Here is a 135903-nt window from a genome sequence, read left to right as displayed (position 1 = left end):
CATTGCTACCCTTGGCTTTTATTTGTAAACTTCCTCTTCTGTTATCTTAAAAGGAAACTCTCTTAAAAGTTGTAAATTTTAGTTCAGTGAATTCCCTTAAATGGGGAAAATGCTTAGAAGTAGAAAGAAAGAAGTAGTCAACTGACTTATTTTTCAGCATTCAGAAATGCTGCTTATTAAAATTTGAATTCATTCCCAGACTTTTCAGAGAGATTTGAAGGGCCCTGCTGTGTTCATTAACAGCATAGTGACCAGTTAGAAGACTGGAGAGGGAACTGCTGAGAAGGAAGGAATGACTAATGTTGGAGGGTCAGAACCCTAAAATCCTTGTGACTTAGCAGGGCGCTGCATGCGATTTTCCCTTTGACAAAACATTATGTCCTGATTTCTCATTTTGGCCCCAGTAATTACATCTCAGACTGTTATTATGCTTGATGTTTCATTTCCTCCTCTGATGATAAAGGAAGCTGCTGTTGCTCAATGTTTCAACTGAAAACATCAGACAGGGCAGCTAGACACACAAGAAACTATGCAAGCGCAGGCAGGGTGCATGGTGGCAGGAGTCAGACCCGCTCATGCCTACATCGTGTTCTTTCTTGCTTTTGTCTTTTTGTCTCAATTTCCTATCCTCCATTTTCTTCTTAACCTTTTCCACCTTTTTTCCTTCTAAGACAGCTCTGCCTTAAGCCCACCAGTGTTCTTTAACTGTTATGATTCAGTCTGCTTTGACTCAAGAAATTTTTCTTTTCCCTTGGCTGGGCCACGAGGCATGTGGGATTTTAGTTCCCCAATCAGGGATCGAACCCACATCCCCTCCAATGGAAGCAGGGAGTCCTAACCACTTGACCACCAGGAAGTCCCATCAACTCGGGAATATTAATGCAAATAAACTAGACTCTAGCAACCATTGCAATACAATGTAAAGTGAATTCCTTTTTCTATAACTATAAAAGAAGTTTTCTTAACTGATGAAAATAGTTCTGAAATGAATAAACAGAAATTTTTAACATATAAAACTGGAAAACATTTTGTTTTCACTTTCATAGAGATCTTAAACTCCATATCTTTCAAAATCTAGTATAGTCAAGGGTATGGGAAAACCAAGTACCCTCTTATTTTGCTCATAAAACTGTAAATTGACATAACCTTTGACCCAAATAATCCACTTGTGGGAAGTTTAGATGTGCAAAAGGATTTTGTCTAGGGAAGTTTATCACAGCACTATTGATAATAGCAAAAAATTGGAAAGCACCTAAATGTCCAACAGTTCTTGGTCCGCTAATCTGTGTGATTCCCCAGTCTTCTGGAAAGACCTGGAGTTTTTAACTTTGTACTTGATATATGAACCTCAGTTGAGTGAGTGGGACCCTAGAGGTCCAGGGGCCTCTCCAATTAATGACTGCTAATCTTCTCCCGTTTCTGAGTACAGATTTCTTGGTTTCCCCAGTGTTTTCAGTCTGCTGCTTAAAACTTCAAGTATTTACAACTGCAATTCCCTCTGCCTTCCACTCTAGTTAAAGAGAAGAACCCTGGTCATTTTTTGGTTTCTTTTTTTAATAATTGTATTCCCCAGAGCTTAGCTTAGGTACTTAGTTAATTTTTATTGAATGAGTGAGTAAATGAATGTGTTATTTGTGATCTACCTTGACTGTGATGAGCTCTACTTCAAGATGTAGGCCTGTACTGTTTTGCAGAAATATATCATTTACATGGTAATACTTCAGGGGGAAAATTACTGTGATTCATAGCATTTCAAATATTCACCTAACTAAACAACAGTGATGGTTTTAGCCGTCCATTCATTCAAGAAATGTACTGAGTACTTTCTATAAACCAGGCACTATGCAAGCACTATAGATAAGACCGTAGAATTGAATTCCAGAAAACTATATGGCTTGAACTGTTTAAACTACACAATTAAAGTCTCTTAAAGGACTTATTTCTATGACAGAGGATATTTTTCAATTCAGAAAGATTGATTTACTCATTTCTTCCTTATGGATATCTGCTCCTTTGGCATCATAGTACCTATGAAACTGAATAAAGCTACTCAAAAGTTTTATAATGGGCATATAATCAGAGAGAAGGGAGTAGACTAAGTAGAAAGCTATTTCTTTCAAAACATGGAAAGGTCTGGAAATTTTTATGTATTTTTCTGTTTCTCTAAGATCAAATCCTTACTATTTATTTCTCCTTTTTATATACTTCCTGTATATAAATGTAACATTCCCTTACTATATACAGTTGTCCCTCTGTATTCACAGATTCTGCATCTGGGGATTCAACCAACATCAGATGGAAGAAATTCAGGAAAAAATATTCAGAAAGTTCCAAAAGGCAAAACTTGAGTTTGCCACACACTGGCAACTTTTCACATAGCATTCAGATTGTATTTGCAACTATTTACACATAGTTTATCTTATATTAAGAATTATAAGTAAAATAGAGATGACTTAAAATTATATGGGACGATACAGTACAGTACAGTTCAGTCACTGAGTCTAGTCTGACTTTTTGTGACCCCATGAACTGCAGCACACCAGGCTTCCCTGTCCATCACCAACTCCCAGAGCTTGCTCAAACTCATGTCCATAGAGTCGGTGATGCCATCCAACCATCTCATCCTCTGTGGTCCCCTTCTCCTCCTGCCTTCAATCTTTCCCAGCATCAGGATCTTTTCCAGTGAGTGAGTTCTTTGCATCAGATGGCCAAAGTATTGGAGTTTCATCTTCACCATCAGTCCTTCCAATGAATATTCAGGACTGATTTCCTTGAGGATTGAGTGGTTTGAGCTCCTTGCAGTCCAAGGGACTCTCAAGAGTCTTCTCCAACACCACAGTTCAAAAGCATCCATTCTTTGGCTCTTAGTTTTCTTTATAGTCCATCTCTCACATCCCTACATGACTACTGGAAAAACCATAGCTTTGACTAGATGGACCTTTGTTGGCAAAGTAATGTCTCTGCTTTTTTAATATGCTGTCTAGGTTTGTCATAGCTTTTCTTCCAAGGAGCAAGTGTCTTTTAGTTTCTTGGCTGCAGTCACCATCTGCAGTGATTTTAGAGCCCAAGAAAATAAAGTCTGTCACTGTTTCCATTGTTTCCCCATCTATTTGCTATGAAGTGATGGGACCGGATGCTATGATCTTAGTTTTCTGAATGTTGACTTTTAAACCAACTTTTTCACACTTCTCTTTCACTTTCAACAAGAGGCTGTTCAGTTTTTCTTCACTTTCCGCCATAAGGGTGGTATCATCTGCATATCTGAGGTTATTGATATTTCTCCCAGCAATCTTGATTTCAGCTTGTGCTTCATTCAGCCTGGCATTTCACATTATATACTCTGCATGTCAGTTAAATAAGCAGGGTGACAATATACAGCCTTGATGTACTCCTTTCCCAGTTTGGAAACAGTCTGTTCCGTGTCCAGTTCTAATTGTTGCTTCTTGACCTCCATACAGATTTTTCAGGAGGCAGATAAGGTATGGTATTCCCATCTCTTTAAGAATTTTTCACAGTTGGCTGTGATCCACACGGTCAAAGGCTTTGGCATAGTCAATAAAGCAGAAATAGATGCTTTTCTGAAACTCTCTTGCTTTTTCGATGATCCAGTGGATGTTGGCATTTTGATCTCTGGTTCCTCTGCCTTTTCTAAATCCAGCTTGAACATCTGGAAGTTCACAGTTCACATACTTTTGAAGCCTGACTGGGAGAATTTTGAGCATTACTTTGCTAGCATGTGAGATGAGTGCAATTATGCAGCAGTTTGAACATTCTTTGGCATTGCCTTTCTTTGGGATTGGAATGAAAACTGACCTTTTCAGTTCTGTGGCCACTGCTGAGTTTTACAGATTTGCTGGCGTATTAAGTGCTTCACTTTCACAGCATCATCTTTGAGGATTTGAAATAGCTCAACTGGAATTCCATCACCTCTGCTAGCTTTGTTTGTTGTGATGCTTCCTAAGGCCCACCTGACTTCACATTCCAGGATGTCTGACTCTAGGTGAGTGATCACACCATCATGCTTATCTGGGTCATGAAGATCTTTTTTGTACAGTTCTTCTGTGTATTCTTGCTACCTCTTCTTAAGATCTTCTGCTTCTGTTAGGTCCATACCATTTCTGTCCTTTATTGTACCCATCTTTACATGGAATGTTCCCTTGGTATCTCTGATTTTCTTGAAGAGATCTCTAGTCTTTCCCATTCTATTGTTTTCCTCTATTTCTTTGCATTGCTCACTGAGGAAGGCTTTCTTTTCTCTCCCTACTATTCTTTGGAACTCTGCATTCAAATGAATACATATTTCCTTTTCTCCTTTGCCTTTCACTTCTCTTCTTTCCTCAGCTATTTGTAAGGCCTCCTCAGACAACCGTTTTGCCTTTTTGCATTTCTTTTTCTTGGGGATAGTCTTGATCCCTGCCTCCTGTACAATGTCATGAACCTCTGTTCATAGTTCTTCAGTTACTCTGTCTATCAGATCTGATCCCTTGAATCTGTTTGTCACTTCCAGTGTATAATTGTAAGGGATTTGATTTAGGTCATACATGAATAGTCCATTGGTTTTCCCTACTTTCTTCAATTTAAGTCTGAATTTTGCAATAAAGAATTCATGATCTGAGCCACAGTCGGCTTCCAGTCTTGTTTTTGCTGACTGTTTAGAGCTTCTCCATCTTTGGCTGCAAAGAATATAATCAGTCTGATTTCGGTGTTGACCATCTGGTGATGTCCATGTGTAGTCTTGTCTTGTGTTTTTGGAAGAGGGTGTTTGCTATGACCAGTGTGTTCTCTTGGCAGAACTCTATTAGCCTTTGCCCTGCTTCATTCTGTACTCCAAGGCCAGATTTGCCTGTTGCTCCAGGTGTCTCTTAGGTGAAGTTGCTCAGTCGTGTGTGACTCTCTGATCCCGTGAACTGTGGCCTACCAGGCTCTCCATCCATAGCATTTCCCAGGCAAGAGTACTGGAGTGGATTGCCATTTCCTCTTCCAGGGGATCTTCGTGACCTGGGGATCAAACCCAGGTATCTCTTGACTTCCTATTTTTTCATTCCAGTCCTCTATAATCTGTCCTTTTCATTATAGGGGACTAGAATGCAAAAGTAGGAAGTCAAGAGATATGGGAGGATACATATAGATTATTATGCAAATATACCAATCCCCCATGGATACAGTGGGACAAGTTATTCCAGACAGGCTCTAAAGTATGTTGCAGTCTCATTTTAAGAACACATCCTGCTCACTTAGAAAAGTCAGGGGATAGTTGCCTAGTTCCAGCAGATCATGTTTAAACCTTTTGTCATTGTGGATTATACCTGCAAATGGCTAGTTCATCAAAGTTAGAGTGTTATGTACAATAGAGATGGAATCAGTTCCAGTGAGGAGGCACTAACAATTCCATAAATGGCTTTGGGAAAGTAGATCATTTGTTTTGATAAAATTAGATTCTCTACCTAACACCATTCATGAAAATAAATTCTAGAGGGATTAAAGACTCAAATGTTAAGAGGCAAAATCCTAAATATATCAGGAGAAAATGTAGGAAAATGTTTATCATTGGAAAATTAGAAGTCAGACCCTAAATGCAAAAGACATAGGGAATGAGTTGATATGTTTTACTGCATCAAGATTGATAAATTTGAACAGCATGTATAAGTTCTCTATTACAAAAGGCATCATAAGCCTTCAATAACATGTCTAGCATATGTAAGCAAAGTTCAAAGCCAGGTGACAAGCTAGGAGATAATATTTGCCAAACATATAACACAGAAAAGATTAGTATTCAGATCCCTAAGATATTCCTACAAAAATGGAAAACTCAGATAAACCAATGAGAACCTGGAAAAAAAATCATAGGATAAATTACTTGTAGAAAAATAAATGTAACTGGCCAGTGAACGTATAAATAGAAGCTGAATGTCACCAATTATCAAGAAAATTTAATAGAAAAGTGAGAAAATTTTCAATCATTATAAAAATTAAACTCGTTAATAAAATGTAAAATGTGATAGAATATACATACACACTGCTAATGGGAATATAAAATTGATAGGGCCGCATTGAACAGGGCAATTTGGCAATATTGAATAAAATAAAAATACACATATGCTGTGAGCTGGCCACTACAGATATAGCATCTCCTTTTCGAAAACACTGGTACTCCTCCACAAGAAAACATGTACAGGCGTGTCCATTGCAGAGTTCCTCATAGGGAAGAACAGGGAACGCAGAACCATAAATAGAAGAATGGCTAATAAACTGTACATTCAGACTGTGTCCGTGGGGGTTGGAGGCAGTTAAAAGGGTGTGGTAGGTCTCTGCCACCCTGGATAGCTCTCCATAGCATGCGGTTGGGTAAACGTCAAGTTGCAGGGACTTCCCTGGTGGCCCATAGGTTAAGACTTTGCCTTTCAATGCAGGGGATACTGGCTTAGCCTCTGGTTGGGGAACTAGGATCCCACATGTCTTGTGGCCAAAACAACCAAAACATAAAACAGAAGCAGTGTTGTAAAAAATTCAGTAAAGACTTAAAAAATATAAACAAAGTCTTAAAAAAAAAAAAAGCAAGTTACAGATATATTTCTATGAGGACAGGAGTGTGGGTAGGACTTAAAAGGGATTTGATCTCAAATATTGCCCCTTTTTTAAACAAAGATAATGTGTTTATTATTTATTCTATTTTTTAAAAGTTCATTTTCTGATTATTAACTGATGCAGATGAAATATGTGTACTCCCTTTAAACACTTAGAGATGCGTAATACATCAAATAAAATTTAAATATATATAAATTTAAATACACATATATACATATATAGCATAACTTGAAATCAAGAAAGAGATGTTTTCTTTTGTACCAGAAATAAAAAATGAAGTTGCTCAGTTGTGTCCGACTCTTTGAGACCCCATGGACTATAGCCTACCAGGCTCTTCCATCCATGGGATTCTCCAGGCAAGAATACTGGAGTGGGTTGCCATTTCCTTCTCCAGGCAATCTTCCCGACCCAGGGATTGAACCCAGGTCTCCTTCATTGCAGGCAGATGCTTTACCCTCTGAACCACTAGGGAAGCCCCAGAAAAAAAAGGGAGCCCCCAAATCAAAGCAGTAAGTGCTAAAACCAAAGGGGCTCACAGAGCAAGAGAATCAGTTAGAATTTATTAGTAGGGTTGGGGTTATAACCTCTAGATTTTAGCATCAGAAGCTAACAGATTGTGGAGTAACCAGGTGGTCAAAGGGTATCACCTAACTGGAAAGCAAAAGATGTGAGCAGAATTGACACAGAACAACACATGCCCGGACCACCTGCACTCCTACCCCAATACTATAATATCAACTTAGAAAAGCAGGGGTGAAGGAAATCTAAATGAAAGATGAGCATTTCTATTTGTCTATCTATCTACCTATTTAGTTTTTAAAACCAGCCTGTTGCATTGAAACTCATAGGATAAACTGTTAAACACCATTAGCACCTATGAACATTTCTGTTTAAAAAGGCTGGCCACTGCAGCAACGTGGGGGTACCTAGAGATTATTGTACTAATGAAGTAAGTTAGACAAATACCATGAAACCACTTATACGTAGAATATATGTATATATACACATGCAGACACATACACAGATGAACTTATGTACAAAACAAATAGACCTAGAGACATAGAAGACAAACTTACAGTTACCAAAGCGGAAAGGAGAGAGGATAAATGAGTTTGGGATTAACATGTAGACACTACTATATATAAAATAGATAACAAACAAGAACCCATTGTATAGCACAGAGAACCATATTCAATATTTTGTAATAACCTGTAATGGAAAAGAATGAAAACAGAAATATATATTTTTGTATAACTGAATCACTTTTTTGTACGCCGGAAACTAACACAACATAGTAAGTCAACTATATGTCAATAATTTTTTAAAAAATTGTGACTTATCTTTACTAATAATAAAATAAAAGACATTGGACACTGTTTAAATGATGTAAATAACCAGATATAAATAATATTGGACATTTAATTAATTTTCCTATTAAACTCCAGGTACATCCTTAGGAATAATTATAGCAAAATTAAAGTGTTATTTTTTATTTGCTTGTCTGAGCTGCGGTGTGTTAAATGTACAACCTCATTATTTGTATAATAATCCATTACAGTTTTGTTTACAGATCTATTTCCCTCATCTTTTCAGCATTGTCAATGGTCAAAACTAATTAGAGCTGGTAAGGCAGTTATTTTGTTTGCTCCAGCCAATGAGATTAAGTGTACCATGCTGCCAAGACTCTTAGCCAATGAGAGTTTCCTGAATTCCCCTCTGTTTAGTGTAATTCAAGTGCCTCATTTGTGCTGTTTTGGTTTTAATTTTCTGCTGTTTTTTTGGATTTTAGGGAACAGGTTGACCCAAAATGCCTGATATAATCTATATAAGTGGTAGTGTTGGCTCACAATAAAGAAACAAAAAATGCCATGGCATCTAAAAAAAAAAAGAAACCCACATGTGTTAGGGGGACCTGAAATAGGAGACAGATAATTAGAAGTTCGCTTCCCCTTCTGCATTTGGCAGCATGAGAAAAAGCTTGGAGATCTGTGTGCCTATGAGGCAGCTCCTCCTCATGGGGACGGCATAGTGTCTTTGTAAACACTTTCAAGATCAACAGTGGAAACCTCTGGAACCGGTGGTTGATACTAGACAATTCCAAACACCTCAGCGACCAGCAGCAGTTTAAACTGAGTGGTCAGGCAGAGACTGATCTTCAGGGCAGGAATGCTCTGATTCCCTCAAGGCATCCTCTGAGCATGGCATCAACCACTCCAACTTGTCTTGGAGGACGATTTTAATGCCGCCAAAGACTGCTCCACAGTCCTGCAAGGCAGTACTACTTTTGTGAGACTTTAATTTGAAGTCCATATGGACCTGCCATTCAGAGGCACCTATCCCTTCCTAAGCCAAATTTTCCAGTTCTGGGTTGTACCATAATTTTTCACTCAATACAAAATTATATTAGTCATGATTCTCAGTGGTAAGTATCAGAAACTAACTGTATTAGTTTGCTATGGCTGTCTTGGGAAAGTACCACAAATGAAATTGGCTCAGCACAATAGAAATTGATTGTCTCATGATTCTGGAGGTCAGAAGTCTGAAATCAAGGTGTCAGTAGAGCCATGATTATGTTACATCACATGGCAAAAGGGAGATTGTGTGGGTTGGCTAATTCTAATCACAGGAGCCTTTAAACTTAGAGCTTTCTCTGGCTAGTAGCACAGGGGGGAATCTGAGATTCAAAATACAGGCATACCTTGGAGACAGTGTGGGTTCAGTTCCATAGCTTTGCAGAAAAGTGAATATTGCAATAAAGAGAGTTGCACAATTTTTTTTTTTTTTTAGTTCTACCAGTTTATTGCTACCAACCCATCTCCCTCCACGCTCATGCACGCATGCTCAGTCACGTAACCCCAGGGACTGCAGCCCGCCAGGCTCCTCTGTCCATGGACTTTTCCAGGCAGGAATACTGGAGTGGGTTGCCATTTCCTTCTCAGAGAGTTGCACAAATGTTTTAGTTTCCCACTGCATATAAAAATTGTTTCCTTTATACTGTAGCGTGTTAAGTGTGCAACAGCATTATGCCTAAAAAGCAATGTATGAACTTTAATTTAAAAATACTTTGTTCCTAAAAACACTGACTGTCGTCTGAGTCTCTGAAGAGTTGTAGTCTTTCTGCTGGGGGAGTCTTGCCTCAGTCTGATGGCTGCTGATGGATCAGGGTAGGGGTTGCTGAAGGTTGGGGTGGCTGTGGCAGTTTCTTAAATAATACCACAGGGAAGTTTACCACGTGAGTGACTCTCTTCATGACAGATTTCTCTGTAGCACACAGTGCTATTTGATGGCATTTTACCTACAACAGAACTTCTTTCAAAATTGGAATCAGTCCTCTCAAACCCTGCCACTGCTTTATCAACTAAATTTAAATAATACTCTAAATCCTTTGTTTTCATTTTAACCACCTTCAGAGCATCTTCACCAGGAGTAGATTCCATTTCAAGAAAGCTCTCACTCTGTTGATCCCTAAGAAGCAACTCCTCATCTGTTCAAGTTTTATCATGAGATTGTTGCAATTCATTCACATCTTTGGGCTCCAATTCTAATTCTCATTCTCTGGCTATTTCCCTCAAGTCTACAGTTACTTCTTTCACTGAAGTCTTAACTCCTCAAGGTCATCCTTGAGAGTTGGAATCAACTTCTTTCAAACTCCTGTTAGTGTTAATGTTTTGACCTTGTCTCATGAATTGTGAATGTTCTTAATGGCATCTAGAATGGTGAATTCTTTCCAAAAGATTTTCATTTGGATTTTGTCCAGACTCATCATGAGGAATCACTGTCTATAGCAGTTGAAGCCCTAGGAAATCTAGTTCTTAAATACTAAGACTTGAAAGTCAGAATTATGTCTTGATCCATGGACTGCAGAATGGATGTCGTGTTAGCAGTCATGAAAACAAAATCAATTAATTAAGTAGTTGTACATCTCAGAGCCCTGGGGTGACCAGGTGCATTGTCAGTGAGCAATAATATATGGAGAGGAATTCTTTTTTTCTGAGCAGCAGGTCTCAGCAGTGGGCTGAAAATATTCAGTAAATCTTGTTGTAAACAGGGGTGCCGTGGCCTGGTTTGATCATCTGTCTAGACCACTACAACTTTCTCCATCTCAGCAATAAGGCTATTTTGCTTTCTTATCGTTGGTGTGTTCACTCACTGGAGTAGCACTTTTAATTTCCTTCAAGAACTTTTACTTTGCATTCACAGCTTGGCTAACTGGTGCAAGAGGTCTAGCATTTGTCCTGTCTTGGCTTTCAACATGCCTTCCGCACTAAGCTTAAATCATGTTTAACTTTTGATGATGTGAGAGACATAATAAACCAAAATTGTGAGAGACGATGAAGTGAGGGACTTACGACTCTTCCTGTCATTTGAAAACTTAGAGACCATTGTAGGGTTATTAATTGATCTAATTATGATACTGCTGTGTCCTCAGAAATAAGGAGGCTCAAGAAGAGGGAGAGAGAAAGGAGATTGGCTGATTGGTGGAGCAGTAAGAACACACACAATATTTACAGATTAAGTTTGCCTTCTTATACAAGTGCAGTTTGTGGCACCCCAAAACAATGATCATATCAGCATCAAGGATCACTGATCACAGATCACCATAATAAATGTAATAGTGAAACAGTTTGAAATAGTGCCAACATTACCAAAACATTACACTGAGACATGAAGTGAGCAAATGCTATTGAAAAAATGGTGCTTATAGACTTGGTCTATACAGGATTGCCATACACTTTTGATTTGTTAAAAAAAAAAAAAAAGCAGCATCCACAGTACAATAAAGCAAAGCATAATAAAATGAGGTATGCCCCATAAGGTGACTCACCACACTGTTGCTGCCTTTAAGGTGAAAGGAGCCATATGTCGAATGCAGGCAGCCTTCAAGAGCTGAGAGCAGCCCCCACGGACAGTCAGCAGGGGAAGGGGGTCATGGTTCTGTAACCAACACAAACTGAATGTGGCCCCACATCTGAAGGAGCTAGAAAGCGGGTTCTTTTCTAGAACCCCCAGGTAGGAGCTCAAGCTTGCCAATCTTGGGTTTGACTTCATGAGACCTGGAGCAGAGAAACCCAGTTGAGTTCACTTATACTGTTCTTTTTCTAAATAATAACAATACTAATTTATTTATTTGTCTATTTTTGGCCATGCTGGGTCTTCCTGTTGTGGAAGGCGGGGGCTCCTCTCTAAGTTGCGGTGCACAAGCTTCTCATTGTGGCTTCTCTTGTTGCAGAGCGTGGGCTCTGGGGCACTCGGGCTCCCTACTTGCAGTGGGTAGGCCCTGTAGTATTTGCCATTCCTGGTCTCTGGAGCATAGGTTCAGTAGTTGTGACGCATGGGCTTAGTTGCTTTGCAGCATATGGGATCTTCTCAGACCAGGGATCAAACTCATGTCTTCTGCGTTGGTAGGTGGATTCTTTAGCCCTGCGCCACCAGGGAAGCCCTCACTTGGACTTCTGATACATAGAACTGTGAGCTAATACATTTGTTTTACTTTAAGCCACTCTGTGATAATTTTGTTACACAGCAATAGAGAACCACTACATTATTCTTTTGATAATGGGTTGCAAAGGTGGAGGGAGAGGAAAATGACCTTCTTTACATCATTGCCTTCCAAATTTGTTTCCCTTTTATGAGCTGTGTATAATCATGGTTCCTTTATATGAACAATCCCAGCTACATGGTGAAGACATTTCTGCCGCCTTTGTTGCTTGTCTTGGATTCTTAATACCACTTGGACATCAGTTCCCTCCATGTGGCTGGTGTCCAAAAGCTAGCTCTCCAAAGGGATCCTCTGACTTGGTCCTGGTGGGAAGTTGGACAGGGGGGATCTGAATGAAATTCAATTCCTTTTGCAACAACTCAGCATATTCCACCATACACATTCTACAGTCTCTTGCTGCTGAGATTCTATTAAAAGGCAGTGTTCATCTTAGGGGCTAGCAGTAAAACTCCTTACACCCCTGCTATCTCCTTAAGGGCCTGTGAGAAACTCCAGCAAGCTTTCCACACCAAGGCAGGAGATAACACTCGAACTCACTAGGTCTCTTCTGCTAGTTGAGTGGTTCATCAGCTTTCAGACAAGATATGATCAGTTTCAGATTTAGTTGGGGGTATGGGATGTTATAGAAAAGGCAGAGGAACCAGAGATCAAATTGCCATTATTCGCTGGATCATTGAAAAAGCAAGAGATTTCCAGAAAAACATCTATTTCTGCTTTATTGACTACGCCAAAGCCTTCGACAGTGTGGATCACAATAAACTATGGAAAATTCTGAAAGAGATGGGAATACCAGACCACCTGATCTGCCTCTTGAGAAACCTGTATGCAGGTCAAGAAGCAACAGTTAGTACTGGACATGGAACAACAGACTGGTTCCAAATAGGAAAAGGAGTGTGTCAAGGCTGTATATTGTCACCCTGCTTATTTAACTTATATGCAGAGTACATCATGAGAAACGCTGGGCTGGAAGGAGCACAAGCTGGAATCAAGATTGCCAGAAGAAATATAAGTAACCTCAGATATGCAGATGACACCACCCTTATGGCAGAGAGTGAAGAGGAACTGAAAAGCCTCTTGATGAAAGTGAAAGAGGAGAGTGAAAAAGTTGGCTTAAAGCTCAACATTCAGAAAACTAAGATCATGGCATCTGGTCCCATCACCTCATGGGAAATAGATGGGGAGACAGTGGAAACAGTGGCTAACTTTATTTTTTTGAGCTCCAAAATCACTGCAGATGGTGACTGCAGCCATGAAATTAAAAACTGCTTACTCCTTGGAAGGAAAGTTATGACCAACCTAGGTAGCATATTAAAAAGCAGAGACATTACTTTGCCAACAAAGGTCCGTCTGGTCAAGGCTATGGTTTTTCCAGTGGTCATGTATGGATGTGAGAGTTGGACTGTGAAGAAAGCTGAGTGCCGAAAAATTGATGCTTTTGAACTGTGGTGTTGGAGGAGACTCTTGAGAGTCCCTTGGACTGCCAGGAGATCCAACCAGTCCATCCTAAAGGAGATGAATCCTGGGTGTTCATTGGAAGGACTGATGCTAAAGCTGAAACTCCAATACTTTGGCCACCTCATGTGAAGAGGTGACTCATTGGGAAAGACCCTGATGCTGGGAGGGATTGGGGGCAGGAGGAGAAGGAGACGACAGAGGATGAGATGGCTGGATGGCATCACCGACTTGATGGGCAGGAGTTTGAGTAAACTCCGGGAGTTTGTGATGGACAGGGAGGCCCGGCGTGCTGCGATTCATGGGGTTGCAAAGAGTCGGACACAACTGAGCGACTGAACTGAACTGAGTTGAACTGAATGGGATGTTAGAAACCCTCTGTTCCTCCAAAAGGTGACCTATTTTGTTCCTGCTCCTCCCTTTAATCTCTCAGTGGTAAAAGTTATCAAACTGGTTGAACCTGTATTGCCCCTGTGGGAACCAGAGTTTCAAGTCAAGAACTGGGCCTAATTTGAACTTAGTCTTGAAGAACTGAGTGACTATTCTTCATAGAACAGCATCCCCAATAAAATTCTGAGGATTATAGCCACTGGAAACCTCTGAGGACAGGATAGGATACCTGTTATGCTCCATATCGGGGCTTCCCCGGTGGCTCAGTGGTGAAGAATCTGCCTGCAGTGCAGGAGACTTCAATCCCTGGGTTGGAATGAACCCCTGGAGACGGGCATGGCAACCACTCCAATATTCTTGCCTGGAGAATCCCAAGGGCAGAGGAGCCTGGCGGACTGCAGTCCATAGGGTTGCAATGAATTGGACACGACTGAAGCAACTAGCAGGCACACACACGCTCCATTATCCTGTTGCATGATTCTTGTTACAAATTTAATTCATCAGTGTCTTTATAAGGAAAAAGCCCTAAGTAAATACTAAGTAGAGTTTATCCAAATAAATACAAGGATAGTTCAATATTAGCAAATCTATCACTATACTCTTAACATATTAACATATTGAAGAGAAAAACACCTCATCATATTCAGATGCATAAAGAAGCATTTGATAAAACTGAACACACACACACACACACACACACACACACACACATATATATTTATTAGTTGACCAGTTTTTTTTTTTTAGTTGACCAGTTTTTAATATTGACACATAGCCTAGAGGGGTGGGATGAGGTTGAGGGGTGGAAGGGAGATTCAAGAAGGAGGGGACACGTGTATTCATGGCTGATTCATGTTCTTGTATGGCAGAAACCAACACCACATTGTAAAGCAATTATCCTCCAATTAAAAATAAAAATTTTTAAAAACTGTTACAGAAGAATACATATGACACGTTAAGATCTTTATGACATGTTGAAAAGTATAAATAATTATAAAAAAGTAATATAGTTTCAAAAAAAAAAAAGTAATATAGTTTCATATATATTTATGGATTTCTGGTCATTTTTATTAACAATTTGTTACCTAAGTTTTCTAATATTTTTTATTTTATTTTATTTTTAACACCAAAAATGTTTTGTATTAGAGTATAGCTGATTAACAATGTTGTGATAGTTTCAGGGGAACAGTGAAGGGATTCAGTCATACATATATGTGTATCCATTCTCCCCCAAACCCCTTCCCATCCAGGCTACCACATACCATTAAGCAGAGTTCCATGTGCTATACAACAGGTTTTTGTTGGTTATTCATTTTAAATATGGCAGTGAACAATTATATATTTTAAAAAGTCAAAACCTGTGAATAGAAAGAAACTTTTATAGTGTAATAAAGGGCATCTACCTAAAACTGACAGCAAAAATCAAACTTCAAAAGCATAAATAAAGAAATTCCCTGGCAGACCAGCAGTTAGGATGCCATGCTCTGTGCTTTCACTGCTGAGGGCCTGGGTTTCATTCCTGGTCGAATTGCTAAAATCCCACAAGCCATGTGGTTCAGCAAAAAAAAAAAACCCCAAACACACACACACACACACACACACACACACACACACACATATATATATATGTATACATATACATATATATGTATATACATATATACAAAAAACCCCCCCAAAACACACACATATATATATGTATACATATACATATATATATGCTTCCCCGTTGGCTCAGTGGTAAAGAATTTGCCTGCAATGTAGGAGACTCAGGTTTGATCCCTGGTTCAGGCAGATCCCCTGGAGAAAGAAAAAGTGAGAGTGTTAGTTGCTCAGTCATGTCTGACTCTTTGTGACCCCAAGGACTATAGCCTGCCAGGCTTCTCTGTCCATGGAATTCTCCAGAGAAGTGAATGGCAGCCCATGCCAATATTCTTGCCTGGGAAATCCCATGGACAGAGGAGCCTGGCAGGCTACAGTCCATGGGGTCACAAAAGAGTCGGACACGATTTAATAACTAAACAACAGCAAATATATATATGCACAAGAAAGAAGGAGACAAATTGATGATTTTTACAGAAGAGATTATTACATAGAATATTCAAAAGCATCTATTGGAAAATTAGTTGTATTTATAAAACAAAATGCACCAGTGTTACTGGCTCTAAAATCAAAATACAAAAATCAATAATTGTCCTATATGCCAAGAATAACCAACTAGAAATAAAACAGAAAAATATACAATTTAGTAATTATACAATAGCAATAATAATTATAAATTACCTCAGAAAAAAATAGTCAAAGATACTAGAACCCTGGGGAGAAAATGATAAAGCATTATTAAAGAATGTTAAAGGGAGACCTGAAAATAAAGGAACAATCTGTTATGTTCTCATTTGGGAAGACTCCAAACTGAAAAGATGTCAGTTTAATCTATTAATCCAATACAATTTGAATCAAAATTCCAATGAGATTCTTTTTTGTGAATTAGAAAACCTGATTCTAAAAATGACGTTAAAGAAGAGTCAAAAGAATAGTGAAAAAGATAAGCCTAGCTTTCCCTATTAGGTGTTGAAACTTCCCATATAGATTACCCTATGACTCAGCAATTTCTCTTACAGGTATGTGCATATGGTCTATTGTACTTACTGTTTATAGAGTCAATGTCTAAAAACATGTAATCAACAGATAAATATCAAGTTGATAATTTTGATTGCCTCAGAGAGGGAGGGGAATAGGATTAGGAATGAGAATGGGGGAATTTCATTTTTTAATGTTCCGGTTTTAAAATATATCTGAAGTAGAAATGACAAATGTATATTATAGACAGTGGTGACATTGGATAATAATTATTTTGTGAATATTTCTGCATGCTTGAATCTTGTGAAAATAACCAAAAAGTTGATTGTGTCTCCAAATAGAACTAACAATGCTGTATTTATAGACACCATTTGCTGGGATTTGCCTTTAAATAACACTATCTTCAGATGTTTGCAAAGATATGAGAAATTTGAACTACTTCTGTAATTATAGATGGTCTCATAAATATTGCAAAACTTTCAGCATTCTAAACATTCTGAGATAAATCTTATTTTTTTTTAACCATTCTTTAAAGATTAGTCAGTTATCATTAATAAATGCAAGTAAGAAGTGGCTCTTGGACCAGGATAAAAGTCTATTGTGCATGTGTTTGCAGAGCTTAGGTGCCAAAGAATGCAAAGATACTCAAGGTATCTCCATCTCTTAGAACAAAGGCGGGTATCAAGAACAATGCTGCTAAATATTAAGCAGAAGGTGCCTCCAGAGAAGCCTCCAGGCAGCAGGGGCAGAGTAATACGGGACATCCATGGATGGGATGGATGCATGCAGGGAAACAGCAGCAGCTGGTCTGCATTGTTTCCTTAAGAGTAAAGTCACAAACAGCAGAAACTGGTTTGTTTTTTAAAAAACTTTTTATTTTGTATAGGGATATAGCGGATTAACAATGTTGTGATCATCTCAGATGAACAGCAAAAGGACTCAGCCATATATAAATGTGTCCATTCTCCTCCAAACTCTTCTCCCATCCAGGCTGCCACATAACATTGAGCCGAGTTATCTGTGCTATACAGTTGGATCTCATTGGTTATCCATTTTAAATACAGCTGTGTGTACATGTCCATCCCAAACTGCCTAGCTATCCCTTTCCCCTACAGGAACTGCTTTTAGAGTGAGCAGATCCAGTGTGTTTTCCTTCTTCATTTTCTTTGACTTCTGCAGTATTCAGTACCATTACTTGGCTCCTCTGGTTTTTGAGACACTACCATAAAGCCCGGTGTTGCTTGGCCTTCTGGTCATTTCTCTCATTTTCTGCTGTTTGTTCCCTTGCTGCCTTATCCCAGTCTCTTTCCTTTGAGGAACTCATCAGGTTTAAAGTGTAGAGATAGCTGACAGGGACAGAGTAAAGGGACAAAATAAGTGATTAAACTGTTAATCCCACTAGGGGATTGTAAGTAGGAAAAAAATATGGAGGACCCCTGTAACAGTTAATGATTATTCAAGAAAGCAGGTTTGCTTCACCACAAAATCAAGCAGGCTGGATTCACAATAAAACCATACAACAAAACATGCCCCCAGACAATAAAACGATGGTGGCATGACGCACACCGCCTGCCCATTGAGCTCAGTTAATAAGCCCTAGAACGTGCTCCTGCAGATGTAAAAATCAATTTGTGGACCTAGCTTGGCCATGTTTTGTTGTTGTTTAGTTGCTAAGTCATGTCCGACTCTTGCAGCCATGTGGATTGTAGCCCACCAGGCTGCTTTGTCCATGGGATTTCCCAGCCAAGAATACTGGAATGAGTTGCCATTTCCTCCTTCAGGGGATTTTCCCGACCCAGAGATCAAATCCACGTCTCCTGGATTGATAGGTGGATTCTTTGCTGCTGAACCACCAAGGAAGCCTAGCTTGACCATGTAGGGACAAGAAAACTCCCTTGCTCAACCTGGAGGAGGAGCTGATAATGGAAGCGTGATATCTACTTGAGAAAGACAAAGACGTCCTTCTCTCCCTCCCTACTTTTCCTTTGATTATAAAACTATACCGAGTTCTTGGGGTGTGGCATCCCCTTGCTGTCCAGTTTGTAAGCCTCACAAGAGCCTGTCCCAGTATATCACTTCTTATCTATCACTTTGCCTCTCACTGAATTCTTTCTGTGCTGAGACAGAAGGGACTGTGGTCCTGGAACTCTTTGGAGGCCCCAGAAATGACACCTAAACTTGATAGTTCTGTCTTCAGCCTGAGTTTCAGTTCTGTATTTTCTACCATGAATTCTTCATTCTGTGGTGCATCATCCAAAATGCAACAACTTCTGGCTAGCAGTATCATTATTTCTTTGGGCATAAATTCAGAGTCTTCCTGCTAGGTGTTATGATGGTAAGGAGTATGACCATCTTGTTTATCAGCCTCGGAGAGTGCTTGTTACAAAAGGTTAATTTTCAGTCTCTTTTCCCTGAAAGATAGAATCCTCGCCTCATCTCTTTATTCCCCCAACACTCCAAATACTATCATTTCATTTTTGCCCTGCTTTTTTTGCTTCCATTAGGGGGAAAAAAAAAAGACTAATCTGATCAGTTCTGCCCTTTGTTTCTGCTCTACTAATTCTGCCAAGAAGATTTTTTCAAATAGGAGGCCAAAGAGAAGGGGGAAATTTGGTCCAGAGGGGGCTTGCCAGACTATTCTTGAATTTGGTCATGGTGATGCTGTTAAAAACAGTTTAAAGCAATTCACCAGTTTACATTCTTCCCCTTTGTCCACTGCCTACCCTGTCCAAAGCCCAAATTTCCTTTGTTGGACATTTAAGGAAACATCCAAATTCTTAAAATTCTTTTTCTTGTTTTTTATGCAAGACAAACTTGTTGTTTCCGAAACAGCCCTTTATATTTTCACTTTTGGGCTTTTTGAATATTTTTCTTGTGCCTGGAATATTCTCCTGTCTTAAATATATCACCCTTCAAAGCATAAGATATATCTGAAGGTCTCTGAAGCCTTTGTGCACTTCCTAGTATTCACTGAGCAATCCTGTTTTTCAACTCAGAGCACACACTTGTTCCTTCACTTGGCGTTAACAAATTGCATAATTTATCTTTTTATGCTGTTTTCTTCATTGCTTGAGATTTTCTGTTATCCTTTGTCAAGCACACACTTTTACAACCAGAAACTTCACTATATTTTATTTGATAAAGATGAGTTCTTTACAAAGCCCGAATAACTCCCTGAAGATCATGTTAGCAATTAGATTAAATGAATTTAGTGACCACTATGTTTAAAAAAGATTACTTTCTAGTAGGTTAGAGGGTGGGAGAAGGGAAAGTTATGACTTTATCAGAAACTTCTTTGTTCACAAGCAACTAATCGCCTCCTGGGCGAAGAAGAAGCTGTTCTTTACTTTTAGGGTTGAGTCAACTCAGTTCTCACGTCCTGGCTCATTTCTGAGACGGCCATGCCTATGTGCCAAAAGGGGCAAAGTAGGTGACTCTTTCAGTCCTGAATGCCGAATAAATAAAGATATTTTTTAATGGGAATGAATATATTCATATATAGACAAAATAAACCCACTCTAAAAGCCTAAGGCGTAACCATTCTCTACCCCCGTTCGTCTGAATGCTAACCACCAGTCTTTTATTCCTCCAACTAAAATACTGTATGCATCCCTCAACAAGCCCAAACTGTGCTATTTTTAATCATACTTTTAAAAAACAAGCCTTGAAATAACTCATTTGTATACAACTCCAGCAGCAGGTAGTGCGGGCTTAATACATCGCACAGCTGTTAATTTTGGTTTCTCTTTTGGTAGCGGCACTTAGATACGCATCTGCCTGAGTTTCCATCGCGGTCTGGAAGTGTAAACACACGAAATACAAAAACAACCAAGGAATAAAGAAGTCCCAAGTTTGGCGCCCAAACGTTTAGGCGTTGGCGGGAAGGACCAGAGGTCGCCTCCACTCACTGGGCACTCGCGATCTGGTGCGTTCGCGCGCGCCCAGTACCTTTTCCTCGCTCTGGAAGCCTCTCGCGTGCTCCCAAACCGCCCCCTTCGCGGAGGCCGCCGGGTCCAGCCCCGCCCCTACTGGGCGGAGGCGGCGGGGCCTTGGCGCGCGCGCGCGCGCTCAAAAGCCCGGATGGGCCGCGGCTTCCGGCGCGGGGGTCCTCGGACGGCAGGGGGCGCGCATCCGGCGCACCTCGGCCAGCTCGGCAGGTTTGGGGGCCTATGCGGCCCGGTGTGACTGAAAGGAAAATGGAGCAAAAAACCTAGTCTGAGGGGTAGCCCTCACCCCTCTCACCGAGGTCCTGCCGTTTTCACCGCCAGGAGCCTCTTTTTTTCTCTGGATCTACTGCGTTCGAGCGCCCCGCCAGCCAGGGCCCTGCGAGTGGAATGGTCGCCGAGGCCCGGGGCGTCGGGCTTCCGCGTGCCCGGTAACGGAAACTGGGGAGCTTCGGGGGACCCTTCCAACTCCGACTGCAGTCGCGGAAAACCCCAGTTAGTGAGCATCAGGTACCGGCGTGGAAGCGCGTGGGTATTTCGGGGTTTGTTCTGGGACTTGGGTCTCCCGGCTCGCTCTCCGCCCCGCGCGCAGCCTTTAGGTTTCGTGGTGGGGGGCGCGGGGCACGTGGGTTTGTAGAGGTTTTGTGGGAAGCAGGCGAGACTGTCGCCGCCCGGGAGGAGGGCGGGGTCTTAGGGCCGCGCTCCGAGCGGGCGGGGGGTTTGGGAGGGGGCTCCGAGGGCCTCCGGGGTAAAGGTCATGTGTGCGGGGGCAGCTGCCGGGCTGCGGGCAGCTTCTTGACCCGGAGTCGTAGTAATGACAGGTGTCTGTTCGGTAGCTTCTATTACCTAGGCGCTGAGTCTGGGCAAGATTGGACTGGTTCTGTGGGTAGGTTGACTCAGCTTTTCCTGATGGGCTGGTCAAGTTCGGACACGTTCCGAGTCTGCAGTAGAAGGAGCTAAGCCCTGACTTGTCTCCAGCCGGGGCTAGTTAAACCATGCCTTTTCCCAGCTGTATTCTCTGGCTGTTTGGGAGAGAGAACCTGTAGTCACCTTACGTATAGCACTTACTTTATGCTGATCCAGGTAAGGACCCACTTGCTAACGGCTTTACTTATAGTAAAGGCGTTATTTGTCTCATTTCTATATGATTTTTGTCTTCTTTTTTTAACAGGTGTTTTATTATTTCAAGTTTTTATCGTGTGTTTTTTTTCCTACTCTTAGGCAAATGTGCAATACCAACATGTCTGTGTCTACTGAGGGTGCTGTAAGCACCTCACAGATTCCAGCTTCGGAACAAGAGACCCTGGTTGGTATTTTTGTCCCCAGTGTAACTTTAACAAAAAGTTATTTTATGAGGTGATCTGCTAAATTCCATAGACTCTTATTATAGCCTGGCTCTTTTAAGTGAAATTGTAGTCCATAGCTTAAATTCTGCCACTCAGCTGTAACTGTGGAGCAGAAATTAATTGTAAGCATCATTATTTATTTTTAGCTTTTTACCAAACAATTTAAAAGTTTCATTATCTTAACTATGGATGGTGAAGTTACGGTTTATGTGACTGATTTTCTATTTGACCTGTCAATATTTAACTTTTAAATGGTTTCTGAAAGTCACAGAAATAATTCATGCTTGTTGTAAAGATTTTAGACATTACAGAAAAATATAAAGTAAAAACTGAAAATTCTGGTCTTTTGATCACATTTACTTTTTAGATCTTTTTGTATGTACATATCCACATATATATGTGTACATGTGAGTTTTAATTATGTTGTTCAGTTTATTTTGCTAAAATAGGATTTTATGTATATATATTGGGCAAATAACGTGTCAATAAATAAAATCTAGAATTGTTCTTTAACTGTGGTAAATCCACAGTGTTTGTATACCATTTAAAAAATTTATGCCTTTAGTGAGAGTTTTTTTACATTGCTTTTAGTTCTTGAGTATTACAAATAGCACTTTGTTTATATATTTTAAGGCAAGTGATATCTCTCTCTGCCAAAACTGAGTATTATCACTTTATTATTTTGCCATTGTTTTGACAAAGGAATTGTATTGTTTAAATTTGTATTTCCCTAATCTTTGGTGAGGTTGGGCATCTTGTCATTTGTTGAATTTGTGTCTTTTGGAATTTGCTTGGTCTTATCTGTATACTTTTCTTTTAGGCTTAATGGTTTTTCTTAATTTGTAGCTGTTCTCTGTTTCAAGTTATTTGGTTTTTATCATTTATAAGTGTTAAAACTAACTTTGCTTATGTGGTCTTTAAGTAAAATTTGATTTCTGCTGACATTTGAATTTCGTGTCATGCCTTGGACGAACTCTTCCCTCCCAAAATGATGCAAATATATTGCTGTATTTTCTTCTAGTGCTTTTTCTTTTCTCATCTAGAATTTTATTTATGTAAGATTAAAGAATGGTATTTTTATAATAATTTTCTTATTAATGCATGTCTTTTAAGTCTTAAAAAGCTTATGGCTTGTAAAGTCATTAGCCTCCAACTAATAAAAATAAATGAAAATAAAATAAGCAAAAAAGCTTATGGCTTTTCATTGCAGATGTTTCATTTTGCATTGTTTTGTATAGTTTGAAATTAATATAACAAAATTTTAGAAAAACAACTATGTTCTCTGGGAGAATTGATTCTTTAAATAACTTGAAAATAAAGCTCATGATGTAAGCACGTGGGGGAAAAAACTCATGATGAGAACAATTAACGATTCAATACTACATTTATTGTGTATTTAAAATTTTTCTGTTATTAAATAATGTTCTGTTGATTAGCAGGAAACAGGCAATTTTTTTAATCTAGTTTTGAGAATTGGATCCCAAACTGGGTTGCTGTCAGATTTCAGAGTTAGATAGGACTGGAGTAGACTGAAGGGAGGTGCAGAAGCACCAGCCTGTAGGCTGGTTGTGTAGCTGTGAAGATCTTGAAGATTCTAATATAGCAACAGATAGGGAGAAAGAACAAAAACACATTACATCCCTGCCCCCTTGCCGGTTATTTTCTCAATACAACTTGCAAAGCCTCTGGATCAGAGGCAGCAAACTACAGGCTATGAGCCAAATTTGGTCTGCTGCCTAATTTTGTGAATAGTTTTATTGACATGCATCCACATGCATTGGTTGCATATTATTTATGCTTCTGAGTCATACTGTCTGGTGAGAAAAGCTTTAGAATATTTACTGTCTGGCTCTTTAAAGAAAAAAGTTGACCCTTTCATCTAGTTGGCTGGCTCTTTCAATACAGGTTGTTCATTGTGTTGGTCATTTTTGTGTTTGTGCAATATCCAGTACTGTCTGGTGCATGGCAGAAGCTCAAAAAATGCTTGTTAAGTAGATACGTGGAACATGGCCAGCTAAAAGTCAGCCTGATACTATAGTAGGAGGAAAACGCTGGCTTGCCATTGAGGGTTGTGAGTTGTAGTATTCAGATCTGCTCTTAATTATCCTTGTCAGCTTGGTTAAAGTTCCCTAACCTTCACAAACCTAATCTGCAGAAAGGAAAGGTTGGTAAAGGGACTCAGTGTAAATTAGATTTATTTTTTTCTCTCAGATTTTGTAATTTAGCTTACAGTAAGCTCGTTTGAGTATTCAGTTTACAGTTGAGCTTGTAAGGTAGTAAGCAGATGATAGAAATAGCTGGAAGGAAAAGAGTAAGTTTCACTGCCTTGGTGTGAATGTTGATCACAGCTGATAATGCTTGAGGGTCCTCTGATTACTTGCATAATAATTCCGTGCCAGTATTTTTCTCCCCAAACACAGTCCATGGTATTCAGTTTGCATAGTCTGTTAACATTTAGTGAAGACATTATGACTGACTTTTTGGGGTCTAACCTTGTGAGGTTGCTAGACATTGTGTTTGCTACCCTTATTGAAATTCTTTATGGATGAGTTTCCTGCAGGTCTTATGGTTCTGGAATGATTTAAAAGTATAATAGCAACTCTTTGTTCTTTATAGGTTAGACCGAAGCCATTGCTTTTGAAGTTGTTGAAGTCTGTTGGCGCACAGAAGGACACTTATACTATGAAAGAGGTATGCTGAACAAGTTTTAAAAAAAAGTCTTCCTGGTTGCATACAGCCATGGTAAGGAATTGGCCATATAGAGGGATTTTCAGTAAGCAGTAATATTAAGTATTTTGCTCATTTGGACTGGAATTTGAAGCTGAAAATTCAGTTTATACTCGAATTTCATTTCTTAGCTGGGAACCTCAGACAAGGGGAAGCTCTATAGGAGTTTTTTGCCTTTTTGTGCTGTTAACCCACTTGATGCACTAGTGTAAAGTCTTTTCAGACTGGTAATTCTTTCTCAGAATCATGTTTTTAAATGGATGAAATAAAATATATAGGATTACAGTGGGAAAATTACATTAAAATATAGTTAACAAAATAGTAAACAAGTTTGTGATACATGCTTTTTTGTGAACACTTTAATTCAGCAACAGATCTAATAAATTAATTTGGAAGTTGTAAGCATAATTGGTATTTTGAGATGTTTACATCAAGCATAGTATGATATGAGAAATGCTTGTGATTTTTTTTATTGGTGACAAAATCACAGTTATTAATAATACTTTGTGATTTGTTGCCTGTATTCATAATTGAAGGAAAAGCTAAATTTCAGTTAAAAGGCAGTGAGAATATAGATAGACAGTTTTTTTCCCACCCAAATTAATGGACCCCCTGAATTCTATCCAAGGACTTTTTGGGCATCCATGGATCCCAGGTTAAGAACTTCTGCACTAGAGATACATGAGTACAGTATACTGATCTTTCTGGGATAGAGGTGAGCTGATTTGTGAACATGCATTCTATTTAATAGATAGATTTCAATGTGTTGTTCTCTAGCTTTGAATTTGTGCACAGAAGCATGCTTTTCACTGAGAGATCGGGCTGTGTTGGGCAAAATTTGATGTGAATGAAATGTGTCTCTTCCCCATCTCTCACAGTTTATGGGGCTCAGATTACTTTAAAATACTGAAGTACCTTATCTATATCAGGATAGTGGGCAAGAAGAGATTTCAGATCCTTTTCATTTTTAGCCACACCAGAAATTTTCTTACAAGATGTTTGGTAGAATGAGTCTAGGTTGTCTTCCTTCTTCCTTTCTCACTGTCTACCATTTCTGATCCACAGTCACATAGAAATATTCCTTAAAGTTTGAAAGCTGCGTAGCCAATTGAGTCTATAGATGATGCTTGCAGGGAAGTATCAAGGTAAATGATGTTTTTAGGGATGTTAACTTGGGTCTGATCTGATGTTATTATATAATCAGTTAAGGAAACAAAAAGATATGACTTTAGAAATAAGGAGAAAATTGATCAAGACCATGATCAAGACTTAAAATGCTTATGTTAGACCATGTAGAGTGATGTATATGTTGTCTGACACAGTTTCCAGTTGTAGAATCTTTGTTCTTTGGTATGTGGCAGAGTAATGAAACCTGGTATGGAGTAGTAGAAAGAAAGAAACACTGGACTAAGAGTCAGAAGACCTGGTCAGTTTCTTTACTTCTCATATGATTTATGAAATATCAGAAGAAAGAGAAAGTACTCCTAAAAGTACATTGTAAACTGTAAAATATTTAACCATATATGTATGATTCAGGGTCATTATTTGGTCACTTACTGTATACATTACACTGGTATCTTTGAGGGCTTAGTTCCTGCATTGAGTTCTCCCCAGCTGTTACGTAGATATAATTAATTGGTCATTATCTTGTCTTCCTCATCTGTGATGACCTCAGGTTATTAAGGTGTATGGTATCCAGCACTATTTAGTAAATGACTCCAGGTCACTGCTATATTTTAATTCATGTTTTTGATTCTGCAGCTTTTTATTGTTATCATTGGTTTTGCATTTTGCTGCCTTTTACTTTCTTCCAAATAAGTAATACCTAGATGTCTGGGCAAAGGAGAAGTCTGCCCTCCCCCACCCCTGGCCAGAGACACCTTTTAAAGTTTAAGTAAATCAGAAACAGTGTTTCTACTTCCCTCAAATTAAAAGGAGAACATATAAAATCAGCTCTTTGCTTTTTTAAGAGTATAGGATGGTTGTTGTTTAGATGTGGTTATTGATGTGGTTGTTGGTTGTTTAACCCTCTTCAGATAAATGAGATGTTACTGAGTGTATTTGAAACTAACATTTAATTTTCTTTAATGCTCAGAAATCATATTTCTATTTCAGGTTATATTTTATCTTGGCCAGTATATCATGGCTAAACGATTATATGATGAAAAACAACAACATATTGTGTATTGTTCAAATGATCTTCTAGGGGATTTGTTTGGAGTGCCAAGCTTCTCTGTGAAGGAGCACAGGTAAGTCTTTTGTCTATAAAATGCCAACTGGGCAGACGTTTCAGTTCACCTCCATCTTCACACCATTTTGTCAGAGAAAATAGTTAGAATATGCATAAAAGATAACTGAAATTTAATTTCTTAGTATTACAGCATATTGTTTGAGAACCTGAGTTCTGGAATTTTACAGGCTTGGGTTTAAGACCTAGCTCAGTCATTTACTAACAGTTAAATTAGGCACATTGGGTTAAGCCTTAAGTTTTCCCTGAATATGAAGTAGGAATGATATAAATATCCTAGAGGTTATAAGGAAGCAGTGTGTTAAAAAAAAAAAATAGTGTTTGGCACATGGAAAGCATTTAAGTATTAGCTACAAGTTACTGCATATTAAAAAAATATTCTTGTAATCATTTCCAAAGACAATCTTTATGTTATCTTGTGGTTAAAGGCTTAAATTTGAGCTCTAGTTACTTTGGAGATCTTTTTCTTTGTCATATAACATTGTGACCCTTAATCAGCTGCATTTAACCCAGGTAACATTTCTAGAATTGTTCTCCTGGAAATTGAAGACCCTTTTTTCAGTCATTCTTACTTTACATTTGAAATTCCTTTCATTTGATTTAGGACAGTTAGTCTCTTTGCAGTGTCTTAATTAATGGGATGAATACTTTTCACCTGAAACATTTAACTAGCTTCTAGTATTTAAGGCTCAATAATATTATAGATAAAAAGATAAGTTGGGATATTTATTACTTTAAAACAACTTCACACTTAAAAATATATATTCATTATTATGATGAGAGAGAGAGAGAAAGCTAATGTAAGCATCTTTCCACTGACAAGCCATTTATGTTTAATATTTTATTTTATACTTGGTCTTGGCATATAAGCTTTAATTTTATAAAATAAATAACTTGATAAATTTGCACTATATTAAATTTTGATAATGTTTGGAGCTGTAATTTCTGATACTGAAAGTACAGATTTAAAATCATTTTTGACTTGAAGTCTAATGTGTTAAGGTTAAACACTTGTGAAACTACTGACTTGGGAATGAGATATGAATAGGAATATTGGTTTTTGTGAGTTTAAGGTGCTATATTATTAGTCCCAAGGATGAAAACAATTAGCTGGGATTGGCACTTTCCCCTTAACCTTGAGAATTAGAAATGTCTTGTGACCAATAAATGTTCTTTAAAATCATTAATTGATTTAAAAAAAGAAGTACCATTGAGTACTGGCATAAGTGAATTGTTTCCTTATGTTCCAGGAGAGCAGAGATTTGTTTTTATTTCCTTCTTTGTTTTCCCTAATTTCTAGAACAGTGACTAGTAGTCAGCCTGTATTAAATGACTGCATACTGTTTCATCTTTTAATTTTCAGATCAAGAAAGAAAATCCATTAGATGATTGATCCAAGGTTGATGAAAGTCAAAACTATAAATCAAGTTCCTATATATTGGGTTTTACATAACCTACTATCTTTTTAAGGCAGTCTGCTTCTGTGCCCAGAGCTAGATAATTTCTGTTTGAAAATAAGAATGTTAACCTGCCTTATGTGTTCATACCAGTTTTTGTGGACTTTTGCTAAAGTCTAAACAGTGCATGTTTCAGGAAATGGAGATGAGAAATCTTTGATCTAGGGAGACCTTAGTGATTATTAAAAATGACTCTATGTAAATCATTGTGCAACTAATTATTTTGGTGCTTTTTAGTGTCTAGGAGTTTATCAGTACTTGAATGTAATAATTTAAAATTTGGGTTGTAGTATGATAGTTTATACTAATATACAGTTAAAAATCCTGTTCAGCCCAGTTTAATATATTTTTATTTTAAAATGTACATCTTTTTTTCTCTATAAGGAAAATATATACAATGATCTACAGAAATTTGGTAGTAGTCAGTCAGCAAGGTAAGTTAATTTTGAATACCATAAACCATATACTATAAAAATATCTTAAAGACATTTTGTGGATGTGCAGACATTTTATAATTGTGATTCTCTTTAAAAGTTGCTCTAATTGTATATTTAATTATAGACAGGGTATGGTAAATTTAGCAGGAAGATATACATATGAACACAAATAACATAATGCTAAGTTTCTTGTGCACATTTGCACTATATCCTATTACATAAATTTAAACCTTGGGATGTCAGGTTAGAATTTGTTTTGAAAGGTAGAGAATTTCAAAAGATGCTGCATGGTAGACATATGATCTGACCTTGAAACATGTATTCAAAGACTTTGGGAAGTAATCCAGCTACCTAGGTAGGACCATTTGAGTGGAAGGGCCCTTTTCTTGTGTGTTTTTTATGATAGACAAAGCTTTGTTCACCAGTTTCTTCAGGTGAGTGCCATTTTACTTCCCTTCCTTTAGATATAGTTCTTAACTGGTTACATTTGGGTTACATAACCCGTTGATAATCTGATGAAAAGTGCTAGGTTCTTATTCCTTAAAGATATACCTAAACATATACAGTGATACTCTGGTAAATGTTTAACAGTCCAGTCTCCAGGGAAAGAGCCTTGATTTGTGGTTACTGGTTTTCATGATACAAATACTCTTAACCTTGACCGTTTGACCTGCAAACATGGGGTTAGGAAGAAATGTACATTTGGCTAGGGAGTGCTGGTAGGAGCTGGCTCCAATATACCACAGACTTCTCAAAGTCCATTTTTGGTCTGTAATTAAGAACTGTTCTCAGAGGCTTATTTACTTTCCAGAATGAACTGACCACCCCTTTGAGCTCTATTGTTCCGTATTAGATTTTATTGTTATATTACTTTGTTACCCTTACTTGCTTATTCATTTGTGTCCTATTCAGGTTTGCAATCTGCGTCACATAGTACAGTGTTTAGTAATAAGGTCTTCTAGTAAATGTGTTGAATTGAACACCTATTCTTCCAAAGTTAGGATTTAAGACCCAGAAAAGGGCATCACCATCTTATCCTAGAATAGAAGTAATTATTAGGCTGGTAACTTGGGATTTTGTTTCACAGAGTACTTTTTGAAATCAAATGAAGGCAAATAAACAACTACAGTATCTGTTGTAGGATTTTCAGTTTTCTGAAGTATTATCCCTGATGTATTCATTCATTTAAATAAACCTTTGTTGATTGCTAGAAAAATTGTATTAATGAGATGGTAACCTGTACGTTATTTCGATTATGAGTTTGTTTCAGGTTTTAGTTTACCTAATTAACTTCAGAACTCCTTTGTCATTGTTCTCAACCTTACTATACTTAGCACTTCCCTTTTATTATGTCTGTTTTATAACATCTCTTACACTAAAACAAAATGTAACCTATTCATTTGGACAACTTAAAATCAATATACCTTTACCCATAATACAAAAGAGAAACTTTTTAATGATAATGCATATCATTTCAAAATGTTAATACTCAGACCTGGCTTCACTGTTAAGGTGACATGTTTCCAAGGGAATAGTGAAGGGTATTTGATTATGATCTTTGGTGATTGTATATATTCCATATCTGAAATTTTGACTTGCACTGTGGGTCTATACATCCACATACAACTAAACCTACCTACCTGAAAGATACGCATTTCAGTTCGTTATTTTCCCATTCAAATCTGTTCATCATCTGAAGTTTCTCTCTTGGTGAATGATACACCACCCATTTATCCACCCAAGGTAGAATCTTGGAATCCTTCTTGACTCCTTTCTTCCTTGCCTTGTGTATTAGACACCAAGTTTCTGTTGGTTTTTACCTTTTTTAATTTCTCTGGAATTGGCCTTTTTTCCATGTGTTAGTTTAGGCTTTAATGCTTTTCCTGTGTGTAATTGCAGTTGCTAACACTGGTTTCACTGCCCTGTTCTCTTCTATTTTGGCAGAGTGAGTTGTCACTCCTCTGCTTAAAGTGACCATTTAGGGGTTCCTTATTACTCACTGTCCAAAATACTTGCTGTGAACTAGCAGATCAAGTTTATTTCTTAGATTAAACTGTTTTAATGGTGAGTGGCTGCAGCAGTGCCTTAGGGAGGAATGGGAAGTATTAGCTGAGAAGGATGCAGTGATTTGCAGTTGGTGACATGCATACTGCTTGTTGATATCTTTGTGCTATTTAGCAAGACATGCAGGATCCTTGATGATCCTGCTTACATTCCCATAGTAATGAGTACCTCTAGTTCTGCAGCAAACACAGGGGATTCACTTCTGGACGCTTTTTTCACACAGGGCTCCCTCAGTCTGAAATAGCCTTTCCCAGTTGTATTTCCACATATTCAATTAGGAAACCTTTCCTGATTCTTTGTCACTCAGACCTTGCCTTATCTCTGCCAAATAATCATTACTCCATACTCCCATCTTCTCCATTAATTTACTTCTTTTAGTGTGTTTATTGTACTTTATGAGGATTCTTACGTATCTTCTATATTAAAATGAATTACCGATTTACATCTCTAGTATCCAGCACAGGATGGCACTTGGGAGACTACAGGTTTAATGTTGGTTGAAAGTTAAACTGTATAAGGAGTTTGTCCTAGATAGCATCTACTGAGTAGCCCTTCCTTTCCTAGTTTGTGATTCTTCATTTTTATTTTCTATCAGAACCATCAGATTCAGGCACATCTATGAGTGAAAACAGGTGTCACCTTGAAGGAGGGAGTAATCAAAAGGTAATATTGATACAAACTCATTCTACTATGATGTTTCTTGAAAATTGGGGAAGGTTGTTTAAAACGATGTTTTTTTAGCTTCCTGGTGTTATAAGTTGTGGGTTTTTTTGTTTGTTTCTCCCTTGAATGCTTAGGACCTTGTGCAAGAGCTGCAGGAAGAGAAACCTTCATCTTCAGATATGGTTTCTAGACCATCTACCTCATCTAGAAGGAGAGCAGTTAGTGAAACAGGTATATATGAATATTTAATTGGCACTTTCAAACTGCTTTTCATTTTTCATTTTTTACTGATACTAGTATGTTTAGGCTTAAATTGTGCTTTTTTTGGTTTATGTGAATGAATTTCTGAGGTTGTTATTTTTATATGATTTAGTTGGCTTAAAAATTGTTTTCTTAGCAACATGTTTCTGGTTGACTACAGCAGGCACAGTTTACTGTGTCCTGTATTTTATAGTTGGCTCTCTGCTAGTCAGCATAATAGAGGACAAAGATAAAAACTGTTTTAGACATCATTCTTAGTCACCTTAACAGTTAAAAGTATTTGTTATTTCTAATAAATAAAACATAGCAATGAGTTTAAAAACAGAAAGTAGCATCTTAGAAATGAAGATGAGGTAAAAATAGCTGAGAGCATTTTTAACAGAGAAAAGAGTAGGGGGAGGAAGCTGTTACCCAGTGAAAGTCATAATAACTAAAACTGTGTATTTCAAGTGAAAAAAAAGAATTTAGCAGATCACTGAGGTTATATAGATAAACTCAGGGTAGAGTTTTGTACATGAGGGCGAAGGGCAGAAAGTGCAGAGGATGTCTTACTAATAAATACATAGGACTAGAACAAATGGTTAGTTATTTGGGGCTGGGAGTGGGGTGGGGTGGGAATCAGATTACATCTGTACATTATGCCAAAATGAATACTCAATGAGTTTAAAAGATAAAGTAAAAATTACAACATACTGACATAAATTCACTTTTAAAATTCTACTGTTAATATTTTTATTTTATTAAAAGTTTCCAAAAATCAGTAAGAAAAATATTAAAAATCAAAATTGCAAATTTCATAGTAAATACAAATGACTAATAAATATGAGGAGGGATAGATTTTAGTGATTTAGCTTTATAGACAACAAAAAAATGCAAAAAAGATGTCTTTTCTGGTCTTTCAAATTAGCAAAGATAATTTAAAAAAAATATTTTTTTAAAATTCTTGCTAACTTACATTGTTGACACTAATACACCGGTGGTAACATCAGTTAGTATAAATTGATTGACCTTTATGAATTATAAAAAGGCTTGGGGTCCTTAACATTATCACGGTTAACTCCACTTCTAGGAATCTCTCCTAAGGATATAGTCAGAAATTCAAAGATTATATGTAGAGATATTAATTAAAGCATTATGCATAGTTGAAAACATACGTGATGCCAGAGAATGTCATCATTCTAGTCCAGACCATTGTCATCTCTTACCTGGGCCACTGCAGCAGCTTCTGAGTTTTTGTTTCTAGTTACTGCTGCTTCTGTCCTTTACCACAGTACCGAAAGGGATCATAAAAGGTAGACTGGATTGTGTTATGCCAGATCCCCGTTAGCTATTTTGAAGCTATTAACCTTCAAATAAAACCCACACTTTTACATTGGCTTGCAAGGCCTGATCTATTTTTATTCTGGTTTTTGGCCTTTTCCCCTACCTTCACTGTGTTTCAGCTGCATTGATTGTTTGGTTCTCAAACAAGTCAAAATTCTTTCCAGCTTGCACCAGTTTTTTTTCTTCAGGAATTCTGTCTCAGCCTTGTAAGACCCAACTCCTCATTTTTAAATTTTTGCTTAATTATTACTTTGTCAGAGAGGCTGCCTCTAACCACCCAGAAAAGTAGATCCCTTTTTGTTACTCTTTTCCTTGGTACCCACTTGTTTTCCTTGATAACACTCATTATAGCGTGAAAATGGTTGTGTTTTGGTTGCCTTGGTGTTTGAATGTAAACATCCTCTGGTGGTAGGGATGATGGCTGACTTCACTTTTACACCCACTGCCTAGCACTGTGCCAGACAGAACCCAGTGCTCAGATTTGTGGACTAAAATAGTTCAGTTATGATGAACATACATTATGGACACTATATTCTCAGGTATTAAAAATAATGTAAAAGAATATTTAAGAGAAAACAGCTCCTGGTGGTCCTTTTTTAGTGGTTCTGCAGTTCTGTTTTAGTGGTGAGGAGTTGGTGCTTTCATTGCTAGGGCCTGGGTTGGATCGCTGGTTGGGAAACTGAGATTCTACAAGTCATGTAGTGCAGCCAAAAAAAAAATTAGAAAACAATCCCAAATTATACATACAGTGAGATATAGGTATGTTTAAGAAGAAATAAATTTTTTAAATGACAGCTGGAAAATTACTAAAGTGTTAATAGTAGTTATCTCAATAGTAATATTACAGATGATTTACCTTTAAATTTCTATTTCTCAAGAGATTTCTACAATAAGTAATATAATACTTTGATAATCAGAAAAGGCCCCAAAGGTTATTTTTTAATAGAGTTAAAAAAAATATTCTGGACTTTGAAAAAATATGGATCAACAGTATGGTTTTAGCCTTCTAGCCCACATCTTTCAGTCCAGGTCACCTTTTCTAATAGTATAAACATGATTAAGAACTTCTATCAGAAACTTGTGATCTTAGAGGATATAAGTGTGTTTTGGGAAATCAGAGGAAGAAGAGATTACTTCTGACCAGGAAGGTTAAGAGAGGGAAATGGAATGAGCATAGGTGTGGGTTGTACCTGTTTCACGCATACAGATTAGGATTATATTTTATTAAATCTCATAACCCTCTTAGGTACTTAACATGTAAGGCTGCAGTGAGCACCCTTGCACATGTGTTTTTAAATGATTGTGCAGATACTATCTACAATAGAAAAACTGCCATAAAATGTTACACTGTTTGGGATTTTTACCAGTAGTGTATAAAAAGTCCTTTCTCCCAAATCTCTTGAGACTGCTTCTCATTTTGGTTTTTGTCATTCTCATGGCTGGAAAATGGTATCTCATTTCAGTTTGCATTTCTTTGATCACTAGAACGTAAGCCATTTTTTCATGTTTATTAGTCATTTATATTTTATGAATTGAACTGTCCTTTGACTTTTTAAAAATTTTGTCTTTTACTTGATTGGCAGGAGGACTTTGTGTAAATGGATATTAACCATTTTCTAATATATATTGCAGTTCCTTTTTAATCTGACATTGCCTTTTCATTTTTATTTATTGTATTTTATATTGTTACTGAGTTTTAATTAACATAACCTAATCTTGATAATCTTTTTCTTGAGGGCTTTGTAGTGTTACATTATACTTTCCCGCCCTTCCCATTCTTATATAAAAGTAGTTGGATGGTTTTGCTCTTTGTGTTTGGTTTTTTAATCCACTTGGAGTTTATTTTTATGTCTGGTATGAGGTAGGACTCATTTATATTCCTGACAGATTTGGTAACATGCTGAGTTTAAGTTAATTTCTTATTTAAAATAAAATGGATCAGGGACTTTGTTGGTGGTCCAGTGATGAAGACTATGAGCTTCCACTGCGGGAAGTACAGGCTTGAGTCCTGGTCAAGGAACTAAGTTCGTGTGTGTCACCTGGCCCAGTAGATAAATAAATAAGCCACATGGCCAAATAAATAATAAATGGACCAGTTCTGCTAATTGTGATTCCTGTTAAAAATACTGGGTACTAAGGAAACTGAAACATTAAGAATACCTTCTAGGTAAATTAAATAATTTCAAAATCTTTTAAAGTTTGACAGAAAAATTCTAAGACTGGTTAGTAAAAACTCTAGATGGATTAAATTAATTGTGACTGGATAAAGTTCTGAAACAAGCTTTGAAAGTTTTTTTAAAATGTAGTGTTCTGCCATCAGTTGGACAGATCCAGTAGAAGTGTTGACTTTTGAAGCATTCATTATTTTTCTGTTTAATTTCATTGAAGCAGTTTTAGTACAGATAGGTAACTTAAGACAGCTCAATGTTTAAATAAATTACAGCATAGCAATTTAATTGTTTTTCTTTACATATTTAGAAGAAAATTCAGATGAATTACCTGGTGACCGACAGAGAAAGCGCCACAAATCTGATAATATTTCCCTTTCCTTTGATGAAAGCCTTGCTCTGTGTGTAATAAGGGAGATATGTTGTGAAAGAAGCAGTAGCAGTGAATCGACAGGAACTCCATCAAATCCGGTAACCCTCTAAAGTCTAGTTCTGGCATTCCTAATAGGCATTCAGACAGAATGTACATGTATGATGTATGATTGCTGCTATACACTTGGTAAATTTGTTTTCTTTCAAATGAAACTGTAAATCTTCCCTACTCCTAACCCAGGTTTGGCGAAAAAGGTGGAAGATAATGGAGTTGCACTGGAGTGTGTTGCTAAAGTTCATACCAATGTTAATAGTTTCTAATGTCACCCTACATATTGGAGAATCTTTGTGGGCCACTGCACCAAAGATAATCTTAGAATTCTAAACAATTTTGTCTCGAGTATTTATAGTAAAAATACCTTACTACAGCTCTCAGCTGTAATCTCATCTTCACATTTGCCATATGTAGATCTAGACCTCAGGGAAAGTATTTACTAAGACCATGAAATATTTGTATATTATTGCATGGATGATGGGAAAATATCAGTACTTTTTGATTACTGATAGAATAATTCCAGAGTGTTAGCCAGCATTAGTGTTTTTAAGATACCACTGAAGGAGGGTTTGTAAAGAAGTTTTTGTCAACAGGAACACTTAACAAATGGAATATTTTCTTGTCATTATACATTTGTCTTTAAAATGAAATTAAAATTGGAATCTTTATTTGTGATATGGCAATGTCTCATGGCCATTCTGTATATTAGTGATCGTTTTATAGTTTTATAGAATATGTAAAGAACTGAACCAATTATGACAGTAACCATGTTCTTTTTATGTATTCTTGTTACTTTATTATCTTTGAGTTTTTTTCTTCTAAAGCAGGGGTTTTATTGATAGAGATGCACCCTCTAGATTTACTGTTTAGTAGAGCTGCTACTTGTACAGGCCACTAGATGGCATGATGAGCTCTCCTCCAAGAGCAAGTTCTTCATTCGGTAGATATTTGTGTCTTTTCTGTGACAGGTTTCTTTTGGCAGTACTGATACAGTAGTAGTCAAGGTAGATATGATCCTTGCCCTTGTTGGGAGATAGGTCATCAGCAATCAAACAAATAATTTAAATAGTCAATAAATGCTGTGAGGGAAGAAATAGATTCTTGAGAGCAAATATGTGTGAGTTAAAAATTGAATCCACCCTGGTAGCTCAGACGGTAAAGCGTCTGCTTACAATGCAGGAGACCGGGTTCAATCCCTGGGTTGGGAAGATCCCCTGGAGAAGGAAATGACAACCCACTTGAGTATTCATGCCTGGAAAATCCCATAGACCGAGGAGCCTGGTAGGCTACAGTCCATGGGTTCACAAAGAGTCTGACACGACTGAGCGACTTCACTTCACTCACTTAAATTAAACTTGATGTGTCACGAACTTCATGTTTGGATAATTTTATTCCTTACAGATGGTTTTAATACAATAACTATGCCCCATTTAAACTTACAGTCTTTGTTAAAGTTGTTTCAGAATTCTAGGTAAGTGATACTAAAAGGTTTTGTTCATTCTACCCGGAATACTGCCTTGTAACCAAAGCAGTGTAGAGGGTACTTTTTTTGTTAGTCCTATTCTATGCTCTCTTCTAAAAATCCTCTTTATTAAAATAAAGTTGTGTTGTTTTTCAGGTGAAGTCCCGAGTTGTGAAAGCTTTTGGTTGGGTTGATGTTTTTTCTTTCCCTCTTCATTTTGGCTCATCTCACATGAGGTGGTTGTCTGGTGTTGTCATTCATCAGTTTGTGAAGGGAGCTAAAGGAAAGTGCCTTTGCTTCCCATCTTTTCTTTCTTTTGAGTTCAATATATTGGAACTAAGGGCTATATTCTAGGCTCTATACTAGGCAAATACCATATTTTGTCACCTGAGCAACCTCAGACTCCATTTATAGATGGGAAAACTAAGACTTGGGGTTTCAAATAACTTTAGATCACATAACTAATAACCAAAATTCAAAAAAACAGATTTTGATATTTTTCCAGATCAAGGCTGTCTGATGCTGTTTAAATACAGAGATTAAAAGTTTCTAGGTTTTTGTTTTATGAACATCAGGTGAAACTTTTGAAAACTACCTTAAATTTTGCTTTCTTCATAGAACCCCTTAGGTAAGCATGGGCCAACTTTTTCTGTGAAAGGATGGATAGTTAGTGTATTCTGATTTGACTTAAGATTTTAGTGTGATTGTTAATAGAGGACCCCCTCCCTTTTTTTTTTAAGAGTTAGAACTGCAATTCCAATGTTACTTTTACTATTTTCCTAACATGGTTTAAAATATTTTAGTCTTTTGACCTTAGTGGTTATAAAATAATATACCTTGTTTTTATAAATGATTAAATATTAGTGATCATTTAATCCAAACTCATGTTTCATGGATGAAATCGTTGTGGCGTTTACAAACTGAATGTGTCTAAGCTTAAAAGCACTTAATGACAAATCTAAAATAAGAATGTATGTATCCTGACTACTAGACCAAAGTACTTTTTCTGTTTCTAGCTTCTGCTTTATGTATGTTCTACCCTTCCACTGATGGCAAATATTGCAGGACTGAAGGTCTTAGTTTCTTATACTGTTAATCAGAATTTTAAAATAGGAATCACATGAGCAGATACAAAATTTTTAAAATAAATTTTAAAAATTATATATGAAAGCTCTTCCAAAGAAATTCTCAAAGTTCATTAAATATAAATCATAATTATTGTATGTGTTATAACTACTAGCATCAAGATATAAAGATGAATAGAATTTGTCTTAACTCTTAAAGTATGTGTAATTCAGATAAATGTGCATGCAAAATTATGTTTTGTATAATTTGTGTGTGAAAATAATATATGAGTTATTAAAGGTGGGAGTGTTTTTTTAGTTACAGTATTGACAAAGCCTTCGGCAAAAAAGGAGGAGCAGGATTTGAAAACTCAAGTCATTCCAGTTAGGGAGGACTTGTGTGGAAGTTGAAGTTTGGTCTAGAAAACAATCTGAATCTGGCTAATTTTTCATATTTAGTGAAGGGGAAGCAGTGTGTTTAGTTGGAGAAAATATGAAAATGTTAATATAGATGTTACTGTATGTACCTTGAATGCCAAGGGAATTTGGCCTTTTTCTTAAATGGAATTTTGAACAGAGAAAATACTTATCTAGTCGTAACTCAGAAGCTTAACCTAGTGTCCATGTGTAGAATGGGACTGAGGGGAAATTAGGTGCACAGAGGATGAGTTAAGAAGCTGTTACAGGTAATGTCCATTAAGTCATCTTTTTCTTGCCCCTGATTCTAGGATCTGGATGCTGGTGTAAGTGAACATTCAGGTGATTGGTTGGATCAGGATTCAGTTTCAGATCAATTCAGTGTAGAATTTGAAGTTGAGTCTCTTGATTCAGAAGATTATAGCCTTAGTGAAGAAGGACAAGAACTCTCAGATGAAGATGATGAGGTAGTCTGTTTCTTTTCTCTGATTATATTCTAAAATTCTTATATATGTTCCATATTCATTAACTGAGATTGAAATAATGTTATCAGATTTCACATCACAATTTTTGACTCTTGATTTATTCAAACTAGAATATTGGTTTATGGACTTGAGGCTTTGTAATTCCTTGTTGTCTTATTTATATTTTTAAAAATACAGTGTCAAGAAATCAGTAGGCCTTAATGAGCATTATAATAGTCTGCTCGTTTTAAAATTAATCCATTTCTCCTTTTTTCACTGTTAATTTACTTTTTATAAAAATAAAGCATGCAATTAAAGTCACATACTACCACCAGATCTGTTTCCTAGAAATGACCAGCTTGAACATTTCTAGCTGTTTCACTGTTACTTAATACTTGCATATTTATAAAACAAAACTGCTTGTATTGAAGTTTTTACTTGATTCATTTTAAACATCCTCTGTGTTGACTTTCTGTGGTAGTGGGTGAGGATTTTATTGTCCTCTTATTTCTCTCCCTTTGTATTCACTCATTCCATGTGACCTTTGTCTCAGATTTCTCATATATAGCACAGTTGGACCACAGGTTCCACATCTGCAGATTCAACCAAGTGCAGCTTGGAAATATTCAAGTTAAAAAAAAGATTTCCAGAAAGTTTCAAAATGCAAAACTTGAATTTGCTGTGACCCATCAACTTTACATAGCATTCATGTTGCATTTACAACTTTTTATATAATACTTACATTGTATTAAGTATTATAAACAATCTAGAAATGATTATATTATAGAGGAGGATGTGCATAGGTAGTATGCAAATACTGTGCAGTCTTACACAAAGGACTTAGGTGTCTGCAGATTTAGGTATCCTCAGAGGGTCCTGGAACCAGTCTTCCCACAGATACAGAGGGACAACTGTAGTACATATTGTTTGTTTAGGACTTACACTGACAGGTCTTACTGGTTGAAGAAGAAAGGTGGTGAATCGATGCTAATGTTGTTTTGTTTGTTTTAGGTATATCGAGTTACTGTGTATCAGGCAGGCGAGAGTGATACAGATTCTTTTGAGGAAGATCCTGAAATTTCCTTAGCTGTAAGTATACATTTATTTTTTTCAAGGAATCAAAAAATAGCTTTGAGATCAAGATTTAAAAAAATATATCTAGTCTTCTACCTCTTGACATAACTTTTATAAACTTAAATTGTGAAGTTTTAATGACTTTTGAAGTATTTTTGTTCTTTTATTGGATTGGAATCTTTTGCTACTCTTCTTAGTTTTTTTGTGTGTGCTGGAATTTGAACTTTTAAAGAACTGTATTATGGAAGATTTTGAGTATATATAACATAGAGAATAGTACAGTGTATCTCCTTTATACTTATCATTCAGTTCTAACATTTACCGACATTTTGCCAGTCTTACCAAATATAAATATTTTCATATTAATTTGTATTAGAACAGACAGGATTTTCTATTAAAGAAATTTGGACTTAAACATTTACATTATGCCTCAGAGTTCTTGAGGTATTGAATGTGTATTTTTTTAATTAAATATTGTTGTTTAATTTTTGTTTTTAATATTGCCTTTTATTTTTCTCTTTTCTGAGATAGTAACAATTACTAATTATCCAGTTAAAGTGAAAGAGAAATTGTAAAATTTTAGGAAAATACTATACTATATTAGGAAATAATTCACATAATTGATTGATTCATTTGATGTCAGGTTGAATTAAATATTTTAGACATAGGTCTTAATTTATCAAACTCCTGAAGTGTGTGTACTCAGTCATGTCCAGCTCTTTGTGACTGTGTGGACTGTAGCCTGCCAGGCTTCTCTGTCCATGGGATTTCCTAGGTAAGAATATTGGAGTGGGTTGCTGATTCCTTCCTCCCATATTACAAGACCTTTGTCTTTGGTTTTATCATTTAGTAGAGCGCTGCTTTTACAACTTGAAAGAACCAGTGTGGGAAGATGATTGGTCTCGACCTTTATTGCTAATATCTTATGTCATTTGTCAGGCACCTTAAAAATGGTTATATTATTCATGGCAAGATAAACAGGACCTCTGTGGCAGGTTTTACATGTCCAGTGTTTCAAGCAAGAACAATGCTCTGTTAAGGCAGGGAGATGAGGATAGTTCAGTGAAGAGGCTTTTGATGTGGAGGTTGTTACCAGTATTGCATCATGGGTAGAAAGATTGGGGAAATAAAGTTGAAATAAAGATGAAGCAGTGAGCAGTTACAGAGATGAGAACCCAGAAGAGGATAGACGAGTAAGGGCATGCATTTTGGCTAGTGACAAGGATGGCAGAGTTCAGCTAGTGGTGATTGCTGAGAACGTTTAGCATTTCCTTTGTGGGTGAAGTTAGGGAACACCCATTTGAGCCCTGGTTTTATAGAACTTCTAAAAGGGATTTAATCAATGGCAAACTGGATAATAGTTTTGTCTAGATTGATATGGTGAACTCTGGGCAAAGTATCAGATTTGAGCTTTTAAGGGAGTGGAGTGGGTATAGGCCTGTACGGAGAAGATCTCTTACACTCTGTGGAGTTAAGCACTTGGCTTAAACTGAATGAGGTGGTGCAGCGGTAAAGAATCTGCCTGCCAGTGCAGGAGACGCGCGAGATGTGGGTTCGGTCCCTGGGTTGGTAAGCTCCCCTGGAGTAGGAAATGGCAACCTGCTCCAGTGTTCTAGCCCGGAAAACGCCATGGACAGAGGAGTCCGGTGGGCTCGCAGCGAGCTGGCCACAGCCGAGCACACACACTACGTCCGTTGCTTGGGGGTTCCCAGGTGGCTCCTGCCACTGCAGGAGATGTGAGGTTGGTCCCCGGGTCGGGAAGATCCCCTGGAAGAGAAAATGGCAACCCACTCCAGTGTTCTTGCCTTGAAAACCCCATGGACAGAGGAGCCTGATGGGCGGTAGTCCATGAGGGTGCAGAGTCGGACACGACTGAGCACACACTCGAAATGAACCAACCGTATCTGTAACTTTATAGGTACATGTTAAGGTCATGGTGAATACGTTTTTCATTTTAGAATTTTTCAGCATAGTTTGGCTGGAAAAAATAGGTATTTCCAAGATGATGTTTGAGGGAAGATTTACTGTTGTATATAAAACATGAAATGCTGAAATTTGAGTTGTATGGTGAACATTTTGCCTTAGACATACTGAACAAGCTGCTAGCATTGCTGGGTTGGTCACTGAAGGGTTATAGAAGCTAACGCTCTTGTTTCCTTGAAGGACTACTGGAAGTGTACTTCGTGCAATGAAATGAATCCTCCCCTTCCACCTCATTGCAACAGATGTTGGGCCCTTCGTGAAAATTGGCTTCCTGAAGATAAAGGAAAAGATAAAGGGAATATGTCTGAGAAAGCCAAACTAGGAGACTCGATGCAAGAAGAAGAGGGCTTTGATGTCCCTGACTGTAAGAAATCTACAGTCAGTGATTCTAGAGAATCATGTGTTGAAGAAAATGATGATAAAATCACACAAGCCTCTCTTTCTCAAGAAAGTGAGGACTATTCTCAGCCATCGACTTCTAATAGCATCATTTACAGTAGCCAAGAAGATGTCAAAGAGTTTGAGAGAGAAGAAGCACAAGACAAAGAAGAAAGCGTGGAGTCTAGTTTTCCCCTTAATGCCATTGAACCTTGCGTAATTTGCCAGGGTCGACCTAAAAATGGTTGCATCGTCCATGGCAAAACAGGACATCTTATGGCATGCTTTACATGTGCAAAGAAGTTAAAAAAAAGGAATAAGCCCTGTCCAGTGTGTAGGCAACCCATCCAAATGATTGTGCTAACTTATTTCCCCTAGTTGACTGCCCTTAAAAACGGAATTATATATTATAAGCCTGAAAATTTAGACATGAAATTTATTTTTTATTTTTTTAGCTGTATCAAAGCAAGAAAATACTTTACATGTAGATTTCTTCCCAATAGTGATTATTCCTTTTAGGAAAATGCCTGTTCTGTTGCTATTTTATATTTGGCTCTCAGTGTAACTCAGATTGGATTTAGTACCTTTCATGTAAAAAAAAAGTTCAAAAAAAGTTCCTGTGAAAGATTTAATATTTAAATTTTAGATACTCTTAAAGCTTCCAGTCCTTCGTTTCTGTAGTCTTTCAGAGACGCTTAAAATACCGTAAGTCTCTTACATAGGATGATTTGGAACCTTTACGTTGTGAACTTGCTTCTTCTTTTTTTTTTTAAGTTGTGAATTTTCAAAGATGCAGACGAGCACTTGGACACTCAGCCACTAAGTTCACGAGTCTTTTGTATGTCGCCGTACGCGTGCATCCTCTGCGACTGGTGCTTTTGTGTACTGTACACGACTGTGCAGAGTACAGTAGTACAGTATTTTTTTTATTTAAAGCTTAGGATGTCCAGAAGCAAGTGTTAAAGCTGGGGTGATGTAGCTGTTGCTGCTGAGAAGCCCCAAGTGAGGAGAAGGAAGTGGCAACCCAGTCCAGTAATCGTGCCTGGAAAACCCCATGGACAGAGGAGCCTGGCAGGCTCCACAGTCCATGGGGTTGCAAGAGTCATACACGACTTAGCAGCTAAACCATCCACCACTACAAAGTGAATAAGTGTCTCAGTGTCTACAAAGGTTATATGCCCTATACAGCAGTAGCAGCTAGTTTTTTGGTGGGAGGGTGGGAGTCAAGGAAGACTTGGGGCTATTTTTTCATTTTATACTTACCCATAATGACCACTGTTTTTACCAGTCCTGTTAAACCACGAAAATGAATAAAATACTCTAAAGTTTCATATGGCCAAGTTAAAGTACTGAGCGGTAACCGTGGGCATGAAAGTGAAAACAGTTGAGAGAGTGGGCTGACAAGAGGGAAAAAGTAGCTGAAGAACCAAAGCGGTTCCCAACACAGGAAGTGGCATGGGGCTTTTCCGTGTGGAGGCGCCGTCCGTTCTTGAGGCCCAGGAGCTAAATGCAGACCAGCATGCGAAGCGAGAAGGCTGCCGCAGCCATTCAGAACGCACTCCAGCGTCACTGTGTCATTTTATGAGGAGGAAGAGCAGCTGCCACCCAGACATCCCTGGGTGGTTCTTCCAAGAGGGTAGACAGAGTTGAGTCCAGTAGGGAACCCGAACCTGTGCCGTCAGCGTCAGGCGTGGACGCAGTGGCAGCTTGCTTCTCTCTCCTGTTGCTGACCGTCCTTCAGCTCGACCGGCGCCCACCCCGCCTCCCCCAGTCAGTAACTCTCCTTGCCTGGTCACTTGCTGCCCGTCCCTCTGTACCGTCTGAAGTGTAACAGTGTGGTCTACTGCTGTAGTTTCTTAAGGTACTGCTCTGTAAGATGAAGAAGATTTTATTTTTTTTGTTGTTTTTGATGTATTATTTGTGAAAAGTATTCTAAACCTATTACAATATAGTGCTATGTAGCCAGTTGTGTTATTTGGGTACCTAGGCTAACTCAGTTGAACTAAGGAACATATTGGACTTAACAAATGTGCTCTTAGAACCTGTTTGTATGTAGGGACTGACTGCACTCTTTCTAGATAAAAGAAACATTGGTGCTGCATAAGTAGCACTGACACATTACTCACTCTCCAGTCTCTCTGATATGGTCAGGGATAGAATAAACAGAAGGCTTTTTTTATACCAGCTGAAGATGTCATAACCTCTCTAAATTGTCCAAAAATTATACATCATTTTAAGAATGACAGAATCAGAACAGAATTCTAAAATAACTCTCAAACTCTATAGAGTAACTTCTTGATTTATATTAAATCTTCAACAGACTAGTGAAAGTAACTTTGATTTACAAGGTCCCAGTGGTTTTCTCCTATACATGATAGTTGTACATAATCGGGTGAGGATAACAAAATCAACTGAACTGTGAGTTTAGGGTAGAACTGAGGGATAGTTTTGTACAGCAGTTACAGAGCGTGGTATTAAACTTTAAAAATAACCCCCCTTCACACACATATACAACTTACCTGTGTGTAGATAGGTAGGTAATGGCTGAATGGATCAGTACTTTAGCCAGAGTGTTCCTCAGATAGAGTAAAGCTTAATTTGGGGTTCATAATACATAAGCTGGGACTAAGTAGGATTGATCTCTGAGGAGAAAAAGATTATGAACACTGTATAGTCTTCTCCGTAGCTGTGAGTTCCACATCCATGAATTTTAACTTGGTTGGGAAATAGGAAAAAGATTCCAGAAAGTTTCAAAAAGAAAACTTGAATTTGTTGTACACTTTCAACTACATAGCATTTGTGTTATATTAGGTGTTATATAAATAATCTAGAGATTTAAAAGTATATGGGGGGAGAAGAACTTTTGCAAAAGTTATGTGCAAAACCAGTTTTTTTTTTTTTTTTGCTCTTGTGGGTTCTTTTTTTTTTTTTAACCATAGTATTTTATATAAGGGACTTAAGCTGCTTCAGATTTTGGTATCCCAGGGATCGGGGGGAATCTTAGAACCAACCCCCTATGGATACTAAAGGACAGCTGTACATTCAGGATATATTAGTCAGAAAGTATGCTATTTACAAAACATTCGAACTGTTGCAGATAATTTCATTCAACATACACATGCATTACTAATGCAGTCTAGATTGTCTAAATATTTTGATGTAACATGTATTTATTGATTTACAAATAAAAGATCTACTAAGTGCTTAAGAATTATTTAAAAAATGTGGTTATTGGCTCTTATAAGCAGTTTTCCCATAATGAGTTTCTTATTCCAGTTTTATTGGGATATAATGGACATAATGGATATATATGTGTCCAGTGGATATATGGATGTATATATATCCATATAATGGATATAATGGACCTTGGAAGGACTGATGTTGAAGCTGAAACTCCAGTACTTTGGCCACCTCATGCGAAGAGTTGACTCATTGGAAAAGTCCCTAATGCTGGGAAGGATTGGGGGCAGGAGGAGAAGGGGACGCCAGAGGATGAGATGGCTGGATGGCATCACCTACTCGATGGACATGGGTTTGTGCAAGCTCCAGGAGCTGGTGATGGGCCGGGAGGCCGGGCGTGCTGTGATTCTGGGGTCGCAAAAAGTCTGACACGACTGAGCAACTGAACTGAAATGAATACATTACTCTGCTGTAAGATGTTACAGCATAATGATTTGACTTATTAATAACATTAAATGATTATTACAGTAAGTTCAGTGAATAGCCATTATTTTAAATAGATAAATTACAATGACAAAAGTTATGTTCTTGGGATGAGAACTCAGGGTTTATTCTCTTTAATGTAGAACATACAGCGGTGTTAATTACATTTATCATGTTGTACATTATATCTTTAGTGCTTACAACTGGAAGTTTGTACCTTTTTACTGCCTTCATCCATTTCCCCTCCCCCAATTCCCCACCTGATAACCACAAGTCTTTTTCTGTTTATTTGGGGTTTTTTTGAAATATAAAAACCTATAATACTGTTGTTAGTTCCTGTTATACAACAAAGTGATGTGGTATTCTATACATTTTCAAATGAACACAATATCATGATATATTACAATACAAAGATGTTACATAGTTATTGCCTGTTATTCATACACTGTGCATTTCACACCATGAGTCATTTACTTTGCAACTAAATATTTGTACCTGTTAAATCTCCCTCACATTTCTTTCCTCCTTTGATCTCTCTGTGGCAACCAACCCTTTCTGATTTGTTGTGTTCATTTTTTAGATTCCACATATAATGAAAGCACGCAGCGTTTGTATTCTCTGATTTATTTCACTTAGCATAATACCCTCTAGGTCTATCCATATTGTTACAAATGGCAAGGTTTTGTTCTTTTTTATGGCTAGTCTTGTACAGTGTGTGTATACTGCATCTCTGCATCTTTACTCATGCAGTGATGGATACTTGGGTTGCTTTCATATCTTTGCTGTTGTAAATAGTGGTGGAAACACTGAAGTGCGTGTAAGTTTTTGAATTAGTGCTTTTGGTGTTTCAAGGTATATACCTGGAGTGGAGTTGCTGGATGATACGGTACCTCAATTTTTAGTTTTTTGAGGAAGCTCCATACTGTTTACTGTAGTGGCTGCACCACTTTATCAGCCCACCAGGAGTACAAGGAAGGATTCCCTTTTTTCCACAACCTCACCAACACTTATGTGCTGTCTTGATAATAGCCATTCTGATAGGTGTGAGGTGAGATCTCATTGTGATTTTGATTTTCGTTTCCCTGATTAGTGATGTTGAGCATCTTTTCATGTGCTTGTTGGCCATGTGTATGTTGTCTGTGGAGAAATATCTGTTCAGATCCTCTGCCCATTTTTCAATACACTTGTTTTTATTGAACTCCTTAATCTATTTTGAATTTGTTTTTGTGAATGGTGTGAGAGAGTAGGCCAGTGTCCTTTGCGTGTAGTCGTCCAGATTTCGTAACGCCGCTTTTCCAGAATACCTGATTTTTGGCTGTGCAGGTTCTTGGCCGCCGCACACGGGAGTTCTCTAGTTGCGGTGAGAGGAGGCTGCGCCGCAGTCCCCAGTGCGCTGGCTTCTCTTGCTGCTGAGCACTGGCTCCAGGGCTCGAAGGCTCAGTAGGTGGCCTATGAGCTCGTTGCCTCGCAGCATGTGGGATCTTCCTGGACCCGGGACTGAACTGCCGTTCAGTCAACTTGCGTTGCAAGGCAGATTCCTAAGCACTAGACCACCAGGGAAGCCCCCAACACCCCTTATTGAAGTGGTTGTGTTTTTCTCATTGTATATCCTTGCCACTTTGTCATAGACTAATTGACCGTAAGTGGGTTTATTTCTGGGCTCTGTATTCTGTTCCATTGACCCATGTGTCTGTTTCTGTGCTGGTACTATCCTGTTACGATAACTGTAGCGTTATTGTATGGCTCGAACCAGGGCATGTGAGGCCCCCAGCTTGCTTCTTTTTCCTCGACTGTTTTGGCTGTTCAGGGCGTGTGTGTTCTCAGTGAAAAATAGCATTTTGTGTGTGTGTGGTGTGTGTGTATTTTCTCATACAAGTTTTATAATTAGTTGTAGTTCTGTGGGAAATACCATTAATATTTTAATAAGGGTTGAATTGACCTGTAGAGTTCCTTTAGTAGTATATAGTCTTTTTAAACAAATCCTTCCAGTCCGTGAACACCATGTATCTTTCCATTTATCTGTATCATCTTCAGTTTCTTTTATTGATGTCCTATAGTTTCCCAGTACAAAGTCTTTAACCTCCATAGTCACATTAGTCTTAAATATTTTATTCCTTTTGATGCAGTTCTAAATGGGATTGTTTCTTAATTTCTCTTTCTCATGGTTTGTTGTTAGTGTATAGAAACGCAACAGGTGTCTGTGTATTGGTTTTTGCCTCTGGCAGCTTTACCAAATTCATTGAGCTATAGTAGTTTCTGTTGGCATCTTGAGAATTTTCTCTGGTGTGCTGGGCAACTTGCAGGATCTTTGTTCCCTGACCAGGAATCCAACCCAGGGCCCCCAAACGCTCACCACTCGACCGCGAGGGAATTCCCAGGATTTTCTATGTTTAGTATCATGTCATCTGTAAACAGTGACAGTTTGCTTTTTTTGCAATTTGGATTCTTTCTATTTCTTTTTCCTACCTGATTGCTATGACTAGGACTTCCAATAATACCTTGAATGAAAGTGGCAGGAGTGGGCATCACTCTTGCTCCTGTTAGAGAAGATGCTTTCACCTTTTCACCACTGAGTATGATGTTAGCTGCGGGCTTGTCAATTATGGCCTTTATTGTTTTGAGGTATGTTCCCTCTGTACCACTTTGTTGAGTTTCTATCATAAATGGATGTTGAATTTTGTCATATTTTTCTACATCTGTTGAGATGATCATATGATTTTTGTTCTTCAGTTTGTTAATGTGTATCCCTTTGATTAATTTGCTGATATTAGTCCATTCCTGGGATAAATGACATTTGATCTCGGTGTATGATCCTTTTAATGAATTGTTGAATTCTGTCTGCTAATATTTTGTTAAGAAGTTTTGCATGTGTGTTCATCAGTGATATTGACCTGTAAGTTTCTTTTTCAGTGTTATCTTAGGTTTTGGTAGCAGGGTGATACTGGTCTTGTAGAATGAGTTTGGAAATGTTGCTTCCTCTACAGTTTTTTGAAATAGCTTGAGAAGGATAGGTGTTAACTCTTCTCTGGATGATAGAATTCACCTGGGAAGCAGTCTGGTCCTGAACTCCGTTTTCTGAAAGTTGTTCTATTCCTGGTTCAGTGTTATTCCTGGTAATTGGTTTGTTCACATTTTTATTTGTTCTTAGTTCAGTCTGAGGAGATTGTACATTTCTAGGAATTCATAATTTCTTTGAGGTTGTCCATTTATCAGTATATAATTATTTGTTGTAATCTCATGATCCTTTGTAATTCTGTGGTATCAATTGTAACTTTCCCCTTTTCATATCTGATTTTATTGATTTGGGCTCTCTTTTGTGTTGAGTGTGGTTAATCTTATCTTTTCAGAGAACCAGCTCTTAGTTTCATTAATCTCTTGTTTTTTAAATCTCTGTCTCTTTTATTTCTGCTCTAATCTTTTATTTCCTTTCCTTCTGCTCACTTTGGGTTTTATTTGTTCTTCCTTTTCTAGTTCTTTTAGGTGTAAGAATAGGTTGCTTATTTGAGTTTTTTTTTTCTTTCCTGAGATAGGCTTGTAGCACTATAAACTTTTCTCTTAGAACTGCTTTTGCTGCATCCCATAGATTTTGGATTGTTTTGTTTTTGTTTTCATTTCCAGGTATTTTTAAGTTCCTTTTTTTGTTGATATCTTCAGTGATCCATTGATTGTTTAGTAGCATATTGTTTAGTGTCACATTGACAGTTCATGTGATTCCTGATAGGGACTTATGGCCATTTTGTTAATTGTTTTGAAATGTTGGTGTGTGTTGTGTTTTTTGCAGGTTTTTTTCCCCTTGTATTTATTTTCTAGTCTCCTCACATTGTAGTCAGAAAAGATGATATGATTTCAGTTTTGTTAAATTGATGGACACTTGTTTTGTGGTGTCACGCAAGCCCCTCAGTATGTGTCACTCTGTTTCTCCCTTTGTTCATCGTTGCTCTGTGTGCTTAGGCGCCCGAGTTCCACGCGTTTGCTACTGTTAATGCCTTCTTAGCTTTGTCCTTTATCATTATGTATTGTCCTTAGTCTCTTGTGAGAGTCTTTATTTTCAAGCTTATTCTGTCTGATATAAGCATTGCTTCCTCATTCCCCCCACCCCCGTTTTCACGGAATGCTTGTTTTCCCATCTACTTACTTTCTGTTTCCTCAGATTTGAAACAAGCCTCAGGCAGCATATACATTGGTGTTGTTTCTGTATCTGTTCAGCCGTTCTGTGTCTTTTGACTGGAGCATTTAGTTCATTTACATTTAATGTGATTTTTAATAGGTATGTACTTAATGCCATTTTGTTAATTGTTTGAGGGTTTTATAGTTTTTGGCTCTAGTTTTCTTCCCTTGTGATTTGAAGATTCTTTAATGTTATAATTCCTTTTTTCTGTGTATCTATTACAGGTTTTTGGTTTTCTGATTACCATAAAGTTATCTGTCTCCCTACCTGCCTATTATTTTAAGTTGCTGATCTCTTCAGTTCAAAGACATCTTAACAATCCTGGCATTTTTGCTGACCATTTCCCTCCATGTTTACTGTTTTTGATGTCATATTATACATCTTTTTTTCTGTATCCCCCTAACTACTTATTGTGGATATAGGCAATTTTACTAATGATAATTTTGTCTTTTAATCTTCTTACTTTATAAATTTGCCTTTACCAGTGAGATTTTTTTTCCTTTTGTAATTTTTATTTTTCTAGTTGTGCCCCGCCCCCTAGCCTGCCCCCCTTAGGAAGTCTGTTTAACGTTTCTTGTAAGCTGGTTTGGTAGTACTGAACTCTTAGCTTTTGCTTGTCTGTAACATGCTTGATTTCTCCATCAAATTTGAGTGAAAGCCTTGTCAGGTTTTTTGTGTCTGTGTGTGTGTGTTTTTCCCTTTCCTCCCAATACCATAATATGTATATTACACAATATACACTTTAAGTATATTGTACCATTCCCTTCTCGCCTGCAGAGTTTTTGCTGAAAAGTCAGCTGATAGCCTTATGGGAGTTCCTTTGTACTTAACTAGTTGCTTTTGCTTTGCAGCTTTAATATTCTTTAACTTTTGTGTTGGCGTGGTCCTCTTTGAGTTTGAGACTCTCTTGGCTTCCTGGACCTGGATGTCTGTCTCCTAGCTTAGGGAAGCTTTTAGCTATTATGTCCTCGGATTCTCTGTCCCTTCCTCCCTTCTTCTGAGACTCCTGTAATGTGAATGTCGCTCCACTAGATGCTCTCCCTCAGGTCTCTTAAACTCATTTTCTTTCTTTTTTTAAAATTGAAATATAGTTGATGCACAGTGTAAGGGATAGAACAGTGATTCACAATTTTCAAAGATTGTGTCCTATTTATAGTTACAAAATATTGGCTATATTCTCTGTATATATCCTTGTAACATTTTATACATTGTGTTTGTACCTCTTGATCTTCTACCCCTATCTTGCCCTCCCCTCTTCCTTTTCCCCTCACCCCTCTGGTAAACACTAGCTTGTTTTCTATATGTTTGTTTTTGTTACATTCACAAGTTTTATTTTTTAAACTCCCCATATAAGTGATAGCATACATTATTTTGTCTTTCTCTGACTTACTTTACTAAACATAACACAGTTCATGTCCATTCATGTTGTTGCAAACAGCAGAGTTTCATTCTCTTATGGCTAAGTAGTATTCCATTGTGTGTATGTGTGTGTGTACACACCATATCGTATCTGTCCATTTGTTGATGGACACTCGGGTTGCTTCCATACCTTGGCTATTGTGATGATTTGCTGTGAACACTGGTGTCCTCATTTCTTTTTATTTGCTTGCTCTTTATGTTCCACTCCAGTGATTCCCACTGCTGTCTTCTAGCTTGTGGATCCATTCCTCTGTATTGTCTAGTGTACTATTGATTCCTTCTAGTGTATTTTTTATTTCAGTTGTATTCTTCTCTGGCTTTTCTTTATATTTTATAATTCCTTGTTAAGACTGTCTAACGTTTTGCTCTGTTCACCTGCAGCACTTTGTCTCAGGTACGGAACATCATTGTGACCATTACCTGGTGACTGGGGCTGTATGCCATAGGCGTGCCCCCTATTTGTGCCTGAACTGTTCTGTTGTGGTGAGCTGATTACTGTGGGCCATCTGATGGATGTGGCTGGCCCAAGCCCAGTTGGTTTCCAGGCCTTGCCTTGTGCAGAGGCCGCCATTTGCTGGTGGGCAGGGCTGAATTACAAGGCTGCTGGCTGTGGAGCTTTGGGGTATCCTGGCCTCCAACTAGTCCACCAGTGGGGTGAGCAAAGTGGCGTGGGGGGTTGTGGGGAATGAGAGGGGTGAGTGTGTCCCAGATCTAATGCTGGCTTGTGGGCGGGGCCGGTTGCTGACATAGCTGGCTGCCAGGTCTGAGGTGTGGTGTTGGCTCACTGGTGAATGAATGGGCCTGGATCCTGGGGCAGCTGGCTAAGGGTTACAGGTGTCTTAGAGTTGGTGTCTGCCTGCTGGTGGGTGGGATTGGGGCTTCCTGGGACTGGTGGTGTCTTGCAGGGAGACCGTGCTAGAGCTAATGCCAACTCACTGGTGGGCAGAACTGGGTTCCCAGGACTCTGGCTGCAAGGCCCCAAAAGTCCTAGAGCTGGTAGTGTTCTGCTGGTAGGTGGGGCTGTATCCTGGATCAGCTGACTGTGGGTCCCACGGCGTCCCAGAGCTGGTTTTAGACTGCTGCTGGGCAGGCTTGGGCCCAAGGGTCCTGCGGCAGGTGCAGGCCTCCTGGTAGGTGGGCTGGGTCTTGATACGGTAGGGTGCAGGGTTGAAGTAGTCCTAGGTCTGCTATCTGCTTGCTGGTGGGCAGGGCCAAGGCCCAGGGTGTCTTGGGGCTAATGCTGATGCACTGGGAGGCAGATCCAGGACCTGAGGTCTTTAGCCCAGGGTCCTGGGGATCCCAAAGTTGAGGTTTTGTCCTGCTGGTGGGTGGAGTGGCGCCCACAGGATCCTGGGTCTACCCCCTGATGGGTGAGCTTGGTCCTGTGAGTAGTGCCAATTGGTGGACCCAACCAGGGTCTGTCTGAGCCCTCTGGTAGAGATAGCCAGGTCCTGGGTTGACTGTGGGCTCAGGGGGTCATAAGGCAGCAGGCCTGTTGTTGGTGGGACTCTTGCTCCACCTGGTTAGCTGCTTGGCCTGGGCATCCCAATACTGATGCCAGCAGGCTGGTGGGAGGGGCTGGATCCTGAGGCGAATACTAGAGAGAGGACTCCAAAATGGCACTTGCCAGCAGCCGTGTTCATGTGATAGAACAAGCTCCCAAAGATAAAGTCTGTGTCCCCAGGACAAGCTGCAGTTTCCTCCTGCCTCACCAGGAGCCTCCAAGATCAGATGGTGGATCTGACTCAGGCGCCTTTCAAATTACTGCTTCTGGCCTGAGTCCTGGAGCATGTGAGAGTTTGTGTGCATCTTTAAGAGTGGGGTCTCTACTTCCCACAGTCCCCTGGCTCTCCCAGAAGTAAGCCCTGCTGGTCTTTAAAGCCAGCTGTTCTAAGGGCCCATCCTGGTGCAGGAGTCTCTGGGCTGGGGAGCCCATTGTGGAACTTGGACCACTCACTCCATGGGAGAACCTCTGCAACTTTAATTATCCTACCATTTGTGGGTCATTCACCTGGGGGTATCAGTTTTAGCTATATTGCATCACCTGCCCTCTTACATGTCTTCTTGCACTTCCTTCTCTATATCTTTCATTGAAGATATTTGCTGCTAGTCTTCCAGTTTTTTCTCATCAGTAGTTTCCCTGTTGTAATTTTGGTGTGCCTGTGGGAGGAGGTGAGCTCAGGGTCTTCCTACCCTGCTATTTTGGCCACATCTCCATTATAATGAGTCTTGTTAAAAATTATATTTGAGTATCGCCTATTTGGGTAATCAGAGGCACTAGTGGAAATACGCTGCTGCTTTTAGAATGGCCATGCCTGCCCACTATGGAAGTACACACATCTGGGCAGTGTGACCCAGTTGGCAGCTTGTAAAGCATGGAATAAGGCCAACTTGAGAATAATGACACAATTTAGTAGGGCCACGAAATGCCATTGTCTCCCTATCTTGTTCACTTGTGTTACCATATGGCAGGCTGGCTTAAGTAGTTTCTCAACAAGCGGTACTTCTGAACAGTCTGAAAGGGGTGTAGCTAGGGCATGGATGGGACTCGGATTAGCTACCCTGTCCCTTGTCAACATGAAAGGTGCTGTTGTAATTGCATGTGACTTCTGTGTGTTGTCTGTGAACCTAAATTCCATGAGGCCAAGAATGTCTTCTTGACTGTGATATACATACAGGTGCTTAATAAGAGTTTATTGATATTGAATGAGTCTAAGCACTGGGACGTGAGTCTTGAAGCTGGTTTTAAAGCAGGAGATTGTGGGTCCCAAAGGCAAACCAAGGTTAGCTGTTGGCATAACTTAGTTTAGGTTTTTAACTTTGTTGTTCAGCTGTTAAGTCTGATTTTTTATTTTTAAATTTGTTGTTCAGTTGCTAAGTTGCTAATGCAGTGTTGATTTCCTTTAGGATTGACTGGTTTGATCTCCTTGCTGTTCATGGGACTCTCAAGAGTCTTCTCCAGCACCACAATTTGAAAGCATTAGTTCTTTGGCGCTCAGCCTTCTTTATGGTCCAACTCTCACATCCATACATGACTACTGGAAAAACCATAGCCTTGACTAGATGGACCTTTGCTGGCAAAGTATAATGTCTCTGCTTTTTAATATGCTGTCTAGGTTGGTCATAACTTTCCTTCCAAGGAGTAAGCGTCTTTTAATTTCATGGCTGCAGTCACCATCTGCAGTGATTTTGGAGCCCAAAAAACCTAAGTCTGCCACTGTTTCCACTGTTTCCCCATCTATTTCCCATGAAGTGATGGTATCGGATGCCATGATCTTAGTTTTCTGAATGTTGAGCTTTAAACCAACTTTTTCACTCTCCTCTTTCACTTTCATCAAGAGGCTCTCTAGTTCTTCACTTTCTGCGATAAGGGTGGTGTCATCTGCATATCTGTGGCTATTGATATTTCTCCTGGCAATCTTAATTCCAGCTTGTGTTCCATCCAACCCAGCGTTTCTCATGATGTACTCTGCATATAAGTTAAAGAAGCAGGGTAACAATATACAACCTTGACGTACTCCTTTTCCTATTTTGTCCCAGTCTGTTGTTCTATGTACAGTTCTGTTGCTTCCTGATTTGCATACCGATTCTTAAGAGGCAGGTCAGCATCGGTCCTTCCGATGAATATTCAGGGTTGATTTCCTTTAGGATTGACTGGTTTGATCTCCTTGCTGTCCAAAAGACTCTTAAGAGTCTTCTTCAGAATCACAGTTTGAGGGTGTCAATTGTTCAGTGCTCAGCCTTCTTTATTTATGGCCCAACTCTCACATCCATACGTGACTACTGGAAAAACAATAACTTTGACTATATGGGCCTTTGTAAAAGGCTTTGGCATAGTCAACGAATCAGAAGTAGGTGGATTTGGTGAATTTCCTTGCGTTTTCTATGTTCCAGCTTATGTTGGCAATCTGAAGAGCATGTCCCTGCTAGTTAGGGCCTGACAAAATGTGGTCCACTGGATAAGGGAATGGCAAACCACTTCAGTATTCTTGCTTTAAGAACCTCACAAACAGTATGAAAAGGAAAAACCATGGATTTGGTTTACATATAGACCTCTGTTGGGAAATTGATGTCTCTGCTTTTTAATAAGCTCTCTAGGTTTGTCATAGCTTTTCTTCCAAGGAGCAAATGTCTTTTAATTTCATGGCTGCAGTCACCATCCACAGTGATTTTAGAAGCCAAGAAAATAAACTGTCACTGTTTCCACTTTTTCAACCCTTCTATTTGTCATGAAGTGATGGGACCGAATGCCATGATCTTTGTTTTCTGACTGTTGTTTTAAGCCAGCTTTTTCACTCTCCTCTTTCATCATCAGGAGGCTCTTTAATTTTTCTTTGGTTTCTGCCATTAAGGTGGTATCATCTGCATATCTGAGGTTATTGATATTTCTTCTGGCAATCTTGATTTCAGCTTGTGCTTCATCCAGGCCAGCATTTCTCATGATGTACTCTGCATATAAGTTAAATAAGCAGGGCGACAATATGCAGCTTTGTATTCCTTTCCCAATTCTGAACCAGTCCATCCCATGTCCAGTTCTAACTGTTGCTTCTTGACCTGCATATAGATTTCTCAGGAGACAGGTAAGGTCGTCTGGTATTCCCATCTCTAAGAATTTTCCAGTTATTGTGATCCACACAGTTAAAGGCTTTTGCGTAGTCAATGAAGCAGAGGTAGATTTTTTTGGGAATTCTCTTGCTTTTTCTATGACCCAGCAGATGTTGGCAATTTGATCTCTGGTTGCCCTGCCTTTTCTAAATCCAGCTTGTACATCTGGAAGTTCTTGGTTCATGTAGTGTAGAAACCTAGCTTCAAGGATTTTGAGCATTACTTTGCTAGCATGTGAAATGAATTAATTGTATGGTAGTATGAACATTCTTTGGTGTTGCCCTTCTGTGGGATTGGAATGAAAACTTACTGGTCCCATGGCCACTGCTGTGTTTTCCAAATTTGCTGACATATTGAGTACATCTCTTTAACAGCATCATTTTTTAGGATTTTAAGTAGCTCAGCTGAAATTCCATCACCTCCACTATCTTTGTTCATAGGAATGCTTCCTAAGGCCCACTTGACTTCACACTACAGGATATCTGGCACTAGGTGAGTACTTTTAATAAATGTTTTAAAACTACTGATTAGATCTGTAGGTTCATGACAGTAACTGCAAATATTCATTGTATTGTGAAAAGATGATAGTTGCATTTTCTGGTTATTTGGATTCTGAATTGTGTTTTTTTTATTTAGTTTACTAAATTTTTTTATTTACTAAAAAATTATTTTTTAGTAATAGTTATTTTCAAAAATTATATTTTAGTAATTTCTTTAAAAACTTGTTTAAAAGTTTGTGGCCATATTGTCTATCACACAGCCAGTTTTCAATAATATAGGGAATTTTTGACATTTACAAATACTACTTTAGCAAGATAAATATCTGAAAGCACCAGCACGTTTAGAAGTTGCTCAGAAGTGTTTAATATAATGGCAAATTGTATAATGAACTATTAACAGGAACTAGCAAAGAGAAACAGAAAATAGAACAAGGGCAGTGTGAAGTGACAAGCAATTGTGAGAGTCCCCATGTGGTTAGTAGTTTACTACTATGAAATGCATGTGAAATTATATATTAAAATATTATTACAATATTATTATTTTGGATAAGAGCACCATAATTGATTGTTTTTAGGAGTGTGGTGATCCTAAAACATCCTTGAATTCTTACCATTCTCTTCTAAAACTCCTTTAAAAATTCCTGTTTTAAACAATTGATCGATGTTACCTTCTGTCTCTCTCAGCATGGCTTACAAGATCTTAGTTCCTCCACTGGGGATGGAACCTGGGTCCCTGGCAGTGAAAGCAGGGAGTCTTAACCACTGGACCACCAGGGAATTCCCAATGTTGCCCTCTCTCCCTGTTTCAGTCCTGCAGATCTGCCTTCAGAATACAACTACTTAGATGTTCACCCAACCACTTAAGGTCATCTTAGCAAAATATCTTTCATATTCTAAATTTCAAAATTTCAACCTTTTCAGAAGATTTTTTTAGCTATCATGTTAGGTGGATTTCATTTATTTCTCAGTGAAGTTTCAGTATTTTTATATGCTTATTTTTGGTTCACACCTTCCCAGCCCACATCCTGTACTAGGCCTTCCTCTAAGATCACAGGAACATCTGCCTAGATTGACCTCACCACATTTTTTTTTTTTTCACCACATTAAAAAAAAAAATTCATTTATAGATAATTTACGGATATCTTCATGTCGCTTCCCTGATTTAAATATTGAAAAAAAAACCTTCAATAATTTTACTGCTTGTTGGACATTATCTCAGATATTTGCCCAATCATTTTAGACTTGTAGAGCTCTCTATGGAAACTTTCTTTTCACCACTGTATTCTCTCAGGTTTCTTGCTGCAACAAAAGTCATTTGCCTCCTGAGTTTCTCATGACTTCATTTTCATCCTAGTGGGGCGGGACAGGCTTAATTCAGATAGCAGATCGGCACTTACTTGCTTAGTGGCCTTAGAATTAGAGACAATAAATACACAAATCCTGGAACGGAGTCTGGCCAGTGGGAAGGACTTCTTTGAATCATATCCTCCTTGCATCCATTATGACCACAAGTCCAGTGAGCTAGATTTGAATTCATCCCGCCCCCATTTTTTCACCAGTGTTGCCTGAGGACTCTACTCCCGTTTACATTCACTGCCTTGCTGCTTTGCATCCTCTCCACAGCAGATTATAACATCATTTTGAGTTGTCTTCTAACCTCAGGGGCCTCATGCACTGCATCCTGTACACAGCAGGCCTTCAGTGAAGGATATTGCTTGGCAGGGAAATCAGCTGTGCAGTTTTCTCAAATTTACAAGAGGAAAAGACAGTTGTTATTGTCCATGTAATACATTATTATTTAAATGACAGAAACACTCTAATGAAACAGTGATCTTTAAAAGTTGATATGGTGTCAGACGTGTAATAGAATAACTTTCCCAGTTAAAAAACAGAACATCCCTCTGTATTAATAACTTTTTTCACCTTTTCTCACAGTCATTTATTTTTCTTTTCTAAGAGGCATGTGAGAAGACCAAACCTCTGTAGTTAATTCCTTTAACCACCAGGTGCAAGCACCGTCTTGGGCATTCTCAGAAGGCATCACTAATGGTAGGTAGACTCCTAACAGTATGTACAGAATACTCCCAGATTGCTGGGCTAGAAAGTAAAGAAATAATACAAATTCTGTTACATATTTTGGTCTTGAATGCCTTCACTAGTCACCCTTAAGGGTTTCATGAGATAAACACTGTGCATAATAATACTATGCCTTCATGTTGAAGAACATGTCCTTGCCTTGATCAGTTAGGAAAAACTTTAACCTAAGTTAAATCAACTATTATTTTCGTATAAGCTCTGGAAATCTCTGTGAATATGTAAGAATGTGTAGCATTTGTATAAGCTGGTGTTCTGAAATTTGAGGTTCCATTCTTTAAATCAGTCGTATTTCTTTCCCCTGGTAACTTAGACAGTAAAGAATCTGCCTGGGTTCGATCCCTGGATGGGGAAGATCCCCTGGAGAAGGGAATGGCTATCCTCTCCAGTACTCTTGCCTGGAGAATTCCATGGCCAGAGGAGCCTGGTGGTCAACAGTCCATGGGATTGCAAAGAGTCAAACACAACTGAGTGACTTAGCACTTCTTTCATTACAAAAGTAGTAAGTGGAAAGTTTCAAAAAAGTAGGAAAAACTACTACCATCCCAAAATGTGGACTAGTACATTTAATTAATTAATCTTTGGCTGTGCTGGATCTTCGCTGCTGTGCTGACTTTCTGTAGTTGCGGTGAGTGGGCGCTACTCCCTAGCTGCAGTGCTCAGGCTGCTCCTCATTGCGGCGGCTTCTCTTGTGGAGCGCAGGCTCTCGGGTGCGCAGGCTTGCCGTTTCGGCTCCTGGGCTCGAGAGCCCAGGCTCAACAGCTGTGGCACACAGCCTTGGTTGCTCCACAGCATGTGGGACCTTCCCGAATCAGGATCGAGCCCTGCATTGGCAGGCAGACTCCACCACTCAGCCTCCAGAGAAGCCCCCTGGGCTAATCCTTTTTAGAGTTTACCTCCTTTTACACTTTTTTCCTCTATGTCTATCTATTATTTTAAAACTTAGCTTATTTAAAAATTTTACTTTGCTTTGGAAAGTGTAATGAGAGTAATGAATGCTATAAGGAGCTGCAAATTTTATGTATCAAAATCTAGGGACTTCTGGGGGTCTGGTGTTTAAGACTCTACACTTTCACTGCAAGGGGTGTGGGTTCAATCCCTGGTTGGGTAACTATGATCTCACCCTGGTTGTGATGCAGCCAGAATTTTTTTTTTTTAAAGTATCAAAGTCTAGGTAAGATATACCAGGAAACTCCTGCTAAAGGCATTTCTATATAATGAAGTCAGTCAGTCATGTCCGACTCTTTGCGACCCCACGGACTTTAGCCTACCAGGCCCCTCCATCCATGGAATTTTCCAAGCAAGAGAGCTGGAGTGGGTTGCCATTTCCTTCTCCAGAGGATCTTCTCGACCCAGGGATCAAACCCAGGTCTCCAGTGTTGCAGGCAGCCGCTTTACCAGCTGAGCCACCAGGGAAGCTCTTTCCTTTTCCTTTCCTTTTGAAAATAGAAAAACTGTCCCCAATTTATTTTTAAATTGAGATACTTGTCACTTTTTAAAAATTGGTACCTATAAATTAGTTCCACCTCAGTCTTGTCTCATTTAAACTATTATTTGTTTAGCATGTTTCGGGGGCATATAGACACTTACATCCAACTTCTCTGCCCTATGACTAGAAATTCAATGTTAAGAGGTTGCATCAATGAAGGAATGAGGGTTAGGGCTATTAGTTTTCCAGTTCCTAGAAGAGGCAAATTCTTTTTCTGTGTTTCAAAAGCACTTTGAAATCAATAAGACATTATTTAGGACAAAAGGCCCTTCCCTATATTAGCATTTCCCAAAATGTGTTTGGAAATCTGATAAGTCAGTTCTAAGAGATGGTACTAGCCTAAATTACTCAAGAAAAGTTTCTGTGGCTGAGTCTGTTGGGGAATCCACTTTTTTCCTGCATGATTTCTCAGACCCTTTACTACATTAGTGTGCATTGGGATTTTCCAAAGATTTTTTGTGTATGTGGTATGTCTTTTTGTCTGTTTTTTTGTGTGTATTTGATTTTTTGTGTCAGTAGGCATACTTTTCATCCATTATCCGCCCAATGCACAAACTAATTTGGGTGAGTATATGTCATTTAAACTTTTCTGGAAGGGCTATCTAGGCTTTGAAGAGTTACTGCAATATTATTGCCTCATAAAAGGTCATTAGATTTGGTCTTTCCCAGGCTTTATTTGATGACAATCAGTTCTTTCTGGTATGTGGACTTTGTACACTGGTGTAAGTATGTGTTTTCAAAATAACGTAATGGAAAGAAGTGGCACTCATTGTTTATAGGAATATTAATTCTTTATTAAGAATCAGAAATATTCTGATTTTTACTGAATTCAGAGGTAGTCATGGCCCCTACCCAACAAGACTTTATAGTCTTAGACAATCTGTATGTTTTAATTTCTTAATTATAGTACAAAAGAAAGTCGCTGAGAAAACTTGTAAAATCATCTTATGCAACATCTATAAAAGGCTATGGAGTAGTTCATATGCGAAAGTATGATAAAACAATTTATGATCAATACAGTACAATATCTGCTTATCAATGATATAATGTAAAAGTCTGTAATGAAGTTAGACTGTTTCCCCAAATTTCTACTTTAGGTGCTGTGAACTTTTTTCTCTTGAACCATAATTTTCTCCCCTTCCACCCAGTCTAAATCAGTCATAAAATAGGCATCAACTGTATTATCACTGTGTAGAATAAGAACCAAATTTCTCAATAAGCAACTTTCCCTGTTACAGTGAGACAATATGCTATGTTTATTTTTCTATATTCCCTAGGAAAAGATATTTCTAATCTAGTGCCAGATACTTTTATTTTCTAAAGATAAAGCTAACCTCTCACACCATTTTAAGAAACATTACAAATGCAAAGTTGCTTCTGAAACAAAAACATTGATTCCTTAGATTTTCAGAAATACTGAGAAGAAACTAATGTTTCTAATACCTCCAGTAGATCAGTTCAGTCACTCAGTTGTGTCTGACTCCTTGGGACCCCATGGACTACAGCACGCCAGGCTTTCCTGTCCATCACCAACTACTGGAACTTGCTCAAACTCATGTCCATTGCATCAGTGATGCCATCCAACTATCTCATCCTCTGTCGTCCCCTTCTCCTCCTTCAATCTTTCCCAGCATCAGGTCTTTTCAGTTAGTCAGCTCTTTGCATCAGGTGGCCAAAGTATTGAAGCTTCAGCATCAATTCAGTTGGTGATGTTTTCCAACCAACTCATGCTCCGCTGTCGCCCCCTTCTCCTCCTGCCTTCAATCTTTCCCAGCATCAGGGTCTTTTCTAATGAGTCAGTTCTTTGCATCAGGTGGCCAGAGTATTGGAGATTCAGCTTCAGCATCAGTCCTTCCAGTGAAAATTCAGGACTGATTTCCTTCAGGATTGACTGGTTGAATCTCCTTGTGGTCTTATAATGCTGGTACTTATAATGCTGAGGTTGTGAGTGGGGCTTCCCTGACAACTCAGTTGGTAAAGAATCTGCCTGCAATGAGGAAGACCACGGTTCTATTCCTGGGTTGGGAAGATCTGCTGGAGAAGGGAAAAAAGCTATCCACTCCAGTTAATCTGGCCTCGAGAATTAGTCCATGGGGTCGCAAAGAGTTGGACAGGACTGCGCGACCAATAGCTCAAGTCTGTGATAAATTAAGCACTAAAATCAACACCGACACTTATCTGTAGAGACTTTTTTCTAAAACACTTCCCACCATTTAAACCCATTCATGTTAATATTTATTATAATAAGGAGGTACATGAGAAAAAGCTGTGTAACTTCATGAACGTTTTCTTAACTATTATAAATGGTAATTCTAGCTAGCCAGTGTTTCAGCTTTCAGGCCAATTCTGTTTATTGGTCTTTGATAAGTTATACAGCCTTTAAAATATTTATGCCTCTCGAGTGTTAACTATCCTTCTTCCACCTGGGCAATACCCAATAGTGGCACCAGAGTGTGGCATCTGACACCACTGTGGCGGATCATCATAGAATCACAGTCAAGCAAAGAAACGGAACATTTTATAGGTAAAGAAGCTGAACATTGGGTAGGCTGGATCTTGGGGCTCCTGCCTTCTACTTACCATTTTCTTTTATTTTTTTTACATGTGCTATCTTTTCTCCTATCTTGAAAATCTTTGCCATATTGGTTTCTCTTTAAAAGGAGTTATACCTGAACTTAGAGGTTCTGAGGAGCATAACCACCAGCCTAAGAGGGTGGGGAACAGTAGAAAAGGTGTTATGCAGGGGAATGGGGGATCTGGTTTGACTGTAGTCAGAATTCCATGGTGGTTTCTCCTTTTGAACAGGTCACTTGATGAGTGGAACATGTAGCTGGGATTCTGCTATACTAAATCCTTGCAGCAAATTTCACTTTCAAGCACAGACAGAACTGTTGCTACAAAATAAGTACCTCAAAACTGCTTTGAACTAAATTCAGGTTTGGTTTATATTTGGAAATTTTCTAAATGGTTTTGATAAAATTTCTTATTTTGAAAACATTATTTCCTTCAGAAAGTTACGTTAAGGCTTAAGAACCAAATCAGATCTTGGTTCATGTCCCTTCAAAAATTGCCCTCTTAGAAAAGTTAGAATGCCTAAATGCCTGCTTGAAAATTGTTTACAACTTGATAGACTCAATGTATGTAATAAACCAAAATAATTTCTTGCAATATTAATATATACTTTCAAGCATATAACAAATTATTGCTTATTTAAATAAAAATAAAAATATTCAGGTTATTACCAGATTTAAAAGAAGTCTACAAATTTTACTTTAACATGTATGATTTTGTGCATGTGGAATCAGCCTGGCACAGAAACAACTCCTAAATGCCCATGTATCTCCCTTTCATTTGTAGGTCTCAAGTGTGTGCCAAGTCCGGTATAGTTTTTGTTTCCGTATCGTATAGAACTTTCCATTTAAAATAAGAACTAAAGAAACTCACTTTCCATGAGGAATACACAGCACTCAGAAATCTGCTTGCCACAGTTGCTATATTTTTCTGTTTGATAACCTCCCGACCCCCTTAACCTAATTCGTACATACAATGTTTTAAGAATAGCAGTTTGCTGGATCACTTAGTTCATTTATTCAGTTCTTGCTGTGTGCTAGGATTTGAGAATAAATAAATTTTCCAAACAAGTAGACCTTGGTCTCAAAGATCTCACACTCTACCAGAGAAAATCAGCCATGGAAGTAGAAGATCATAATACAGTGTGGTAAGTCCCATAACAGAAGTAACGTCTGTAATTTGGGGAGCAGAGAGGCAGGGCCCTCAGACCAATGGATGGGTCCATGGGGTGCAGTGAAATTGAGTGAAATGGAACAATGGTCAGCAAAGGTTTCCCAAGGGAATTGAAACCTGAACTGAGGTTTCCTTGTTTTAAAGGGAATCATCGATCTTTTAAGTTTTACTTGTTTACTCTTAAGAGACTAGTCTTTATTTCTGTTGTAGTTTCACATCAAGTAAGAAAGATGTAATTTACATAGCATGTATCCCTTGAAACCTTCACTTTGTACTTTATCACAAAGCACCTTATGAAGCATTATTTTAATATATAATAGTTATCCTTATACATAAAACCTACCATTTTAACCAGTTTGAGTGTACAATTCAATGGTATTAAATACTTAACAACGTTGTACAACCATCATCACTATTTTCAGAACTTCCTTACCTTAAACAGAAACTCTGCACCCAATAGACAGCCTTAACTGAGTCTTAAAGGTGGAGTGGGAAAGAAAATGTAGTGGGTCAGAATGGCATTGGCAGACACAGGGAACACACTCGGCATGTTGTGTGTGTAGGAACTACACGCAGGTGATTGCTGATTGTTTTAAAGAGACCCCGTTCCCTAGAGCTACATGGAGGTGGCATTTGAAGAGGAGAAGGCTGGGAGCAAGAGACCAGGAAAGCTGTTGCTGTGATGCAGGTGAGTTATGATGGCCTCAACCTGGTGGTGGCAGTAGCCATGAAGAGAATGTAGCATCAATCAACACAAATAACAATCTTTATTGTTATTTGAAATCTTTGTTATTGGTAACATATGAAAGGAATAATTTCATATTTGAATTTGAATAATAATAATTTGAATCCTTTCAAATTCATTTCATATTGTTATTTGATAACAATCTTTATTTGTTATTTGTTATTGTAAATGAAAGTCAGTGACTGACTGAACAGAGGGGATGAAGGAGCAGGAGGAGGTATTAAGGGTGACTTCCAAGTTTTTAGTTTGGTGCTATCAGTAACTGAGAGAATGCAGGAGGAAAAGCAGCTCTGGGGAGAAAAGTATGTACAATTTTTCAACATGATGAGTTTGAGGTATCTATGGGTCACATCCAGGTAGATGTGTCCAGTGGGCAGTCAGACCTGAGTCTGAAGTCCGGCCTTTGGGGGTCATCAGCATAACCGAGGGCTGTGGCATCTGGTTTCAGAAAGGCAGTGACCCTTACTTAACCTATTATTTTGGGGGCTCTGTAGACAAATTTGTCATCCAATCAGATCTGTATTTTCTTGGGCTTCTGGGACAGGGTTGCCTATTTTCTCTTACATTTCTTAGAACATTGGCAGAACTTAATATTCCCAGTCCTATATCATTTCCCCCTATACTGAAAATTACATATGGCACTATCTTTTCACACAGGGCACACAGGGCAAGGTCTTGCATGTGTTAATAATATGCCACATGCTCACTTAGCTGTGTCTGACTCTGCGACCCTTTGGACTGTAGCCCCACCAAGCTCCTCTGTCCATGGGATTTTTCAGGCAAGAATACTGGAGTGGATTGCCATTTCCTCCTCCAGGGGATCTTCCCGACCCATGTATGTAATAGGTAATCAATAAATATTCATCTTCATTGCTTATATTCAAATGGCTGTCTGTACACAAAATTAGTTCTTTATTTTTTTCCCTTGCAGGACCTTTAGCTTCTCAAGTTTAACTTCTTATAAATTTCTAAGACCACTTCAAGATTAAGTGTAAGTGAGCAGTACTTGATGGGCAGGTATCTTCCACGTTAAGACAATCATTCCTTTCATTATCATCATACGTTGCTCTTGCAGGATTTCCAAACAAACATTTCTCTTCTTAGGGAAGGATCATGGAGTTTATCCAATCACGGTCCCACAGAGGGAGTTAAGAGTTGCAGTAACCTGGCATGATTAATCCCTGATTCCAGGTGATGATGGGGGTTGAGTTTCACATTCTGCTTTATTTGAATAATATGTGAAAAAGAGTCACTAAAAATAAGAACAGACTGGGTTTTGTTGCAGCTGAGTGGCCTTCCAGTTCCCTGTAAAGAGGAATCCTGGGACATAAAGGATTTAATTCTGAGATATGATCTGATTGCCCTCTGAATGGAAGTAAAATATCCTTTTTGAGAGCACTGAAGTTGTGGGATTTGGGGGGAATAGTCACCTCTATGAGATGTGGGTCATGTCCAGGGACTGTAACCTGAGAGGAAACAAGAAACAGTTATCTGAGTGATTTCAGATGTTTTGTGGAGCCAGCACGGAAAACTCTGATACCCACCACTAAAATGCAGCCTTTATGAAACACAGGTAACAACCTGCCAGGTCTCCCCAGGCTAGAGACAGCTTCAGTCCTGCTCGCTGAATGAGTTATCCTATCGATATGGAGTACTGTTGTTAATGCCGTTGCCCAGAATTACAAAGTGAAATAAAGACAGTTCCTTTATCTGGAGATGTCAGAATTCGAAAGCAACAGACTGATTTCTGTCCCCATCATTTATCATGGATTGCAAAGGTAAAAGAGTTGACTGTTTCTCTTTGTCCCCATCTGTACTTACTATCCTGATTTGGAATCAAGATTATTTATAAGTCAGAAAACTTTTCTCAATTTATTCCGTTTTCCTGAAACTGATTTTATATATTTGTGTGCATATATATATATATACATAATGTTACTGCTTCCTTAAAAAGCTTTGATTTTACCCGGTTTTGTCCATGAATCTGAATCTTCAGCTAGATTTATCTTTTTGGTGGAGGAAATGATCAGGAAAATAACGACAAGTGCTAAACTATGGGCTGTTATTTACTGCGAAATGCTTTCATTATATATGGTAGAGGGAGAAAAGAATGGAGAATAACATTTATATGACCACTAACTAGCATGTATTTATTCATTTCAGCTTCCACAGTCGTACCTTCCCCTTTTGTCCTAGAGTTAGTAACTAAAGCTGATTTGCGCTGCATTAGTCTAACTAATTGGAAATCAACGATTCCTAACTTTAAATTTTATTATAGTTGATTTACAAGTTTTTAGTTTCAGATGTACAGCAAAGTGAATCTGTTATACGTATACATATATATCCAAGATGTGGCTTATTTATGGGGCCACACAAAAACAATTAGATTCACCACAAGAAAAACCCTTTTTTTCATATAATGAAAATGTTACAGTAAATAACAGGGAAAAGGGGGCCATTTTTAGGCAAAGGTTCATAGTGAGTTGGGTCTTTCCATTTCTGTTTATCTCCTCAGTAGGAGAGACACTCAAGAAAAGGTGAGCACCTCACTCCAAGTGTGCTGGGCACTTTGGGGACACCTATGGAGCAGGAGTTTTTAATCCTACAGAGTTTTACGAACTGAAAAGCATGACTTTTTTTATGTCCTAAAGACAGAGTAACTACAAAGCCAGTTTTTACTACAGAATAAATGACTACCTTCTCAGGAATGGCTCTGTATGGAACGTCTGCTGTGGCTGGCATTAGACCTACTAGACAAACTAGATATAACTTGACATTCTAGATAAAGCCACGTCAAAAAGGAAGAGGCACAATCTTGCCTACTGAATCAGCTACTTACTCATTTAGTTCATTTGCATAAACCCACTTGGCCTCAAACTAAGCCATGGCTCCTTACAGAAGAAAAGCCTTAGAAACATTCATCTAAATAGAATTAAAATCTGGAATTTTACTTGCATTGATTGAAAAACTCACCATCATCTGCTTATGAGATGGCTGCAAAAATATGTGTCACTTAATATACTGGTAAACTTTGTGGATCAAATTTTAACTGTAATGAACTCTAAGGAATTTGTGTCCTAATCAGTTTTTTAATAGAAGAAATTATGGTTCATGGAATAGGTGTTAAACTGGTATTTCATGAACCTTGGAAGAACTTTGACTATGTTGGTTGCTGTTATAGGGTTTGTTCCATTTTTTTATCACAAGAAATGTGATTTGGCTTCTATTTTAAAAATTTCCAGTTGGGGAAAAAACATGATTTTGAGTTTGTTTTTACTATTGTCACTTTACCCACTCCCTCTGACAGATGCAGATCTGACATTGACTTTTTATTCCTTTCCTGATGTATCTCCTTTTACACATTCCAGACTTATTTTATATTCTTTCTAGGTGAGTAAGTATTGAGTTCTATAGTATTTTAACAGCAGTAACTAGCATTGTATACTTACCTCTATTACATAGGATCCAGGCAAGAGGAGGAGGTAATACTCTCCAAATCTGTTGGTTCTATAGGGGCAGATATGTTTTCTGTCTTGGACTTCTACAGTTACATTGGATAATGGAGTCTTGTTCTGATCAAAAACTCTGCCCTTTACACCTGCAAGACAAAAAGAGAATTAAGTGTTAATACCACATTGTATGGCATGAGAAAAAAATTCTTATAATTGTAAGTCCAATATTTATTAGCTATCTTGAGTTAATAGAGTATTTGAGAAGGGATGGTAAACTGAAAAAAAAAATTGAGATATAATAAAAATATATTAGCTTTAGGTATACAACATGGCTAAATATATGTATATACTGTGAAATATCCACCAAAATATGCTCAGTTAACATAGTTACACTTTTCTCTTGTGATGATAACTTTTCTTATCAAATTTCAAGTATATACAATACAGTAGTAACTATATTTACCACGCTGTACACTGCCTCCCCAGGACTTATTTAAACATATCACATTTTCTGTATCTATTTATCCATCTGTTAAGTTGCTTCCATTTCTTTTGGATAAATACCCTTAAGTAGAATTACTGGATCATATAGTAGTTCTCTTTCTAGTTTTTCTTAGAAGCTCCAACTGTTTCCGTAGCGCTGCACCAACTTACATTCCTATCAATAGTGCAGAAGGGTTCTCCCTTCTCCACATCCTTGCCAACACTTGTTACTTCTTGTCTTTTGACAACAGCCGTTCTAACAGGGGTAAGGTGATATCTCTTATTTGTCTTTAACTTTTGACATATTAATTACAATATGTCTTGATGTGGGTCTCTTTTGGTTTATCTTATTTGGAATTCTCCAGGCTTCCTTGATCTGGATGTCTGCTTCCTTCTAGGAAGTTCCAGGTTAGGACACTTTTCAGCCTTTTTTCCCTTCAAGCAAATTTTCTCTTTCTCCACCTTCTGGGACCCCTATAATGTAAATGTTGGTCTGCTTGATGTTGTCCCATAAGTTCTTTAAGCCGTCTTCACTCTAATTCATTCTTTTTCTTTTTGCTGCTCTGATAGGACAATGGAATTCATCCAGTCTTTGGATTTACTTACCTTTCTCCTGTCTCATCTAGTGTGTTGTTGAACCCCTCTACTATATTTTTCAGCTCCATGACTTCTATTTGGTACTTTCTTATATTTTCTTTCTGTTGAAATTATTTTGTTCATGCACAGTTCTGCTGAACTCAGCATCTTTATGACCACTATTGTGAACTCTTTATCATGTACATCACTCACCTCTATTTCATTAAGCTCTTTTCTGGGGCTTTATCTTGCTCTTTCATTTGGAACATAGTTCTCTGTGCTGACACTGTGTTGGTTTATATGTATTAGGTAAAACAGCCATCGCTCCCAGTCTTGAAGGAGTGGGTTCATGTAAGAGATGAACTTACTATTCAACCCTGCCCCAGCTCTGGGTTTTGTCTCAAATCTTTGTGGTTACCGAATGACTCCAGTAGTTGAGAGTGTGCCAAGACCTGTTAGTGTCTCAAAGGGGAATATTTTGCACAAAGGTTCAGGTATCCTGGAAGTCAAACCCTCAGACAGCAGCTTTGAAGGTATACAAATATATCTCTTTCAGGGGAAGACTGGGAGATGAGTGTTTCTGTCTGTTGCCTTTGCCCTGAGCCCTGGGGTGACAGCCAGTTAAGAACCATTTCTTTGTTTGATATCATCTCTTTGAACTCGTGAGAATCAGGCTATCAAAGAAAGTGTTCTCTGGGTAGTAGCCGCAAAAGCCAAGGGACTAGATGGGTATACAAGCTCCTTTCTTGAAGACATTGGTGACCAGGGGTAGGGCACAAGTTAGAGTGAAGATGGTGCCCAGTGACATCTAGAGATGACTGTAATCAGCCACTAGATGTATATTTAAGTAGAAGCCTGCTCCTTAGGCCACGACTATGAAGATAAACTAACAGTCCTCTTTCACCAAAAGACTTTTTTTTTTTTTTTAACTGCTGCCTCTCCGCTGTGTCCTGGGTATAGCTGGTTAAGAACTCCTTTTCTGTTTGTTACGGTCCTGTGGGATCCATGCACACAAGCCCTGCTGGTCAAACAGAACCAGGAGATGAAGGGGTGGCCGGCCACTCTAGAAAACAGTGCACCAAACAAGCGCACAAACTCCTTTCCAGGAGACACGGGGATCCTGAAGGGAGGTGAAGGGACAGGGCAAAGAAGGCAGTCTCCGTCTTTGGAGAGTATTTCAGCTGACCCCTAGATATGTGTGGAGTGAAATGACTGCCCCTGGGGCTGAAGCTTTCAGACAGGCAAACAGGCTGCTTTCGCAGAAAGACTGGGCACTCTTCCATCAGCTGCCTTAGCACTAGGTCCTGTGGGTGGCCGGGTAAGTCTGTGTGATTCCTTTAAGAACCGTTTCTCAGCCTGCTGTACCTTTGTGGGTCTCATGGACTCATGCTCTCTCATTTTCAAAGCTATATGTTTCAAGAGTCTCTGGAAGGAACCAGTCCTGCTGACACCTGGACTTTAGCCCAGTGAGACTGGTATTGAACTTCTTACCTTGAGAACTGCACATTTAAATTCACTGTGATTAGAGAGGAGACAAGATGATGGAGTAGAAGGACAAGAGCTCACCTCTTATGGAAACACCACTGACAAAAACAAAACAAAACAAAACTGGAATCTACCAAAAGAGATACCCTACCTTCAAAGAAAAAGAAGAAGCCATGACGAGACAGTAGGCGGGAGGTATAATCGCGATAAAACCAAATCCCATACATGTTGGGTGGGTGACCCATAGGCTGGAAAATAATTATGCCACAGAAGTTCTATAGGATTGAAAGTTCTGAGCTCCATATCAGGCTCCTCAGCCTGGGAGTTGGGCAAGGGGGAGGAGTCATCACTAGAGAATCTAGCTTTCAAGGCCAGTGGGGTTTGATATCAGGAATTCCACAAAACTGGGGGAAACAAAAATTCCATTATTGGCGGGCACGCACAAGGTCTCATATGCACCAGGACCCAGGAAAAAAGCCAAGACCTCATAATCGACTGGGCCAGACTTACCTGCTAGTATTGGAGGGTCTACCGTGGAGGTGGGGGTGATGGCTGTGGCTCACTGCGGGGACAGGGACGCTGGCAGTGGTAGTTCTGGGGAGTTTTCATTGGCACGAGCCGTCTGGAAGGCTGCCATTTTCTCACCAAGACTTGTCTCCTCCCAAAAGCCTGTAGGCGCCAATGCTGGGAAGCCTCAGGCCAAACAATCAAAAGGGTAGGCATACAGCCTCACCCATCAGCAGACAGACTGTTTAATGTCTTCTTGAGCACACAGCTGCCCACTAACCACACCCCCTGACACAGCCCTGCCCACCAGGGGGATAAAACCCATCTCCACCCACCATTGGGTAAAAATCAGTCCCTCACACCCGGAAACCTGTACAAGCCTCTTAAACAGCCTCATCTACCAGGAGGCCAACAGCAGAAGCAAGAAGAACTATAACCCTGCAGCCTGTTGAATGGAAGCTGCAATCGCAGAAAGTCAGACAAAATGGCAGAGAACTATGTCCCAGATGAATGAACAAGATAAAATGCCAGGACAAAAACTAATTGAAGGGGAGACAGGCAATCTACCTGAAAAAGAATTCAGGGTAATGATAGAAAAGATAATCCAAGATCTCAGAAAAAGAATGGAGGCATAGACTGAGAAGATATAAGAAATTTTCAACAAAAACCTAGAGCTAGAGAACAAAGAGATAAAAATCACTGTAATGAAGAAGTATCTTAGAAGTAATCAGTGGAGTAACAGGCAGAAGAATGATGAGTAAGCCAGAAGGCAGAATGGTGGACATAGACTGTTGTAAGAGACAAAGAAGGACACTACACAATGATCAAGGAATCAATCTGAGATGATATGACAATTGTAAATATATAGGCACCCAGCATAGGACCACCTCAGTATATAAGGAAAATACCAACAGCCGTAAAAGGAGAAATTGACAGTAATAGTAGGGGACTTTAATACCCCACTTTCATCACTGAACAGATCAGTTAGAGAATCAATAGGGAAACATAGGCCTTAAACGATACATTAGACCAAAGTGTATTCTTGACACCTTGAAATTTCAAGAATACAGTTAGGCCTTAAATGATACATTAGACCAAGGTATATTCTTGACACCTTGAAATTTCAAGAATCCAGTTAAAGGCCATATATATTTTAAGACTCCTCTCATTTTAATTCCTATTTTCCCATCTCAGTTTGTCTACTTCGTTGACAAGTCATGTTATCTTAATGACATAAATGAGAAGAGGCCACAATGATAAAAGTTATTAAATTCCATATTTCCTTCTCATTTTTTTCAATGTAATCAAATGTAAACCTCCACTTTTTTTTCCTCTTTTGCGTTTAAAAAATATAGGTTCCATTTATACTTATTCCTACTAGAGCTGACCTTTGAACAATGCAAGTGTTAGGGACATCAACCCTCCACACAGTTGAAAATCCACATATAGCTTTATGGTTGGCTCTCTCAGCACTGGCAGAGTCCACCAACCATGATTTGGGTATTACTAGAGTACATATTTAGTGAAAAAACAAAACCAGTCCCCCACCCCACCCCACGCATATACGTGTATTCACACAGTTCATACATTGTTGTTCAAGGGTTATATGTATCCTTTTGGTCTTCAGGTAGTACTCAGCTGTTAAACATCAGTCATAATTTAGTAACCTGACTCTGTATTTATTCATTGAATTTCAGTGGCATTCTTTTTTTGAAGAGAGATTCCCATTATGTCCCTAGTCACTAAACATTCCCAAGCCTCAATTCCATCACCTATAAAATGGGCATAATATGTATATACCTTCCAGGATTGTCATGAAGATCAAATACAAGAGGAGGCTCAACAAATATTAATACGTTTCTTAATCCTTCTCTTATTTGGATAAGAAAAATGATACAAAGGAATAGAAAAACCACAGCTATGTAAGTTTGAAGTTGAATAGATACACATAAGTTGCTGGGATCTCAATTCAACTTTGTTCCCCAAGAGCAAGAACATATGAGGACAGAAGCTATGCTTAGATCTTCCTTGCTTAGGTCTCTGAACTAGTCTATAGTCTTCCTACCACTTAGAAAATCTTGCATTTACGCAAGATAGCTTGTGGTACCGGCAGTTTGTGTGTTGGCATCTTTTATATTTTTCATCTTCTTCAAAACCAAAAAAAAAAAACAAACCCCACACCAAAACTCATAGAAAAGTAAGCTATCTTTGAAATTGACTTTACACCATCGTTTAACATCTAAGATAATGCTAGAATAAGACTCAGGATGTTTGAAACTATCACAACATTGTTGATTGGCTATACTCCAATATGAAAAAGTTTAAAAAGATTTAGGATGCAAGGCAGAAGATACCAAGAAAAACATCCCATGGTACTTAAAAAAAATCAGCAAACAGTAATCAAAACAGCATGGTACTGGCACAAAAACAGATATATAGATCAATGGAACAGAATTGAGAGCCCAGAAATAAACCCACCAACCTATAGTCAATCTTTGACAAAGGAGACAAAAGAAATATACAATGGAGAAAACATAGTCTCTTTAGCAAGTGGTGTCGGGAAAGCTGGACAGCCGCATGCAAATTAATGAAGTTAAAACACACACCATACACAGAAATAAACTCAAAATGGCTTAAAGACTTAAATATAAAACATGACACTATAAAACTCCTAGAAGAGAACATAGGCAAAACATTCTCTGATGTAAATCATAGCAGTTTTCTTAGGTTTCCCAAAGCAATAGAAATAAAAACAAAAACAAATGGGACCTAATCAAACTCACCAGCTTTTGCACAGCAAGGGAAATCATAAACAAAATGAAAAGACAACTTATGGACTGGGAGAAAACATTTACAAATGATGCAACTGACAAGGGATTAATCTTCAGAATATATAAACAGTGGGGCTTCCCTTGTAGCTCAGTTGGTAAAAAATCTGCCTGCAATGCAGGAGACCTGGGTTCAATTCCTGGGTCGGGAAGGTACCCTGGAGAAGGAAATGGCAACCCACTCCAGTATTCTTGCCTGGAGAATCCCATAGACAGAGGAGCCTGGCAGGCTATAGTCCATGGGGTCGCAAGAGTCGGACACGACTTAGTGACTAAGCCTCCTATATAAATAGCTCATACAACTCAAAAAGATTTAAAAAATGGGCAGAACTAGACAGTTCTCCAAAGAAGACATACAGATGGCCAACAGGCATAAAAAGATGCTCAACATCGCTAATTACTAGAGAAATGCAAATCAACACTACAATTAGATACCATCTCACTCTGGTTAGAATGGCTATCATTAAAAAGTCTACAAATAACAAATGCTGGAGAGGGTATGGAGAAAAGGAAGCCTGCCTACGGTGTTGGTAGGAATGTAAGTTGGTGCAGTCTCTATGGAAAACAGTATGCAGATGCTTCAAAAAACTGCAAACAGTATTGCTACATGATCCAGCAGTCCCACTCCTGGGCATATGTCCAGACAAAACTATAATTCAAAAAGATACATGTACCCATATGTTAACAGCACTGTTCACAAAGGTCAAGACATGAATGTCCTTTGGCAGATGAATGGATAAAGATGTTGTACATACATACAGACCACAGACACAGAGAACAGTCTTGTGGTTGCCAAGGGGGAGGGGCTGGGAGAGGGATGTATTGGGGGTTTGGGATTAGCAGATGCAAGCTGTATAGAGTGGATAAACAACAAGGTCCTACAGGGAACTATAGTCAATATCCTGTGATAAATCAGAAAGGAATATGAAAAATATATAAAACTATATGTTATATATACATATATAAAACTGAGTCACTTTGCTATACAGCAGAAATTAAGACATTGTAAATCAATTATACTTCAAATAAAAAAACGGTTAGCATTTCCTTCTTGGCTGGAAATGGTTGTTATGCTTTAACAGAACAGATCTGAATTTTTTGACAGCCTATGAACAGTGTTTTTGGATGACCTTAGATACCCACACCAGCCCCCCTGTATAATATGTGAAACTGAAGAAAGATTTCCAGGGACCTGTGGTCTGCCTATCCTCAAGTACGGGGAAACGAACAGTAATTTGGATTCAGGTCAGTTGCTAAAGTCTTCATATTCGAGTTTGACTTTCATTCAATGTCTGCTAAAGATTAAAAAGATTCATTTCTGTATACACCTTACCCAAACCTAGAGACAGTAGTTCAAGTTGGGAATATCTGAATATCACTGTTACTGAACAAACACAGACCATGCTTAACTGCAGAATTTCTATTAGAGGACAGCCCCATACCACCAGCCAAATGTAAGCTATCTTTGGATCTTATATGTCTTTTCAATATTCTGTCCAGACACCACCAAACTTTTCACTTATAAGTGGTTGTTTTACCAAAAGAGATGATTTATTTCTATATATTAAAATTGAAAACAGAAAAAAAAAAAAGACCAGTAGATCCAAAGATTTGCAGATAACAGCACTATGACATCAGGAGAACAAAATGCAAAATTTTGAAAAATGTTCATGTAATAGGCAAAGGAGAATGAAATCTGAGACTTAAATTTTGTGGCCACACCTGGAAATGAGAGGGAGAAATAAATGTACATCCCCTGGGGATGTATCAGGCTCCGTGGATGAAAAGCACATTCTGGGCGAGAACTGGCCAGAGCGCAGTCTGAGCTGGTGGTTTTCGGGGGACTGTTCATTCCCATGTCCCCACCTGATGAGCACAGATGTCACTGACTTTGGGATCCCATGACAGATGCGTTATCTGTGTCTCTCAGGCTTCTGGCACTCAGCACATACCTGATTCTCTCAGGCCCAGGCTGCTTAGGTTTCTGGGTGTTGTGGGCCATCCCCTAACCTCTGGGTTCAGCTCTGCTCTAAGGAGTTCAGGGGAAGAGGACAGCAGCAGATAATGTCATGTCTTGATCACCTTTACTTCTCCCCAAAGAGGGAACATTTGGGACATTCCAGGTCCCTAGAATTCAGACTTGCCTTAATGTCTGCCTTACCCTCATCTCAGCCTAAGCCTGGTCAACCCTCTTAAGCTTGACGACACAGCAACAAAGAGCCTGAGTTTAGATTGAGGTTGGAGGTTGAAAGAATGACCAGTCAGAACCTTAGAATAAGCTGGGGTGAGGCAAGGTATATGCTGCTGGTCCCAGCTATCAGTTGACTAAAAACAGTCAAGCAAGTGACTTGCAAGGTTTCACACAGGCAGATAACAGGACAGCTTAGGCTTTACCCAGGCTCCTGCCCTCTAGACCAACGGTCCTCAACACTTTTGTCACCATAGACTGGTTTCATAGAAGACAATTTTTCTACAGACCAGGGGTGGAGAGATGGTTTTAGTATGAGTCGAGCACATTACATTTACTGTGCACTTTATTTCCATTATCACTACATCAGCTCCACCTCAGATCATCAGGCACTAGAGAGGCTGGGGACCCCTGCTCTAGACCAGGTCCTTCCATTAGAGCAAGAGGCCTTTCCTTCCCAGACAAGGAAAACTTACCAGAATCTTTGACCCACCTGGAAATCTGAGATATTAGCATCATAGCAAGTGGTGAAACTGAACCAATGAATGTGATGCACCTTGACAAACCTCAATAATTTTCTTAAACCAGAGCAATAATGGTAAAGAAATGTTTGCTTCCATTATCCACAAACATACTCTTTGGCTTCCCATCGGGCACCAATATGGAGAGAGCCTCTCTATCAGGTAATAGTAACCATGCTGTATCAGTATTTTGAAATAGGGTTTCATTATTAAATTAGGGAGGAAAAAAAACCCCCCAAAAAACAACTCTGTCTTAAACCACAAGGGGGCAGTGTTGATGTGTTAATAGACATTAACACATATGATTTAAGTGAACTGTGCACATCTGATTATAAGGACACACAGATAGATGAATATTCTTTATAAAATCTAGTTAAATGGACTTGTAAATGCTTTAAATTAATAACAACAATGCTTAGGCCATAATTTGTATGTCATTTAACAGTTTACAAAGCTCCTTCACTGACAGTATTATTTCAGTGTGATATTTCAGAGCCCGCCTTAACTCAGTGCCCAGGAGTACCCTAACCTTTCCAGCTGATCTGAAGTTCATAGAGCATATTTTGTGTTCTGTTGCTCTCCCACTTTTATTCTTCTGAAGGCGGAATTTTTAGAGTTTACACTAAAAGATTGGTATAGGTAGAAGCTACAGCAAAAGTAGAAATATGCCTCGTGAAGAAAGTCAAAAGGAGAAACACCAGAACAGAGTCTGGTGACATAATAAAAAAGGAAAAACACCCAATAATAAGCTCAATAAAAATTATTAAGATGCTGGTAAAAGTTACACTAATATGCTGGTAATACTACAGTTTGTAATATTCCCCCATCAACCTACTCCATTGATGTCTCAGCCAGTTAGATGCAGTCCTGCCAGTTCAAAAATAATATTTCTGGGAACTTCCTGGGTGGTCCAGTGGCTAAGATTCTGTGCTCCCAATGCAGGGGGCCTGGGTTCAATCCCTGGTCAGAAACTAGATCCCACATGCTGCACATAAGAGTTCGCATGCCAAAACTAAAGATCCTGCATGCCACAACTAAGACCCGGTACAGCCAAATAAATAAGAATAAATATTAAAAAAATACATAATCTTCCTGTACTTTGTTTTGGGGTGGCAAGAAGTTGGGGGTCAAGTGTGAAAGGGGGAAGGAATATCCATGTTCGGGATGAATGGCCAACGGAAGCTTCTAATTGTCCCTGCATTCAGCCCTGTACCCCTCAACTACCCCACCTCTTTGCAGCAGGTGGGAAGCTTTGGTGTGAAGCGTGCAGAAAACCCAGGAATTCTGCAGTTATGCAATAGGTCCATGATGACAACTTCTTCAACACACACACTCTCCACTTTGGCTTCATATGGTAGCATAACCGTTACTCCGATTCTTGACGCCTTGCTTCCCCCAACTGTTCTGAATGGAGAACAATAACACGGGCAATGCAGAAGAGCCTTCCACACCCTGCCCAAGGTTCCACCATCACCACAAGCGATGTGCTATTCCCATGCAATGGTTTTCAAAGAGTAGTCCCTGGACCTGCAGTGTCTGCATCACCAGTGAAGATGGCAATCATTCCAGACCCATTAAATCAGAAACTCTGAGGATGGGCCTGGCAAGCCACGTTTTAACAAACTCTCCTGGTGAGTCTGTTGCACATGTCTGGGAATGATGCTCTTCTCACACTGTCTGCTTATCTCTCATAAAGGTCAGATAGGCATCAAAAAACAGGCTGCAAAGACTCCCAGTACCTGCTCATTTGGCACAGTTGAGAGGTGGGAGGGGTTGAAGCTAATGGTGCTAGGTCATCACCCCAGTTGTAGAAGAAAATGTAAAATGGCATGTCCAACGATCTCTGGGTCTGGCAAATGATAAGCAAACTTGGCTTCTTTCTAAATGGGTGATGATGTAACAGAGTGAGAGCCTGTTTTATCGATCTTTTGCCAGATTTCCAGGTCATTCAACATGTAAAATTAGAAGTACTCTGGATTTTACACCCCCATATTAAAGTAATACACACCATGCTTTCTCTTATATGAGCTGATGGGTGCTGCATTTTTCACATGCTACAGATGCTCATGCAGAGAGAATTCTGAACTGATAGTTTTGGTACTAAAAAAGAGGCTGAACCCAGAAAACAGAAATAGGGGCCTGCATTTTCTCAACGCAAAAGTTTTGCCAGATGCTATATTTTATGTTAATAGGAATTAATAAGAAAATCTTACAAACCTATGTGCACCTGTTTTATATATTCAATCAGCGAGTCTTTGTTATCCTTCCAGAAACTTGGAAGCTTCTCCTTGCGAGGATATTTACAGCATGACAGCTCCAACGTAATTTCAAAACACTGGGCCCAGATGTAGTTGTAATCTTGCATTCCACCTAAACACAAACATATTTAGGTTTTTTAAAAAGTATGAAGTTGGAGTGAAGTCAAGTATCACATACCTTGGAGACAGGTGAATCAGACAGTTGTAATGACAGTACATGTAAACAGGAAAAGATGAATTTGACATATTGGCATGTACAATTACAGCTTGACATTTTATTATCCAGACATGACCAAGCAATCCTAAATATTCCCATATGGGTAACTGAATCAGAGCTGACTGATGTTCATCTATGCATCCAGATTAACTGAGGAGTAAGGGAAGGGTCCTTTTTAAAAATCACAACTACGAAAAGGATTCTTCATATTACATTTCTTTCCTAAATTACAGTTTAAACAGGGAGAAACTAGAGTGAAATTTCTTTTAAAATATTTCTACAAGCCTTTCATAAATAGATTTATTCTGTAAAAACAAGTATACGCTAGCGTGTGAGATGACTGCAACTGTGTGGTAGTTTGAATATTCTTCGGCATTGCCTTTCTTTGGTATTGGAAGAAAACTGACCTTTTCCAGTCCTGTGGCCACTGCTGAGTTTCCCAATTTGCTGGCATATTGAGTGCAGCACTTTCACAACATCATCTTTCAGGATTTGAAATAGCTCAGCTGGAATTCCATCACCTCCACTAGCTTTGTTCATAGTGGTGCTTCCTAAGGCCCACTTGACTTCGCATTCCAGGATGTCTGGCTCTAGGTGAGTGATCACACCATTGTGATTATCTGGGTCATGAAGATCTTTTTGTACAGTTCTTCTGTGTATTCTTGCCACCTCTTATGTTAGATCCAAACCATTTCTGTCCTTTATTGTGCCCATCTTTGCATGAAATGTTCCCTTGGTATCTCTAATTTTCTTGAAGAGATCTTTAGTCTTTCCCATTCTATTGTTTTCCTCTCTTTCTTTGCATTGATCACTGAGGAAGACTTTCTTATCTCTCCTTGCTATTCTTTGGAACTCTGCATTCAAATGGGTATATCTTTCCTTTTCTCCTTTGCCTTTCGCTTCTCTTTTCTCAGCTATTTGTAAGGCCTTGTCAGACAACCATTTTGCCTTTTTGCATTTCTTTTTCTTGGGGATGGTCTTGGTCCCTGCCTCCTGTACAATGTCATGATCCTCCATCCATAGTTCTTCAGGCACTCTGTCTATCAGATCTAATCCCTTGAATCTATTTGTCACTCTCACTGTATAATCGTAAGGGATTTGATTTAGGTCATACCTGAATGGTCTAGTGGTTTTCCCTACTTTCTTCAATTTAACTCTGAATTTGGCAATAAGGAATTCATGACTGCACAATTGCACTCAACTCACACGCTAGCAAAGTAATGCTCAAAATTCTCCAAGTCAGGCTTCAATAGTACGTGAACTGTGAACTTTCAGATGTTCAAGCTGGATTTAGAAAAGGCAGAGGAACCAACATCTGGTGGATCACTGAAAAAGCAAGAGAGTTCCAGAAAAACATCTACTTTTGCTTTACTGACTATGCCCAGCCTTCGACTGTGTGGATCACAACAAATCGTAGAAAATTCTTAGAGATAGGAATACCAGACCACCTGATCTGCCTCCTGAGAAATCTGTATGCAGGTCAAGAAGCAACAGTTAGAACTGGACATGGAACAACAAACTGGTTCCAAATTGGGAAAGGAGTACATCAAGGCTGTATATTGTCACCCTGCTTATTTAACTTCTATGCAGAGTACATCATGTGAAATGCCAGGCTGGATGAAGCACAAGCTGGAATCAAGATTGCCAGAAGAAATATCAATAACCTCGGATATGCAGATGACACCACCCTTATGGCAGAAAGTGAAGAACTAAAGAGCCTCTTGATGAAAGTGAAAGAGGAGAGTGAACAAGTTGGCTTAAAACTCAACATTCAGAAAACTAAGATAATGACATCTGGTCCCATCACTTGATGGCAAATAGAAGGGAAAACAATGGAAACAGTGAGAAGCTTTATTTTGGGGGGCTCCCAAATCACTACAGATGGTTACTGCAGCCATGAAAGTAAAAGATACTTGCTCCTTGGAAGAAAAGTTATGACCAACCTAGACAGCATGTTAAAAAGCAGAGACAGTACTGTGCTAACAAAGGTTCATCTAGTCAAAGCTATGGTTTTTTCAGTAGTGATGTATGGATGTGAGAGCTGGACCATAAAGAAAGCTGAGCACCAAAGAATTGATGCTTTTGAATTGTGGTGTTGGAGAAGACTCTGAGAGTCCCTTGAACTGCAAGATCAAACCAGTTAATCCTAAAGGAAATCAGTCCTGAATATTCATTGGAAGGGCTGATGCTGAAGCTGAAACTCTAGTACTTTGGCCACCTGATGCGAAGAACTAGACTGATTTGAAAAGACCTTGATGCTGGGAAAGATTGATGGCAGGAGGAGAAGGGGACGTCAGAAGATGAGGTGGTTGGATGGCATCACTGACTTGGTGGACATGAGTTTGAGCAAGCTCCAGGAGTTGGTGATGGACAGGGAAGCCTGGCATGCTGCAGTCCATGGGGTCTGACACGACTGAGCAACTGAAGTACATGAATTTGGAGGAAAAATAGCCAATGTTTACTGAGTGTTTGCTGTTGCTAGGTACCGTTTGAAGGACTTCACTATCAGCTCTAACCCTCACAGTAATTATCACCTGTATTTTACAGATGAGAAACTTAATTACACATGGTAGGTCATGTACCCAGGGATTCTTGCTAGTGAATGGCTGAAACCAGAGCGCATGCCACCTTCCACCATCACACCGCACTATGTCTGTGGATGACAGACATGGGGCCATGTGCACTCTTGGGGAGCAGGGGAAGCCCCAGGCCCCTGCTGCTTCTGGGATTACCACTGCCCATGCTCCCTTTCTAGTTCTTACCTCTCAATACCCTATTTCAAATGGTTATATTTTCTAAGATGCAAAACTTCTATTTTAAAATCTCTGAATTGGGAAGCATCTTAAATTTGATGCTTGAAAAGCATCATTGTGTTATTAGTTCAGCTGGAAACTTTTTTCTTTCTTGGTGGGACATATTTTACAATCACTGGCATCTTAGATTTGACGAAAGATGGTATCTTTGAATGAACTAGTCTCTGCCAGATTTTAATCAGTTATACTTGATATTTGCCTAGTGAAATAAGTTTTCTCAAGTCCATGAGAGTATTTGGGAAGTAATGAAGTAAATATTTATGCTCAGAAAATGGTCAAAATATTACATAACTATTAAGTAATACCTATGTAGGTCCCTGGAGAAGGAAATGGCAACTCACTTCAGTATTCTCGCCTGGAGAATCCCATGGACAGAGAAGCCTGCAGTCCATAGGGTTGCAAAGAGTCAGACAGGACTGAAGCGTCTTAGCATGCATGCACGCATGTAGGTCCCAGTTTTAGCCAGGAAGAATTACTCTTTTCTTCCTTTTCCGTTACACAAGTTTTGCATTTCTAAGCTCATTTTCACCAAGAAATAGAAGAGAAAAAAAGGGAGAGAGAAATGAAACAGAACAAAAGCCCTTGACTGGATGACTGTCTCAGGTAGAAAGAACTTAAATGGCAAAACGGGCGTGGAAAGCACGCGGGATAGAGAATGCCAGCTGTGGAGAGTGAGTGCCGCTCTGGATAAGGCCAGTCAGGCCTGGCCAACAAAGGCACACTCGGGAACAGCTCACCACAGCGAAACGAGGTTGCTAGTCCATCTCCCGCACATCTGGCTCCGTCTTGGGAAGTCACACGGAGAGCGCATTGGCAGGCCTCCGGGCAGGCCGGCTCCCTCCCTCGGGGTGCAGAGCAGTGGGCGCAGACGATGCCCCCGAGGTGGGGTGGGGAGGGGAGCCTGTCTCTTGGACCCGGGAGGGAGGTCTGGGGTACTGTGGCATCTGGCTGACCCTGCTGCCTTCCAGTCATCGTCTAGGCTTATTTATGTCCCCTGGAAAGCTGGCAGAAACCCGCCCAGATATAAAAGTCCCGGCCACGGTGACAAGTGAGGAAGTGGCCTGTGTGTGGGAATGCAGGCTGTGGCCTGCTGCTGGCTGGATCTGCTGGCCAGCCTGAAAGGGGGCACTTTTCACCGAGGTGGTGGCAACCTGGTCCCCGCCCACGGTCTCGCTCTCACCCTTCCATCCCCGGTCCCGCCTATTCTCTTTGAGTTTCCAGACTAGGAATATGACACCCTTGGGCTTCTGCTGCCAGTCTTCCTTCTGACAAGAACATCCCCTCTGCCATGTTCCCTCCATGGCAAACTGCTCACTCCCTCCCTCGCCTGGCTGTCCTATTCCAAGGGAGCAAGACTAGAGGGCTCTTCTGTTCAGCCTGCAAAGTGGCTTGAAAAATCAGGAGCCTTCAGGGAAACACCCGTCTTGCTTCACAAACTGGAAGGTCTGGCTATACTGCCCCCTACCGCTGCGTGGCAGTAACTACCTGGCTGTAAGTAGCACCTTGACTTCCTGCTAAAGAACCTGCCTGCCATTGTAGGAGACAGAAGAGAAGCGGGTTTGATCCCTGGGTCGGGAAGATCCCTGGAGAAGGAAATGGCAACTCACTCCAGTATTCTTGCCAGGATAATTCCATGGACAGAGGAGCCTGGTGGGCTACAGTCCTTGGGGTCGCAAAGAGTTGGACACGACGGGGTGACTAACACACAAGTAGCAACTGCCCCCACGGGATGAGACATAAGAATCACATTTCTCCAAGGCCTTCACTACTTCCTGCTGTGGTTTGGCTTTACACCTGTGTGGTACACTGTCCCTTTTCTAAATCTCTGTTCTTATTCATATGACACTGCCATCACAATTAGCTTAGATGTTGCTCTTCTCTGTTAAACTTGGGCTTAAGATCTGTGTCCTGCTCATCTTTCTTGGCACAGTTCCCGGCCTCAAAGTGAATGCTAAACAAGCGTCCGAACTCAGGCAACTTTAGCAGTAGGGAACATGTCTGAGCATCTCTCAAACGGTCGTCCCCCTCCTGGTTCTGTGCTATGAGCTGACAGAGACACGGCTGAAGGGACTCCACTGTGCCTGATGAACTTCTGGCAGCTGCTGGGGTCAGCAAAGGCCAGCTGGCACCTCTAGGTAAAGACAACTAGAAGAAGAGTAGAACGAAGAGAAACTCACCTTTCAGTGGATACCAGGAGTATCCATTTGTAATTCCATTAGAAAACCCTGTTTTAATTCTACATGAATTCCTTTTCATGTCAGGATTCCGTGAAGCATAGGTATTTGCAAGATATTGAAAAACATCGTCATCAGGGGTTAAGCTCCGAGAGTATAATGTTCCAGTGGCTGCACATGGAAGACAGACCGGGACCTTTTAGTTGATGTAGTGGACGTATACAGTATATTAGCCCCTGCACCATCAAATCCCACACAAAGGCTCTAATTTCCTAGAGCCACTTCCATGAATTTCCTCTACCCACTTCCACTTTCCTCTACCCACTTCCATGAATGCTTCTCTCTACTTTTCTTCCCAGTTTTTGATGGATATAACAGAAGGGATATCACAGAAAATAACCACATACATGTCCAAACTCTTCCTCAATCAGCTTAAAAGTTAAATACCTTCTTAGTCATTCTTGTTGATTCCAGGAGATCAGTAAACTTTCCTTAGGTACTGTAGGGATTAAATGAAGTCACTAGAATATGTTAACTCCTTGGTACATACCTCATCCCACAGTTTTAAGAGGAGTCAGGAATTATTATTTATGTGATTAGGTTTTTTTTTTTTTTCAGCCATGTTGTCTCTTGTGTGCTAATCTAAATTACAATTTTACTATTTCACTGATGAATGTCAAGTAATCCCATTTTTCGTTGTCAGTTCAGACACCTTACCCATCTACTGTTTATAAATTGTAGGAAGGATAGCTCAGAGTCGAGAGAATGAGGCTTTCCCCACCCCTGCCAGAAAAATTAAGTAGGGAGGGAAAGAGTGTATCCCCATTTACAGGTGGAAAGTTTGTAGTCTCACTCTGGATTTAGAATGCAAGAGCAGGGCCCACGTGTGCTTACCTGGAACACCATTATCAAACGGGTAACTGGCCACCAGGGCACCGCCATGGAGGTTTGCAGAGAGGACAAAGGTCTCTGTGTTCAGCCACTGCATGACTGCCACGGTCTCAGGCTGCCTTGGTACCTCATTAAACTCAAAAGCATCAGGGAAATTTCGATTCAGGTCATAGAAGTTACTATTATCCCTTTAAAAGAAAAGTTTTAAGGGTTTACTGTTGGTATATGAGGGAGCAAATTCCTGCAGAGTGTAGACCTTTGCTCTGGGCTCCAGCTGTTTTTCCAGATGTGAATACAGAGGTGGTAGATGGTTGCTGGAGAAGGCCACGGCTCCCCACTCCAGTCCTCTTGCCCGCAAAATCCCATGGATGGAGGAGCCTGCTGGGCTGCAGTCCATGGGGTCGCTAAGAGTCGGACACGACTGAGCGACTTCAATTTAACTTTTCACTTTTCTGCATTGGAGAAGGAAATGGCAACCCACTCCATTGTTCTTGCCTGGAGAATCCCAGGGATGGGGGAGCCTGGTGGGCTGCCGTCTAGGGGATCGCACAGAGTCAGACACGACTGAAGTGACTTAGCAGCAGCAGATGGTTGCCTTGTCAGCCTCCAATGAATTGCACTTGGTATTCGTGCACTATGTTGTTTCCTCCCATGTGACTTGTTCTTGCAGTGGGACAGGAGTGGTTCGGATGTAAGCAGAGGTTGATAAGTGTGTGTGTTTCGGGGCTTTTGCTCTTGGGACACTCCCATTTGGAACCCTGAGACCCCAATGCTAGCTACATCAAGGGGCCACATGAAGGAATGAGGGACCCAGGTGAGAGCCAGAACTGAAACTCAAGACACAGGGTCCCAGACAGACCCCCGCGGAGGTCCCAGTCATCGTGGCATAGCGATGGACCCTGCTCTGCCCAAATGCCCAACTTACAGAGTGGAGAGTAAATAAAAATGTGGCTGTTTCCTCAATCTGGGGGAAGTTGATTCCACAGCAATTGTTATCACAAATAATAGGAACATGCTATTTTATGCAAATATATTTCTGAAAAGTGGATTGGCTATGTTTGTCATAGTTGTTTAATCACTAAGTCCTGTTGGACTCTGTGACGCTATGGACTGTAGCCTGCCAGGCTTCTCTATCCATGGGATTTCCCAGGCAAGAATATTGGACTGGGTTGCCATTTCCTTCTCCAGGGAATCTTCCTGACACAGGGATCAAACTTGTGTCTCTGGCTTGGCAGATGGATTCTTTACCACTGAGCCACATGGGAAGACTTGGCCATGTTTAAATATGCTAAAAAAAAAAAAAAATCTTAAAAGTGGAAGGGAATCCAGTGGTGATTTATCTTTGGTAAAAACAAAATTTTAATTGCACAAATATCAGTGTTTATCAGACATTTGAGAAATTCCAAACTCCCTGAGGCCATTTAAAATACAATAAACTTTAAATCAGAAATACTACAAGACTCACTCTTCTTTATGTTAGTTCTTGGGCTGGCTTAATAAATCAACCTGCTTATCGAGGGGCCAGGTTCTATACTAGGCCCTGGGATTTCTTAGTGATGAACACTATGGGTAGGGCTCCTGCCCTCAGCTAGACATTAAAGGAGAAATGAGACATTAAAATTGTGCTGTGAGGGTAAGGGGCCAGGTGATATGAGTGTAACTGGGGACCTAATATCCGATAGGTTAGGGAAGGAGGCTTTGAGGAGATGCTGTTGTAAAAGGCCAGGGTGGGCCCAAGGGGGTTGGGAATGCCAGAGGTGAGAAGGAAGTCTGTAGCTGTAGTTTCAGGGGTGAAGAGGGATCTAAGCGGCTGCAGCAGGGTGACAGTGGAAGAAGCAATACAGCCGGAGCAGTGGAGGGTGGGCAGGCACAGGAGTAAACCAGCCTTATTCAGGATTTCACTTCTGACAGCCAAAGCCATGGGTGGCCCTGAAGGGTCTGCAGCATGGCAGCGACATACACAGGCTATGAGATGCTTCATTAATTCCTCTGGACAGGGCCAAGGTGTCCGATCTGATGGGGGCCTTTTGTGGTGTTCTTATGTTTTACAAAGATAGGCCCATTCTTACCTGCCCTCATTGTAAAAACAGTCAGGCTTAACAACAGCTTCGAATCCATCTGGGTTCATTGAGGGCATGATGTGTATCCGGGTACTGTTGATTAGATTTGTGATTTCAGGGTCACTTCCATCTCTGGTTACAAGATATTCAATTAAATGGAGCAGCAGTTCCCGCCCTACAGCCTGTAGGTGTTAAAGAGAGAAGAGGCTACTTGAGGAAAAGAAGGAAAACAGCCTCCAAGGTACAAATTCCCCAACAAGAAACACTACAGATGATATTTAAAACCAAAACCAGTTGTCAGACCACTGTTTCTTCAGGCCCATGGCAATCCATCACTAGTATGCTGCAAAATCTTTTTGAGAGTTTAAGTTAATTTTTAAAAAAGTATCTAATAATTTACTTTTTAAAAATGAATTAGAGTGGAGTAAAGGCTATTTCTTATTGTCCTTTTTTCAATTTGCTTGTCTTCCAAATACTTCCTGGAGTGAGGGAGAGAGGGGGAGCTAGAAATCACGCAGGGGAGTTGAGCATCTTCACGAGCACACGTGATACATGGGAGAGCTGTGGGGCCTGTCTCGGTGGATGATACATGGAGGACGACTGCAGCAGACACGTAGATGTTAACAGAGAAAAATCCAAATTTGTAACGCTCATAATTTAAGTAGGTTTCTGTTTTCCAGATTGCCCTATTTCCAAGCTCTTCTATTTTCAAATTCCCCTCTTGCACACTTGTGCAATTTTTGCCATACCTCTGTACTTCTGATTTCCACGGTCTCATGTTTCGTTGGCACATCATCCTCACAACTTTTTGCCATATCTGCATATTATCTATACTATTATTTAGTTTGCATTTTCTGTAAATTGGTTACTTACATTAAAAATGATAAACTTTGTATAATTATCATTTTGCTAGATTTCATGTTTTTAATTACACAGTAAGATAAAAGCAAGACTATGAAAATAAACATGGTCACATTCACCTAAAATTACCTTATGTACCAACAATGACGGGGAAGCTGAAGGCCCGTGAAAAATCTTGCCGTATAATGGAGAGATTTCCTATTTTTCTTTTTTTAGAAAAAAAAAAAGGAATTCACATTTTCAGCCTTATTCTGTAAAGATCTGATTAGCCTACATTAATTTTCCCCTGTAACCCTGAGCTCAAAGGTTCTGCTTAGGAGTATTTACCTCTTACATTTGATCAGATGTTGTTGAGGGGTTAGGATATGGGAAATCAGTGCAGCAGGTGGTTAAATAAGGATGGTGCTGCCAGAACATTAATGAAGGCCACAGGCAACAACAGAATCTTCAATTATGACTCCATTGTAGCAATTCATGGCTGTGACAAAGAAGGAACAAAGCTGCACTCTATATCCCTTGCTGGCAAGCAAAGAGATCACATCTTATGAATTTGTTATCCTAATGGATGCAGAATAATTGAAAATGGAACTAAGAAAAATTTAAATATGTGAATTATATATTTATACATAGCCATAAAATTTAGAGTGGAAATAAATTCCATTCTGACTTCAATTTTTTCTTTCCCCACTCATGTCTGTCTTTTTCCACTACTGTGACTTTTGTTTTTATAGTCCAAATTGTAGGTTGAAAAAGGTCCTTACAAACTAATAACTAAAAAAGTCAAGTGAGTCACACACTGGGTTTCCAATTCAGTGTTTTGGAAGCTCAAGCACATTTGCAAGCTCCTTACTGCCTTCCCTAAAACCAGAGGAGGAGGGGCTGGTAATTTTAAGTTGTGAAAGGCTCTACAAGTGGACTGTGTGGTTGGTTGAAGGGGGGCTTTCCTGGCAAGGGGAGGGGAAGAGAAAAGGGTCAAGGAAAGGGAGGAGGAAGTGCGATTTCTAAATGCAGGTTCGAGACTGCAGGATGCTGCCCTTAGAGGGATGCACCAGGAAAAACCTGAGGCCAATCTGAGTTCCAGATCAAGTATGAAGTGAGCCATATTGGAATCCCCACGTGATTCTAAAAGTAAATTTCCTCTTAACTCTCTGAATCATACATTCTCAAGCATGCTTGAACTCACGACAGGAGTTGGCAATGAAATTCATCCACCCACAAGCAAATGAAAACAAAGAGTAAGAAGCTGTGATTAAGCTATACAACTAAATTAGGCAACTGTGGTGATGTGAGTATAGGATAGAAGGTAAAAGTTAAGGTTTATAGTTAACAGCAAGGGTGAGGGCTAGGGGAGAGGAGGGTAGAGATGAGTTTTCAAAGTGCTAATTTCTTCACTTTTCATAGCAATGGGTCATAGGATATTACCCAAAGTCTAATAATATATAAAAGTCATTATAACTTCAGTTTTTCCTAATTTTTTGACTTCAGAAGAATCTTCTGATAATTAATTTCTTATTTTGAGAAAATAACAAGTTCACCAATCATTTTCATTTCACTTCAGTTCTGTTAAGTTCAAGTAAAGTTATTAAATCTCATACTTCTTAAAGATAACACATATGACACATCTTATTTCCTTTTGATTCCTCTCATTCTGTTACTACAGAAATAAAGAGATATGTAGAATAGCATCTGGCAAATAATAATGATGGCTATTTCTGAGTGACAGTATCCTGAATAATTCTTATTAACTCTTATTTTCTAGTTCTTTTAAATGAAAGAAAACCTATGTTCTTTTTACAAAAACAAAATCATGATGCTTTCAAGGACACAAATGTGTGACCAAGGTATTTTCTGTTTGTCTCCATACTCCAACAAAACAAGCCACAAATTCTTAACTGCAGAGGGTGAAATAAAAATCTTGGAAGTGCGATAAAGAACTGATTAAGAGTCAGATAATCTTAAAACTGGTGAGATAAACTGATAAAATTTCAGAGAGAGTTAAACAAGGTCCTTGGACAATATTTTCTTGTCTCTATAAAAGCAAATTTATGCCACATATTATTCAAATGAATTCTTCTCAACCTTAATATAAATGTCTCAAATACTCATTCATGTTTTATGTATAGGCCTCCCTTCATTTAAAATTAAGCCTTTGAACATGAGACCTTAGAGAGACTAAAGTTTTTTTTTTTTTTAATGTGGTCAAAAGTGTTTCCATTGACTTATCCAGCCTTTCATTTAGCTTTCGCTTCCTTGTGTGAGAGTGTGGAGAATCCCTAATGAAGAGCCTGAAAGGCTGGGTGAGCACACGGGCTTCTAGAGTGTTTCTCTGATAATTCATCTGGTCATTAACTGGCAATACCCCAGGATGGACCTACAGATTGTCAGAGTGAGTGAAGTAAGTCAGACTGAGAAAGAGGAATTTTGTATACAATATATACAATTATAATATTGCTTATAAAAGGAATCTTAAAAAACATGATACAAACAAAATTATTTATAAAACAGAAACAGACTCACAGAGAATGAATTTATGGCTACCAGGGAGGAATGTGGTGTAGAGTGGCGAAGGAGAGTTAGGGAGTTTGGGGTTAACATACACACAGTGCTATATGCAAAATGGATAACCAGCAAGGACCCATAGTATAGCACAGGAAACTCTGCTCAGTACTATGTAACAACCTAAATGGGAAAAGGCTTTGAAAAAATAGATACATGTATAACTGAATCACTTTGCTATACACCTAAAGTAACACATTATTAATCAACTATCAGTTCAGTTCAGTTCAGTCGCTCAGTCATGTCCGACTCTTTGCGACCCCATGAATTGCAGCATGCCAGGCCTCCGTGTCCATCACAAACTCCCGGAGTTTAGTCAAACTCATGTCCATCATACTCCAACATAAAATTAAAAGTTTAAAAAAAAAAAGATGGCAAGAACTCAGGAAAGCAGAAAATAAATCTCTATCAGTTTTACTTCAATTCAGTCAAGTTGGAACTTGCTAGATAGATGGAAATGAGTGTTCAGCACTTATAAGAACAATTGCAAAAAAATTTTGAAGCAATGATCCACAACTGGGTAGTGTATTGTGTAAGACTGAGTGTTGAGGTCCACAGACTCCTAGAAGATCCATGCACCTTGAGGACAGCATTCAAAGCTAGTGCCAGAATAGCAAGGAATCCACCCAAAGAAGGTTAAGAACCACTGCCGAAGAATGTTATATATGCTGCTTTTTAATATTGGGCCTTGAAAATGCTCTTTAATCCCAAAAGTTCTAAGAGAAGAAGAAGGATGAGGAAGCTGGTTAGACCCAGCTAATCCAAGTCACCTTTCTGCTCCTGGGTTAAGCCATCCCTTTCCCCAGCTCCTAGTGGCACCAGGAGGGCAGAACACACAAGATCTAAATTCAGGATAATAAGTTTCTCAGAGGCCCCCAAAGCTGTCAGACACTGTTAACAGCTGGGACACACAGGTTGACAGGACTTCAGGTCTCCACACCCAAAACACACTGACATTCCCCCCTGCATAATCTCAGTCCTTGGCAGTCGTCAAAGAATCAAGGTGAATGAGTGAAACTGCTTTGACGGGATACATTAACTACCTGGAGGGTAAAATGTCAGAAATTTGGGAAAGTACAAGCAAATTCAGGGGTGAACGAGAGGAAGGACTCTTGCTTTTCTTTGGAAGTTTCAATTGAGAGGAATAAATTCTCAGCAGCAGATTGCAACCTTTCGAAATGCTAGGAATTCAATAAATAAGCTACTGGAGTCAATTGAGGGCCACATGACTCTTATTAAAAATGGATTCCATGGGACCCAATCAATTGACCAGATAGCAAAAGGGAAAGGAAGTCTGGGCTGCTGTCTATCATGAATAGTTGTTTTATTAAAAACAAGTTTGCTCAGCCTCCCAGCAATATCAAGCCTTTTTGAGCACAGCCTATTATACTCAGAAAAGTAACTTCCACCCACCCATAAATCAGATTCAAAGACAAGACAAGCCACTTTCTCAGAGGCAAACGTTTGCACTTGAGCTCCAGTGGCGAGAAGTCCCCTTGCTGGTCAGGAGGGGTTGAGCGGCAAGTCTGGACAGGACAGGCAGAACTGTGTATCACGCAGGGTGGAGCCTGTTCCTATAAAGCCTGGGTTTGGGGAGGGTTGAGTTGGGACAGGAAGCGCAGCATTTGAGCAGTGCGGGCTGCCACACTATTGCAGATCTGGAAGTGTTGTAACAAGTCAGCAGGTCGTACTTAAAGGATTATGCATTTTCTCTGACGTTCCCTAAAGTTAAGTGTGTTTGATAAGGTGTGACACAGATCATATGTCAATTTTCTTTACTGTCAAGACTGGAGAATATCTTTCCCTTCCACTGGATTGCCCAGTTGTGTGGGGTCCTGGGAAAGAGAAAATCCTGCAGCTGTCATATTCTCAAAAATATGAGAGCTGAGGAAGTATATACTAAAATATATATAAAAAAGTATGTATAAATATATATTAAAATATATTTTATTGTACATAAAATACATATACAAAAGTATATACTAAAATATATATAAAAGTATACATACAAAAATATCCTCTGAGGAAGTAAGGTGAGAAATTTTGGGGAACATCTTCAAATGCCTGGCTTGGATGGTTGGGCAGCCAGGAGTGGTAAAAGGGTATTTTGCAAATTATAAGATAAATAACATAAATGAAACAGAATAGAGTTGATCTCTGATAAGCTGGAAAACAGCAAGATGTTACGATGGAATTTAAGGGTTTGTGGAATGGTGGGGATGACAGAGCCCCAAGCTTGATGGTCTAAACTTAGGCATCAAAAATGCCAAGTTTTGGATTAAGAGAAAGTGACAAAAGCATTAAAAAAAGCCAGCTAGTAGGAGGCTGGGTAGCCAGTTGGGACCTTCTTAGTTCACTCTTCTGCTGGCTCACCCCGATGCTGAGCAGGAGGTGGGGAAAACCAACCCAGGAGGCGTTCATGGACTTGGACAGCTGTCCTTCTGCCAGCCCCCAAACAAAAAGCAAGCTCCGGTTAGCTGCCCGGGGCGCTGGGTAAACAACCAAACGGCTGTGATGGCTTTTGGCTCCTGGCTCCTTCAGTCCTCTCAGGCAGACCCTTCCAGATTCCTGGCTACAGTGTCTGCTGCTTCCTCTGCATTTACAGACAGCAAGAGCCCCGAGGGAAGGTCCTTTGGTGACACGTCAGATACACATTCAAACCACATACGTACCTCATCTCCATGCATATTTGCCACGTATTTGAATTCCGGAATCCCGATTCTGTGTTCCTTTGGAGAGCGTCCCACGACGAGAACCCACAGGTTTCTGCCTTTACGGGGGAGATAAGTATAGAAAAATGAGTAGCCTTTTGAAATGACGAATGAACTCTGGTAGAATGAGAATAGTGAACAATGATGCTACTTCTCCCACCTGATGAATGTTTCATGACCATCTCAGTTCATGCAACTAACACCTCCGTGCCCGGAATGCTTTTGGTTTACTGCCAGCCAAAATCCTTTCAATCATCAGAAATATTTAACTTCTTATTCTAGAATGTGACTTTTAAAAATTGAAGACTTAGTAGGTTACATAGATCTTATTCTTCCAAAATGTTTAGTAGACTTAGTAGGTTACATAGATCTGATTTTTCCAAAATTGTTTTTCCAAAAAGTGTGCTCTGAGTTCTTGGTGCCTTATAGAAGCGATCTTGCTAATTCACACAATAACACAGAAATAATAATTGATAGTTGACTGGGAGGGAGCCAGAACTCTCAGTGCAAGGCATGTGAAAAAAAAACCAACATCAAGAAAACATGTAACTCAGAAGGGAGATTGTTTTTACAGTAAATCCTGAGTCTTGTTGTATACAAATGATCATGTAACAAAGCCTCTCAGCAGTGAGTGTCCTTGATGAGTACTGAGTCCTGTCATGTAAGCTGGGAACCACAAACTATGCTGACAATGCCTCAAGGAAAACTTGTAAGTCCTAACTCTGCCAGGGATGGTGAGATTTGGGCAGAGACTAAACTTCATGGAAGATTCACACTGGGCAGATGTTACCATTGCATCTTTGGCTCATATTAACTCAGGTAATCCCTTGTCCTGACCCAGTGAGATAGATTTTTAACCAGACTTTACAAAATGAAAACACTGACCTTCAAAAAATATTAAATAAACTGCTTATGATCACACAGCCAGTAAGAGGCTGTGATTTGAGCCCCAGAACCAAGACCTGAATTTTGGCCTATATGAGTAGCCTTTCTAGAGCTCTTAACACTAATGAAAACAGCCTGTCGCTCAAGAAGCTTGGTGTCCTAATCAGCAAAATGCAGAGGTTTCTTTCGATTCTAAAATCACATTCTTTTTTTTAATACACTTTAAAACTAGAGATTGAGGAGATGTATATTTGATATCTAGCTCCTAGATACAAAGTTCACATATCTGTAATAGCTAAACCTTCTGTGGAATTCAAGAACCCAGGAAAGGAATTTAACAGCAGTCTGTGGGCTAATGTGGGGCCCGTTTCTGCAGAATTTCTAGTGTAGTTCCTTTAATCTGGGGATCCCATAGATGAGGGCATACTCGCTTACCATAAAGAACTCAGGGAGAAGCAGATACTGGACTTGTCTTTTCCATCATTAATTCTTAATTTATTATAACAATTGTAGGACAATTCACCTTGACAGGGTAATGCTTTAAATTTAGTAATTGCAGAAATTGTCAAAAAAACATCCCCAAAAGGCAGCTTATCTGACTGATGCCACCTGTTCAGTGCAGACAACTCAGGTCATTTATTCACATCCATTTATTTAGTACTATTATACCCAGGCAGTTAACCCTACAGATAGTCATGCTCTCTACACCCAGTGAGTCTCTGATGCAAGCATCATTACACTGGGCTGTGACATATATGATCACAGCATGTGTATCAGGTACCGGTGTGACTGTAGAATAAAGGAAGAAACTTTTCCAAGGAGGGGGATCACATAAAACTTTACAGACGTAGGGTTTTAGAGCTGACTTCTGACCGGGGTTCTGAAGAGTGACTCCAAGTTAGCCGTGTGGACAAGCATCAGTACAGTCCATTTGGTGGTTTCCCACCAGAACCACTTTATTAGCCAGAATCTCTGATTCCCCCATATTATCAATTCTCAGATCACCTAGGGCTTCAGATTCAGCATGTTACCATTTTTCATGCGAAGCAATTAAGAGCTTTTTTCTATTAAACTTGGCTCTCTAGGTTTCCTTCGGGGGGATTCTTTTCTGTAGCTATTAATGCTTTCAAGGCTAGAATAACCACAGATTTGCACAGAATATGGTCTGGTCCCCTCACAAGCAGGGAAAAAAATTCAGTATCATCTTGACATTGTTGTTGTTTAGTTGCTAAGTCGTGTCCGACTCTTGCTACCCCGTGGACTATAACCCACCAGGCTTCTCTGTCCGCGGGATTTCCCAGGCAAGAATACTGGAGTGGGTTGCCATTTCCTTCTCTAAGGCATCTTTCTGACCCAAGGATCAAACCCATGTCTTTTGCATTGGCAGGCGGGTTCTCTACCATTGAACCACCAGGGAAGCCCATCACCCTGACATAATCTTTCTCAATTGTTTCCTAACTCTGCATTTGCAAAGCTGACCTGTAATATGAAGGAGAGTGTAGGACAAGAAAAGCCTGACTTGACATAGGTATTCAATATTATCTGAGGGCTTCCCTGGTGGTCCAGAGGTTAAGAATCTGCCTTGCAACGCAGAGAACACCGGCTTGATCCCTGGTTTGGGAAGATTCCACATGCTGCTGAGCTTACTAAGCACATAGCGCCACAACTACTAAGCCTGCACCCTAGAACCTATGTGCCCAAATTACTGAAGGCCACTCACCCTAGAGCTGGTGTGCCGCAACAAGAGAAGCCACTGCAGTGAGAGGCCCACACACTGCAACTAGAGAAAGCCACATGCAGTGACAAAGACCCAGCACAGCCAAAAAAATTGTGTGTGTGTGTGTGTGTGTGTGTGTGTGTGTGTGTGTGTAATTTGGTCCAAGGAAGTAGGGAAATCAAACCAGTAAAATCTAAATGAAGAAATATTGGTAGTAACTCAATCTCAATTTTAGCATGAATGGCTCCTAAGTGAACAGCAAAATGAGAAACTTACCTTGAATAACCCTCCATGGCACCAAGCCTGAGGATGAAAACCAGCCCATAAACCTGAAGATATTCACCCAATGCTTTTGGAAAGCTAAGCCTCTTGAAAGTTTTTAGCCAGCCTCTCCAATGAATACTGGTTATCTCTGGCTTAGACTAAATGCACAAAGGACAAACTATTGACTTTTCACAGCTTGATTGCCAAGGTGAGGCTAATTTAAACAAGATTTTTTTTTTTCTATCAAGGTTGGACAGGCTGCCTTTATCCCTCCAAGTTCCTGCTTTGAACTTTGAGCACCTACTTTGAACTTTGAACTCTTGAGCACCAGGTGTGCTCAAGAGTTCTGAAATGCTCAGCCACTTTCTCTTCGCTACAAAGTAAAGAAAACCTGGATTCCAAAATTGTCAGTATCTATGTCCAGGAATCCTTTCGGGGCTTGACTCCAAGCCCAGGGATGGGACAGGGTGCCCAAGTGGGCACCTAACTGGGTTTGCTTGTAGGACAAGAAAAGCATTACCATTCAAAAGGCTTCACACAGATCCACAAGGCGAGGAAACAGAACACTCTAGGCATTCAGGAGAAAGGAGGAGGGGAAGCTTGAAAAACGAAGTACAGCATCAACAGGGAGAAACTGAAGGAGTGTCATTCCCTCATCAGAATCACTGGACCCCTGGAAAAGTGCCAATCCCTGAGCCCCGCCTCGTAAATCATACTCAAAGGGGAGGGTCCCCAACCTGCACTTAACCGGCTCTTTTGGTGATTCTGAGGCCCATTAAAAGTTTGAAAGCTGCTCAGATCGAGGCAGTCAACGTCCAGATAGATTTGGGAGGTAAAATCATCTCATTTCACATACAATCATGAACATGTTTCTTTATTAACAAGTATACTTTGACTACACCTTTTTATTTTTTAATTTTTTAAAAAATATTTATTTATTTAGCTGCATTGGGTCTCAGTTGTGACACAGGGGCTTTTCTCATGGTATGTGGGATCTTCATTCCCAAACCTGGGATCGAACCTGCATTGCCTGCATTGGAAGGGGGATTCCTTGCCACCAGACCACCATGGAAATCCCTGACTACACCTTTTTAAATGACTGTTTGATATTTTATTACACAAATGACATATCATTCATTCAACAATGCTCCAAGGTTAAGTGTCCAACTATAAGTAATTTATGTAAATTACAGTATGTCCACTTAAATTATGTACAGAATTTTTATTTTTATTTTTTTTAATTAATTTATTTTACTTTACAACATTATATTGGTTTTGCCATACTTTGACCTGAATCCACCATGGGTATACATGTGTTCCCCATCCTGAACCACCTCCCCCCCCCACCTCCTTCCCCACCCCATCCCTCTGGGTCATCCCAGCGCACCAGCCCCGAGCATCCTGTATCATGCATTGAACCTGGACTGGCGATTTGTTTCACATATGATAATTTACATGTTTCAATGCCATTCTCCCATATCATCCTGCCCTTGCCCTCTCCCACAGAGTCCAAAAGACTGTTCAATACATCTGTGTCTCTCTTGCCATCTCGCATACAGGGTTATCATTACCATCTTTCTAAATTCCATATATATGCGTTAGTATACTGTATTGGTGTTTATCTTTCTGGCTTACTTCACTCTGTATAATAGGCTTCAGTTTCATCCATCTGATTAGAACTGATTCAAATGTATTCTTTTTAATGGATGAGTAATATTCCATGGTGTATATGTACCACAGCTTTCTTATCCATTCATCTGCTGATGGGCATCTAGGTTGCTTCCATGTCCTGGCTATTATAAACAGTGCTGTGATGAACATTGGGGTACATGTATCTCTTTCAGTTCTCGTTTCCTCGGTGTGTATGCCCAGGAGTGGGATTGCTGGGTCATATGGCAGTTCTATTTCCAGTTTTTTAAGGAATCTCCACACTGTTCTCCATAGTGGCTATGTACAGAATTTTTAATGTAAAATATTTTATCATGGTAAAGAAATCAAAGTACAAAATTATATAATTACAACTATGTACAACAGACTACTTACTAACAAAATACCATGGAATGAAACAGCTCCAAAGCATATAAAGCCTTAAATGAAATAATTGATGAGTCCCTATAAGAATTGAAAACAGCACACTGTCAGTAAAAATGGGCTAAGTGATAGGGTTATAAAACCAAGACTTTGTTTTCACTTTTCCATCTTTCTAGTTTTTAAAAATAAAACACTAAATCTTATTGTTTATTAAGTTCAGATACTGTGTGCTGAGCTTTATAATACCTGATCTTTACACTTTATAATACTTGATCTTTACAACACCTCTGTGTGGTGGGTGATACCCACAATTCATTGATAAAAGTGGCAGAACCAGGATTCAAACCCAGGTCTGTCTGATTCCAGTATCTCTGTTCTTCTGATGACTCTGGGCTCTTCTGAAAGTAATAGGTAGGTCAGGGCCAATCCCACTCTGGGGTGATAGTTCCCCAGCAGTTCTTTCAGGATCACACTGCCATAATTTGTCCCTGGAACAAGTTCCAGGCTGCTACCTGTCTATACCACTGAGCCACAGCAAGACACCTGAACTGAGGGCTACCCTAGAGGGATGGTCCATACTAGGTGTTGATATAACGACCCCATTAGACTCTCTCTACTCCAAGTGCATCTCTACTCTCTGGACACACACCCAGAGAGAAGTAGAATCCCTGTGTGGGTGGCCTGGTCCCAGGAGCAGACAGACCTGCAGTGATGACAAGGCTGATGATATGCAAGGTCCAACCCATGAGGCACCAGCCTCCAGGCTGGTAGATGAGTTGTTTCCCAGACTAGCATATTTCTCTTTGTGTCCTTACAATTACCCTTTGACCTAAGTCAAAGCTCAGGGGGCCTTGCTTGATGCATGAGTTTGCGTCTTCATACATAAGTGGGACCAGGAGCTCTATTGGTAAGACTGATGTAAAGCTGGCGAGTTCCTCCCGTCTTCCCTAAAAAAGAAGCCAATGCTCCAACACCAAACCTTCAGTCTCACTTATCCTCATTCCCATTACCACACACACAAAGCCTGGCATCAAATAATGTCCCAGAGGAGCTGAAAAATAGCACATAACTTCGGTCGGGTTAAAGACGCAATCTCCGAGACCTCAGGCCTGGAAGTGGAAGAGGAAGTTCCTGCTAAGTGGCTTATGACAACAGCACAAACAACTGCAAACAAAACAGGGAGGTCTCCAGAATGGCTATGTTTGCACAGTAGTATGACTCACAGTTCAGAGCACTTTATATATGCTCACTTAGCCCTGACAACCATAGGCAGTGGGTACAAAGATTATCCTTTCACACAGGTGGAGGTGCCATCCTAGGGAAGCTCATGAGGCCATGGTTCTCACGTGTGGTCCCAACAGTATCATCACATCCTCTGGGAACTTGTTAGAAATGCACGTTCTCAGACTCCACCCCTAAGTACTGTGTCAGAGACCCTGGGGGTGAGGGCCGGCAGTTCATGTCTTAACGAGCTCCCCAGGGCATCCTCATGCACGCTAAAGTCTGAGAACCACAGATGCAGAGAACGAACTTGTGGACACGGTGAAAGTCTAAGAACCACAGACACGGAGATGGGACTTGTGGACACGGTGGGGGACAGAGGGTAGGGCGTAACTGAGAAAGTAGCATTGACGTGTTCACACTATCATGTGTAAAACAGCGAGTGGGAAGCTGCTATATGACACAGGGAGCCCAGCCTGGCAGTCCATAACAACCTAGAGGGGTGGGGTGAGAGAGGGGAGGGAGGAGATATACGTATAATTATGGCTGATTGGCGTTGTATTGGTTTCTGCCCTACAACAACATTGTAAAGCAATTATCCTTCAATTAAAAATACACGTAAAGTTTGAGAACCATAGTAACAAAGGATGGAGCTGGATAGCCTATGCAGAGCCTGCTCTGGTCCTAACCATTATGCTGCACTGTTCCAGTCTCCTAAGGGACAGAAAAGATCAAAGAAACGTGAACCTGTGCCCATGAATTGCCATGTGCCATTTCTGATGTTGAGATTTTTCTTTCTCCCGTCTGGAGAACTGGAAATGGGACGAGGAGGTTTTGAGGACCCTATGAGGATGGTCTGAGAAGTTAGAGCTATCATCTCCTTCCTTTGGGATGCAAATCTCAGACTGGTCTGCAAACTAGTGTACTACCAGCTTGTTCCCAGACTGCTCTCTATTCAAGGATTACAGGCAAGCCTCAGTGGCTCTGCCCCAAAGCTGTGGAATCTGGAGACAGCTCTACTTCAGAGATTTGTCTGCTAAGCCGACTAGGCTGAAAAAGTCGGGTAGGTGGAGTAGCAATAGGAGGAAGGACATGGACGAAACTCATCTGCTCTACTCAGACCTTTTCTGGGACAAAAAAAAAATTCACACACACACTCTCTCCCAACATGGCAAATGGCCCAGCAGTCACTGGGGCTTCTGCATTGAGTTGAGAAGTCTGGGCAGCCCATGTGAATGTCCAGTCTGTTTGATTCTGTACATGCAAAGCTGTGAACCCATCCTTGGTAAGATGCAATGATTCCAATCCCCAGTCAGCCATATGACCTCATGGAGCTTTAATGCCATTTACTGTGTAATGTCGGAATTCCTGACATTGCTCCTGAATGGAGGAACTTGTCAAGAAGGGGTTCAGTGGTGCAGAGAGAAATCGGGCGACCTAGAGGTCCTTCTGCTACTGTGACAAGAACAAGTGCCCTACTCTGCACAGAAGCAGCCATGGGACTGACTGGGCTGCCTCTTGCCTCCGGAAGTTCTAAATTCTAGCTAAGACCCTGAGTTTTGGTCCCTTTTCCTCCCATGACATCAAAGTACAATCCAAACTCCTCAGCATGGCAAGCGGTCTCTCATGGATTGTGGCCTTGCTGCCTCTATCCTCCTACCACAATTCCTCATATCAGGCACTGTTAATTTAATCATGTGTGATTCTAATGGGAGCTACCATCAGCCTTGATGCCTGTAAATGTACGCTCTTGCTCCCGCATGGATAGTCCTCTATCTGATCAAAGTGGCCGGCTTCCTCTTGGCTTTCCAAGGCTCAACCAAAAGACTCCTCCCATCTGTCACCTTTCTTACCCTTCTTCCTTGATCCTATATTTTACCAGCCTGAGTGGTTCTCCCTCTTGAACATTTCCCACATGCTTCTGCAACCCCTCTCCTAACACGAAAACCACAGGTTTTCCTGCAGGCAAAGGATTAGCATCTCTGTGCTTGCAGTAGGTAGTGTCATGCCTGGCACAGATGTAGTAGGTGGCCCATAAATGCTTGCTAAATGAATGGATGGCTGGAAAAATGATCAACTAAAGAAGTTCAGTTGAAGCCAGGGTCCAGGACTGAAGAAAAGGCTTACAGCTAGTCTACAAAGAACTATCTGGGGTGGGCTCTGAAAAAGTTCCAAATTTCTAGATCAATCCCAGGGTTTTCAGATCTTCTTGGGGATATTTCCATACGAGAGACTGCTGAGATCCAAACAAAATATCTGGCTTCCGGTTAGACTCATCCGTCATCATGGGGAGATGGGATTTCATTTGCTTACTTATTTGTCCCCGTGGCACTAATGCCGTGAAATGACACCTGAGAAATGGAGCTGTTAGTTTCATGTTATTGCTTCCTGAACAGGTCAGTAGGGAAGTTTGGGGGTTTCAATTTCTAAATCAGAAACTCTTCTGATTGCTTGGGGACATTATCTTTTTCAATTGAAACAAGAAAAGGAAAAAACATGAAGATGTAGTGAATTGGAAAACGTTTTCCTTTCTTCCTCTTTTTTTTTTTTTTTTAAAATTTCAAGGCTAGTCACGATTCCCAGAGAAGCAGAGTGCTTGTCTCATTAATCACCAACCATCAACCCAAACAAGAAGATGGCAGGAAATTGCTCTGCCTTCCTCCTCTTCCAACTCTACCTTCTCTATTCCTCCCACTCTATTCCCAGGTCAGAAGCTGATAAATCTGTTCCACTTCCTCTAAAAATTTTTAATTTTTAAGCTATAAAACTAAGAGAATTTTTTTAAAAAAATTAACTTTTAAAAGCTAGCCGTAACTCTCATGTCCCAGCTGTCCTATTTTTTTTTATGTTCCCTTCTAGTCTTTTTTTCATAGAGACACAGGAAACTTGTTTTAAATCCCCAAAGTGAAAATCTCTAGAGGCCTCATACTATAAAAAGCTGTGAGCTTCCGCTTTTGGTCCCTTAGGGGAGAGGTCAGACAAAATCAGATCTTCATTTTGAAGAATGGCTTGGTTTTAACAGTCAAATTAAATATCATCTTAAAGTACAAACAAGTACTTGAGATTTTTAAAAAATGCTATTTTAAAAGGTCAATCATTATAGCTAGCACTATGTTTATTGTCCATTGGTGGGTTCTCTTTTAAGGTTTTCCAGGGGAATTCTGGTTCAGTGTTAGTGTTTTGGTTCTTTCTTCCCAGTTGGTGGTTTTACTTCTTCTACATTCCTGTAGGTGTCACACAGCTGTGTTTTACAATGAGGTCAGTTCAGATCCATTTGAGCCCTTCTTCCATGCTCCCTCCCTCAAACCCCAGTTTGTTGGAGGCCTGCTTATCCTAATTGCCTGTTTTTTGCTACCATAAGAACTCATCCTTCAGTGGCAGGGAATCATGGCAATTTCTTTACTAGTTTTCTCATAAGCTGCTTAGAAGAACAAAGACCTCTCAGTCATCCTATTTGTTGAGTTTGTATCTAAAAGGCTTTCACTTGAAAGTAAAGGAAGCCAGGGTTCAGACAGAAATATGCTGAACTTCTGACAGTGGGGGAAGCCCCAAAGTTGACAAAATGAGGTTCCTTTAAGGTCTAAACTTGACCTAAAAGTAGGACCATTGGTGCTTTTGTGGGATTAACAAAAGTAGACTTCTCACTGGTTTTACCATTCTGAGATTTAAGTTTCACAGTTGGGTCAATAATTTAGTAAGTACATCTAAACCAGATTTTCAACAGAACATATGCCTCCAAATAGCATCTGAGAGTTCTTGAAAGATATGCAATGTCCCTCTAGTGGCACCTTTTGTAACGATGCCTTGGGCAGGTTTTAGAATCAAATTGCCAGGGTTAAAACCCCCCAGCTCTGCCACTTACTACCCATGGGGTATTGGGTTAATTGCTTAATCTTGCTGAGTGGATTTAGTTTTTATGGTATAGGATTGATGGTACCTATACCTCATGGGATTTCTATCTCATCTAATCCTCACAAACTTTATAAACAGTGCCAGAAACATGATGAGCACATGTTTGTTTGAGGGCCTTGAGTTGAATTGACGGGTGATACTACAGGCCCTTTGAACTTCCCTGGTGCTCAGTCGGTAAAGAATCCACCTGCAATGCAGGAGACCTGGGTTTGATCCCTGAGTCGGGAACATCTCCTGGAGAAGGAAATGGCAACCTACTCCAGGATTCTTGCCTGGAGGATCCCATGGGCAGAGGAGCCTGGTGGGCTGCCGTCCACGGAGCTGCAAAGACTGAGACACGACTTAGTGATTACACGACCACCACCATAGGCCCTAGGAGATGATGCAGCATCAGAGCAAGTAAAGAAAAATTTCAACTGTAGACAGTGTCCCTAACATATGGACAGAACCATCATTCCCCAAAAATGTGTCTTTCAGAAAATGTGCAGATCAGTTCAAGTAGACCAAAATCAGCTACAGTGTTTTTTTTTAAAAAACTGAGGTGTGGATTCACAGAATGAACAGGCTGTCTTGAGAAAACATGTCCCTCAAAATTGATGGTGACAGCATGAAAACTGTCTTGAACGTTCATGCCACCAGACATCAGGTGGATTTACTTAAGCCCAAGAACTGAACCTCATTCAGAACTCCCAAGCAATATGCCGGAGGCTGGTGCTGAGCCTGGAAGCAGCACCGTCACAGGCAGGGTGAGGAAGCAGGTTGCCTTGGCCAGCGGTGCTGAACCACAAATGCATCCTTCACAATGTTTTCTTACGTGGTCTGTTGCCCAAGTGATTGAAGCCATCACTCAGATTTTAATAGTCTCCAGGAGACGGAGGCTGGAAATCATGTTAAGATTCCCAGTCTGGTACTGCGATGGAGAGATGCCAACCCATCCCTGTAGGTGGGCAACCCCAGTGCTCGTCGATAAAGAACTGGTTCATTAGGAATCAGTCAATGACAAAAAACTGGTCCAATGGGAGATGGTTAATGTCAACAAAAGGCAGGGGGACTGCCCCGGATTACAAGACTAAAGAGATAGAGCACTATAGGCAGTGTGATTCCAATTTCTAATTGGATTCTAAGGGGAAAAAATGATAAAAGAGGCATTTTCGGAGCCGCTGGAGAACTTTGAAAATGGACTATACTGTTTATTGAGTAATTATTTTTCTTCATTCAATAATGGTGTGCTGTGGTTAGGAAGAAGTCATATTTAGATGATGTATGCTTAGATGTTTGTAAGTAAGCATACTATTTACCATTTCTAATAGTTCACTGAAACCCATAGATAGAGCTCATGAGAGACAGAAAGCAAATGTAGCAAAATATTAACAGCTGGTGGATATAAAAATGAAAACTGAATATTTAATTTTTTTGCAATCTTTCTATAGGTTTGAAATATATCAAAATAAAAGCTGGAGGGGACAGGATTTGTAAAAGATAATGGTAAAAAGTAAAAATCATAGCCTGATTCACTGGTTTCCATAGTTTGAAAAGTGAAATGCAGGGTCAGAAGAGGTCGCAGTTATTTACCTGAAAGGTGAAGTCGTGGTTGGGGGTAGGTGGGGGTAGAGGCCCCAAGGTGAGAAATTCACAGGTTGCCTCTTCCTGATGAAAACACAAAACCATACTAGAAAGGGAGTTAAGAAGTTACTATGCAAACTATCCAAAACCGAGACACAATAGCTTATTTTTAAAAAAATTTATTTGGCTGTACTGGGTCTTTGTTGCAGCATGCAAACTCTTAGTTGTGACTTGTGGAATCTAGTTCCTGGACCTGGGGTCAAACTTGGACCCCCTGCATTGTGAGCTCAGAGTCTTAGCCACTGGACTACGAGGGAAGAGCCCACAATAGCTTATTAGATCTCCATATATATTGAGAAAGAAAAATCATCTCGATGCAAACATGAATGTTAACTAAAGGATGTTTTTAAATTTCTATTACAACCAGAAAAAAATTAAAGAAGTATTTTTAAATCACATGATTTATGTGATCATTGAGTTTTCTGGTCACCAAGTCATTAACTTAGTAAAGTCAAGTGATTAACATAGAATAAGAAGCTTGGATGGTGGGCTGCATTAATCGTGAGTTTCGTGTCTTCCTCAGGATTGGGCTTTGGATCAGGGAAAAAAAGATGTAGATGGCTGGAACTTTTCTCTTGCCTGAATATGGTCACAATCCTGTTCAGGCTTTGGGTAGAACAGAGCAGTAAGACCGCTACAACTGAGGAAGCAGAGGGGAGGCAGGGATAGGCCCTGGCTGCTGAGAAGGCAAGGATGAGAAAGCCTGTGACTGTGAACTTGGAAAGTTTCTGGCTTTCAAGGGTCCTTTCATTTATCCTTTGACAAAATCACAGCATAAATTTGTTGTCAACAAACTTAAGAAGCTACATGATAATCATTCAACCTCTTTCAAAAGAGTGGTGAGTATGAGATTTATTTACATTTCTTTTTTCTTTTTTTCCTATCTTTTGGCTATGCTGCATGGTATGTGGGATCTTAGTTCTCCAACCAAGGATTGAACCTATGCCCCCTGCATTGGCAGCATGGAGTCTTAACCACTACACAACCAGGCAAGTCCCTGTTTCTATTTTTGAGATAGCCAAGAAAAATATGAGCATATTTAACACTATAGTTCTACATCATTTAAGCGATAAACTGGTGCTGATTAACTTCTGTAACAAAGCAGCGTGTTAAATTCATTGCAAACTCAATACAAATATAAATATGTACTTCCAAACAAACCCACAAGAATCACTGCTTTGGCATTAACATCTTTGCAACACCCAACCTTTAGAAATTATCAATGGATTTCTCAAGCTTACAAGAGTCAGCAATGATGCTTTCAGCAGACCCATCAACAATTATCACTCACTGAGGGGCATTATAAGGTGAGCTGCTTTAGTAGGAATTTCTATTGATTTGGGGCTTTTCTAGTGTTGCACTGAGAATTTGATTATTAGAATTACAGAGGGGATAGCATATTTAAATGATGTCATAATCAAGGAATCTGAGGAAGAATTCAAAGATTTCAGGAAGGCATATCTGCTTAAAATCCTGATATTTTAATAATTTCCAAAGTGTTTCACATACTTTCACATGTCAGCTTATCACTTAATCCTCAACAAAAACCCCATGAGATAGGTAAGGCAAGTGGTATGCTCATTTTACAGTTGAGAGAATAGGTTCTGACGGCTTGGAGTCAAACTGGCTTTTAATTTTACTCTAAGACTAATATTTGTTCCACATTGCTCCTTCAACATAAAGTAGAACTTCCTCTGTTACTATTTTAGATGCAATAGTTGTTTCTCTTTCTTGGGACAAAGACCTTGAGGCATCTAACTCCTGAATCCATGAGGCATCTGACTCCCAAAATAAACCTACAGCTTCATCTCCCACATCCTTCTCCCCTCCCAACAAGAGCAATTCTCAATAAGACACTTCTCCAATAATGGCATTAGACTCATTAATTAAGAAGCTTTGGGAATGTAATGTGCTTTCATGTCTAGAAGAGGTTTTGAGACCCTTCTTACCATTCAAAGTCAACATTATCTGCAAAGTAGACCTATGTCCACATGGACAAAGAAATGATCATTTATTTTGGAAGTCGCTAAGCTTCCCAACTATTTCTCTGGCTGTGCATGTACAACTGACTGATCATAAATCTTCTTAAGCTGAAGATCATAGCTTTAACAATGCCATCTTGTACGTATAGCTGCAGCTTTGGCTCAATATGTCCAAGGGAACAACACTGTATGTTTAGGCCCTGAACTGTCTGCCAGAGCAGACCAAAGATTACATGGATCACTGCCACTGAACACTTCAAGGTTAGAAAATCTCCCAGAGCCAACTTATCTGCTTCAGACTGTATAATTAGCTTGCATCTCAGGTCAGCTTCTACCTTAAAATGTGGGTTGAGCAATGCCCATTTCTAAAGAGGCATGAGGAAATGCAGCAGTTAATCAGCCACCAAAGTTTACTCACCAACTAAAGGACATCTTATCTCGATCTTTGTTAGTTTATATGTATTTGATGAACAATTATGCCCTTCCAATTTCACAATGATATGAGGCAGCTTGCTCACATAGCACGTGGCTCACTGGCAAACTATTCTCAAGAGAGAGTGGGCCAGATGCCATGTCCAAAAGCTGTGATCAATCACGTAAGTGTATGATGCACATCCGGTCTCTTGAAAGGCACCCGCTTTTTCAGGGGCTGTGACACAAGAATCTTAGTGAAAAGTCCCAATGGCTGTAGGGAGCCATTCCAGAACCCCCTTTTTTTGATGCTGTTAGACACGTTCCTACAACGGGTCAGTGTCGCCCTGGTGCATCCCACATCTCCTAGGACAGGGACAGCTCTGCACCTCTCATCTGCCGCACACGGTGGTCTTCATCCCCTCTGACAAGGTGCCTCTGTTTACTTCAGTGGAGTCTGACACATTGGAGACAGGGCCCTTATTCAAGCTGTCACCTAATTCACTTCAGCACTCTCAGTCAAATAACTGGGCTGTACAGATGAGGCGGGTTCTTAAGAAAGGGTGGGCAAAAAGATGTGCCTGGGTTTCTCATTGCTCAAGAAGCCAGCACGCTGGGCTACAGAATTACTAACAGGGCACACCTTGAGACGTGCCCAACCATCCCTCAGAATCAGGCGCACTCTTGAAGGCCAGTGATTACGTGCTCTTCAGACGGCCCTCCCCACGTGACCCACATGTAAGTGGGCGTGAAATGGAATGACAGAGGCCCGCCAGGGAAGCTGGGCAGAACCACGGCACGTGCATTTGGATGGAAGGGGAAGAAGAGGTGGTGGAGGATGTGAATGGTGATAGTTGCGTACAGAGGACTTCTAGCTAATGGAGATAAACTTGAGTAGAAAGAGCCAGGCTTGAAGTTTACCCTCTTTCCATTAACACGAGGGAGGATTTTTAGATACCTCTCATGCCAGCATGAAAAGGATTCAGAGAAACCTTGTTGTGGGCACTTTATACAGTGTTTCTGCATTTTTTGTGACTCTAAAGTCATTAAGATATATCTCTGTCTACCCTATATCCTACAGTGTAAGCTCAATCATTCTCAAAAAAAAAAATTTTTTTTTGCCAATGCCTTGCGGCATGCAAGATTTTTAGTTCCCCAATGAGGGATCAAACCTGTGCCCCTGCAGTGGAAGTACAGAGTGTTAATTACTGCATCACCAGGGAGGTCCCATGAATAATTCTTTTGCTCATCTTGCACAGTCTTGTTGCTGGCCAGGGTTAAATAGGTCAAGAGTAGAGTAGGTTGGTAGCATCACTGTGTTTCTTATGAGCAGGTCTCTGGGCTTCCGGCAGCAGGGTTATCTGGGGTATTTGTTAAAACTGCAAACTTGTGGGCCCCATCCAGAATGGGAACCTCTAGATATGAGTTCAGGAGTTTGCATTTTTCCTAATTCCTCAGCTGACTGTAATATACACCATTAAAAAAAAAAAACAACCACCACCACCTCTTCAGTAAAATACAGTATACATACAGGAAACTATATATTTTACAGCTCACTGTGGATTTTATAAACTGAGCACACATGCTCAGCCAGCATGCAGAAGCACACTCGTGCTTACTTCCAGGTACAATCCATTTCCAACTGTGGATTTACTCATATTGTTGTCTGTAAATGTAACTCCTTCTCAGGGCTATGTAGTATCCCATCCTATGATGCAAACCATATTGAGAACATTTCCCTCAGAATGCAGCACATCAGCCCAGCATGGATGTCCCACAGAGCAGGTGTGTGTACCTGGAGCCAGACCACATGGGTCCAGACTGTGATTCTGTGACTTCCTATGTGATGCTGGGCCCCTCCTTAGCTCTATTTTCTCATGTGTAAAATAAGGCTTATTTCTGTATCTCATGGGGTTGTTATGAGGGGTAAGTGAGCTAATATTTGAAAAGCACTTAAAAAGAGCCTGGCACATAGCAATCAACACACGTTTGATAAATGCATTGGTATTTTTAAACTCATCAGTGTAACACAGACACTAAAGGATCATATGGATCTAATGCCAAAGGAAGAAGGGTACCAAAGTGGCTTTGTGTGGCTTAGCCTAGACTAGATCACACTCCACCCCTCCCCCCCGTTTAAAGAATTATCTATCTGAATTTTGTTCATTTGTTACCCTATTTCTGCCACTTTTGATTTCTTATATCTAAAAGAGTGTTAATCAATATACCACTTTTACTAACCACTGGTAGTCAGAACTAATGGGAATGAAGTGAATCATTTATGTAGTGTTGGATTATTTTTAAATAGGATTATCCCAAACTCATTTTTGTCCCAGATGATGAATTAACAAATTCTATTATATTACTACCAGAAACACCAAAGAATCCAATCTCTGATTCACTCTGGTTTGTTTTCTCATTCTTGGATTCTGAAGCTGACTTAGTGTTTATTTGAGATGACTCATGTATTTCCTGAGGTGCTGTAGCTCCCAGGACACAAGGTCAGCCAGAGCTCTTCTTTCTGTCCATATCTAGATTCATTATGACCCAAATCCACTCCATAGGCCACAGCCCTCTTTTCCCATCACTTTACCTTTCCTCCTCTGGAATCCACTTATAAGTATGTTTTCAAAATCATCATTACTCTTTCTGCTTACAAAAATCATGCATACTTTTTAAAAAAAAATTTAACATTTAAAAATATATACTGTAGGATGTGAAATCCATCCATACACCACTCCATCCACCAAAATAGATTCCAGATGGACTCAGGTGCTAAATGTAAAAACTAAAACTACAAAGTACCAGAAAAAGTATAGAATATACATCTATGACCTTGGGGGTAAAGACGGCCTTTTAAAATGAGACATAAAACATAAAAGCATAAAGAAAAAGATTGATGAATATGACTTCATAAAAATGTAAAACTTCTATAAGGCAAATGATGTTGAAAATAACATTTAAAGACAAGTCACAGAATGGGTGAAAATATTTGCCACACATATAACAAAGACTATCCTAAATACCTAAGAAGGCCTACAGAAAAATAGGCAATAGGCATGAGAAAATAAAAATGGCCAATACACTTTGAATGTAAATTCCATAGGAGCAGGAATTTGTTCACTGCTGTCTCCAGCATCTAGAGCAGTACCCTGATGTTTATTTAATGTGAAGTAAAATGTGAAAACATGCTCCTTTTACGTTTCAATCATGAAAACACAATTTTAAATGGAGACATATTTTACCCGTTGGATTGGAAAAAAATTTCAGTGTTGGTTAGGAGGTGGGGAAATGTACACACGTGTGTGGTGCTGGAAGTGTAAATATACATTCTTCTTGTTTAGTCATTTGACCTTGCAATGCTGACCCTCAGGAAGTTATTGAGCTCATGTGCTCGTTCAAAGGGCATCAATCACAAAACTGCTTGCGATAACTGAAAGTTGTTAAGTCACCTAAATACTCATCAACATGGAAGTAACTGAATAAGCTATGGTAAAATCAAATCACGAATAGTATGGAGTAGTTTAAAACAATGAGGTATGACTACAGGTACCAATCCATCCCCACCCTCCCATACACTTAGGTGAAAAAGGCAAGCTGCATAACAATATTAACAAAGCAGTACCCATAAAACAAAACTGAAGACATGTGCATATGATGTTCTCTACATAAATGCATAGAAAAAAGTTTGGATATGACATCTTTTCCTTCATATGTATTCTGGAATCTTTCCATGTCAAAAGAAAAAACCTAACTCATTCTTTTATAAACATTGTGGAATGTTCCATTGATTGGGTATAGCATCACCTAATCAATTCTCTGTTGATTAATGTATAGTTGTTCTTGAACAGCTTTATCAAGTATTATACACATACTACACAATTCACCCACTTAAAGTATATAATTCAACGGTTTTGGAATATTACATTATTAATTTTCAAAAACTGCATAAAACATAAAATTTGTCATTTTAACCATTTAAAGTATACAGTTCAATAGCATTAATTAAATGACCATATCTTTTTTATTATTAATGCTGTAAATATACATCCTCATACATTCTTTGTGCACACGTGTTCCTCTACAGGAGGATAGGCAGTATATTAAAAAGTAGACACATCACTTAGCCAACAAAGGTCCGTCTAGTCAAAACTATGGTTTTTCTAGTAGCCATGTATGGATGTGAGAGTTGGATCATAAAGAAGGCTGAGTGCCAAAGAAGTGATGCTTTTGAACTTGCGGTGCTGGAGAAGACCCCTGAGAGTCCCTTAGACTACAAAGAGATCAAACCAGTCAATCCTAAAGGAAATCAATCCTGAATATTTACTGGAATGACTGATGCTAAAGCTGAAGCTCCAATACTTTGGCCACCTGATGCGAAGAGCTGACTCATCAGAAAATACTCTGATGCTGGGAAAGATTGAAGGCAGGAGGAGAAAGAGATGACAGAGGACGAGACGGTTGGATGGCATCACTGACTCAATGGACATGAGTTTGAGCAAGCTCCGGGAGATGGTGAAGGACAGGGAAGCCTGGCGTGCTGCAGTCCATGGGGTTGCAAAGAATTGGACATGACTGAGTGACCAAACAACAGCATAGAAAGCTCTCATCTGCTGAGTACCAGTGATAAAGAGAAATATGTGCAAGTCTTTTCCGAAGATTACTACATCATTGTTAAATATGACTTTAAAGGACTCTCTATTAAAGATAAGGATCTTTGCTGACAAAGGTCTGTCTAATCAAAGCTATGGTTTTTCCAGTAGTCATCCACATGTATGGATGTGAGAGTTGGACCATAAAGAAAACTGAGTGTTGAAGAACTGATGCTTTTGAACTGTGGTGTTGGAGAAGACTCTTGAGAGTCCCTTGAACTGCAAGGGGATCAAACCAGTCAATTCTAAAGGAAATCAGTCCTGAATATTCATTGGAAGGACTGATGCTGAAGCTGAAACTCCAATACTTTGGCCACCTCATGCGAAGAGCTGACTCATTAGAAAAGACTCTGATGCTGGCAAAGATTGAAGGCAGGAGGAGGGGATGACAGAGGATGAGATGCTTGGATGGCATCAACAACTTGATGGACATGAGTTTGAGCAAGCTCCGGGGTTGGTGATGGACAGGGAAGCCTGGCGTGCTGCAGCCCATGGGGTCACACAGAGTGTCCAAAGAGTTGGACATGACTGAGCAGCTGAACCGAACTGAGACAGAGAAGGGATTTTCCAAAGCAAATGCAGAAGTGAAAAAACAAAAAACTCCGCATCTTTCTAAGTTCATTCAAGTTGTCGAGTATATAAATACAAACCAGTTAAATCAAAGGATGATCTGGCCCCCAGTATCTGAGCATGCATGTGCTAGATACCAGTGGAATCAGTTGCCTGCTATCTGACAGCTTATCCTGAAATTTTTGGTCAAACATACCGCAAGCACTGGACCCTGAATAGAGAGACAGCCTTATCTGGTTTCCCAATCTGAACTCCGCAGTCTGATTAGAGGGTGACCTCTGGAAGTTCACTTAATCCTATGGTTTTGTGTCTCTCTTCTGTAAAATGGAGGGTCTAGCCTGGGCACTAGCACTTGTATGGCCCAGGTCACAAGGCTGTGCTGGCAGGAATAAGGTCAGCCTAAACCGCTAGGTGTGCCAGAGCCAACCTCTAGAGACCGAAAGCTCAGGGCTGAATGTGCTAGTGACTGGTTCTGGGGCCCTGAGCAAGTTACTAAATTGCTGGCAAGTCGGTCTTGAAAGCTGTCAATTGGTATTTACCTTACAGGGTATTGTGATGATTTAATGAGATAGAGAACAAATACTGCCTCCCTTGTGCCTGACATCAAAGATGCCCTCAATAAAGGGTAGCTTTGAGTATTTTAAACTCCAAAACATGTGTCAGTACCACGCTAAATACCCCAATTTATATAACAGAATATGCTTCTGTAGCATTTACAATGTGGCAATCACATTCAGTCAATCCTAAAGGAAATCAATCCTGAATATTCAATGAAAGGACTGATGCTGAAGCTCTAATAGTTTGACCACCTGATGCGAAGAGCTGACTCACTGGAAAAGACCCCAATGCTGGCAAAGACTAAAGGAAAAAGGAGAACAGGGAGACAAAGGATGAGATGATTAGATAGCATCACCGACTCAATGGACATAAATTTGAGCAAACTCCAGGAGACAGTGGAGGGCAGAGGAGCCTGGTGTGCTGCAGTCCATGGAGTTGCAAAGAGTCAGATACAACTTAGCAACTGAACAGCAACAGAATCAAATTCTGAGCACTTAATATCTATTAACTGATTTAATCCTCTCAACACCCTATGAAGCAGATATTGTTACTTACATTTTATAAAAAAATGAAATAGGCACAGAAGGTAAGAAACTCATTCTAGATCACGAATAGTGAATAGCATAACCAGGATTTGAATTCAGGCAATCTCTACTCTACACCGTCTATGTTCTTAACCACTACCTAAACTGTTATTGTTATTTACAAATATCTGTATTTATTGGTATGCATATAAATTCAGTATCTCACCCTATTCTGATAGCTCTCCAGTTTCAATATCTGATAGTAACAACCCTTTCTTACCAAGATCTTACTAAGATTACTTTGATAGAACACTCAAATTTCACTCTATCACCTAATTTTAAAATCTTTTTTTTTTTAAAGTATATGTGCTGCAGAAGTGAGCATTAAAACATCTACTTTTTAAATGACTGCCAAATGAGAACATTTTTAAAGGCAGCTATAAAAAGAGTTCATATAAGAGAAGACATTATTAAACTTCTCATTGGTCACTCATGGCCTCTAAGATCACACTGATTCCTATGAGTATAGGATGTTTTGAAAATCAAATGCTTGGTCATTAATTTCTCATATTGGGAAAGTATTCTCTTTCATTAGCTTACTTTATTTCCCTAGAGTTTCCACCTCAAAATTGAACAGTTTTTTCATGCGGTCTCAAAGTTGGACACGACTTAGTGAATGAACAACAATAAGAGAGGCTACACCTGCCCAGAATACAGTTATGATGTGGGCATGGGGAGGCTCAAGAGTGAGATCTTTTGCCTACTTCAACATATAGGTGATCAGCCAAGATATTGATAGAATATATTTAAATTAAATTTCCGAGACCATTTGAAAACTGCAGAAACTAGAACTTTGATCCTAGGTTTGACTTCCTAGCTCTGCTGCCTACCAGCTAAACTGCTTTATGCAACCTTTCCCCAAGCCCCAGTTTCCCATCTGTAAAACAGGGATGCGTGCATGCTAAGTTGTGTCAGTCATGTTGGACTTGGTGCAACCCCATGGACCGTAGCCCGCCAGGCTCCTCTGTCCATGGAATTCTCCAGGCAAGAATATGGGAGTGGGTTGCCATGCCCTCCTCCGGAGGATCTTCCCAACCTAGGGATCAAACCCATGTCTCTTACGTCTCCTGCATCAGCAGACAGGTTCTTTACCACTAGCACCACCTGGGAAGCCCCTAAAACAGGGATAAAACTACTGAGTTCCCAGATTGACATCAGGATTTAAAATAATATGTGAAAGTAGCTAGTATGTAGCAAGCATTCAATAAAGCATACAATTTTAATGCTCAAAAACCCCTTTTTATTCCTTTACTTTTAGATTTTTTTTTTTAATGTGGACCATCTTTTAAGTCATTGTTGAATTTGTTACAATATTGCTCCTGTTTTATGTTTAGGTTTTTGGGCCACAAGTCTTGTGGGATCTTAGCTCCCCAACCAGAGACTGAAGGCAAGCCCCATGCATTGGAAGGTGACGTCTTAACCGCCAGGGGAGTCCCTAATCCTTTTAAAACATATTTTCCCAAGGATAAAGAACAAAATGTTCTGTGGAATCACAGTTCCCTGGGGGCTACAAACTATGCAATTTTAGTGAAGAGTTACGTGAGTCAAAATATTTTCCCTATTTATCACTGTCCTTTGAACAATCTGTTTCCAAAAAACCATAACCAAACTCACAAAGACACAATCTTCCTAAAACTTTGTATTTTCCAGTGAGCACAAACTAAGATACCCTAGGTGCTAAGACATATTAGAAATCATCATCAATTCTAAATAAACTACTATGCATAAAATAGATAACCAATGAGAACCTACTATATATTAGGTTGGTGCAAAAGTAATCGCAGTTTTGCATTGTTGAAATTTGCTGTTAGATATTGGAATACATTTTTAAGCATAATGTGGTTATGTTATGCAGCACTTTCATGCACATTTCTAGTTTTCTGTTTTTTTTTTTGCTAAGGACTTATTTCTATTTTATATTTATTTTGGACTATTGAAATGATGTTAGACAAAAAGCAAATTTGAGCGATTTTTTTAAAACTTGATTTCAAAATGGGTCAGAGAGCAGTGGAGACAACTCACAACATCAACAACACATTTGACCCAGGAACTGCTAACGAATGAACAGTGCAGCGTTGGTTCAGGAAGTCTGCAAGCGAGAGGAGAGCCTTGAAGACGAGGTGCATAGTGGCTGGCCGTCGGAAGCCGACAACAACCATAGCGGCTGGCCGTCGGAAGCCGACAACAACCATAGCGGCTGGCCGTCGGAAGCCGACAACAACCATAGCGGCTGGCCGTCGGAAGCCGACAACAACCATAGCGGCTGGCCGTCGGAAGCCGACAACAACCATAGCGGCTGGCCGTCGGAAGCTGACAACAACCAGCTGGGAGGATCATCGAAGTCGATCCTCTCCCAACTAAATGAGAAGATGCTGAAGAACTCAACGTCGACCATTCTACGGTCGTGTGGCACTTGAAGTAAATTGGAAAGGTGAAAAAGCTCTATAAGTGGGTGCCTCATCAGCTGACCACAAATCAAAAAAATCATTATTTTGAAGTGTCATCTTCTCTTATTCCTCACAACAATGAACCATTTCTCAAATGGATTGTGATATGTAAAGAGCAGTGGATTGTATATGACAACTAGCGATGACCAGCTCCATGGCTGGACCAAGAAGAAGCCCTAAAGCACTTCATAAAGCCGAACTTGCACCAAAAAAGGTCATCGTCGCTGTTTAGTGGTCTGCGCTAGTCTGATCCCCTACAGCTTTTTGAATCCTGGTGAAACCATTACATCTGAGAAGCATGCTCAGCGAATTGATGACATGCACCGAACACTGCAAAGCCTGTAGCTGGCACTGGCCAACAGAAAGGGCCCGATTCTTCTCCACAGCAATGCCCAACAGCATGTCTCACAACCCGTGCTTCAAAAACAGAATGAATTGGGTTACGAAGTTTTGCCTCATCTGCCGTATTCATCCGACCTCTTGCCAACTACCTACCACTTCTTCAAGTATCTCAACAACTTTTTGCAGGGAAACAATATCACAACTAGCAGGAGGCAGAAAATGCTTTCTAAGGGTTTATGGAATCCCAAAGCATGGATTTTTATGCTATAGGAATAAACAAACTTATTTCTCATTGGCAGAAATGTATTGATTGTAATGGTTCCTATCTTGATTAATAAAGACGTGTTTGAGCCTAGTTATAATGATTTAAAATTCATGGTCTGAACTGCAGTTACTTTTGCACCAACCTATTAGCACAGGGAACTCAATGCTCTCTGGAGACCTAAGTGGGAAGCAAATCCAAAAAAGAGGGAATATATGTATACATAGAGCTGAGTCACTCTGCTATAGAGCAGAAACTAGCCCAACATTGTAAAGCAACTATACTGCAATAAAAATTAATTTAAAAAGGGAAACAAAACAAGAAACCACCGTCAATTCTTTATCCTTCACTGTGTATGAGGGCAGCATTCAGGGCCCCAGATGCTGCCTGGAGTACGATCTCGCCCTGCCCCTTACTCCAGTCTGTTTTCTCCATTCATTTCACCAAGAATTCCCACCCTGTCACCTGTCTGCCTGGGAATAGTCACAGCTTTGTCCAATTATCAGCTTCCCTGATAAACCTTTCTTGACTTTCCCAAGCACCTTTCAACATTTACAGCCCTATTAGGGTGCTTTTCCCACTAAGGTGAGTAGGTGTAGGGCCCTGGCCCTAGTTCCTAAAGAGAAAGGTCCAGGTTCTTTGCAGCCTCCTGCCAAGGTTCTGATAGACAACACGAGGGCAATAAATCAATTGCTGACCGAGTATATAAATGAATTACTGGAAGACACATTTGGATTATCAACCTAAACCTATCAGTTACCAAGACACAATTTTGTATCAGTTCTTTCATCTATGAAATCTGTTTGTTCTCAGCTCTAAGACAGGAATGTAAATAACTTAGAGCTTTTGTGTAGCTTAAGTGAGGAAAATCTGTAAAGAGTCTAGCACAGCGCCTGGCGCATGACAGGTACTCAGTAAACAGCAGCTGCATGTCTTTCATTTCCTCATCCTCGCTGCTCCTATTCAATAACTTGCTGGAAAATGAGACCAAGATTAAGTTCCCCGTCTGTGCTGCTACCCAACACTTGCAAAGTTCGTGTGATTGTAGAGCTGACTCTTAAACAACACACGGGTCAGGGGTGCCAAGCCTCTGAGCCGTCAAAAGTCCTGCGTGTAATTTAGTCAGTCCTTTGTATCTGTGGCTCCTCAGAGGATTCAACCAACTGCAGATCATGTAGTTTGGTAGTATTTACTATTAAAAAAAAAGATCCACAGTGGACCCATGCAGTTCAAGCTCATAATATTCAAGGGTCAACTGGATTTCATGGTAACTCCAATATTGTTTTAAAATAGAAAGTGTTTCTATCTTGTGCATGGTTGGTAGGCACATAACTTGGTACAGCCACTATAAAAAATAGTATGGAATTTCCCCTCCCTCTCCCCCACAAAAATTAAAATTACACCTACCATGGAGAAAAAGTAAAGTGAAAGTGTTATTCACTCAGTCATGTCCGACTCTGTTGCATCTCCATGGGCTGTAGCCTGCCAGGCTCCTCTGTCATGGGGATTCTCCAGGCAAGAATACTGGAGTGGGTTGCCATTCCCTTCTTCAGGGGATCTTCCCGAGCCAGGGACGGAACCCAGGTCTCCTGCACTGCAGGCAGATTCTTTACTGTCTGAACCACAGGGAAGCCCGATAACTACCATGTCACCCAGCAATTCCACTTCTGGGTATTTACTTGAAGGAAACAGAATCAGTATCTCCAAGAAGTATCTTCACCCCCAAGTTCAAAACAGTAGTATTCACAATAGCCAAAACATGGAAACAACTTAAATGTCCACAGATGGATGGATGGTAAAGAAAACATGGCACGTACATAGCATGGAATTTTATTCAGCCAGAAAAGAGAAGGAAATCTTGCCACCCGAGACAGCATGGAGGAAATGAGGGCATCATGCTAAGTGAACTCAGCTATGATCTGACTTACATGTGGAATCTGAAAAAGCTGAACTCACAGAAACAATGGATTGGTGGTTGCCAGGGACTGGGAAGCAGGGGAAATGGGAGGTGTTGATCCAGGGAAACAAACATCCAGTTATAAATTCTGGGGATTTAACATACAGTACAATGACTAAAGTCTTTTCCGATGGCTCAGCAATAAAGAATCCATCTGCAATACAGGAGATCTGGGTTCAGTCCCTGGGTCAGGAAGATCCCCTGCAGTAGGAAATGGCAACCCACTCCAGTATTCTTGCCTGGAAAATTCCACGGACAGAGGAACCTGGTGGGTTACAGTCACATGGGGTTGCAAAAAGAGTCAGACACAGCTCAGTGACTAAAACACACAGTGACTGTAATGAACAATACTGTATTATATAAAGTTGCTGAATGAACGATCAGACTTAAAATATTCTCACCACCATCAAAACAAAAGAGTATAAATGTGAGGAGGAGGAGATGTTAACTAATCTTTTTCTGGTTATCGTTTTATAGTACATGTGTATCAAATCATCACATCACATAATTCAAACTTACATAAAATTATACACCAATTATATCTCAATAAAGTCAGGAAAAAAATTTTAAGTATCTATTCCTAGGTACTCTAACACCTCTCTCTGAATTATAGATTTAATTATTATTAAATGCTTTTGGTATATAAGTCTGGAATAACTATAATTTGTTTCCAAAATGACTGATTAAAAAAAAAAAATCTCTGTGTGATCTGTGCTTTGTGAGGGCAAAAAAGACACTATGTGCAATGCATCATTAACATGCTTTTAAGTTGTATGACTAAAAATGATCTTTAAGATTTAAGTGAATAATCAGACCCAAATGTGGTATTTAAATCAGAACTTTTTATGCTGATTAGTTCTGAAAAAAAATTATTCTTATTTTTGTAGATTCAATATTATGTTTTGTTGGTGCTCTGGTTTACTGACCCTGGCATGTTTATATTTTCTCACTAGTTTTCTTATTTCAGACATGGATGTTCCACTTTACTTCTTAAAGAGAATCTTTATCGCAATGCAAAGTGAACTATAAAATAATCAGAAATTTTCTGCTTAAGAAAACAAACCTATCAGGCAGGAGTCCCTAGGATGATGGCGACTCCCTTTGGGTGAAGCATGAAGTCTTTCACAACGTAGGCTAGGTCTTCCACAATTTGCCCATCTTGCCTCCTCTCACCCCTTCATGCTCTCCTCTCCAGCCACATTCAACTTTTGCTCCACAAGGCCCATATGCCCCCTCACGACCAGACCTTTGAACACACTATTTATGGCCTTAACTTTCACCTTTCACCTAACTCACTTCTATCCTGCAGGTCCCCTGCCATCTATCCCCTAAGGTGAATCCCATCTGCATTCATTAGGAAGTCTCTTCCTTCCCATTCACGCCTCAGATCATCAGCTCCATCAGGGCAGGGGCCACATTTGACTTCTTTACCTCTGTATTTTTATGCCAGCACGTGTCACAAACTATAGTAAGCATTTGGTACATGTTTGCTGAATAAACTGAATGAATCTGTCTAGAGACAGAGATTAACTAACGCAACTGGGATCTATCACTTAACTTTACGGCTCTCAGACTTCACTTATAACCGCATCCAGCATGGTTGGCCAGGACCTCTGCAAGGAAAGAATTAACATAGCTTGTCTGTTTTACTTCCTCCTTGCTTATCTCTAGAACACTTAAACTCATAAACTCATCATAATGCCCTTAACCAAACTCTGAGCACTAAACTCCTTCAATGTTCAGTAATTAATGATGCTATTCTGTACCCACAAGACAGAGGGTCAGTATATACAGGCCTAAGCACTGAAAAATTGATGCTTTTGAACTGTGGTGTTGGAGAAGACTCTTAAGAGCCCCTTGGACTGCAAGGAGATCCAACCAGTCCATCCTAAAGAAGATCAGTCCTGGGTGTTCTTTGGAAGGACTGGTGCTGAACCAGAAACTCCAGTACTTTGGCCACCTCATGTGAAGAGTTGACTCATTGGAAAAGACTCTGATGCTGGGAGGGATTGGGGGCAGGAGGAGAAGGGGAAGACAGAGGATGACATGGCTGGATGGCATCATCGACTCAATGGGCATGGGTTTGGGTAGACTCTGGGAGTTGGTGATGGACAGGGAGGCCTGGCATGCTGCGATTCATGGGGTCGCAAAGAGTCAGATACAACTGAGAGACTGAACTGAACTGAGCTGAAAGCATTGTTTAAAGTAAACAGTAATATTCATAAGGGGTACCTGGTACCTAGTGTGGGTATGTGTCCTGGCTGGTCACAATAGTCATGCGACCAGCTCCTGTGAAGAACACTGGGCCTCCAAGACTCAAGTGGGCTTCCGTGAGTGGAGACAGACTTCAGGTTGGAGAGAAGCATGCATCTGTGCAACCCTCACTGAGAACGGGTAGACTTCTCTGGTCTTCGCTAATGTATCATTATTCCGCTCTGCCTGCACTGTGTCTTTTGCTTCATTAATCTTGACTGTGAGTATGACTGTGTAGAGTCATGGGTCCTTTGGCAATTTACTAGTGGGTGGTCATGGGACCCCAAGACAGCCTACTTTTTTTTTTCATTTATTTTTATTAGTTGGAGGCTAATTACTTTACAATATTGTAGTGGTTTTTGTCATACATTGACATGAATCAGCCATGGATTTACATGTATTCCCCATCCGACAGCCTACTTCTTGAACTGCTGCCCTTTCAAGATGTCTATGACACTGCTTTTCATCTTTTTCCTACTTCGTTGCTGATTTTTTTCCCTATCTCCTTTGCTGGCTTCTATCTCTATCAAACTCAAAAGATTACAGTATCCTACAGCTCTATGCTGTCCCTCTTTTCTCTCTACTCTTGTTATTTTCTTTTAATCACATAGGTTTCAAGACCATCTACATGTTGATGACTCTCAAGTTTATTTCTATAGTCAAAACTTTCCTCCAAACTCCACCTATACACCCGTCTACTGGACATTCCCACTAAATATCTTTTAAGGATTTCAAATTTTTAAAAACTGTCTAAATCAGAGCTCTTTGTTTTAACCAAAACCTGTCCCTCTCTAGTGTTTTCTATTTTGGTAAATAATACCTCAGACACTCAGCTGCACAAGCTAGAAACCTGAAAGCCATCCTGGATCTTTTATTTTTCCCTGAACCCTGCCCACTGTCTTCCAATCCATTAGCAAGTATTGTTGGTTTTATTTCCAAAGCAAATCTCTAATCCCTCCACTTCTCTCCATTTCTAATACAGCATCTTCATCCAAAACACCACCATTAACAGGTGCCTGGGATTATTATAACTGAATTATTTTCCCTCTGTCTATACTTTCCCCTTTCTAATTAACTCTCTACTCATCAGCCAAGGAGTAGAGAGCAGCAGAAGATGAGATGGTTAGATAGCACCACTGACTCAATGGATATGAGTGTGAGCAACTCCAGGATAGTGAAAGACAGGGAAGGCTGGCGTGCTCTAGTTCATGGGGTCGCAGAGAGTCAGACACGACTTAGCGACTGAACAGCAGCAGCCAAAGTCACAATTTCTCTAAACCCACATCAGATGACATCATTCTGATGAACACCATTCAGTAGTTTCCTATGACTCTCAGAATTCAAACTCTCCTTCTTTGAACTGGTGTACCAGGCACTCTCTGCACTGTCCCTGCATCCCTCTCCTGCCACACCCACTACCATTCTCCCCCTGCTCACTGCTCCAGCACCTCTGGCCTCATTTCTGTTCTTGGAATACAGTAGAATCCTCTACCCTCAAAACCTCCTCTCTGCCCACCCCTACACTGTAAGCTTGAGTGTGTTGCTGAATCTGAAGACCCGTTCTGTACATTTAGAAGTATATGTTCCTAAAACCCAGAAGATGACCAGGCCCAACTAAATGTTTGCTCAGGCTAGAATGTGGTATTTCCAAATTTGTCTGTTTTTTTCATAAACAGGAAGGAATTTACTGGTAACAAATGATAACCCTGCCAGGCTTATCTCTAGGACAGCGAGATTATTCCGTCTCTAAGAGTAAGTGTGTTCCTCAACTGAGCAACTTACATCCCAGCTTTAACTCCATATGCATTTGGTATTATTGGTGGTGGTCTGGTGATTTAGTTGCTAAGTCGTGTCCAGCTCTTGTGACCCCATGGACTATAGCCCTCGAGGTTCCTCTGTCCGTGGGATTCTCCAGGCAAGAATACTGGAGTGGGTTGCCACTTGGTATTATTACCAAGGTACAAATATGTTTAATTATGAAAATGATGGGAAAACTTCTGTGGAAGTGCTCCATGTTAAAATGAGCTATACTCTCCACACATCCCCAGGTGTCTACACTTTCACAAGAGTAAACAGTCCCCTTAAAAGAATTTTAATGGATGGGCTTGACTAAGTTACCAACAATGAACAAGGAAATGAATACTTAATAGGGATTAAAAATCAAAGATGCTTTCAACCTTCAATCTGTCTACCTCTGTATTTCCAAAACCTGTACACCTTAAATCTGTAAAGCATTGCTGAGTTTGGAAGGGGAAAAAAAAAAAAAAGACTTAAAATTAAGGGATTCCAAGTACCTGTTTAACGTGTGTGTGTGTGTGTGTGTGTGTGTGTGTGTGTGTGTGTGTAGGTGGGGTGGGGGTGGAGAGGGCTTCATCACACAGTCCTTTTCTCTTTTTTCACATTCTCTAAATACACTTGAATTACTTTTGCACTGTTCAAATAAAACCAGGGATATTTACTTAAACTCTTCTTAATGGAAAGGGGTCTGTGTGCATCTCTTGTATTTACTCTTTTAACACCTGTTTGGTTAGTTTCTGGGGGGCTGAGGGGAGAGGGGACAAAACCCCTTTAGGTTGACAGTGAGCAATTCAGTCCCCCTTGACTGCCTGAAGGACACTAACGCCCCTATCGCCGCCTCCTACACGCCGGTGACTCACTGTGAGTCCTCCATCACCACTACTCCAAGTTATCACAGTATTTTACTGTAGTTTGAGCAAAATACTTTATGTGGCCAGAAAAAATTTCATTTGCTTGACACTTATGGATACATACTACATATGTAACTACATAAAGTTGCGTATAGTATGTGTAACTACATAAATGTATATAAAAGTATACATAAAAGTAAACATCTTATATACATACACATAGCATATTATATACTATACTGTATAAACGTGTATTTACATTAAAGTTTCCTTTACAATGCATGGAAAAACTCTTCAGCTGTGACCCTCAGAGCGCCTGTCACATATAATCAGCACGTATTTGGGACTATAATACACAGATGAACAAAGCCTGGGCCCTGCCCTCCGGGTGCAATATAGACAGAGGGGCTGGACGATGCTCAGGAAGAGACCAACTCTGCCCAAGCGTCTAGAGAAACGCTTCCAGGAGGAGATGGCATTTTGAATTAAGCTCAATCAACTGAATAAATGATCAAGTGGTCTCCAACATCCATTCCTGCTCTGAAAATGTGACAGTGTGCCCACTTTTCACCTGGCTATGTTCGTAGTCTTCCTGTGCTCTCTGCTGGAAAGGGGGGCTCAGTTATGGATCGGGGGAACTGTCAGTTCAGATGACGCGGGTTGTGCTCCTCCGTGTGGTTCTACTTTCCCTGGAGAGATTTCTATCGGAGCAATTTTAAAAAACCGAGTCAACAACTAACTGAGAGCTCTTTGTTTATACAGATTGAAGGTTTGCTTTCTTCTCCCAGACTCTGTGACAGTACTTGCATATTTGAAGGGTTTACCCTGTTGTTAATGCCTTTATATCCCACCATGAAGGCTGTTATCTTCAGGAAGCTCTGGGGAGGTTCAGATAAGTCTGAGGAGCCAGTTTGAAGCCAACTTGTTTGAAGTTGGTGGCATTTTTGTGATGCCATGGAGACTAAACCTCCAGTTGAGCTTTTGATAGTTACGTATGGGAAAGGTCAGACTAGAAAACATGCACTTTTTAACCATCTTACATGCAGCAGTCCTTACAAAACAGGCATGAGAAAAATTTTTTAATGTGGAACTTATGTCTGTTGTATTTAATGACTGTTTATTTGCATCCAAACTCAAATAAGGATTTCCTACCCTCTCAGCAATCTACTATCTTATATTGCATTGAAAGACTCTGGAGCTAGAATGAATACCAATTGCTTTAAATCACGAGATAGGAAGTTCCGATTTAATTCCTTTTCATTAACCCAAGTGCATGTTGGTATTTTATATAATCTTTAAAATTTAACTTTTTTGTAATAACCTATAAGGGAAAAGAAACTGAAATATATATATGTACACACACACACATATTTTATGTATATATAAACTAAATCACTTTGCTGTACATCTGAAATACAACACTGTAAATCAACCATATTTCAAATTTTTTTTTTTACTTTAATATTTTTATCTTACTTTCTGACTTTGTATTCTTTGAGAAAGGGACACTCTAAATGCACAAAATAAAGGAAGGAAACAGGGTGAACAGCAGTTAGTTCTCAACTCTAGATTCTATTCATCACCATGGTGTTATCTCCGGACACACAGTTTTTTGGTTAAAACAGAAACCAAATACCTTTTGGATGCTGACTACACAAATCTGAAGAGGGTCCTTATCAGCTCTCTGCATCTGTGGTTTTAGACCAACAGTTTCAAACCCTATCAGTTGATGCCTCTTTTCACATTCAATATTTTGCAACTCTTCCTTTATATACTATGCTGGCATAAAATTCACAGAAAATATTTGCCTATGTAATTTCAAAAAGATTTATATGTCAAGGAAAAATAAAAAGCAAGCAATTTCTAATAAAACATGTTATCAAGATGTAAAAACTTGGGCACCATCCACTAAAAGACACAATGAAAAAGATGCTTATATCAATTCTTGAGACTCGCAGTGAAGGCATTTATTACAAATGCAGACTGATACAGCTGTGTGCCCACTGGTGTCAGCATTTTATGTGAAATATCTCAAAATCAAGTTTCCTTGATTTTGGAGAACATAATCAAAATTTCCTCAATTTACCTATAGTTACTTTCCTGGAAAGTTTGCTACATATTAAAATTGTGAGGGAAAAGTATTTTGTGTTTGTACATAAAATAATTGGTTTTAGGCTCAGATGATGGTAAGCTTGTCTTTCACTTATGGAAGACATTAGAAAGTATGGGGGATGATTTTTCACTATGCATGACAATTCTGTGTATTGTTAACAACACCAGGAGGATGCATTATTAGCAATGTCCCCCATCCAAAGACTTCAAAGGTATGGCCTAAACCATCCCTCAATTTTCAAAATTCCCCCTAGGGGGCGGTACTGCTCTTAATGAGAAACACTATTATCAACTCCAGAGATGGCCTTTAGGTGGGTGGATGTCCCAAAAGTGTGCAAACCAGAACAGTTTTGGTATAAAGAAAAAAATTAGGTCTACACCAAAATATGGAATTCATACTGCTTTGGATGAAACTGCAAATACTGAAAAGGGGTCAAGGAATTCTATAGAATATCACTCAGCACACACACAAAAAAACCCATTTAAAACAGGCCTTTTCTTGGATGACAGAGTATGCTTGTCAACTTTTTCAGAATCATAGGGATGGGGGCAAGGGGAGAGGCAAGGATATGTGGGGAGGGGAAAGGGACAAAAAGAGACAAAAGGTAACTGGAGAAACTTTTTTTCAGCAAAGTGCTTTTAAGGGTTCGCTATTGGGCAAGACAGACTTTGGTTCCAATCACTCCTCTGTCATTTACTGTCTACGGATGATTCAATCTCAATTCTTCCCATGTGAACTGAAGGGTAATAAAGGTGTTTCAAACTCTTCCTAGAGTGATTAGGTGAGGTGTATATATAAAGTGCTAGGTAAAGAGTAAAATTCAATTAATGTTGGCTGACACTATCCTTTAAGTTTCAAATGGCCCTAGAGTATTGGTGTTTGGATATATTTGAGATTTGGAACAAAAATGGTTCCTAGACACAAGAAGCAGAGTAAAATTCTGTGTTATTTTTGGATATTCTATCTCATCCTCTTCAAATATCATCCTACAAATACGGTGGAAATCTAAATCATTTCCTTGTAAGAAAGAAAAAGCAGTGTCCTTAAGAAACTGAGTGATTATAAAACAAGGCTGATATTCCTAAGATGTTTCAGAAAAGGACTTTATATTTCAAGTTAAAGAAGGGGAAAGGCTAACTCAATGTAACCTGAAATCACAAACATGTATATTACAGCTGAAATTCTTAGATTTCAGTGGTCTTCTTCGTATTTAGTCCTCAATATGTCAATATTTACATCACAAAAAGCATTTTATGCAGGATCTCAAGCAAACTGGCTGTTCGATCACACCTGAGAAATGAACAGAGGGACAGAAAACTGAATATTGTGGCAAAAGTCTTAAATACAATGTTCTTTCTAAGGGTAGATTGCTAGCCAAAATCTACCCAGTCAAGGGTAGTAGACAATGAGAAATCTGTATATGTAAACACAATGCATGCCTCTGTGGGGCAGGAATCTAAGCCAATTCTAGGGAGAGCTTTGAGCATATACAATGTTTTGAAGATTCCTAGCAGAGAAATTCAATAAAATATCTGTTGAATGAATATAGGACAGTGAGAGTTCGTGGGGGAAATGCATGAGAAATAAATTCTCCTTTATACTTTAAACAATCATGAAAAAATTATGCCACAGTTATCTTTCATCATCATCATCAAAACACTTAGCATATCTATCTTCTTAGCAAATGTTAAATAATATTTTTAACTATAGGCATTCCACTGTACAGTAGATCTCTAGGACATATTCATCCTGATGACCAAAACTCTATACCCTTTGGCAAATACTACAGAAATCTTTAAAGCCACTAAATGCCTGATTTATCATTGATAGAAGATTTAGAAGAGTTAAGTATACATTTCTTGTGCGATTATCAAATCAATACACTCTTTTACGAAATAAGTTTGGTTACATGTATCAAATATATAAAACTGCTTTAAGTGCTGGTAATTTCCTTTTTGGAAATGTATCCCCAATAGCAGGCCTTATCCTGAATGGCAGCGCTTACATAATACTTTATCATGTTCCAGGAATTATTCTAACCACCCAAGGTCACATTGCTACAAAAGAGAGGATCTAGAATTTGAACTTGGGCCTTGTGGTTACCAAGCCTGTGTGCATTCTGACAACTTCAGCTGTCTTAGCTTCAAAGATGTTCTCTATGGCATTAAAATTTTTTAAAATTTATTTTTAATTGAAGGATAATTGCTTTACAATATTGCATTGGTTTCTGCCATATATCAACATGAATCAGCGATTGGTATACATATGTCCCCTCCCTTTTGAACCTCCATTTTTTTTTTAATAACAAGGAAAAGTTTAGAAACAAACTAAATGTTTATCAGTGGGGTCTAAGTTAAATAAACAAGAGTACATCCATTGATAGGACACGAAGCAGGCATTAAAAGTTAGGTTTTAGAAATATGTTTGCACAGGCAAGCAAGACATTTGGCTCAGTGGGAGGGGATAAAAACACAAAGCATATAGTCTTTCGAGTTTACTCCATGTTTCCTTTGGATGGTGAGATTTTAATTTTCTTTTTGGTGCTTTGTTATATCTTCCCAATTTTATAAATGAACTTGAGTTCCTTCTGTACTCAGAAAAAAAATTGCTCATACCAAATTTCTGTCCAGATCAGCACAGCCCAAAATGTAGTGCAAGTCATATGTAATTTAAAATGTTTTAGAAACCACAACCATGTTAACCAAATTAAAACCAGGTGAAGTTAATTTTTAAACATGTATTATATTGCCTATATATTTAAAACATTACATTTTAACAAGAAATCAATATAAAACATTAATGGACTATTTTACTTTTTGGTATTAAATCTTCAGAGTCACTTGTAGCACATCTTAATTTGGCCTGGTCACATTTCAGCTGCTCAATAGACAAGTGGCAACTAACTACTGTGTTGGATCTTGGCAGAAGTTTTATTTTCAGATCAAATATGCCCAAAACATGACTCTGAAACTCTCCACTAATTACCACAATCTCCATGCAACCACATCTATGTGGAACTGCTTCCTTGATGAAAAAGATGTGCTTGAGTCCTAACACTTGTCAGCTATGTGATCTTCAGCAAGTTAATTGACTTATCTGTACCTCATTGGACCCATTCTGTAAATGACATTAATGCCTACTTTGAGATGTTGAGATTTAAATAATGTATTAAAACACCCAATACATGGAAAGCACTTTATAACATATTGTTATCTAACCCTTGACATTTGCAACCCTCCTTATTCAGATAAAGGTTAGACTTAGCAAGAAGAAAGACAAGATTCTTAGAATAGATGTAGGAAATCTTATTTAAAATGGTCGTAGAACTAATTTGAGGGGATGTGAAGAGAAAAGCTGGGGAGTCTATTGATACAACAAATACATTTGTATTTTAAAGGGGGCTATCTGACGGCAGGACACAAATGGCACACTTTTCTGCTTGCTTCACAAGACTTTCCTTTGGCGAATATTCAAGCCACTAAACAAACATAAAAATCACTGAATATGTGCCAAACACACTAGACAGAGGGACTTAGGAATAATTAAAAAGATAGGAGAAGGTAATTACTTTACAGCATTGTGATGATGATTTTTGCCATACATCAACATGAATCAGTCACGGTCATACATGTGTTCCCCCATTCTGAACCCCAGTTCTACCCCCTCCCCACCCCCATCCCTCTGGGTTGTCCCAGAGCACTGGCTTTGGGTGCCGTGCCAAATGAATCAAATTTGCACTGGTCATCTATGTTACATATGGTAATATACACGTGTCAGTGCTATTCTCTCAAATCATCCCACCCTCTCCTTGTCCTACAGAGCCCAAGTCTGTTCTTTACATCCGTGTCTCTTGCTGCCCTGTATATAAGGACTGTCATTACCATCTTTCTAAATTCCAAATATATGCATTAATATATAGTATTTGTGTTTCTCTTTCTGACCTGCTTCACTCTGTGTAATAGACTCCAGTTTCATCCACCACATTAAAGTTGACTCAAATGTGTTACTTTTTATAGTTGAGTAATATTCCACTGTGTATACGTACCACAGCTTCCTTATCCATTCATCTGCTGATGGACATCTAGGTTGCTTCCATGTCCTGGCTATTGTAATAGTGCTGCAATAAACTTTGGGGTACATGTGTCTCTTTCAATTCTGGTTTCCTTAGGGTATATGCCAGCAGTAGGATTGCTGGGTCATATCATAGTTCTATTCTCAGTTTAAGGAATCTCCACACTCTTCTCCACAGTGGCTGTCCAGCTTGCACTCCCACCAACAGTGTAAGAGTGTTCCCTTTTCTGCACACCCTCTCCAGTGTTTATTGTTTGTAGACTTTTTGATGACGGCCATTCTGATTGGTGTGAGATGGTACCTCATTGTGGTTTTGATTTGCATTTCTCTAATAATGAGTGATGTTGTGTGCTCAGCTTTTGTGTAGGTTTCAAACATTTCAAAATTAAAAACTGGAAAAATAATCAATTATAATAGGAGGCTATTAATCATGACATGCATTTTTTTAAGCATCATTGTTTATAACAGGCCACCAGAAACTATATAGATGGCTCAAAGAATGACTAAGAAATTAACATAATCAAGGGTAAAATATTATATAGCAACCAATTCACACTAGCAAACCATTCAATTCATAGAAATACGTAATGAAATAGGAGGAAAAAAGCAGACTATAATCCATGATCACAGCAGTGAAAATACATGTGACAGGCATTTACATAAGTTAAAAATAAATTGGCAAGGTAGGAATATTACTTTCCCTTCTAGGTAGGTTGTCCACATTCATAATAAAAAAAGAAAAATAAATAACACATATAGTAAATCATGTTTGCTTAGCAAGCATCTTACATCACAGGGCAAGATGGCCAGGGAAAACTGTCCATCTAGCACAAAGAGTACCAACAACCATCCAAGGATGCCCTGGCAACCAGCTCCCAGTCCCACTGTACAGTTTCACCTCCTGCTCGGAACCCAATAGCAGATTTGGGATTTTTCTTAATCAGAGTAATTATTCAGAGCATACTCAATACAAACCTTTGACCTAAACTAGCATCACTATTTTTTACATGATAATTCCCCAGTCCTTTAACTACAAGCGTGCACACAGGTAAAAACAATTAAGCCTGCTGGCTTTCATTATTGCTGTAGTCTGATAGCATGCAGGGTAATTCAAAATAGCTGGTTGGCATTGAGAGAGTGCCTGATTTTCTTGCACAAGCACTTTGTGCTTGAAAAAATAAAAGCTAACTCATTTAGTACTTAAAAATTAACAACATTCACATTGCCTTGTGGTTTAAACGATGACTGAACAATAACTCAAGGGAGCTCTGCTCTGTATTTCCTTTATTGATATAATTAGTATTCTTAGATCTTTTAAAGTTGTTCTTCTTTACCCCTAGGGGAAAACAATTTCAAAAGGCTATATACGTACGCTGATTCAAGATATGCTTTCTCATACATTCAATCTCTATAATTTTGGATTATAGAGCAATATAGAATAATTCTGGCACCAACTCTTTAGCAATGCTGTTTAAAAACACAGATGCCATTACACACAAGCCTAGGATTTTTCTGTTGCATTGCATATAAGCAAACTTATGGAACACTGCTTACAATATAAACCATGGCCTTAAGTTTTTGGGAAATGATTACTTCAGAATATGGTGATTAAGAGACTCCTAAATTGGCTGAAAAACACAGAGCTAAAATTCAGTTGGGGTTGAAACACACCTTATAAAGAGTTGAGATCCAAGAGACTCAGGCACAGATCTTTGATTTACCACTCATTTTGCAGGACTTAAACCCAAAAGAACAGATTTGCAGATTGTTAAAGTATTATTCTGGTGTGGGAAAAAAAAAAGAAGAGATCCAAATTATATACACTCGACAAAACTTAAGTATTAAGTCAACTGGTATGTTTTGGGGGAAGTACCAATAGAAGATTAATAATACGTGGTAAAGTTATTTGCCTTGTCCCCCAAATATTTAAGCCTTGAAGCAGAATGAACTGAATGCCAATCCTGGTTATAAAACTCACTCGTGATCTGGGTGTTCTTGGGCAAAATACTAATTTCACTATGATTCAGTTTTCCTATCTACTAAAAAAGAATTAATATAATATACATGTATATGTTTATACTCAATATATGGCTTCCAAATTAAAAAAGTATTTAAATGATGAGCATGAAAATACTAGGAGCAATACCAGTCACTGCTATGGTACACTTATTATTCAGCAATTGTCTTATTCCAATAAATAATTTTTAAAACAGCCTTTTAATCAGTACCAGAGTCACTTTTTTTTTTTTACATAACTTTAAGCCATAGGGCTCATTATACATGATATAGAAATCTCACCAACAGAACTGCACTATTTCGATTTAAAAGAGACTTGAAGACAGGATACTAACAGTCTGAATCATATTTAAAGAAGCCATCAAAAAGGGAAACTTGAGATGGGTAAACAGACTTCCTCTGCAAAAGTTTATCTAGAAAACTAAAGGCTAAAATATTCATTCCAGGAAATCTGTCTGCAAAATCCAAAATCAGGACGTCATTCACTCAAAGCATTCAACGACACCGAAGGACAGCGGAGACATTTAGTAAAATTCAGATCTTAGGACTCGACTCCCCTGACAAAAAGCAACGCCACACACAAAGGAGGAGACAACCTACACGCAAGACAGTGACGGATCCGCTTGGAGCCCCTCTGAGCAGCTTCATAGAAAGGGGACAGGAAGCTGAAGTATATTTGATGAATGAAAGTGAGGACTAAGGGTTTTGGAAAGTACAGGAGACGCACCCTACCTTGCACAGATTTCCCGATACTGTGTAAGTGAGTGATAGAACTGTAGTTTTGGGCAACATTCTTCAGAAACGCTTCCATCTCTGGCTGGTGGTGGTAGCTGAAGTCCAGGGCAGCTGCCGCAGGCATCAGCAGCCCTAGCCAGAGGCGGGCACAGTCCATGTTCTAGAGTTGAATAAAAATAATAAAGCTGAGCAGAAAAGGAAGGCGGTGGGGTGGACGGAAAATGTGAATGTTACTAGCTTCCGCTCTGCTCTTTAGTATCAGATCTCCCGACACTAAAGCTCGTTGCTTCCGAAAGAGGTAAAAGTTGGAAGCAACACCTTCGGGAGTTAGCGCACCCAGAGCACCGGCAGCCCCAGGTGCCCACCATCCCGTAGCCCACCCAGCCCCTCCGCACGTCCCCACGGCCCTCCATCTCCCGTCAGTCGCAGCAGCTGCGCCTGACCCCGCGCACCCCAAGCCTCACCCCTGCCCAGGCGCACACCGCCGCCTGGCTGCAGCCGCCTGCCGAGACCAGACATTATAGCTGGGCCAGGGGGCGGGCGAGCTCAGGTCCCGCCCTTGACATCTGACTGACGTCGCTTTGGCCCACTCAGACACCGCTCGAGGCACTCCGGGGCGGGGTCTAGCCGGGCGACCCGGGCACCTCTGCCTGCTTCTCACCTGAGCCCGCCGGCGCCCACGCGGCGCGAGGGTTCCAGGGCGCGGCGGCTTGTGCCGAGGCGTGGCTGAGAGCTTCCCGAAACCGAGTTACGTTGCGCGGTCTTAGTTTTTGCCGGCGCCCTAGGTTGGAAGTATCTTCACCTCGGCCACGGCTCCGTCTGATGTAGGGGTCCCCCGCGCTCCGCCCAACAGCTGCAGCAAGGGCTGGGACGGCTTCTCGCGTTGGGCTGTGCGGGCCGGCAAGCCCGGGGCGCACCTGGAGCCCCACGATGCGCCGTGAGTCCCGGGCGGCCGCAGCTGCAGGCGGGCACTTACGCTCTTCGATTCGCCAGGGCCGGGCTCTCAGACGCTCCAGGCGCCCGCAGCCCTGCGGTCTCATGGAGTTTCAGAACGTGTGTTCCGAAGTTTTAAATGGATCTTGTGGAGTCCAGGAAAATTTCCGACAAATATTTATAGTGTATGAAAGAAAGAGAAAGTCTCTCAGTCGTGTGCGACTCTTTGCTACCCCATGGACTATATAGTCCGTGGAATTCTCCTAGCCAGAGTAAAGGAGTGTGTAGCCGTTGCCGTCTCCAAGCGCTTTTCCCAACCCAGAGATCGAACCTTAGGTCTCCCTCCCTGCGGGCAGATTCTTTACCAGCTGAGCCACCAGGGAAATTTGACTAAATCAAAGTTAAATTGAACACTGACAAATTGGAAATCATGTGTAAGAAGGCATCAGAGTCATCATTGTAATGTCGACTCTCCCTCCTCCAACGCTGCCCAGGCCAGTTTCAGGGCCTAAAGTGCTTCTTTCTGAAAGGATGGAATGGTCTGTGTTTGCACCAGGGACAGCAAGGACTTGACCAAAACCCGAGGGCGTGTGGGGAGGGCGAACACCTCACACACCTGTTATACATCAGCGTCAGGGTGACAGGGGACTTCTGCCAAGGGTCCAGCAAGTGTAAAACGTTTGAAAAGCACTGATTTAGGATAACATTCTCCTTTAACGGACCAAAAACAGTAGTGCCAGGGCACTACCTCAGACGAATTAAACAGAATTTCCGAGGCCTGGGAATGTGAATGGAATGTGTCTTCCAGAGTTGAAAATTGCTAGTCACTCTTCTTTGTGATAGATATACTAAGCATTTAGGAACCTTCCCAGGAGGCAGAGAGGTTTAAGAGTATCATGATCTGGGTTTCCGTCCTTGTTCTGACACTCATTGGTTGTGTCAACTCATTGTACTTTAGTTTCCTAGTCTGTAAGATGGAAATGGTAATTGTACTTACCTAAATAACTGGGAGATGTCTATTAAGCAAATAACCTAGTTTAATTATAAATCTTTAAGCAAAATTTCTAAGAGTTGGAAAATCTTATGATGATGATGTTGAGTTGCTGAGTGGACTCAAAAAAAAGTATGAGCAGTTACTCTTCTGTTATTTCTACTGTATGACTTTAAGATGTTCTTTGTCATTCATTCGTCAGAGGCCTGAAAGGAGGTGGAATAGGGTTGAGGAGATTAAATTTAGGCAAAATTACTGTAAAGAATGGGAAAGGGAACTGTCAAGGAATAAAGTGAAGGATTTCTGATCTGATGTTAAAAATCATATATTTGTTACAGAAGCAAGTGGCAGTTATGTGATTTCTTTTAGTGGTGATGTGGCTGGAGACTGGAGAAGATATGGATTGGTCCATACTGGGATGGAGATTGTCAGGGTTCTTATTCCAGATAAACAAAGGAGTGAGGTATAGTTGAAATTGCTGTGCTTGGGGTTCATAGTAGGTAGGAAGAGAAGCAAATTCAGGAGAAAGCCAATCAGATAAAGGAGGTAGGGAGAATAGGGGTTTGAGGGCTGAAGGTCCAGAACTTCGCCACTCAAAGTGTGGTCCAGACAACACTGACATCACCCGGGAGTTTGCTGGAAATGCAGAATCCTTTGTTTCACTCCAAACCTACTGAATCAGAAGATACATTTTAATAAGATTTCCAGATGATCCCTATGTACATTCAAATTTTATTTGCAGTGGTCTACAGGTCAAAAAGGCTTAGTGTTAGAGTGTGAAAGATATGGAGGTATATAAGGTTGGCATAAAAGACTAAAACACTACAGTTAGGACTTCAGAGGTGATCTTTCTAAGCACGACACCACTATAGGTAAAACCATAATAAGGCAGATAATTTAACACCATAAAAATGTATACATTTTATTCAGGAAATCTCAAAGGTTACCAAAAAAAATTGCAAACTGGAAGAGTTAATAGCCCTTACAAAATCAAGAATGGGCAAGGACATTAATAGGCAGTTCACCAAAGCAGTAATACAAATGGTCAATAAACATAGTAAAAGCTACTAACCTGCTTAGTAATCAAAGAATTACACATTAGAAGGGCAAAGTAATACTTTGCCTTGCTTATCACCAAGAAAGATTAAAAAATTGATAGTACCTAGAAATGGACAGGATCTGGGAAAATGACATTCCTGCTATTTTAATGGTATTATAAATTGCTACAATATTTCTGGGAGGAAATCTGGGGAATGGACATCAAAATTTAAATTACGCTCTTACTTGATAAAAACAAGCTATA

At 39.8% G+C, this 135903-nt stretch overlaps 2 protein-coding genes across 9 annotated transcripts; one reads left to right on the top strand and one right to left on the bottom strand.

The window, feature by feature from the left end:
• Positions 1 to 20695: 20695 nt before the first annotated feature.
• MDM2 (MDM2 proto-oncogene) lies at positions 20696 to 46125 on the top strand. 5 transcript variants are annotated; one of them, XM_020888745.2, is made up of 12 exons: positions 20872 to 20961; positions 21288 to 21534; positions 21673 to 21757; positions 24414 to 24488; positions 26640 to 26773; positions 28614 to 28663; positions 31326 to 31393; positions 31528 to 31624; positions 35456 to 35616; positions 38827 to 38982; positions 39991 to 40068; positions 42217 to 46125. In XM_020888745.2, the coding sequence occupies exons 3-12, from the start codon at positions 21677 to 21679 to the stop codon at positions 42790 to 42792; spliced, it is 1476 nt and encodes a 491-aa protein (XP_020744404.1). In that variant the 5' UTR covers positions 20872 to 20961; positions 21288 to 21534; positions 21673 to 21676; the 3' UTR covers positions 42793 to 46125. The 5 variants fall into 5 exon arrangements, with proteins under 5 accessions (XP_020744405.1, XP_020744404.1, XP_070310724.1 ...); XM_020888746.2 differs by lacking the exon at positions 21288 to 21534 and having other exon boundaries at positions 20696 to 20979; XM_070454623.1 differs by lacking the exon at positions 21673 to 21757.
• A 14996-nt stretch (positions 46126 to 61121) lies between these two features.
• Positions 61122 to 133178, bottom strand: CPM (carboxypeptidase M). 4 transcript variants are annotated; one of them, XM_020888742.2, is made up of 9 exons: positions 133141 to 133178; positions 132674 to 132836; positions 93384 to 93481; positions 87304 to 87476; positions 85238 to 85422; positions 84347 to 84514; positions 79099 to 79251; positions 68291 to 68439; positions 61122 to 66307 (listed from the first exon to the last, which is right to left on the bottom strand). In XM_020888742.2, the coding sequence occupies exons 2-9, from the start codon at positions 132831 to 132833 to the stop codon at positions 66065 to 66067; spliced, it is 1329 nt and encodes a 442-aa protein (XP_020744401.2). In that variant the 5' UTR covers positions 132834 to 132836; positions 133141 to 133178; the 3' UTR covers positions 61122 to 66064. The 4 variants fall into 4 exon arrangements, with proteins under 4 accessions (XP_020744401.2, XP_070310722.1, XP_020744402.2 ...); XM_070454621.1 differs by having other exon boundaries at positions 93384 to 93477; XM_020888743.2 differs by lacking the exon at positions 133141 to 133178 and adding an exon at positions 131597 to 131706 and having other exon boundaries at positions 132674 to 132762.
• Positions 133179 to 135903: the final 2725 nt, after the last annotated feature.

The sequence above is a fragment of the Odocoileus virginianus genome, chromosome 24 (genome assembly GCF_023699985.2).
Source record: "Odocoileus virginianus isolate 20LAN1187 ecotype Illinois chromosome 24, Ovbor_1.2, whole genome shotgun sequence".
Classification (NCBI taxonomy): domain Eukaryota; kingdom Metazoa; phylum Chordata; class Mammalia; order Artiodactyla; family Cervidae; genus Odocoileus; species Odocoileus virginianus.
The sequence above is the reverse complement of the archived record's forward strand: the minus strand, read 5'-3'. Positions and strand labels throughout refer to the sequence as shown.

Bases quoted from the DNA above. Each gene is read 5' to 3' on its own strand.
- MDM2 (XM_020888746.2), top strand. From the start codon at position 21,677: ATGTGCAATACCAACATGTCTGTGTCTACTGAGGGTGCTGTAAGCACC. The intron at 21,758-24,413 runs GTTGGTATTTTT...TGTTCTTTATAG, and splicing joins CTTCGGAACAAGAGACCCTG to GTTAGACCGAAGCCATTGCT. The intron at 26,774-28,613 runs GTAAGTCTTTTG...TTTCTCTATAAG, and splicing joins TTCTCTGTGAAGGAGCACAG to GAAAATATATACAATGATCT.
- CPM (XM_020888742.2), bottom strand. From the start codon at position 132,833: ATGGACTGTGCCCGCCTCTGGCTAGGGCTGCTGATGCCTGCGGCAGCT. The intron at 84,515-85,237 runs GTAAGCACACGT...TTCCATGTGCAG, and splicing joins GTTTGATAATGGTGTTCCAG to CCACTGGAACATTATACTCT. The intron at 79,252-84,346 runs GTGAGTTTCTCT...GTTTGTGTTTAG, and splicing joins CTCCTGGTATCCACTGAAAG to GTGGAATGCAAGATTACAAC.